Here is a 144,179-nt window from a genome sequence, read left to right on the forward strand (position 1 = left end):
ATCAGCCGGCCACTCGCGGCATGTGAGGCCCCGAACTCACGCACACTACTAGCCAGGGACTCGATGGCCTCAGGCATCCGTGCCACTACCCCCATCAGCTCGGTGTGCCGGCGATCCGAATCCTGGGCCATTTGATCGAGGTGGTGCACCTCCTCTGAGTTGAAGGTGGCCGGACTGGAGTCCGGACTCTCCCGCTGGGGAGCAGGGGGCAGAGCTGGCCGACCCTTGCCACGTTGCCGGCGGTGACTGGGCCCAGCAACTGCACTCCCCTCCGATCCTTCCCCCCTCTGGGGGGAAGGCCGCGGACCAACCGCAGCCCTCCTGGGTTGCTGGACGCCACTGGTCCCAGCAGCTACACTCCCCTCCGACACTTCCTCCAGGCTCTCCTCCAGGGAAGACATGTCCACTACTTCGACATCTGCAGCCGCACCTGACTGCTGCCCTGATGGTCCGCCTTCCTGTTCCTCCTCCTCCTCCTCCTCGGAGGGGCTGTCACTGGCAGCTTCAGGGAGCTCCTCGTCACCAGCTGAAAGCAGGAAGGCACAAGAGTAGCTTTAGAGTGAGGAGAGGGTGTCAGCGAGGGAGGCATGACTGGTGGCATTCAGCGCATTGGTCGGACAGTGGCAAAGGAGGTAGATCGGATGCGCAAGTGCGACGAGAGAGGTCCAAAAGGTGATGTCCATACCATTGTGGCCCAGAAGAGGGTCGGCATCTCCACAGGCGACGGGCCCAATCACCCGGGGTCCCATGAGGCGACTCACGCGCTCCTCCAGGGGAGTGAGCTCCTGGATCTGGGGGCGGCCTCCCCCGGTCTGCTCCTGGTGCCTTCGGTTGTTGGCAAGTTTTGCCTGCAAGAGAAAGGACGGCCTGTAAGTACGGTGTGTAGCCCTGATGTGATGTGCACTGCCTCCCATGGTGGAATAGCTTGGCCAGTGTGTAGCCCTGATGTGGTGTGCACTGCCTCCCATGGTGGAATAGCTTGGCCAGTGTGTAGCCCTGATGTGGTGTGCGCTGCCTCCCATGGTGTAAAGTGCAGAATGTGCAATTGATGTTCATGACTGTCCCATAGCTGCTGGCTGAGGGCTGGCCATTAGGGCTTTCAGGTCCCTTTGCCCATCATGTCAGGTGTACATGCAAGGATGAGGAGGAGACTGGAAAGGGTACTCACCCTGACAATCCTGGTCAAGTCATTAAACTTCTTCCGGCATTGGACATTGTCCCTGGGGGCATCGCCGGTGGCCGACACCCAGCGGGCGACCTCCCTCCAGGCTTTCCTATAGACGCTGGTGGGAGGCTTCCTGCCAGTGTCCGGGAACAAGATGTGCTGTCTCTTCTCCAAGGCCCTCACCATCACCTTCAAGTCATGGGCTGAGAAGCGCAGGGCACGCTCACGGGCCTTCTGTACCGTTGCCATGGCTCCTTCTGATCACCAGCAGTGTTCAGGCCTAGCTGGAAGGCTGCAGTGTGCAGGCCGTTGCAGCAGAGCAAGTCGACCCTTCCCCCTTTAAGAGCTGGCCGGCGCCACGGTGTCTGCTGTCAATCAAGAAATGACCGCACCTGCGCTGCGCCCGGCCTCGGCGCTATCCCTCAGCACCGCCGGCTTAGTGCCTAAAGATAGGCGTGCAACGCCAGTTTTAGCGCTCAAGCAACCTCTTAGGGCGAAGCTACTGAATATCGGCGAAGTGCCATCGACTTTGCGCCGGGCGCAAACTTTAGCGCCCGCCCGACTTTACCGCCCCAAAAGTGGCTATACTGAATTTCTAGGCCCACATGCCTTCTCATTCGTGAACGGGTGACAGGAAAACTGCACCATTCAGAAGAAACCTCTGGAAATAATAAGGTTTTGTAAAATTCTTAGAGGGCTTGACAGGGTAGATGCTGGGAGGATGTTTCCCCTGTCTGGAGAGTCTAGAACCAGGGGTCACAGTCTCAGAATAAGGGGTCGGCCATTTAGGACTGAAATGAGGAGAAATTTCTTCACTCAGAGGGTGGTGAATCTTTGGAATTGTCTACCCCCAGACGGCTGTGGAGGCTCAGTCGTGGAGTATATTCAAGACAGAGATCGACAGATTTTTGGGTACTAAGGAAATCAAGGGATATGGGGATCGGGCGGGAAAGTGGAGTTGAGGTCAATGATCAGCCATGATCTTATTGAATGGCGGAGCAGGCTCGAGGGGCCGAATGGCCAGCTCCTGCTCCTAATTCTTATGTTCTTATGCCACTGTCTAAACTGGCTGCCAAAAGGGTTGTATCAGTCTTGAAGGAGAAGTGTTTAAAAGGAATTCTGCAAGCTGCAAGCATTTTAATCATGGGATGGATGTGGGTGACAAGACTGCAACTGAGTGGATTGAACTGCTCAACTGTGAGATTGTGCGTGTTTTATATTATTAAGACAAGGTTCAGCTGCTTTTGGCAAAGTAGGTCTCAAAGGAGCAGTTGGGGTGCAGGAGGAGCAGTCACGAGTGAAAGATTTTTTTATTAATATCTCAGGATTTGTTTATTGAAAGCATTCAGCAATAAGTCGCTGCTTCCGTTCTCTAGCTGCAGCTGGATGGATTCTTTGCTCCACCTCCTTTCCCTCCTTCACAACCATCCCCAGCCCCTGTTGTGGGGACGGAAAGACAACCTCCCTGTTCCTCGCCACCTGCTTCTGGAAGCCTTTTGCATGGTTAAGTTAATGCAACAAGCTACACTAATTCTGGGCAACTCCATTTAGAATACAGTGTTCAGTTCTGGGCATCACACCTCAGGAAGGATATATTGGCCTTGGAAGGAGTGCAGCGCAGGTTTACCAGAATAATACCTGGGCAGAAGGGGTTAAATTATGAGGGCAGGTTGCATAGACTAGGCTTGTTTTTCTTTGAGAATGGCAGAGTAAGGGTGAACTTTGAGATGGTACATCAACAGAAACTATTTCTTATGCTGGGAGCAGAGGCCATATCCTTCTGTTCCTTTCTCCCTTGTGTACTTGTCTAGCTTCCCCTTAAAAGCATCTACGCTATTCACCGTGTTAGCAAGCTTTTCACATTCTCAGTAAAGAAGTTTCTCCTGAATTCCTTACTTGATTTATTTGTTCACTAGGATGTGGGTGTCACTGTCAAGGCCAGCATTTATTACCCATCCCAAATTACCCTTGAGAAGGTGGGACACCATTTCAGAGTGTAGTTAAGAGTCAACCACAGTGCTGTGAGTTTGGAGTCACATACAGGCCAGCAGCTGTCATGAACCAGATGGGATTTAAACAACAATTCACTAGTGTTATGGTAACTTTATTTTTATTCAAGATTTATTTAATTAACTGAATTTAAATTCCACAGCTGTTATAGTGGGATTTGAACTTTTGTCTCCAGATTATTATCCAAGCATTCTCAATTACTAGCCCACTAACATTACCATTATGCTACCATTCCCTTATTAGTGACTATCTTATATTTATGACCCACAAGGTTTGGACTCCCCCAGAATTGGAATCATCTTCTCTAGGGTGCTCCTGCAGTGTCCAATATCTAACGATATATAGTAGTGTAACCCAGGAGTATTACAATAGGACCCACGTGTGATCGGAATTAAATATTGTGTCTCTTGTAAGTCCCTGACATTCGCTTTTCCAATCTTTGTGAAGGCGGACTGAGAAACACTAGGCTACATATAGGCTAGGCATGAATCATTAAACTGCTTTATTTTTGCAGACAGCAAGCACACATAGAGTAATAGCCAAAGCAAATTCCACTTACCTACCTCATTTCTGTCCTCGGAAACATAGCACGAAAATAAGAAATGGCACACCCTGCCCCTCTCGTAGACTGTTTCGTTTTTGACCTTACCTTTCTTTCAGATTACTGCTAATGGCAAAGACTGACCTCTGGCATTTTTACCTTCCATACCCCAAGCCTCAGGCTTACACTTCACAGTCTCTGGTTTTAAACCAGTCGGCCGCCCCGTCACTTTTCTCTGTTAATTCTGGTGCCAGCCAGCAGAGGGACGGTGTCTCTGACATCTTCCTGTGCAGGGATTCACCAGTGGACCTGCCAACCAAACTGACAACCCTCTCCCTCAGGCACTTCTTGCCGTGCCCCTGGGAATTGTATCACCCTCGCCACACACTCGGTGTGACGATCAGCCGGTCACCTGAGATGCGAAGAATTGCTTCATGTCCCCTGATCATCCTGGCTAACAGGCCTGGTATGTGACTATAGAGCCTCAGTCTATCAGTTATAAAGGAGGCAGAGAGTTGTTACAACCCCCAAAATGGCTTATCTGGCATGTTTTCGAATGCCTGTGAAAATTTACTTTGTTTCAAAACACAAGTTTAAACGTAACTCAGTCGCAAAATCCTTGTAGAATTTATTATTTAAAAATCTATTGATCTCAGTCTTGTAAGCTCCAATTGTCCCAGCATCCACAACCTTTTGGAGGAGAGAGTTCCTGATTTTCACTACCATTTGAGTGAAAACATGCTTCCTGATTTCACGCCTGAATGACCTAGCTCTAATTTTAAGGTTATGCCCCTTGTTCTGGATTCTCCCACCAGAGGAAATAGTTTCTCTGTATCCACGCTATCGAATCCCTTTATCATTTTAAACACCTTGATTGGATCACCCCTTCATCTTAGGAACATAGGAACAGAGGTAAGCCATTCTGCCCCTCGAGCCTGTTCCACCGTTCAATTAGATCATGGCTAATCTGTATCCTAACTCTGTTGAACAATACATCATGGAACCAACCAGGGAACAGGCTATTTTAGATCTTGTTTTGTGCAATGAGACAGGGTTAATTGGTAATCTTATAGTAAAGGATCCTCTAGGGAAGAGTGATCATGATATGACAGAATTTCACATTGAGTTTGAAAGTGACATTCTTAAGCCCAACACTAGAATCTTAAACTTAAATAAAGCCAATTACATAGGTATGAGGGGCGAGTTGGCTAAGGTAGGTTGGGAAATTAGATTAAAAGGTATGACAGTAGATAAGCAGTGGCAGTCATTTAAAGAAATATTCTGAAATTCTCAACAAATATACATTACATTGAGAAATAAAAGCTCCATGGGAAAAATGATCCATCTCTGGCTAACTAAAGAAGTTAAGGATAGCATTAGTTTGAAAGAAGAGGCTTATAATGTTGCAAAGAATAGTAGTAAGCCTAAGGATTGAGAGAGCTTTAGAAACCAGCAAAGGATAACCAAAACATTGATAAAAAGGGAGAAAATAGAATATGAGAGTAAATTAGCAAGAAATATAAAAACAGATTGTAAGAGCTTCTACAAGTATGTAAAAAGGAAAAGAGTAGCATAAGTAAGGGTCGATCCCTTAGAGGCTGAGACAGGTGAAATTATATTGGGGAACAAGGAAATGGCAGAAGCTTTAAACAAATATTTTGTATCTGTCTTCACAGTAGAAGGCACAAAAAGTATACCAAAAATAGTGGGGAACCAAGGGGCTAGTGAGAGTGAGGAACTTAAAGTAATTAATATCAGCACAGAAAAAGTACTTGAGAAACTAATGGACCTAAAAGCCGACAAATCCCCTGGACCTGATGGCCTACATCCTAGCGTTCTAAAAGAGGTGGCTGCAGAGATAGTGGATGCATTAGTTTTGATCTTCCAAAATTCCCTAGATTCAGGAAAGGTCCCAGTAGATTGGAAGGTAGCAAATGTAACACTGCCATTCAAAAAAGGAGGCCACTTAGCCTGACATCAGTTGTCGGGAAAATGCTGGAATCCATTATGGTGGTAACCGGGCACTTAGAAAATCATAATATGGTTAGGCAGAGTCAGCATGGTTTTATGAAAGGTAAATTGTGTTTGACAAATTTATTCGAGTTTTTTTGGGGATGTAACTAGCAGGGTAGATAAAGGGGAACCAGTGGATGCAGTATATTTGGATTTCCAAAAGGCATTCGATAAGGTGCCACATAAAAGGCTACTAAGCAAGAGAAGGGCACATGGGGTTGGGCATAAGGTATTAGCATGGATAAAGGATTGGTTAACAGACAGAAAACAGAGAGTAGGGATGAACGAGCCATTTTCAGGTTGGCAGGCTGTAGCTAGTGGGATACTAGGATCAGTGCTTGGGCCTCAGCTATTTACAATCTATATTAATGACTTAGATGAAGGGCCCAAGTGCAACGTATCCAAGTTTGCTGACGATTTAAAGCTAGGTGGAAAAGTAAGATGTGAGGAGGACCCAAAGAGCCTGCAAAGGGATACAGGCAGGTTAAGTGAGTGCGCAATAAGGTGGCAGATGGAGCATAATGTGGGGAAATGTGAGGTTATTCACTCTGGTAGGAAGAATAGCAAAACAGAATATTTTTTAAATTGTGAGAAACTACTAAATGTTGGTGTTCAGAGAGATTTGGGTGGCCTAGTACAAGAAACAGAGAGAGTTAGCATGCAGGTACTGTAAGATTTTGCAATAATTTACAGCTCCGAAGATTAATTTTTGATTAAAGAGTCCCTGGGTGATATGCCTTTAAAATTCCAGGGATCAAAATGGCCGTCAGACCGCATGGCCGAAGACAAGAGGACTTGGAAAACAGCTTTCTGTGTCTGTGGAAGAAAGGTTCAATCAAAAGGGAGTTCCCACCCCCCCTGCAGCAGATAATTGATATGTTTACTGAAACTGCTACAAGATGTTTACACAAAGGATTAACCACTTGACTGCGGTTTCAGCCTGTCCACAAGAACAATGGCTTCTGTTTACAAAACCCATCATGAATGGAAATACATTCAAAGCTCAGCACAGACAATTGAAGAGACATTTAAACTGAGAAAAGGAACAGTTTAAAATGAATGGGTAATTCATCCAAACTCTTCATTGGACAATGGGGCAGTTGGATCCCTTTTGTTTTAGCCCAGATACCTCCGGATCTGGGCGTGCCCCAAATGGGGGTATAAAAGATAGCTTCCCAGAAGCTCTCTCTCTCTCTCTGGCCTCGCCTCCATGTCCCTCTACAGTGTGGGAGCCTGCCTGAAGAAGTGAAACACCAGCAGTTTACTTTTAAAACACTGGGGTGTTTTTCACTTCGGGGCAGTGAAGATCTAAGTTTGCAGGGCACGGAGCAGGCATTTCCAGTGGTGAACATATATTTTTCTGGCCTTCATAAGGCAACTTAGGATAGGTATAGGGGTGGGAATTAAAGGGAATTTTGGTAGAACTGTGATTTTAGTCGATTTTCCCTCATTGTGTCCATCTCTCCTCCCCTATTTAAGTAAGACAGTGTTGCACTGAGCAGAGGAAGTGCTTCAGTTGGACACTGAGTTCTGTATTTAAAACGGTATTAAAAAGGAGTAGCTGTTTTAAAGTACTGTATTTAAAACTGTATTAAAAGGGGTGTTGCATCAAGCTGAAGTGCTGTGGTGAACACTGTGTAGCTGTTTTAAAGTACTGTATTTAAAACTGTATTAAAAGGGGTGTTGCATCAAGCTGAAGTGCTGTGGTGAACACTGTGTAGCTGTTTTAAAGTACTGTATTTAAAACTGTATTAAAAGGGGTGTTGCATCAAGCTGAAGTGCTGTGGTGAACACTGTGTAGCTGTTTTAGAGTACTGTATTTAAAACTGTATTAAAAGGGGTGTTGCACCTAGCAGAGAAGTGCTGTGGTGAACGCTGTGTAGCTATTTTTAAAGTAACTGTATTAAAAGGGAGTGTTGCACCAAGCAGAGAAGTGCTGTGGTGAACGCTGTGTTTCGATATTAAAAGTATTGTATTTAAAGGAGTGTTGCGCTAAGCAGAGAAGTGCTTCAGTGAACACTGTCCAGCTGTATTAAAGTGCTGTTTTTAAGTACAAACCCACTAAGCTAAGGTGCTGTAGTGAGCAAGGAGTTTCTATTTTTAAAGTGCTGGATTTAAAATAAAGGAGTGTTGCACTGAGCAGGAAGCACTCTAGTGGACACTGAGTGTACTGCATGTATTAAAATAAAGGAGTGTTGCACTGAGCAGGGAGCACTCTAGTGGACACTGAGGGTACTGCGTTAAGCAAAAGTGCTGTACCAGGCATAAGAGCTATATCGATTATTTTAAGTTGTTTCTTTCTTTTGTTTTCAATAAATATTGGTCTGTTTTGCACACAAACCACGAGTCATGTTTTTTTCTGTCTACATCGCTACCGAATAAGTCCGGTGGTCAGAACTCAGGAATAGGGGAGTGCTTCGCAACCGCAAGGGGGTCCCTGGAGCAGCTCAGAGGCTTCTGACTGGCCAGAGACAAATAACCTCAACCTCGTTGTTTAATTCCTACAGTACAGCTCGCAATTAGGAAGACAAATGGCATGTTGGTCTTTATTGCTAGGGGGTTGGAGTATAAGAGTGAGGATGTCTTGCTACAATTTACAGGGCCTTGGTGAGACCACACCTGGAGTTTTGGTCTCCTTATTTAAGGAAGAATATACTTGTCTTGGAGGCGGTGCAACGAAGGTTCACTAGATTAATCCCTGGGATGAGAGGGTTGTCCTATGAGGAGACATTGAGTAGATTGTGCCTATACTGTCTGGAGTTTAGAAGAATGAGAGGTGATCTCATTGAAACATAAAGGGGGAAACATTGGGTTGCTTTGTGCCTCCCGTTTGCACACTAAGAGGGCGCTAACGGGGTGCAAAGCAACTAGCGCACGGGCGCAGTGCTGCCCACGCCTGCCACGAAATTCAGCGGGAGATTAGCGGCGGTGTGATGAAATATGCCATTCATCAGGCACTGTATTCCCTGTGTTTAGTTTAGTTTCAGTTTCATTTCCTTACCTGTATTGTATTGTGTGTAGGGCTCCGCCCATACCTGGCCCCTACTTAAGCAAGCCCCAGCGTGTCTCACAGCAGTACAGCAGATCTCTGGATGAGAGACACTTCTCCAATGTGTATTACTTTCTGAGTTAATAAAAGCCTTGCTTTGCTCCATTAACGTCGAGTCTCGGATTCATTGAGGCACATCAATTTTATTAACTCAATTTTCAACGCAATGGACCAACTCTTGAAACCCGAACGTTTGGATTTGGACCCGCATGCTTCGGACGCATCGGCACGATTCAGACACTGGTTTAAGTGTATGGAATTCTTCCTGGACAATTCCGCAGCCATCACAGGCGCTACGGACGCTGAGAGTATGAAACTCAGAATCCTGCGGAATTGGGTAAGCCACCGGGTTTACCCCCCTCATCCAAGACGCCGACACGTACCCGGCCGCCTGCGACATCCTAAAGGCGCATTACCAGCAGCCTACGAACGAGGTGTACGCTAGGCATCTGCTCACTACTCGCACACAGCGACCTGGGGAATCGCTGGATGAGTTCCTAGTCACCCTGAAAACGCTTGGCAAAGACTGCAAGTGCCAAGATGTAAAAGCCGCAGTGTACACTGACGAGCTTGTTCGTGATGCCTTTATCGCAGGCCTCAGCTCCACTTACATCCGGCAGAGACTACTGGAAAAAACGGGATTGGACCTGAAACAGGCTGTGGACACAGCGCGATCCCCGGATGTGGCCCAGAGAAACTCGGACACCTACTCTTCGGCCCGCGCCGCCCACGCCACCACGTGTGCACCAAGGGCGCCGCCATCTTGGAAGGCATCATCCCCGCCCGGCAGCCCGACACCGTCGGGGCCCCGCTCTCCCCCCAGAAGCCCTACGACAGCCGCGACGCGTCGGGGCCCCAACTGCTACTTCTGCGGGCAGCCAAAGCACACCAGAAACCTGTGCCCGGCGAAAGTCACCACCTGCTTTAAGTGCGGTAAGAAGGGGCACTTCGGGAAGGTGTGCAGAGGGAACCCCGCTGCAAAACCCGCCACCGCCGCGTGTGCGCCGTGGGAGCGGCCATCTTGGACGCCATCTTGCCCGACCTCGTGGGGTCCGCCATCTTGTGAGCAGACAGCGTGGACGCCATCTTGTCTCGATCAGGGCCCTACAGTGGCATCGGTCACAGTGGACCAGACCAGACCGCACCCGCTATCCAAATCAATGGTGGACATCGAGGTAAACGGGTGCGGGGTTAAATGTTTAATTGACAGTGGAAGCACGGAGAGTTTTATCCACCCTGAACTAGCACAACAACTCTCTCTAACGTTGGTCCCTGCTCGGGGCACCATCTCTATGGCTGATAAAACCCAGACATCGACCATTATGGGTTACTGCGCGGTACAATTGTCCGTTAACGGAACTGTATACGATAATTTTAAATTACTAATCATGAAGAATCTATGTGCGAGCGTGATCTTGGGCCTGGATTTCCAGTGCCACCACCAAAGCATCACGCTCAATTACGGTGGGTCCCAGCCGCCCCTCACAGTGTGCGGTCTGGCTACCCTGAAGGTAAAGTCGCCTTCGCTATTCGCGAACCTTACTCCCAACTGCCGGCCAATAGCGACCAAAAGCAGGAGGTACAGCTGGGAGGACAGGCGGTTTATCGCGACCGAGGTAGACAGGCTCCTGAAGGAGCGCATTATCGAACGCAGCAACAGCCCGTGGCGCGCCCAAGTGGTGGTGGTGAGGGGTAGCGAGAAGAAGCGGATGGTGATAGATTATAGCCAGACGGTTAATCTATACACCCAGCTAGGCGCCTACCCGCTACCCCGCATATCCGAGATGGTGAACCAAATCGCAATACCGGGTGTTCTCCACCATCGACCTCAAGTCAGCGTACCACCAGCTCCCTATCAGACCAGAGGACCGCCCGTACACCGCCTTCGAGGCAAACGGACGCCTCTACCAATTCCTCAGAGTCCCCTTTGGGGTGACGAATGAGGTCTCGGTCTTCCAGAGGGAGATGGACCGCATGGTCGATGACCACCACTTGCAGGCAACCTTCCCCTACCTCGACAACGTCACCATCTGCGGTCACAACCAGCAGAATCACGACTCGAACCTCGAGAGGTTCCTGAAAACCGCACAAAAACTCAAACTCACTTACAACGAGGACAAGTGCGTTTTCAACACCACGCGCCTCTGCATACTAGGCAGCGTGGTGGAGAATGGGGAAATCGGACCAGACCCCGACCGATTGCGCCCCCTACGGGAGCTCCCCCTGCCCAACACTCCCAAAGCCCTGAAAAGGTGCCTGGGGTTATTTTCTTATTATGCCCAATGGGTCCCCAACTACTCCGACAAAGCCCGCCCCCTCTTGAAAGCATCCTCTTTTCCGCTCTCTGCTGAGGCCCACGCCGCCTTCAAAAGCATTAAGCGGGATATTGAGCGGGCCACGCTACAGGCAGTGGACGAGAACACTCCCTTTCAAGTGGAAAGTGATGCGTCTGACTTTGCCTTGGCGGCCACCCTCAACCAGGCGGGGCGGCCCGTAGCTTTCTTCTCGAGGACGCTCCAAGGGCCCGAGATCAGACACTCCTCCGTGGAAAAGGAGGCCCAAGCCATCGTGGAGGCAGTGCGCCATTGGCGGCACTACCTAGCTGGCAAACGCTTCACCCTACTTACCGACCAGCGGTCGGTAGCATTTATGTTCAATAATAAACAGAGGGGGAAGATTAAAAATGATAAGATTCTTAGGTGGCGGATCGAGCTCTCCACCTTCGAGTATGACATCATTTACCGACCAGGGGCCCTTAATGAATCCCCCGACGCCCTCTCACGAGGGATGTGTGCCAGCGCAACCGAGGATCGGCTACAGACCCTCCACAATGACCTCTGCCACCCAGGGGTCACACGGCTGTTCCACTTCATAAAGTCCCGCAACTTACCCTACTCGATTGAGGAAGTTCGTTCTCTGACCAGGAACTGCCGCACTTGCGCTGAGTGCAAGCCTCGGTTCTACCGCCCAGATAGAGCCCACTTAATCAAAGCTACACGGCCCTTTGAGTGGCTCAGCTTAGATTTCAAGGGCCCCCTCCCGTCAGTCGACCGCAATGTTTACTTCCTGAACATTGTGGACGAATACTCCCGTTTCCCATTCGCCTTCCCCTGCCCAGACATGACCAGCGCCATGGTCATTAAATGCCTCAACAGCCTGTTCTGCCTGTTCGGTATGCCAAGCTACATCCATACGGATAGGGGGGCGTCCTTCATGAGTGAAGAGCTACGCCAGTACATGCTGTCCAGGGGGATCGCCACAAGCCTTACCACCAGCTACAACCCCCAGGTGGAGCGAGAGAACGGGACAGTATGGAAAGCAGTCACTCTAGCTCTAAGGACCAAAGGCCTCCCTATCTCCCGCTGGCAGGAAGTCCTCCCAGATGTGCTCCATTCGATATGGTCGCTATTGTGTGCTGCCACTAATGCCACGCCTCATGAACGAATGTTTGTCTTTCCCCGGAAATCCACCTCAGGCGTATCCATGCCGTCATGGCTCTCCACCCCAGGTCTGGTATTTGTACGAAGGCATGTGAGGGGCCACAAGACGGACCCCCTCGTGGAGTCAGTGCACCCACTCCACGCCAACCCCCAATACGTGTATGTCCGGCATGCCGACAGAAGGGAGGACACCATGTCCATAAAAGACGTCGCCCCAGCTGGTAACGACAACAACCACGACAACAACAGCAACAACGATCACAGCAATTCTTACCCACCCACTATCCTTTCACCACCCCCGGAAGAACATCGACCAACGGTGCCCCCACCAACTACCCCTTCAACAACCCTGGTGGCGCCCCCGGCAGAGACCCAGGAGGCCACCGGGGACACCCAGCCGACACCCGCAGCACCACAACAGCTACGTTGGTCACAGAGGACTATCAAACCCCCGAACAGACTAAATCTGTAGAAGGGGTGAATGTGATGAAATATGCCATTCATCAGGCACTGTATTCCCTGTGTTTAGTTTAGTTTCAGTTTCATTTCCTTACCTGTATTGTATTGTGTGTAGGGCTCCGCCCATACCTGGCCCCTACTTAAGCAAGCCCCAGCGTGTCTCACAGCAGTACAGCAGATCTCTGGATGAGAGACACTTCTCCAATGTGTATTACTTTCTGAGTTAATAAAAGCCTTGCTTTGCTCCGTTAATGTCGAGTCTGGGATTCATTGAGGCACATCAGGCGGCACGAACTGGTAGCGCCCTGCGGCGCTGCGCCACTGGCGATGACATCACCGCTGCACGCAGCGCCCCGCTCGTGCCTCGGCCGCGATCTTCAGGAGCGCCCCCTGACTTACCGCCGGACGCTATGTCCAATGGTGTCTACTCAATTTTTAGCCCAAAAGATTCTGAGGGCGATTGACAGGGTAGATGCTGAGAGGTTGCTTCCCCTGGTTGGAGGGTCTAGAACTAGGGGGCGCAGTCTCAGGATAAGGGGTTGGCCTTTTAAGACTGAGATGAGGAGGAATTTCTTCACTCAGAGGGTTGTGAATCTTTAGGATTCTCTGCTCCAAAGTGCTGCGGATGCTGAGTCATTCAGCACATTCAAGGCTGAGATAGATAGATCTTTGGACTCGAAAGGAATCAAGGGATATGGAGATAGTGCAAGATAATGGAGTTGAGGTCGAAGATCAGCCATAATCTTATTGAATGGTAGAGCAGGCTCGAAGGGTCGTTGGCCTATTCCTGCTCCTAATTCCTATGTTCTTATGAACCATCTTGATTCCATAACCCTTAATACCCTTGCCTATCAAAAACCTATCAACCTACTCAAGGAAAGACAAGCCAAGTTTATGCAACCTGTCTTCATAATTTAACAGTGTAAGCCCAGGTATCATTCTGGTGAATCTGCACTGCACCCACTCCAAGACCAATCAGCCTCTTTCCTGCTCAGGATTGGCATGTTACACAAACCTCCAAAATGGACGTCATCTTTCTAATAGAACACAGTACAGTCAGTGGAGAGAGATTTGGGCTGAATGGCCTACTCCTGTTGCTACGTTCCTAGATTAGGGTGGGCAAAACAAAATTCGTCTCCTTGTTAGGGTTACGTGGATGCAGGAGAAGGAACGAAGCAAGCTTCTGCTTCCACTGCCTCAATGCATACTTCCAGGTCTTTTTGGTATAAAACAAAGTTAAAGAGGTGACGACATGTTGTTAGGAGTTTGGTGGTTGGAACAGTTCATGGTGCACCCAGGAACAGCTGAAATACTGGGGGTAATTTTAACCTCACTTGCTGGGCAAGAACCCCACAGGATTGAGTTCTGTGGACTTCAATGGAGAGTAAAATCGGGTGGGGTTATGTTAAAATTGCCCACACTAGTCTTGTTGGGCAACTGGTTACATTTTTTACAGTGTTGGGGGCTTTTACCATGTGGTTTTTTTTTGTGTTGATGACTTTGCAAAACATTTAATGGTCAACCGTTGGCTCATTATTCCCCTGACGTCTTGGTGTGGAACTGAGCCATGCGGACCGCAGAGCTCCAAGTTGGCTGATCTCAGAGAGTACAGAAATAAAAGTTCTCCTTGTCTAGGAAGTGTTTGGGCGGGGCGGGGGGGGGGGCGCCTGCAGGGTTCCTCATCCAATATTTCCTTCTGGAAAGCGAGATGTTAGATGAGATGAGTAAACTTGCAAGGAACTTAAAAGCGGATTGTAAAAGCTTCTACAAGTATGTAAAAAGAAAAAGATTAGTGAAGACAAATGTAGGTCCCTTACACTCAGAAACGGGAGAATTTATAATGGGGAACAAGGAAATGGCAGTGCAATTAAACAAAAACTTTGGTTCTGTCTTCACGGAAGAGGACACAAACTTCCCAGAAATGCGAGGAAACCAAGGGTCCAGTGAGAAGAAGGAATTAAAGGAAATTAGTATTAGTAAAAAAAATAGTGCTGGAGAAATTAATGGGACTGAAAGCTGATAAATCCCCAGGGCCTGATAATCTGCATCCCAGAGTACTAAAAGAGGTAGCCATGGAAAGAGTGGATGCATTGGTTGTCATCTTCCAAAGTTCTATAGATTATGGAACAGTTCCTGCAGATTGGAGGGTGGCAAATGTAAACCCACTATTTAAAAAAGGAGGGAGAGAGAAAACAGGGAACTACAGACCGATTAGCCTAATATCAGTAGTAGGGAAAATGCTAGAGTCTATTATAAAGGATGTGACAACAGGACATTTAGAAAATGTCAACGGTATTAGACAAAGTCAACATGGATTTATGAAAGGGAAATCGTGTTTGACAAACCTACTGGAGTTTTTTAAGGATGTAACTGTAGAATAGATAAGGGAGAACCAGTGGATGTGGTGTATTTGGATTTTCAGAAGGCTTTTGATAAAGTCCCACATAAGAGGTTAGTATGCAAAATTAAAGCACATGGGATTGGGAGTAATATACTGGCATGGATTGAAAACTGGTTAACAGACAGGAAACAGAGAGTAGGAATAAATGGGTCTTTTTTGGGGTGGCAGGTGGTGACTAGTGGGGTTCTGCAGGGATCAGTGCTTGGGCCCCAGCTATTCACAATATATATCAATGTGTAAGAATTTGCAATAATTTACAGTTCTGAAGATTCATTTTTTTGATTAAAGAATCCCTGGGCGTTGTGCTTTTAAATTTCCAGGGATAAAAATGGCTGTCACCACATGGCCGAAGACAAAGGACAATGCTTTGTTTACAAAGCAATTGAATGCTATTAGCATTTATTTGTATATCGAGTGGATACATCTAAACTGCAGAAGAGACTTTTGTATCTTGAATGGGAATCCATTTAAGAACTGAATGGGTCTAAATCACCTAACATTCTGGACAACAGAGCAGTTGTATTTCCCTTTTGTTTCAGCCCAGGGAGCTCCGGAAGACACATTAACCCAGTCCAACCACTTTGAGTTAGCCAATCACAGCTTTCTCTTGTGTATTGGAACCTTTGGGCGGGGAATTTTGCACACAGCCCTTGCAGGGCAGAACGGCAGGACCTCACCAGGTATAAAGATAGCTGCTGAGAAGCTATCACTCTTTTCTTTACTTCGCTGGACCACAGGTGAGCAGGGTGTTCTGACTCTTCAACAAGGCAACCTAGCAGGAGTTTGGGGTGGTGATTTGAGGGTAATTGCTAAGATTGTTTAAATAACATTGTAGCCATTGTATCCCTCATTTTCGCCATCTGCAACCCCCTGTTATATAGTTTTACTGTAATTACTGTGTTCGTGTGGTATAGTTTATTCTTTTGATTGTAGTTTATTTAGGTAATAAAACTTGATTTTTCTCTCATCCAAACCACTTGTCCATTTTAATATCATTAATTATAAGTTCCTCCACTCAGAACTAAAGGAGGGGTAGCGATTCGAAACTGCTGTTTGTAAATTGGTTTAGAGTGCAGCAGCAAAAGTCTACTGACCAGGTGAATTACCATAAACCAGTTAAAAGAAGCCCCCCCTTACAAATGGCGAGCCAGGTAGGAGTGGAGGCAGTTTTTGATTTAATAAGTGGCCTGGATCTGGAGAAAGCATCAGCTATAGTTTCTCTCGTTGTTTTCAGTAAGTGGGTAGCCCTGCGGATGTTAGCAGCAGCGTGTAGGCTGACCTATCATGGTATAGGTGGCTGGGTTAGGATGGGTGAGATGAGCGTGCAGGAGGAGGTTAAAGATGCCAAGAATCGGGAGTCCCAGCTTGGAAAATGCCAGGCGGAGGTAGAACGCCTCAGAGAGGTGTATGAGGCCAGAGCTAGTGGTATGAGGGTGCGGGAAGAGAATGCACGCCTCACACTAGAGGTCACGAAATGCCAGGCATTTATAGAGTGCCTTGTGCTGGAAGTCACAGAGGCGAGGGACAGAGAGATGAGGCTACAAGAGGAGAATGCACACCTCACCCAAGAAGCTAGCGAGGGAGCGAGCCATGCAAGAAACGAGATAGAATTCCTAAAGTACCAAATCACTGAGGCCAGGGAAAATGAGATGAGACTGCGGGAAGAGAATGCCAGGTTTGGTGAAGCAGATCATGGCCCCTGTAGGGCAGAGATAGAAAGCCTTAACATGGCTTTAAAAGCAAAGGGGACGATTTGTGTGATCAGCCCGAAGGCAGGTCAGCTGGATTTTACCAGCAGCCCAAATCAAACCGCCCCACAGGCAACACCCAGGGAAAGGCTGGCTAGGGAATTAGAGATCCCAAGACAGCAGCCCACAGCTCCGGGTTTTGAGGAGCTCTGGCAGCAAGGAGGGGTGGACAATGGGGTGGTAGGAGAACGCCAGCAGGTCCCGCTAGGCAGGCGGGGACCAGGACCAGTGTATCCCCTCAGACAACGAAGGTACGGTCAGCCCGTGAACAATAATGACCCAGGGGCTGTTCAGAATATCTATCTGGTCCCTTATGATACCCCACAGCTCAGGGGTATGGTGAAACATATTCCCATGCTCTCTGAAAAGGGAGACTCCTCACTGCACTTCCAACAAGTAGACCAGGCAGCCGGTGTTAACGGCTGTGATGATGAAGAGAAAGCCAGAATGTCGCTTTTTTCTGTGGATAGTAAGCTCTATCAGACCCTTTCGAATGAGGCCAAGAGAGGAGAGAAGGGTTTTGAGGACCTGAAGGAGGAAATACTGGAAGCCATGGGTGCGAACGACGGCAATCCGTTCGATCACGTAGGGAGAACCCTGCAGCAGGAAGGGGAGACTCCACAGGCATTTGCAGACAGGCTGTGGCCAGTCTACAACCGTGCGTGTACAGGGGGACAAGATAGGGCACAGCTGAACCAGCAGCAGCGGACCCAATGGCTTCGTTGCCTGGTGTACAATTGCCTGCCCCAGATAAGAGCAAAGGCCAACGCTTGGTTTGACCCCCGAGACCCCCTAGTAACCGAAGAGACTGTAATCCGGCAGCTCACGGTGACATTTAGGAATGGGAGGAATGGTGCGAGCCCCCAGCAAAAGGGTAAAGTCCACGAGGTTAAACCTGGGGCTCAGTATAAGAAAGAGTGGCACCAGGAGGGGAACAGTCCCTCCCAGGCTAGGTTAAATTGCTATGGGTGTGGGAAAGACGGTCACTGGAGAAAAGACTGTAAGAATCCCTGGAAGGATAGCAAGGGAAAGAATCCCCCAGCCCCAGCCCAAAGGGTAGAGACAGGAATCTCCCCCGCCTCAGTCGAGTCGCTACTGGAAGCAATGCGGTCTCTCCTGACCAACCAGGGAAAGGTAGCAGCCATCCATGGTGCTGCAACCCCCTCGTCCACCTCTGCCTCCCCACAATGACTGGCCGGTATGCTGGTCAAAGAGGGTGCACGTGCTGGCACTTTCTGGGACCCATATGGGTCCGGGCCAGTGGCAGTGATTACAGGCAGGGATGGGGCACAGAGAAATTCAGAAAAATTGTACAAGTCAAGTTCAAGTTCACAGCTTGTAAAGACAGGCTCGGTGGCTTGTTCTAAGGGAAAAGTTGTCCAGCCCACAAATTGGGACACTTCACTACCCCAGTGGGACTCTAGTTTTGCCCAAAGTTCAAATTTAAAAGGATTATGTGGCTCAGAAACAAAGAAACAGCAGCCTGGGATTAGAAATCAGCAGGCTGCTGCCCATTCATTCACTGAAACTGCCCGCGCAGTCACTGGTCTGGAGACAGGAATCCCCCAGTCTTCCGAACAGCAGATTCACGCAGGTGCAGTGGCCTGTTTAAAGGGACCAGCTTCTCAGCCAGCTTCTAGAGTGGTCCCCCCCATGATGTGGGACCCTGGGGGGGGGGGGGGCAGGGATAGCAATCCCTCTTGCAGGAGACATAGGGAGGGAGCTGACACCAGGTTTTAAACATGGGGAGGAAAATTTCCAGCCACCAGCAGCAGGTGGTGAGAGTATACCTGCCCCCAGCACAGGAGTGGGCAGGGAAGAGCAGACAAACCCAGAGAGAGATTTGCACCGGCAGGCTGCCAGGTACATTATACAGTGCGGGCTATTTGGACATGGGGGAGAAGGTTCCCAGCCAGCTGGGGCTGTGACCCAAGCTCAGGGTCCGCCAGCCAAAGTTTCCCCCATAGAGACACCCCTCAGAAGGTCTCAGCGGGTGCCCCAGCCTAAGAAAGCATGGTCACCCACTTTACAGTGGAGTAGGGCGGTCTCCCGAGCCAGGGAGAAGTCAGAGAACAGAGGTCCCCACTCAACAGCCATAAGCTGCGAGGGACCAGAGACAGGAGGCAGTCCAGCTTCGCTGCAGCCAGCAGCAATCTGCGACAGTGCCAGAGATTTGCCTGGCCGTCCGGAGACGGGCGGCATTTGTATCATAGCTATGTGTCTGTATATAGCTTGCTTTAAGGTGTAAATTTTAGTTTCATATAACTAGTTTAAAGAGTTTAAGTTTACATGTGTGCCGAATGTTTGTATTTTGGTCCGAGGTCAGGGACCCGACCATGCCTCCACCTAAGGCAGCAGGTCAGTGAGACCTGGCTGCATGTCCCTTTTAGGTTTTTGCAGGAGATTGGAAAATGAAGCAGCCATGTTCGCCCAGCTCGAGCTGGGCATTGAATGAAGATATGGAGACAGAATGTTGGGGATCACCTCGCCACTGGACGAATCCAGAAGACCCCGCAGCGATCTTCGGGAAAAACCGGACAGTGTCCGGAGGAACTTGCCTACTCCTCCTATGGGGAGGAGATGGCCCCAGCTGGGTGGGGCACAGCCCCCAACCCAGCACCATCCTGACCGAAGTTCACTTGCGGGAGACCTCGCTGTTGAGGAGTCACGATGGGGAAGCGCGGGCGCCTTGTGATAGGGACGCGTTCCCCGGGGGTGGGTGGTGATGGCCCGGGAAAGATTGTATAGGGGAGGGGGAGACCCAAGAGTCACGTGGGTGCAGTCGGGGGAGGGAGGAACTCACCCGGGGGCCCACGGGCAAAGAGGATAAGTGTGGCTGGGAAGGATGAGTGGGTGGCCGGATCAGTGTGGGGCCAGGGAGAGCCGCCACACAGGCACCCATCATTTTCTGCAGCCAGTCGAGGGAAGACGGGAGGGGGAGGGACTGGGAGCCACGGTCCCATGCTCCCCGGTCTTGGTCTGTGCTAAGGTATATTTTAAACAGAAGGGGTACCCCACCTCCACACAGGGACAAGGGAACGGCTTGGGGCTGGCGGAGAAGGCTGGTCGGTAAATCCATTCTGCCTGTTTTAAAGTTTAAGACGATCCAAGGGGGGTGGAAGGTACTTTTACTGCCCAGGTGGGAGGAGCAATACCCACTCGAATTTCGCGACCCATCATCGGCACGTGATGGTCAGGGTTTTATTTAAGCATGTTGTTTCAAATGTTTAATTTTTTTTGTATCTTGTGTTACAGCCCCAAGTTAAGCAGAGGCGTAGGACCCTCTCCGTGCTTGGGATCATTTTGATTACATTGTGTAACTAAGATTGCAACATTTTATAATAGGTTATGATGTAAAAAAGTGATTGTAAATTTGGTTTACATTGTATAATTTTACAAGCGTGTAGGGGTATGAGACCCCTTATTGAAAACTGAAGTATCTGTAAGATGCCTACCGTACCATGGTTTTTTTTCTTGAATTTAAGGGGAATAGACGGGATGGGGATCAGTGGCAGATAGCTATTAGGTAAATACAGGGGATGGTTGTTTGTGAGGGGTCAGAAATTATTGCTCATTTCTTCAAGAGGATACTACAAGCAAGCTGGAAGTATCCAAGGGCGGACTGTAAGAATTCGCAATAATTTACAGTTCTGAAGATTAATTTTTTTGATTATAGAATCCCTGGGCGTTGTGCTTTTAAATTTCCAGGGATAAAAATGGCTGTCACCACATGGCCGAAGACAAAGGACAATGCTTTGTTTACAAAGCAATTGAATGCTATTAGCATTTGTTTGTATATTGAGTGGATACATCTAAACTGCAGAAGAGACTTTTTTATCTTGAATGTGAACCGTTTAAGAACTGAATGGGTCTAAGTCACCTAGCATTCTGGACAATAGAGCAGTTGTATTTCCCTTTTGTTTCAGCCAAGGGAGCTCCGGAAGACACATTAACCCAGTCCAACCACATTGAGTTAGCCAATCACAGCTTTCTCTTGTGTATTGGACCCTTTGGGCGGGGAGTTTTGCACACAGCCCTTGCAGGGCAGAACGACAGGACCTCACCAGGTATAAAAGATAGCTGCTGAGAAGCTATCACTCTTTTCTTTACTTCGCTGGACCACAGGTGAGCAGGGTGTTCTGACTCCTCAACAAGGCAACCTAGCAGGAGTTTGGGGTGGTGATTTGAGGGTAATTGCTAAGATTGTTTAAATAACATTGTAGCCATTGTATCCCTCGTTTTCGCCGTCTGCAACCCCCTGTTATATAGTTTTACTGTAATTACTGTGTTCGTGTGGTATCGTTTATTCTTTTGATTGTAATTTATTTAGGTAATAAAACTTGATTTTTCTCTCATCCAAACCACTTGTCCGTTTTAATATCATTAATTATAAGTTCCTCCACTCAGAACTGAAGGAGGGGTAATGATTCGAAACCGCTGTTTGTAAATTGATTTAGAGTGCAGCAGCAAAAGCCTGCTGACCAGGTGAATTACTGTAAACCAGGTAAAAGGTTGCAATTGGTCAGAGCTCAGAGGCAAAGGCTGCTGGCCAGGTAAATTACCATAAACCAGTTAAAGAAGCCCCCCCTTACAAATGATTTGGATGAGGGAACCATATGTAATATTTCCAAGTTTGCTGACGACACGAAACTAGGTGGGATTGTGAGTTGTGAAGAGGATGCAAAGAGGCTTCAAGGCAATTTAGAGAAGTTGAGTGAGTGGGCAAATACATGGCAGATGCAGTATAATGTGGATAAATGTGAAGTTATCCACTTCGATAGGAAAAACAGAAAGGCAGAGTATTAATTAAATGGTGATAGATTGGGAAATGTTGATGTACAGAGGGACCTGGGTGTCCTTGCACACCAGTCACTGAAAGCAAACATACAGGTGCAACAAGCAGTTAGGAAGGCAAATGTTATGTTGGTCTTCATTGCAATAGGATTTGAGTACAGGAGCAAGGATGTCTTACTACAGTTATACAGGGCTTTGGTGAGACCACACCTGGAGTACTGTGTGCAGTTTTGGTCTCCTTACCTAAGAAAGGATATACTTGCTATAGAGGGAGTGCAGCGAAGGTTCACCAGACTGATTCCTGGGATGGCAGGACTGTTGTATGAGGAGAGATTGGGTCGACTGGGCCTGTATTCACTAGAGTTTAGAAGAATGAGAGGGGATCTCATTGAAACGTATAAATTTCTGACAGGGCTAGATAGACTGGATGCAGGGAGGATGTTTCCCCTGGCTGGGGGGTCTAGAACGAGGGGTCACAGTCTCAGGATACGGGGTAGGACATTTAGGACTGAGATGAGGAGAAATTTCTTCACTCAGAGGGTGGTGAACCTGTGGAATTCTCTACCACAGACGGCTGTGGAGGCCAAGTCACTAAATATATTTAAGAAGGAGACAGATAGATTTCTAGATACAAAAGGCAAAAGGGGTATGGGGAGAGAGCAGGAATATGGTATTGAGATAGAGGATCAGCCATGATCATATTGAATGGCGGAGCAGGCTCGAAGGGCCGAATGGCCGACTCCTGCTCCTATTTTTCTATTTTTGTATGTTCTATGATTAGGCTGCGATGCTTCTCAAGGTCGACTGGCTAGCTGATACTCTAGCCTCACGCGCGAGGAGTGGCAATTTGGGCAAGGTGCTGGAGAGTGCCCACACCTTCTGGGGGCAAGAAGAAAATTGAAAGGGAACAGAATGAGAAACTGGAACGCAAAACACGGTTGTGTCCCTGTGCGCTCTTCTGCTTTCTAACTTGGAACAGCGTTTCAGGCAACATTTTACAAATGTCCTTTCACAGGGAGGGATTGGTCTTAATAAGGCACATCGCAAGTAACAGGGAAGGCAATTCCAGAAAGTAAGTATTATGCATGACCACTAGCCTGTTACTGAGCCCAAGAATGATTACCTCAATAACAGCGATATCAAAGGAACATTGCAATGGAAATCAACCTGGTTTATCTCAACAGATGCCATCTGGTTTCATTGTCAAAAATTAAATATTTCATCTGTTTTTCCATGTGATTCATCCAGAATTTAAGCACTTCCCATACACTGTCCTTACCTCTAGGGGCCTCTGTCCCTTCAAATAGCTTGTCCTAACCTTCCAGAACCCTTTCTACAACAACATATAGTGCCTTTAACGTAATAAAACGTCCCAAGGCGCTTCACAGGAGCGTTATCAAACAAAATTTAACACTGAGCCACATAAGGAGTTATTAGGGCAGATGACCAAAAGCTTGGTGAAAAAAGTAAGTTTTAAGGAGCGTTTTATAGGCGGAGAGAGAGGTGGAGAGGTGGAGAGGTTTAGGGAGGGAATTCCAGAGCTTAGGGCCTTGGCAGCTGAAGGCATAGCCACCAATGGTGGAGCGGTGAAAATCGGGGATGCGCAAGAGGCCAGAATTGGAGGAGCGCAGATACCTTGGAGGGTTGTAGGGCTGGAGGAGATTACAGAGATAGGGAGGGGTGAAGCCATTGAAGGATTTGAGAACAAGGATGAGAATTTTAAATTTGAAGCATTGCTCAACCAGGAGCCTATGTAGGTCAGCGAGCACAGGGCTGATGCGTGAACGGGACTTGGTGCGAGTTAGGATAAGGGCAGCAGAACAAGTTCGTGAAACCTGTAGTGTCCGCGTATCAATAATACACGACTGCAGGAGAACAATAATAACAGGTATTTACTGAACAGAGGGTAAGCTTAAACTGAACGTACAGAAGCCTGCTATGGCTTTATATACAGGTGTGGTCACTGCCAGTACTACAGTATAAAGTCAGTTCTCTCTTAAAGGTACATACACAACAAAACCTGCTCATTGATTCTGCTGATTCTGTTTGAGTCTGTGCCTGTGTTATTGGACATTTGCTGCTACCTTGAGTTGACAGAAAGAAGACAGTTTCATCAGAACTATGAAATATTAATGAAGTTACACATTCTTGGGACTGAACTCTCAGCATCAGGGTTTCGATAAATCTTTTAGGAGGTCGTACGTCTAAAAAGTGTACTATGCATTTATTCTGTCGGCATTTCAAGTCAGAAGAGCAGGTGTATTTATTCCAAATACTTACCTGGGTCAAATAATTTTTCATGTGATTCTATTAGTCCGCATGGACCCTCGATTGTGGCCTTCTGCCATAATACTGCTATATAAAAGTGGCAGCTGGAGACAGAAGAAATTCATTGCAGATATAGGTCATCCATTCTGAAGCCTTAAGGGTAGGTACCGGTGGTGGGATCTGGTGGGAACTGCCATAGCCTGACCAAAGTGGCTCTTATAATGCTCACTCCACACACTGCGAAGCAGGTGGGCAGCTTGGGTTGTGTTAAGGAGGTGTTAGCTCTCAAACTTATTCAAAATATTGAGTATTTATAAAAAAAAACAAAAGAATATATGGATTGCCAGGGTTCGTAAATGCAACAATACATAAAAGATAATAAAGAACGAAAGACTTGCATTTATATAGCACATTTCATGAGTTCAGGACATCCCAAAGCGCTTCACAGCTGATGAAGTACTTTTTGAAGTGTAGTCACTGTTGTAATGTAGGAAACACTGCAGCCAATTTGCGCACAGCAAGCGCCCACAAACAGCAATGTGATAATGACCAGATCATGTGTTTTGGTGATGTTGGTTGAGGGATAAATATTGGCCAAGACACTGGGGATAACTTCCCCCTGCTCTTCTTCGAAATAGTGCCACGGGATCGTTTACGTCCACCTGAGAGGACAGACGGGGCCTCGGTTTAACGTCTCATCCAAAAGACGACACCTTCAACAGTGCAGCACCACCGCATCCCCCACCCCCCTGGCTGAGTACTGCACTAAAGTGTCAGCCTAGGTTTTGTGCTCAAGTGTCTGGAGTGGGGAAGGGGAATAAGGGAGGTGAATTCTGTTTCAACAATTCCAATTATCGAGCTCTTAATTACATCACTTAGAACCATTCCAAATTGCTTCAAGTACAATGAATTAATTTGAAATGCAGTAACTTAGCTGGGTGAATGCAGCAGCCATTTTCCATACCACAAGATCCCACAAACAGTAATGAGAAGAATGACACGTTCATTTGTCTTTGGTGGTATTACTTGAAGGAGGGTTGCTTCTCATCACACTGGGAGAAGTCCCTGCTCTTCTTCAAGTAGTGTCTTGGGATCCTTAACATTGATGCTAAATCAGGCAGATTGTTCTGAAGGACAGCACATTTGACAATGAGGCACTCCCACCGCACTGCACCAGAGTGTGAGCCAATGTTTTCGAGTGAAGCTTGAACCCGTAACCTTCCGAGGCGGTCTTGCCACACTCATCATCACCCAATCACAAATCTAGAGACAAAGGCTGGCAATGTCTGAGGAAATAGGCCACCAAGGCAAGTTCAGGACAGAGATAACTCTGCAAGTGGCTGTCAAACTTCTCTACAACAACAACTTGTATTTATATAGTACCTTTAACGTAGTAAAACATCCCAGGGCGCTTCACAGGAGCGATTATCAAACAAAGTTTGACACCGAGCAACATAAGGAGATATTAGGGCAGATGACCAAAAGTTTGGTCAAAGAGGTAAGTTTTAAGGAGCGTCTTAAAGGAGGAGAGAGAAGTGGAAAGACAGAGGTTTAGTGAGGGAATTCCAGAGCTTAGGGCCTCAGCAGCCGAAGGCACGGCCGCCAATGGTGGAACGAACAAAATCAGGGATGCGCAAGAGGCCAGAATTGGAGGAACGCAGAGAGCTTGGAGGGTTGTAGGGCTGGAGGAGGTTACCGAGATAGGGAGGTGCGAGGCCACGGAAAATTAAAGCAATTGCACGCTGCTGCTATAAAATATATAATGATATTTGTTAGATGTCTGAAAGTGGACAGACTGAGTAATCAAATTGAGGTGTCAGCTCTTCTCTGACTTAATGTATTTCTCTATGCAAAAGTTAAGCATGGAGCTAACAAAGTTACAACAATAACAAAAACTTGCCTTTCTATAGCACCTTTAATGTAGTCGAGAAAGATGCTGGTGAGATAGAGCCGGGTGTCGTCTGCGTACATGTGGAACCTGACGTCGTGTTTGCGGGTGGTGTCACCGAACGGCAACATGTTGATGTGAAATAGGAGGATAAATCCTTGGGGGACTCCAGAGGTGACATAGACATAGAAAACATAGAAGATAGGAGCAGGAGTAGGCCATTCGGCCCCTCGAGCCTGCTCCACCATTTAATGAGATCATGGCCGATCATCCAAACTCAGTACACTGCCCCTGCTTTCTCCCCATATCCTTTGATCCCTTTAGCCTTAAGAAATATATCTAACTCCTTCTTGAATATATTTAATGAATTGGCCTCAACTGCCTTTTGTGGTAGAGAATTCCAGAGGTTCACCAGTCTCTGGGTGAAGAAATTCCTCCTCATCTCTGTCCTAAAAGGCTTACCCCTTATCCTTAGACTGTGACCCCTGGTTCTGGACTCCCCCGCCATCGTGAACATCCTTCCTGCATCTAGTCTGTCTAGTCCTGTTAGAATTTTATAAGTTTCAATGAGATCCCCTCTCATTCTTCTAAACTCCAGCGAGTATAAGCCCAGTCGACCCAATCTCTCCTTATAAGTCATTCCTGCCATCCCAGGTATCAGTCTGGTGAATCTTCGCTGCACTCCCTCCATGGCAAGAACATCCTTCCTCATATAAGGCGACCAAAACAGCACACAATACTCAAGGTGTGGTCTCACCAAGGCCCTGTACAACTGCAGCAAGACATCTTTGCTCCTGTACTCAAATCCTCTCGCTACGAAGGCCAACATATCATTTGCCTTCTTAACCGCCTGCTGCACCTGCATACTTACCTTCAGCGACTGGTGCACAAGGACACCCAGGTCTCATTGCACTTCCCCTTCTCCCAATCTATTGCTGTTCAGATAATAATCTGCCTTCCTGTTTTTGCCACCAATGTGGATAACCTCGCATTTATCCACATTATACTGCATCTGCCATGCTTCTGCCCAATGATGTTGCGGGAGCGTGAAGAGAAGCCATTGCAGGCGATTCTCTAGCTATGACTGGACACAGCAGTCAATACTAGAACCTAAATAGAAGTTAGCTTAGGAGCTTCAGGCTCGAGAGACTTCCTTTCAGGTAGAATTTGAAGAATGAGTAGCTCAGGAACCTCAAGTTCAGGGAACTGCCTTGCAAACAGAATTCAAACAGCAGGTAGACCAGGCACTCCAAAGTTAGAGAAACTCTGGTTAAAGAGAGACAGAACATTAAGTGAAAGCTAGTTCAGGAAGAACTCAAGTTCATGCCTCTGTTGAACCAGAAAGAATTAGTCACACAGCAATTGGCCCAAAAGTAGAAACATAGAAACATAGAGAAACATAGAGATAGGAACAGGAGTAGGCCATTTGGCCCTTCGAGCCTGCTCCGCCATTCAATGAGATCATGGCTGATCTTCGTCTGAGATCATAGCTGATCTTACCAGTTCAGTACCCCGTCCCCGCCTTTTCTCCGTAACCCTTAATCCCCTTAGCCTTCAGAAATATATCCAATTCTCTCTTGAAAATATTTATTGAATTAGCCTTCACAGCCCTCTGTGGCAGGGAATTCCACAGGCTCACCACTCTTTGAGTGAAGAAATTCTTCCTCATCTCTGTTTTAAATGATTTGCCCGCTATTTTTAGACTGTGGCCCCTGGTTCTGTGCTCCCCGGCCATTGGAAACATTCTCTCTGAATTCAGCCTGTCCAGGCCTGCCATAATTTTATATGTTTCGATGAGATCCCCTCTCAATCTTCTAAACTCCAGTGAGTACAAGCCCAAACTATTTAATCTCTCTTCGTAGGTCATTCCCGCCATTCCAGGTATCAGCCTGGTGAATCGCCGTTGCACTCTTTCCATGGCAAGAACATCCTTCCGCAGATGGGGCGACCAAAACTGTACACAATACTCCAGATGCGGTCTCACCAGCACCTTGTACAGCTGTAGTAAGGTATCCCTATTCCTATACTCGAACCCCCTTGATATGAAGGCCAACATACCATTTGCCTTCTTAATCGCCTGTTGCACCTGCATGCTCTCCTTCAGTGGCTGGTGCACAAGAACACCCAGGTCCCTCTGCACTTCCCCATCTCCCAATCTATTGCCATTTAGATAATAATCTACCCTCCTGTTTTTACCCCCAAAGTGGATAACCTCGCATTTATCCACATTATAGTGCATCTGCCACGTATCCGCCCATTCCCCCAACCTGTCCAAATCGCACTGTAGCCTCCTGGCATCCTCATCAGAGCCCACCCCTCCTCCTAGTTTAGTGTCGTCAGCGAATTTGGAAATATTGCATCCAATTCCCTGATCCAGATCATTTATATATATTGTGAACAGCTGGGGTCCCAGGACAGATCCTTGCGGCACCCCGCTGTTCACTGCCTGCCACTCCGAAAACGAGCCGTTTATTCCAACTCTCTGTTTTCTATCCGCCAGCCAGTTCTCTATCCACATTAATACTTTGCCCCCAATCCCATGAGCCTTAACTTTGCATGATAATCTTTTGTGTGGAACCTTATCGAAGGCTTTCTGGAAGTCAAGGTACACCACATCCACTGGCTCTCCCCCATCTATTTTACCAGTTACTTCCTCAAAAAATTCCAGCAGATTAGTCAAACACGATTTACCCTTTGTAAATCCATGTTGACTCTGTCCGATCCTTTCCCCATTTGTCAAGTGCTCCGCTATTTTATCCTTAATAATGGACTCTAGCATTTTGCCCACAACCGATGTAAGGCTTACTGGTCTATAATTCCCTGCTTTCTCTCTACCCACCTTTTTAAATATTGGGGTAACATTAGCTACCCTCCAATCCACGGGTACTGTTCCTGAGTCAATGGAGTTCCGGAAGATGATCCTTAGAGCATCTGCTATCTCCAGGGCCACCTCCTTAAGTACCCTAGGATGTAGTTTATCAGGCCCCGGGGATTTGTCGGCCTTCAGTCCCCTCAACTTACCCAACACCATATCCCTAGAGATACTAATTTCTGTCAGCTCCTCCCTCTCATTAGTCCCTATGTTTGCCGATATTCCTGGGAGGTTATTTGTGTCCTCCTTTGTGAATACAGAACCAAAGTATGAGTTTAATTGGTCTGCCATTTCCTTATTCTCCATTATATATTCTCCCGAATCGGACTGCAAGGGGCCGACTTGGGATTTTACCAGTCTTTTCCTCCTGATGTACCGATAAAAGCTTTTGCAGTCTGTCTTTATGTTTGCTGCAAGTTTACTTTCGTATTCTATTTTCCCCTTCCTGATTAATCCCTTTGTCCTCTTTTGCTGTATCCTGTACTGCCCCCAATCTTCCGGTCTGGTGCTTTTTTTTGCCAGTTGATATGCCCTTTTTTTTTAATTTTACGCTGTCCCTAATTTCCCTCGTTATCCACGGTTGAGTCACCTTTTTAGGTTTATTTTTATGCCAAACCGGTATAAACATGTTCAGGAATTCTTCCATTCTATCTTTGAATGCTTGCCATTGTCTATCCACTGTCAATCCCCCCAGAAACACCACCCAATCAATCTTACCCAATTCCCGTCTCATACCCTCGTAATTCCCTTTATTTAAGTTCTGGACCTTAGTCTCTGATTCAATTTCCTCACTCTCCATCTCGACTGAGAGCTCGATCATATTATGATCGCTCTGACCCAAGGGGCCTCGTACAAGAAGATTGCTGATAAGTCCCTTCTCATTGCACAATACCCAGTCTAAAATGGCCTGATCTCGAGTCGGCTCCTCGACATATTGGTCCAGATAACCGTCCCGAAAACATCCAGGAATTCCTCCTCCTCAGAATTTTTACTAATTTGGGTAGTCCAATCAATATGTAAATTAAAGTCACCCATGATGACAGCTGTGCTCTTATCGCACGCTTCTCTAATTTCCCTTTTTATGCCTTCCCTCACCTCCATATTACTATTTGGAGGCCTATATATCACACCCACTAACGTTTTCCTCCCCTTGCTATTTCTCATTTCTACCCATACAGATTCCGTTTCATCCGAGTTAATATCCTTCCTTTCCATTGCATTAATCCCCTCCTTTACCAGCAATGCTACCCCACCTCCCCTACCTTTTTGCCGATCCTTCCTAAATATTGTATATCCCTGGATGTTAAGTTCCCAGCCTTGCCCACCCTGCAGCCACGTTTCTGTAATCCCAATCAAATCATACTTGTTTACCTCTATTTCCACAACTAATTCATCCACCTTGTTCCTAATGCTTCTAGCATTAAGATACAAAGCCTTCAGGCTTGCTTTTTTCACACTCTCATTATGAATTAGTTTGGCCCTTTGTGTTTCTCTCCTTTGCTTATTGCTTCTCACCTTTCTACCATCTATTTCTGACTTCATATGACTTCCCTCTTTTCCACTACCTAGGTTCCCATCCCCCTGCCAAATTAGTTTAAATCCTCCCGAACCGCCCTAGAAAATATTACCCCGAGGACATCGGCTCCCTCACAGTTCAGGTGTAGACCGTCCCCTTGGTACAGGTCACTCCTCCCCAAGAACTGGTTCCAATGCCTCAAGAATTTAAATCCCTCTCCCTTGCACCACTGCTCAAGCCACGTATTTAGCTTATCTATCTTACTCTCTCTAAACTTATTAGCTCGTGGCACTGGTAGCAATCCAGAGATTACTACCTTTGAGGTCCTACTTTTCAATTTAGCTCCTAACTCCCTAAATTCAGCTTGTAGGACCTCCTCCCTCTTTTTACCTACATCGTTGGTACCTACATGTACCACGACAACTGGCTGATCCCCCTCCCCCTTCAGAATGCTCTGCACCCGCTCCGAGACATCCTTGACCCTTGCACCAGGGAGGCAACATACCATCTTGGAGTCTCGGTCTCGGCCACAGAAACTCCTATCTATCCCCCTTACAATTGAATCCCCTATCACTATAGCCCTATCCCTCTTTTTCCCGCCCTTCTGTGCAGCAGAGCCAGTCATGGTGCCCTGAACCTGGCTGCTGGTGCCTTCCCCTGATACGTCATCTCCCCCAACAGTACCCAAAACGGTAAACCTGTTTTGGAGGGAGATGACCGCAGGTGACTCCTGCACTACCTTCCTGCCTTTACCCTGCCTTTTGGTCACCCATTTACTGTCTGAGCTAGCCTTTACCTGCGGTGTGACCAACTCACTGAATGTGCTATCCACAACATCCTCAGCATCGCGTATGCTCCAGAGTGAGTCCATTCGCAGCTCCAGCGCCGCCATGCGGTCCGCTAGGAGCTGCAGCTGGACACACTTCCTGCACACATAGTTGTCAGGGACAGTGTCCCTGATTTCCCACATGGCACAGGAGGAGCATGACACGGGTCCGAGCTGCCCTTCCATGACTTAACCCTTACAATACCCTTTTATTTACTACGATTTAGCTTAATTATTGAATTCTACTTAGAATAAGTTTGTGAAAGTACTCACCAACCAGTCACCTACCTGTTTTCTGGTGTTGTATTTTCACTGCCGCCTCCTGTCCTGGAACCTTTTCCACCTAGGTTAGGCTCCTGAAATAAAATATATTGAACCTACCTTTTCAACTTCCCCTAACCCCTAAAAGGTTAGAGGAGGTGGAAGGGTGGGAGACACTACACTGTAGTGTTTCGGGTTTAGCAACAGCTCCACCTATATAAGAGTTACTGGCCTCCTGCTCTCCCGACTGCACCAGCTGTGAAAGAAAAAGCCCGCGAAAGGTGAGCTTTTAAACTCACCAGTTACTGGCCTCCTGCTCTCCCGACTGCCCCAGCTGTGAAAGAAAAAGCCCCCGAAAGGTGAGCTTTTAAACTCACCAGTTACTGGCCTCCTGCTCTCCCGACTGCACCAGCTGTGAAAGAAAAAGCCCGCGAAAGGTGAGCTTTTAAACTCACCAGTTACTGGCCTCCTGCTCTCCCGACTGCCCCAGCTGTGAAAGAAAAAGCCCCCGAAAGGTGAGCTTTTAAACTCACCAGTTACTGGCCTCCTGCTCTCCCGACTGCACCAGCTGTGAAAGAAAAAGCCCGCGAAAGGTGAGCTTTTAAACTCACCAGTTACTGGCCTCCTGCTCTCCCGACTGCCCCAGCTGTGAAAGAAAAAGCCCTCGAAAGGTGAGCTTTTAAACTCACCAGTTACAGGCCTCCTGCTCTCCCGACTGCACCAGCTGTGAAAGAAAAAGCCCGCGAAAGGTGAGCTTTTAAACTCACCGGTTACTGGCCTCCTGCTCTCCCGACTGCCCCAGCTGTGAAAGAAAAAGCCCGCGAAAGGTGAGCTTTTAAACTCACCAGTTACTGGCCTCCTGCTCTCCCGACTGCACCAGCTGTGAAAGAAAAAGCCCTCGAAAGGTGAGCTTTTAAACTCACCAGTTACAGGCCTCCTGCTCTCCCAACTGCACCAGCGTTGATCACTGCACTGGATGTCATGGAACTCATGATAGCCACCTCCAGCCATTTCGAATGAGAATCCACCACTATCAAAAAGACCTTCCCCTGAAATGGCCCTGCAAAGTCAATGTGGAGTCTTGACCATTTACGAGTGGTCCACTCCCAGGGGTGAAGGGGAGCCTTGGATGGGCTATGGCGAGTCAGCTGACATGTCCCACAGCTCTTTACCACCTCCTCCATGTCTCGGTCCAACCCCGGCCACCAGACGTAGCTTCTCACCAACGCCTTCATGTGCACAATCCCAGGGTGTGAGTCATGCAGCATTTTCAGCACCTCCTCTCTTGCGGCGGCAGGAACCACCACACGGCTTCCCCAGAGCACGCAGTTCTAGTGTGCAGACATTTCATGGCGCCTCTGAACGAAGGGCTTGAAATGCTCCTCCTGGACCTCGGAGGGCCAGCCATGCAGCAGCCAGCGTAGGACCCGTGATAAGACTGGATCTTTCTGTGTGAGGCTGCCAATCCACTGGGCATGGAGTGGGGCCTCCGGAACCTCCTCCAGTAGCAGCACCTCCAGGGGTGGTGGCGTCTCAGCCATCAGCCGGTTCAAAGGCAAGCGACTCAGAGCATCAGCATTAGCCAGCATCTTCCCAGGCCTGTAGCAAAGTTCATAACTGTAGGCCCCCAACATCAGACTCCACCGAAGCATACGCGGTGATATGATCTGGGGCATGGGCTTGGAGTGATGCAGGAGCCCCAAGAGTGGCTTGTGGTCTGTGTAGATGATGAACTGTCTCCCTAACAGGTACTGGCTGAACTTCTTTACCCCAAATATGATGGCTAGGGCCTCCTTGTCAATCTGGGCGTAATTACGTTCTGTTGCAAAAGAAACAATCAAGCAAAGACTAATTGAGAAAGACACAGAATGTGAAGAGAGTCAGAAGGCATGAAAGAGAACCCAAATGGAACTCAACTGCTGCAAGGAAGAAAAGTCAGAGATGGAAAGAGTGCAATGATGCCATCGTCCCAGAGGAAGGCAAGACAACGAGGTCAAGAGGAAAACAAAATGAGCTTGATAAAACATGAACTGAGGTGAAAGAAGAACAGGAGGGTCTGTAACAAGGGTATCTTCAGATAAATGAAGTGATGCTGAGATAAAAGATCACCAACACTTAAAATTATGAGAAGGTTTGGCAGGAGATATTGATGAGAAGCTAATTGATACCTACTACAATCTCACTCAATCTTTTCTCAAGACTTGTTATTTTTTGAGACCTGAGCCCTTAGTAGCTCACCAATGCTCTCATACTGTTACTGACCTGACTCTCACTCTTTATCTGGAGATACTCTTGTTCCAGTTCATTTAGGCGTTATTTGATTTCAATCTGATGACAAGGTCATTAACAAAAGAGTCATAGAGTCATAGAGTCATAGGCCTAGAAATTGAGTTTGCGCTGCGCCAGGGCTTTAGCGCCGGAAGTTAGCGCCGGTGCTAAGTCCCTTTGCGCGCGCCAAAAATTCAGTAGCGCCGCGCCCAAACGGCTGCCGGCGCTACTGAAGGGTTTTAGCGCCTGAAAACTGGCGCAACGTGCCGCATTGCGGCGCTATTCCGGCGCTGCGGCGCCCGCTGCGGTGCGGCAGGCTCGGGAAGTGCAGGCCTCCTCCTTCCGTTAAGGAGGAGCTGCCTGCACCCGGCCGCGGCCCGCGCAAATCTCTGCAAAAATGAGCCCGGCACCTCGGACAAGTGCCGGGCTTGCATCTGTTCCGGTGGGGGGGGGGGAGAAGTCCGGGGAGGGAGCTGCGGGCAGGCGGCCGGCGGGAAAGCGGCCGGCCGCCGCGCCTCCTTAAAGCGCCGGCACAGACTCCAGCAACACTCGTTTGCCGGAGTCTTAGTTGCGGCTGCCACTGGCGAGGCGGCCGCAACTGAATTTCGGCTTGGGGCCGGGTTACCACGGCAACCGGGACGCTGCGCACACCGATGATGTCATCGGTGCCGGCGCAGCGCTACCGGTCTACCGCCGCGGAAGGGCCCCAGGCAATTTAGGAACCGGCGCCAATTGCAGCGCTAGGCCCTCTAGCGCCGCAAAATCGGTGCTAAGGGCACTGAATTTCTAGGCCATAGAGTTTTACAGCACAGAAAGAGGCCCTTCGGCCCATCGTGTCTGCGCCGCCCATCCATCCCTGTCCAGTCTAATCCCATTTTCCAGCATTTGGTCCATAGCCCTGTATGCAATGGCATTTCAAGTGCTCATCCAAATGCTTCTTGAATGTTGTGAGGGTTCCTGCCTCTACCACCCTTTTAGGCATTGAGTTCCACATTCCAACCACCCTCTGAGTGAAAAAGTTCCTCCTCAAATCCCCTCTAAATCTCCTGCCCCTTACCCTGAATCTATGCCCCCTTGTTATTGACCCCCCTACTAAGGGGAAAAGTTCCTCTTTGTCTACCCTATCTATGCCCCTCATCATTTTGTACACCTCAATCAGGTCCCCCCTCAGCCTTCTTTGCTCCAAGGAAAACAACCCCAGCCTGTTTAGTCTTTCTTCATAGCTGAGGCGCTCCATCCCAGGTAACATCCTGGTGAATCTTCTCTGCACCCTCTCCAAAGCAATCACGTCCTTCCTATAGTGAGGCGACCAGAACTGCACACAGTACTCCAGCTGTGGCCTCACCAGCGTTTTGTACAGCTCCATCATAACCTCCCTGCTCTTATATTCTATGCCTTGGCTAATGAAGGCAAGTATCCCATATGCCTTTTTAACCACCTTATCTACCTGTTCCGCTGCCTTCAGAGATCTATGTACATGTACACCAAGGTCCCTCTGACCCTCTGTACTTCCTAGGGTCCTACCACTCATTGTGCATTCCCTTGCCTTATTTGTCCGTCCAAAATGCATCACCTCGCACTTTTCAGGGTTAAATTCCATTTGCCACTTTTGCGCCCAACTGACCAACCCGTCTATATCGTCCTGTAGCCTGAGGCTTTCCTCCTTGCAATTTACCACCCCACCAATTTTCGTGTCATCTGCAAACTTACTGATCATCCCTTTTACATTCTCATCCAAATCATTTATGTAGATCACAAACAACAAGGGACCCAGCACCGATCCCTGAGGTACCCCACTGGACACAGGCTTCCAGTCACAAAAGCAACCTTCGACCATCACCCTCTGCCTCCTGCCACTCAGCCAGTTTAGGATCCAACGCGCCAAGGCACCCTGGATCCCATGGGCTCTTACCTTCTTGACCAGTCTCCTATGCGGGACTTTGTCAAAAGCTTTACTGAAGTCCATGTAAACCACATCCACAGCATTTCCCTCATCCACCTCCCTAGTCACCCCCTCGAAAAATTCAATCAGATTTGTCAGACATGATTTATCCTTGACAAAGCCATGCTGACTATCCCCGATTAATCCTTGCCTCTCCAAGTGGAGACTAATTTTGTCCCTCAGAATTTTTTCCAATAATTTCCCTACCACAGATGTTAGGCTCACTGGCCTGTAATTCCCTGGTTTATCCCTGCTACCCTTCTTGTATAATGGTACTACATTAGCTGTTCTCCAGTCCTCTGGTACATCCCCTGTGGCCAGAGAGGTTCTGAAAATTTGTGTCAGAGCCCCTGCAATCTCCTCCTTTGCCTCCCACAGCAGCCTGGGATACATCTCGTCCGGGCCTGGGGATTTATCCACTTTTTGGCCTGCTAAAACCGCTAGCACCTCCTCCCTCTCGATGCTAATATGTTCAAGTATGTCACAGTCCCCTTGCCCGATTTCTATGCCTGCATCGTCTTTCTCCATAGTGAACACAGATGCAAAAAATTCATTTAAAACCCCGCATACATCATCTGGCTCTACACACAGATTGCCACTTTGGTCCCTAATGGGCCCTACCCTTTCCCTGGTTATCCTCTTGCCCTTAATATACTTATAAAACATCTTAGGATTTTCCTTTATTTTGCTCACCAGTGTTATTTCATGGCCCCTCCTCGCCCTCCTAATTTCTTTTTTAAGTATGCCCCTGCACATTTTATACTCCTCTAGGGCTTCTTCCGTCTTTAGTCTTTTGTAACTGCCAAAAGCCCCCCTTTTATTTCTAATGCATTTTTGTATCTCCCTTGTCATCCAAGGTTCCCTTTGCTTGTTGGTCCCACCCTTGACCTTTACAGGAACATGTTGGCGCTGTACTCTCTCTATTTCCCTTCTGAAAGTCTCCCACTGTTTTGATGTGGATTTTCCTATAAGTAGCTGCTCCCAGTCCACTTTGGCCAGATCCTGCCTTATCATATTAAAATCGGCCTTCCCCCAATTTAGAACCCTTATTTCCGGGCCGTCTTTGTCTTTTTCCATGACCACCTTAAATTTCACCGAATTATGGTCACTGTCGCCAAAATGCTCTCCTACTGATACTTCCACCACTTGCCCGGCTACATTCCCCAGAATTAGGTCCAGTACCGCCCCCTCTCTTGTAGGACTTTCTACATGTTGGCTCAAAAAGCTCTCCTGGATGCACTTTAAGAACTCTGCACCCTCTAAGCCTTTCACACTCTGACTATCCCAATTTATATTGGGGAAGTTGAAATCCCCCACTATTATTACCCTATTATTTTCACACTTCTCTGATATTTGCCTACATATCTGTTCCTCTATCTCCCCCTGACTGTTTGGGGGCCTATAGTACACTCCCAACAAAGTGCTTGCCCCCTTTTTGTTTTTAAGTTCTACCCATATGGCCTCATTTGAGGAACCCGCTAATATATCATCCCTCCTTACAGCAGTAATTGACTCCTTAATTAATATTGCAACACCCCCTCCCCTTTTACACCCCCCTCTGTCTCGCCTGAAGATTCTATACCCCAGAATATTGAGCTGCCAGTCCTGACCCTCCCTCAACCATGTCTCCGTGATGGCAACAATATCGTACTCCCATGTGTTCAACAACAACTTCAGTTCATCCACCTTATTTGCAAGACTCCTTGCATTAAAATAAATGCCTTCCAGCCCTGCCATATTCCCTTTTGCCTTCACATCTTTGCTCTGCCTTCCCTGCTGACTTGTTTTTTCCTCTGTATTTGGCTGTAAATCACCCCCTACTATAGCTCCACTCTGTACCCCATCCCCCTGCCAAGTTAGTTTAAACCCCCCCCCAGCAGTGCTAGCAAACCTCCCCGCAAGGATATTGGTTCCCCTCTGGTTCAGGTGTAAACCGTTCGACTTGTACAAGTCCCACCTTTCCCAGAAGCAGACCCAGTGATCCAGGAAACTAAAGCCCTCCCTCCTGCACCATCCCTTTAGCCACGCATTCATCTGTTCTATCTTCCTATTTCTATACTCACTAGCACGTGGCACCGGGAGTAATCCAGAGATTACAACCTTTGAGGTCCTGCTCTTTAATCCTTCACCTAGCTCCCTAAATTCTTGCTGCAGGACCTCATCCCTCTTTTTACCTATGTCATTGGTACCAATGTGGACCACGACCTCTGGCTGTTCACCCTCCCCCTCCAGAATGCCTTGCAGCCGCTCAGTGATATCCTTGACCCTGGCACCAGGGAGGCAACAAACCATCCTGGATTCACGTCTATGGCCACAGAAACGCCTATCTGTTCCCCTTACGATAGAATCCCCTACCACTATTGCTCTCCCACTCTTTTCCCCCCTTCCTGGGCAGCAGGAGCACCCCCAGTGCCAGGAAGTTGGCTGCTGCTGCCTTCCCCTGGTGAGTCATCCCCCTCAACAGTATCCAAAGTGGTATACTTGTTTGAGAGGGGAATGGTCACAGGGGTCTCCTGCACTACCTGCCTGCTTCTATTGCTCCGCCTGGTGGTCACCCATTTCCTGTCTTCCTGTGCAGCCCTTCCCTGCGGTGTGACCAACTCACTAAACGTGCTATCCACGACCCTCTCAGCATCGTGAATGCTCCACAACCCATCCACCCGCAGCTCCAGCTCCTCAATGCGGTCTGCTAGTAGCTGCAGATGGATGCATTTCCTGCACACGTAGTCACCAGGGGCAGTGTCCCTGAATTCCCACATGGAGCAGGAGGAGCACATCATGGGGCTGTGTTCTCCTGGCATGACTTACCCTTTAATTAATTTAAATTAATTTACTATCACCAATTAAAGATATCTCTAAGGCACTTGTATAGTCTACCAACAGTCCCTGCTACACCAGAAAAGACCCTAGTAACTATAAACTACAGAGTTTAAGTTTACAAAAGAGAAATACTCACCAACCAATCACTTACCTGCTCCCTGATGACGTCACACACTGATTTCTTTTTACCTCTCTCCCCGCTGCTGAGTTGGTCTCGCCTCGCTGGTCGCCGGTTTTTATACCGGGCTGCTCCTCCTCTGCTCCCGCTGCTCCGAGTGCTCTCGGGCCTCGCTGGTCGCCGGTTTTTATACCGGGCTGCTCCTCCTCTGCTCCCGCTGAAATGATGATAAAGGTGGCAGAATAATTGGAATTGCTCCAGGTTTTCTGTAATTATGGATTGGTTCTTCCAGTCAGGAAGACATATCCCTTAATAATTAAACAACTATACTGGGAATATTTGAATTGAGAATAAAACAAATTTTTATTAGTAGAAATTATTTGTATTGATGGGTGCAATGCTAGACAATGAAGGGCTGATTAAAGAATTGAAGTAATTCTCTGCCAATCTTCTTTCTATGTCCTTTCATTCAACCTCACTATGGTTTGCAAGTCCTTGAGGTTTCCTTGCTTCAGCCTTTCTACAATCGTCTTGTTTCCTTTGTTCTGTCTCACACTTTCTGACCTTCTCAGAAGCTTCTGAAAGGGCTCATTTTACATACCCCCAACCTGAGCATCTGGAACATCTGTGTCAGTTGCTCTTCCTCTGCAACTCTTAACCTTTCCACAACATGTTTCATCAAGTTCATTGGCCTTTGCAAGACTTGGCTAGGCCCTTTTTTAAATTCATTGACACAATTCTTTGATCTCCTTTATTCTCTTAGTTGCTCCTGAGTGCCAGAACAATATCCCCGTTCGTGTATTCCTCTTTTCCTCATTAAAGTTAGCTTATTTCAGCTGAAAATACTCTCCTTCTTTCCTGGTCTCTCCCCTCTCCCCTCCTCCAGGCATTATTCTTGCCCCTTTTTTAGGGAGAACTGGTTCCTTCAGAAGATCTCCTCTGCTGTTTCCCGGGTGTTCCCACTTTTTCATTGGCCGGAATTTTTCAGTGGGGTGGGGGTGGGGGAGTGGCGGGGGGAGGGGGTGGTCAGGGGGGTGCGTTTGGTGGTGGGTCGGCTGTGAAAAAATCTTTATTTTGACAGCGGGTAGGGAACCCGCTGTCAACCCGTCTCCACGATAGTCTCCCAGATGTTGGGTCTGTCAGCGCTGAACAGACCCGACACCAAGCGGCGGGGGAGGCTATTTAGATCATTAGCTGGATTGTTAAGAGGCAATTATGTATTATTTGAAGCTCACCTTTAGATTTTTAGAGTTTGCCAATGACTTCCCCACTGCTCGGGGATCACGTCAGGTAAGGAGGTCGGGTGTTGTGTCAGCATGGGATGGTTTACTAACTTGACAGCTGCAAATGGTCTATAAAAGCTCCCATTTCATAGGTCTTCACTTTCCAAGGTTAGAAGCTGTTGCTTACTGCATTTAGAAGACAAATTGGGTTTTATGCAGCTTGCAAGTGTTTGGAGCAAACTCACTATCCAATGTCACCTCATTGGAACAACCTCTCTCACCATTGACAGATTGCTTCTGTCACCTCAATCCCACCTGCCATCTATTCCATCAGCATCAATGCCCTTGAAAAAATTTTACCTTGGTCCTCAGAATCCCACCACGATCAGCCCCAACACTAACAGCACCAGGCACACCAGCAGCACCAACAACAACACCAGCCTTCTCCGCAATCAGCTGGTGCTGCACAGGACACAGGGCATCAGCACCCAACCACATTGCTGCCCGGGACGCCAGGGATGGCCTCACCATGGCCACCTTTACTTCACTTGACGCTGTACACCCTGGCTGCCACATGATGTGCCAGGTTGGCACCACCCCACACCAACACCATAAAGCATCCGTACAATGCCCAAGTCATTCCTTTCACACTCATCGTCATTGCAGGGGTACTGTTATGTCTCACCATTCATTGCAACTCACTAAGCCACTTCCAAAGGTGCACACAAATCTGTCCTAGAGCGCAAAGTGTTGAAAATAAAGATTTCAATGTTTGACAGCACATTAACAGAAACTTCACATGACAGTGCCTACCCTAGTGTGTTGATAGTTGATATGATTGGACCAGGATGAGGGTGAGTGGGAGAGGTGGCTAGTGAGGTGGGGATGTGATAATGTAGATAGAGAGGGATGGGTAGAGGTGCAAGGTAAGTTGGTGTGGGAAGGGAAGAGGACCTCCCTGCGTGCTTTGGTTCCCTCCATAAGCAGATGGAGGGAGTCATGGGAGAGCCTAGGTGCAGCCGTGCACCTCTGTGCAGTGCTTGTCAGTGTTTGCAGCATTTCAATGCTGTAGAACACTGACAGCAGAACTGTCAAAATCACATTGTGCATGGTCCCTTTAAGGAAACCGGCTGATGACGCATCATCAAGTGAAGTCATCAGACCTGCTTCCTGCATTTGGTCGGCAAGCACGCTGGGCGGGCTTAACAAGCCCAATTAGCATAAAATTCTTTTCACAGAGCGGGATGAAGCCAGCAGTGGGGTCGCACCCCACCACTGACCCTGGCCACCTTGGACCCCGCCTCGGTAGGCGAAATCACGGCCATTGTTGCAGGCATAAGTTCCCCGTTCATAGCTGGTGCCTCTCCAGGATGTCACCTTCCATCCCTGGAAATCCCACCCCTTTCCTCCGACCAGCAGTATTTTAATTGGTAGCTGTAAAGCTGGAGTACAAAAGCTCTCTCTGGATCAGCATTTTGATTAACAGCTACACAGTCAAATCAGAGCCGGCTACTCTCCTGAACTCAAATTTCTCAATTCATATTTTCTGATAATTAATTTTCTTAACACTAATTTCCTACTTTCCTGTGTTATTTACATTGCTTAACTTAAATTATTCATTTCTGTAGTGCAAAAAACAACTGAATCATCATGAGCAGACTGTCATGTATTTCAGGCAGGATGATCCATTAGCCTGGCCATCCAAAACCTCCTTCCTTTTCTGTGAGATACGGCTATATCATTTATAAAATGTATTAACCATTAATATCTTCAGATGCCAGGAGCTTATCTACTCCCTTCTTCAAACTCATTAAAGTTTTCTGTTCAACCACATGAGCTGATATGGTACCAGAAATCTGGAACTCTCTCCCCCAAAAGGCTGTGGATGCTGAATTAACTAAAGCTTTCAAGAATGAGATTGATAGTTTGTTAGGTAAGGGGATCAAGGGGTATGGAGCTAGCACAGGCGGGTAAATAGGTACAGATCAGCCACGATCTAATTGAATGGCGGAACAGACTGGAGGGGCTGAATGGCCCACTCCTGCTCCTATTTCTTATGTAAATGGCCTGCTGCTGATCCTATGATAGATCCTTCAAAATGAGGTGCATGTTTCTGTGAGGCACCAGAAGCCACCATCCAACCAAGACGTGCTCCTCATGACATGTCTATGCTGTAGCTCCGAAGAGCTACCTATATACTCTTCTGGAAACTCCCTTTCACAGGGGAAAATCTTGGTTTTCAGATCCTTGACTCCTCCTTGAAGATTTAGACAGGGAGGACTTGCTCTCCCAAAACCTGGAAAGATATTTAAGCGCACTGCATCATAGATTCTGTTAGGAATGTTAGCAGGAAAGGTCCATTAAAGAATCCGTGTTATGCTCAGCACTCCATTTCATAGTTAAAAGGCAGCTTTTGCAGAATCTGTTGAAAGAGGCGACATCTGTAGAATGCCAACAAATCATCTCAAATCTCCATGGCTGTACCGATTGTCATCATGCAAAATAGCCTTGGGTGCTTCTAATCTTCTAAAAAGATGCATCTATTTGTTTGTTGACGATATGGTTGCCTTTTCTGTACCAGTAAAGACAGCTTTTGTTATGGGACCCACTCTCTTGAACACGGAGCTGATGTAGGTCAGTGTAAAAACAAGAGTGAAGGTCATGTGGGATGAATGATGTAACGGCCTTTAAGCTGAGCTTAAAAAACGAGACCAATGTAAGAAAGTTATGGCGGACCCGAGACACGGAGCACAAATCAGCGTATGACTGAGCTCAGCAACTGCAAAGCGAGGTCTCCCGCAGCCTTCATATCATTGTGTGTGTTGCCTGTGAGTATCAATACCTCCAATAAATTCTATCAACTTTAGAACCTTAATTCTGGCACGGAGACATATGCTCCAAGTTGGTCTTCCTACCATAAATAATCTACAGATTTCTTTACTGATAATGGTCTGGGTAATAAATAAAGGCAGGCAAAGTAGTCAGCATCTATAATGACAAGGCAACTGACACCGTTGTGGTCTCGAGAAAGCTTCTCACCCAGAAAACTTATTGCAACAAACAGAAAAGATTTACCTCTCGCTGTCAGGATAAGCATGAAGATTCTGCCACATTTAATGGGACCAGGTAAAGGTTTATGCAACAACCTTATAGGCCCCGTTATTTATGGGTAGGGTGCGGGGGAGGCCGAAAGCGGCCGAAGAACCCAGCAAGGCCCGGGGGACGTGGAGATCCTGCTGAACTTAACGGCAGGAACACAATATCGCTTTTTTTGTTCCGTTTTTCGACCGGGCAGTCGGCCAAAATGGGCAGCCTGGCCAGAGGGAAGATCAGTGGCAGGATGCTGCAGCCTGCGGACCACTTGGGCATGGTCCCCAGCAATCGGAAGGGTGGGGAGGTCGGTGATCGGGACTTGGGGGGGTGAGGGATTTCGGTAAACGCAGCAGGGGTTAGAGAGAGGCCATCAGGGCTGTGTGGTGGTGGTGGGGGGGGGGGGGAGGGGGTTGGTTGATGGCGGACAAAGAGAAAGGCCGCGATTGCCAGTGAGGAGGCCGAAGGCTTCCTCGAGGAGACTGGGGGGGGGGCGATGGGGGAGCACTCCTACTCCTCATGGCCCACGAGGAGTGCTGGAAAAGGCACTTGTGTGCGGAGCTTCCACGTCTCCCGGCCCCTGGGAAACCGACGCAGCAGCGGTGAACTTTAAATCGGGCTCCCAATTGCACTGTGGGAGCCCAATTTAAATATGTTAATGAAGTGCCCCACCTCTCCACGACGGGACACTCGGACACCTCGCTACCCGCCGCAATAAAAAAGGCGGTGGGCACATGCGCGGTGTTTTGGGGACGCGTTTCCTGTATTTAATTATTTAACCCCCCCCCCACCCACCCGACCCTCTCCTGCCTGTCACGGGGTGGGGCGGGAGTTAATATCGAGGCCAGCGAATAACTAAATCTTACAGCACAGAAGGTGGTCACTCAGCCCATCGTGCCTGTGCCGGCTCTTTGAAAGAGCAATCCAGTTAGGCCCACTCCCCTCGCTCTTTCCCCATAACCCTTTTGCAAATGTTTCCTTTTTTTAAATACATCTCTCCTGAATGTTACTATTCAATCGTCTCCCACCACCTTTTCAGGCAGTGTGTTCCACATCATAACGACTCGCTGCGTAAACATTTTTCTCCTCATCTCCCCCCCACCACCCCCCCCCCAGCTCTTTTGCCAATTATCTTAAATCTGTGTAAAATTGTTACTGTGGCGACATGTTCATGGCAACAACGAAGAGATTCTAAAAGAAATGGGTTTGGTCACTCAATGACATCGTGCCATCACTAATCACAGTCTACTGCGACACATTCATTAGCGTTGAGTTAAAAACGCCCGCTCAGAAAGCTTTGGTGTTCGCTGTAATCTTTCCCAGTCGCTTAGGTTTATGAGGAGTGTGTAGGAACTAACAGTATTTTATTAATACAAGCAGATGGCAAGCAGATCATCCATTTGTCTTGCAGAATACACCACAAGCATCTCTGTTGCGCGGCAATTCTCCAGCTACATATTATTACACGATGTTTAACACAATATTCATATTTTTTTATGAAGCTTCATTATATTCATAAGAAGGGAGCTTCTTTTCCGCAGCAGGCACTGAATAAAACGGAGACTACCCGCTGCTACATAGGTCGGCAAAATTGAATCAGTGGGATTTCAGCTCCAATGTCCTCTCATGACAGCACAGCACGTTGTGATAATAGCCGTTAAGGCCGCTTTTCTTGACAAAATGGCGGCCACCTCACTTCCGGCGCGGGACACAGCGGCCGCCATTTTATAGCGGTCGGCAGTACTGCCGTTGCCTGCGCACGCCTCTCCAATGTAAATGCGCAAATCGTGACGTCAATCGGCGTGCAATGCCTGATTTGACGCAAAACTGCGATTTTTCGATGTCGCTGCACGCCATCATGCCCTCTCCTAGTCAACGCCACGGAGGAACATGCGTGCAGCAGCTGTACAGAGACGCTGTCGGCGCTTCTTAAAGGGACACACACATCTTTCAGGCATGTTCCGCTTTCAACCTTTGGAATTACAAAAAAATATTCTGTTAAAATTTGCTGGATGCTCGCAAGACCCGCATGTTAAAGGAAGGCCTCTGAGAAGACCACTTGCTCCCAGTCCTGGGGGCTCTAGTTGCAGTCCCCCTTGGGCTATACAGCATGACCTGAAGATGAAGCAGAGGCAGCAAAGGGGACAAGCTGCTCGCAGAGGAAGGAGGAGGAAGCAGAAGAGGAAGAAGCTGAAGGAAGGAGTTGACCAAGACAACCCCTTTCTGGCCGGGATATCCGGGATCGAATCAACCACCTGCGGTACCAGTGGCCACAACCCCAATTCCCCTTTCAACATTTGTCCCATACCTTCCCTTCCCTCTGTTGCTGACCGTCACAGCGTCCTCTTGGCCGCAATGCTGAAATAAAAGCCACCACAAAGCAAACTTTCCAATCCAACTTTATCCATATATGCATCCAATATTACATCAAAACAATTAACTAATCACCCTTGTGCATTCCCTTAGTAACTGTCTTGTGTGTGCCTTTGCCTATCCTAGTGATATCATGCAATGCCTCCCCAGTGGCTGCAGCATGGCTGGTGGAAGGCTGCTGACTTTCAGTGGGGGACACTGCAGATGGCCCTGCAGGACGATGTCAAGGAGCTGGTGGCTGGGAGTGTCAAATAGAGTGACGGTGATTCTTCTTCTTCTTCTTCTTCTTCACTCAACTCTCCCTCTTCATGATCAACCACTGGCTGGGCAGGCGGGATTTCTTGGGTGTCTAAAATGAGGAAAGCACAAGGGTGGAGTTGTGGTGAGGGGAGGGCGGGAAAGCAAGAGGTGCATGCTTACAACAGGCGCGGCTTGTGCATCAGAAGAGATGGTGGGAGGAGGGCTTCCTGCTGAGCGCACAGCCTGAAGCAACACTTTTGTCACTGGACTGAGCGCTGGAATCATTCAGATCACCAGGTAGCACCAAAATAACATGCTGCCTGTGATCTTTAAACAGGCACGAGCAAATCATGCCCTGCGGCGTCACCGCCCGTTTTCGGGCCTCATCGAATTTCTAGGCCCTTGCATTTATATAGCGGCTTTCGCGACCACAGGACATCCCAAAGCACTTTACAGTCAATTAGGTACTTTTTCTTGAAGTGGAGTCACTGTTGTAATGTGGGAAACGCAGCAGCCAATTTGGGCACAGCAAGCTCCCACAAACAGCAATGTGATAATGACCAGATAATGCTTTAGTGATATTGGTTGAGGGGTAAATATTGGCCAGGACACTGGTGATTACTCCGCTGGTCTTCTTCAAAATAGTGCCATGGGATCTTTTACGTCCACCTGTGAGAGCAGACGGGGCCTCGGTTTAACATCTCATCCGAAAGACGGCACCTCCGGCAGTGCAGCACTCCCTCAGTACCGCACTGGGAGTGCCAGCCTGGATTTTGTGCTCAGGTCTGTAGAGTGTGACTTGAAACCCACAACCCTCTGACTCTGTAGGTGAGAGTGCTACCCACTGAGCCACAGCTGACACCTAAATGGCTGATAGCCATTGATACATATTCCTCACAGGTAGGCTGCAAACATATGGCGGGGGGTGGGGGGTTAGAAATTCCTGGCTAACCGTGATTCTGGTGGGGCTAGTGGTTATGTGGGCGATGCCACTAAGTTTTCTCACATGGACATTCCCATCTGAAATTGGTCATTTACAAACATTTTAGAGTCACTCCTTGGTGATAAGGGTCGTGGGGCTGGGAGCTGCTGTTGAAGTTGCGGCAGTGCATTCTGCAGACCCTACCGACTGCAGGCACAGTGCATCGGTGGGGGAACGGGTTGGCTGCGGAATTCAGAGCCAGGGCTGCCAACCAAGTGGACTGCTTTGTCCCGGGTGGTGCTGAGCGCCTCGAGTATCTTTGACCCGTATATTTTGGGAAGTCCTGCAGTGTGGTGAAACTGAGCAGCTTTGTCATGCTGCTGTTGCAGCTCAATAAGAAAGGAGTTGAAAGTGTTGGCCCTGTATCAGTCACCTACATCTGAAGGCAGAAATTTGTGTGAAACGGCAGACGTTCCTTCTGGTGGCCTGCAAGAAGGCAGACGCATAAACAGTGAGGGCAGAGGTGACCATGACTACCATCGGCAATGCAAATCCAAGCTCTGAAACGGCTTCCTGCTCTGTTATTGCCAGGCAGCTCTTTATGGGCCTGTAGAGATGGTTGATGGCATGGGGATAAGTGCAGGCAGTCCAGCTCTGGTGCTATTTGACCCCCTTCCATGCCTTCCTTGTTTTTCTTTATCCGTTTGATTGAAATCGTATGAGAGGGGATTGCAGAGAGCAAGTCCCACTGTTTGCAATTATATGACAGGACTAAAGAGAAAGTAGACTTTTAAGAGATCCCTACCTGATGGACGAGAGCCTTGCTCGTCTTTAAGGCCTATGGGAAATGGGCGAGTAGAGTGCTGCTTGAGAAGGAGGTGGAAAATTCAAAGGTTGCCTTAAAATGCCCTTAATTAGCTGTCTGACGAAGCTCTCATACTCTGCAAGCGAGTGAACTGCTGATGGACAACAGGGTCGGGAAATTTCAGCACAACACGAAATTGGTGAGGAACCAATGAATTCTATAATTCATGAATTCCTAATCTCCAATCACCCAGATACTGCCACCAGAAATACTCCTCCTCTGATCCCCTATTTTCATGGGATACAGAGATCCTACATAGGATATACGGCACAGAAACAGGCCATTCGGCCCAATCAGTCCATGCCGGCGTTTATGCGCCACTCGAACCTCCTCCCGTCTTTCCTCATCTAACTCTATCAGCATAACCCTCTATTCACTTCTCCCTCATATGTTTGTCTAGCCTCCCCTTAAACACACCTATACTATTCGCTTCAGCCACTCCCTGTGGTAGCGAGTTCCACATTCTCACCACTCTCTGGGTAAAGAAGTTTCTTCTGAATTCTCTATCTGATTTCTTGGTGACTATCTTATATTGATGGCCTCTAGTTCTGCTCTTCCCCACAAGTGGAAACACTCTCTCTGTATCCACTCTCTCAAAACCTTTCATAATTTTATAGACCTCTATTAGGTCACCCCTCAGCCTCCTTTTATCAAGAGAAAAGAGACCCAGCCTGTTCATCCTTTCCTGATATGTATACCCTCGCATTTCTGGTATCGTCCTTGTAAATCTTCTCTGCACCCTCTCCAGTGCCTCTATATCCTTTTTATAATATGGCGACCAGAACTGCACGCAGTACTCTTTGTGGTCTAGCCAAGGTTCGATACAGGTTTAGCATAACTTCCCTGCTTTTCAATTCTATCCCTCTAGAAATAAACCCTAGTGCTTGGTTTGCTTTTTTTATGGTCTTGCTAACCTGTGTCACAACTTTTAGTGATTTGTGTATTTGTACTCCGAGATCCCTTTGATCCTCTACCCCACCTAGACTCGCACCCTCCAAGTGATAAGCGACCTCCCTATTCTTCCTGCCAAAATGTAATACCTCACATTTATCTTTGTTGAACTTCATTTGCCAATTATATGCCCATTCTGCAAGTTTATTAATGTCCTCCTGTAATTTGTTGCAGTATTGACTATCCCACCCCCCCAATTTGGTATCATCCGCAAATTTAGAAATTGTGTTTTTGATTCTCTAGTCTAAATCGTTAATGTAATTTGTGAACAGCAGTGGTCCCAGCACTGATCCTTGTGGAACACCACTACCCACCTTCTGCCACTGTGAATAGCGACCTTTTACTCCTACTCTCTGCTTTCTGTCTTGAAGCCAGCTAGTCCTAAAATTGAAAACTGGATGACTTAATGACAATCAGAAGTGGTAGTATACAATATAGGAACATAGGAACAGGAGTAGACCATTCATCCCTTCGAGCCTATTTTGCCATTCAATTATCATAGAACCACAGAGCCATAGAAATTTATGGCACAGAAGGAGGCCATTCGGCCCATCGTGTCTGCCAGCCAAAAAAAAGCCATCCACCCGAATCCCACTTTCCAGCTCTTGGTCCGTAGTCCTGTAGGTTACGGCACTTCAAGTGCATATCCAAGTACTTTTTAAATGCAATGAGGATTTCTGCCTCTACCACCCTTTCAGGCAGTGAGTTCCAGACCCCAGTGATGGCTGATCTGTATCTTAACTCCATCTACCTGCCTTGGTTCCATATCCCTTAAAACCCTTGCCTAATATGCTTCACTTATTGAATATTCATCAACTTCAAATAACTTGAGGACAAATTAATATTTGCAAATGAAATGAGTTGTGGCATTCCTAATGCAGATCCTAAATAAAGACTTTTCTCAGAATGCATCTCTAATTGAGGCTAAACTGGCGTTCTCTCTTCGGGAGGACACGAGGATGGCTGGTCAACCCAGGCCATGTTAAGAGGACCGGCAAATGACCTCCTCAAAACTGCTTTATGACCAGTCATTGGGAGTTACACCATTGTTCCAGTTGCATCCTAATGCCATTTACCGCATCTACCTTTTGCAGCCAGTATCATCCGCAAAAAATTGTAAACATGCTCAACGTGTCAGCAAACTCCATTACTTCACGATTACACTATGCTGCTTGGAGAGTTAAGGACCAGTTTTTTACCATTGTCTTTCATCTAGTTTGTTTGTAAACCAGAGCCCTTAAATATATCATTTAGCTGTAAGGTAAATTCAATTCTGCTGTTTATATTTTCTAGGGTCTCTCTGGTGTAGCGGGGACTTCTGCCATACAAGCACCCTAGAGTATATCTTTAATTGGTGGTATTGAAGGGTAAGTCATGACAGGACAGCCCAGCCCCGTGTTATGCTCCACCTGCGCTAAGTGGGAAATCAGGGACACTGCCGGTGTCCCTGACGACCATGTGTGCTGGAAATGTATCCAGCTGCAGCTACTAGCAGACCGCATTGAGGCACTGGAGCTGCGGATGGATGAGTTTTAGAGCATTCGCGATGCTGAGAGGGTCGTGGATAACACATTTAGTGAGTTGGTCACACCGCAGGTAAGGGCTGCACAGGCAGAAGGGAAATGGGTGGCCATCAGGCATAGCAGTAGAAGCAGGCAGGTAGTGCAGGGGACCCCTGTGGCCATCCCCCTCTCAAATAGGTATACCAATTTGGATACTGTTGAGGGGGATGACTTACCAGGGGAAGGCAGTAGCAGCCAACTTCCTGGCACCAGGGGTGCTTCTGCTGCTCAGAAAGGGAGGAAAAAGAGTGGGAGAGCAATATTGGTAGGGGATTCTATCGTAAGGGGAACAGATAGGCGTTTCTGTGGCTGTAGACGTGACTCCAGGATGGTTTGTTGCCTCCCTGGTGCCAGGGTTAAGGATGTCACTGAACCGCTGCAGGGCATTCTGAAGGGGGGGGGGTGAACAGTCAGAGGTTGTGGTTCACATTGGGACCAACGACATGGGTAGGAAGAGGGATGAGGTCCTGCAGCAAGAATTTAGGGAGCTACGTAGCAGATTAAAGAGCAGGACCTCAAAGGTTGCAATCTCTGGATTACTCCCGGTGCCACGTGCTAGTGAGTATAGGAATAGGGGGATAGAGCAGATGAATGCGTGGCTAAAGAGTTGGTGCAGGAGGGAGGGCTTTAGTTTCCTGGATTACTGGGTCTGCTTAAGAACATAAGAACATAAGAAATAGGAGCAGGAGTAGGCCAATCGGCTCCTCAAGCCTGCTCCGCCATTCAATAAGATCATGGCTGATCTGATCCTAACCGCCAATCTACTATCACTGAACCATCTCCTGAATCTAACAGAATTAGACACACGAAATAGGAGCAGGATCAGGCTACATGGCCCCTGGGCCCGCTCCGCTACCCACAGGGCCATGACCGATCCGAACCTAGACTCATGTCCAAATTCCTGCCCGTTCCCCATAACCCTTTATTCCCTTTACTTCTAGGAAACTGTCTATTTCTGTTTTAAATTTATGTAATGATGTAGCTTCTACAGCTTTTTGGGGCAGCGTATTCCATGGACCTACCACCCTCTGAGTGAAGTAGTTCCTCCTCATCTCAGTTTTGAAAGAGCAGCCCCTTATTCTAAGACTATGCCCCCTAGTTCTAGTTTCACCCATCATCGGGAACATCCTCCCCGCATCCACCCGATCCAACCCCTTCACAATCTTATATGCTTCAATAAGATCGCCTCTCATTCTTCTGAACTCCAATGAGTAGAGTCCCAATCTACTCAACCTCTCCTCATATGTCCATCCCCTCATCCCCGGGATTAACCGAGTGAACCTTCTTTGTACTGACTCGAGAGCAAGTATGTCTTTTCTTAAGCATGGACACCAAAACTGTATGCACTTCTGGGGAAGGTGGGATTTGTACAAATTGGACGGGTTGCACCTGAACCAGAACGGGACAAATATCCTTGCGGGGAGGTTTGCTAGCACTGTTGGGAGGGGTTTAAACTAACTTGGCAGGGGGGTGGGATACAGAGTGGAGCTATAATAGGGGGTGATGTACAGCCAAATATAGAGGAAAAAACAAGTTAGCTTGGAAGGCAGAGCAAATATGTAATGGAACAAGGGAGTAGGGCAAGGCTGGATGGCATCTATTTTAATGCAAGGAGTCTTGCGAATAAGGTGGATGAACTGAAGGTGTTGATGAACACATGGGAGTATGATATTGTTGCTATTACGGAGACATGGTTGAGAGAGGGGCAAGACTGGCAGCTCAATATTCTGGGGTATAGAATCTTCAGGCGAGACGGGGGGGTAAAAGAGGAGGGGGTGTCGCAATATTAATTAAGGAGTCAATTACTGCTGTAAGGAGGGATGATATATTAACAGGTTCATCTAATGAGGCCATATGGGTAGAACTTAAAAACAAAAAGGGGGCAAGCACTTTGCTGGGAGTGTACTATAGGCCCCCAAACAGTCAGGGGGAAATAGAGGAACAGATATGTAGGCAAATCTCAGAGAAATGTGCAAATAATAGGGTAATAATAGTGGGGGATTTCAGCTTCCCCAATATTAACTGGGATAGTCAGAGTGTGAAAGGCTTAGAGGGTGCAGAATTCTTAAAGTGCATCCAGGAGAGCTTTTTGAGCCAGCATGTAGCAAGTCCTACAAGAGAGGTACTGGACCAATTCTAGGGAATGTAGCCGGGCAAGTGGTAGATGTGTCAATAGGAGAGTATTTTGGTGACAGTGACCATAATTCGGTGAGATTTAAGGTAGTCATGGAAAAGAACAGAGATGGACCGGAAATAAAGGTTCTAAATTGGGGGAAGGCCGATTTTAATTTGAAAAGGCAGGATCTGGCCAAAGTGGACTGGGATCAGCTACTTGTAGGAAAATCCACATCGGAGCAATGGGAGTCTTTCAGAAAGGAAATTGAGAGAGTACAATGGCAACATGTTCCTGTAAAGGTCAAGGGTGGGACCAACAAGCCCAGGGAACCTTGGATGTCAAGGGATATATGAGAATGGATTCGGAAAAAAAGGGGGGCTTTTGGCAGATACAAAGGACTAAAGACAGAGGAAGCCCTAGAGGAGTATAAAAAGTGCAGGGGGATTCTTAAAAAATAAAATTAAAAGAGCGAGGAGGGGCCATGAAATAACACTGGCGAGCAAAATAAAGGAAAATCCTAAGGTGTTTTATAAGTATACTAGCTGGGGAGCCCCGCGTTGCGAGGGCAATTTTGGGGCGCTTGGTCTCCCTGCCCCTGTGTGTCCCCCCTCTCCCTGTCATGTCCTCTCCCTGTCCTATCCCTCCCTCCCCTCCCCTCTCTCCCTCCCCTCCTCTCCCTCCCCTCCCCTCCTCTCCCTCCCTCCCCTCCCCTCCTCTCCCTCCCTCCCCCTCCTCTCCCTCCCTCCCCTCCCCTGTCTCCCTCCCTCCCCTCCCCTGTCTCCCTCCCTCCCCTCCCCCACCCCCACACCTACCCTCCCCCAGCCCCTCACCCACCCCCTCCCCTCCCCCTGCCTAGCGCCTGAGGTCCGGTTCTGAGGCCGGGACGGACAGGAGCTGAGGTCCCCCGCATATGGCGCGGCTGATGGACGGCCGCTGCGGGTGGGCGGCGCATGCGCGGTCAGTGCGGGCGGCGCATGCGCGGTCAGTGCGAGCGGCGCGAGCCCCCCGCGATTTCCCGAGGCTCTCCCCCCCCGCGATTTCCCGAGGCTCTCCCCCCCCGGCGATTTCCCGAGGCTCTCCCCCCCCGGCGATTTCCCGAGGCTCTCCCCCCCCCGCGATTTCCCGAGGCTCACCCCCCCCGCGATTTCCCGAGGCTCTCCCCCCCCCTATTAAATTGTTATTTAATTCCCTAACACATCATTAAAATATTTACCTTAGTTCCCTAACACACACAAAGTGTGGGGGAAAAAATTGTGAAAAATCAAGATGGCGGCCACTCACCTCGGTTCAGAAGGATAAGGCCCGCCCACACACGCACCGAATGGTCGACCGGTCAGGTCACCGAAGCGTAGGATTGGTCAATCGTCGAGTCACTCGACACTCAACTGTAGGAAGGAACCCGCCGTCCGATTGGTGGACCTCGACGTCACACGGTCACTAATGAGATGCTAATGAGCGGAATGCTGAACGTTTTTGGGATACCGCGGGCGGGATTTTTGTCCGGCCGAAACGTAAATACACCTATGACCGGTCCGGAATCGCAAGCTTTTTTTTGAGGCGATGCGCGCATCGGTACGCTCTGTAACTTTCAAACGTATAGAGAACGGACAGACATCGGGACAGACAGACATCGGGACAGACAGAAGAGCCGCTTTATATATATAGACTAGCTGGGGAGCCCCGCGTTGCGAGGGCAATTTTGGGGCGCTTGGTCTCCCTGCCCCTGTGTGTCCCCCCTCTCCCTGTCATGTCCTCTCCCTGTCCTATCCCTCCCTCCCCTCCCCTCTCTCCCTCCCCTCCTCTCCCTCCCCTCCCCTCCCATATCTCCCTCCCCCACCCCCACACCTACCCTCCCCCACCCCCCCGCGATTTCCCGAGGCTCGCCCCCCCCACGATTTCCCGAGGCTCTCCCCCCCCCCGCAATTTCCCGAGGCTCACCCCCCCCCACGATTTCCCGAGGCTCTCCCCCCCCCACGATTTCCCGAGGCTCTCCCCCCCTGCGATTTCCCGAGGCTCGCCCCCCCCCGCGATCTCCCGAGGCTGTGTGCTGGCGTCACGGGGGCCGTGCGCATGCGTGCCGGCGTCAAGGCGGCTGCGGAACTGGCGTGACGGGGTGGCGGGCCGTGCGCATGCGTGGTTTCAAGACCGCCGGCGTGCCCCGTTGCCGGGGTAACGGGGGCCGTGCGAATGCGTGCCGTCGTCAAGGCGGCCGCGCAACTGGCAGCCTCTTCTTTTTTTTAAAGTCATCAGCTCTCCCCCCCCGCGATTTCCCGAGGCTCTCCCCCCCGCGATTTCCCGAGGCTCTCCCCCCCCCGCAATTTCCCGAGGCTCTCCCCCCCCCTGCGATTTCCCGAGGCTCTCGCCCCCCCCGCGATTTCCCGAGGCTCTCCCCCACCCCCGCGATTTCCCGAGGCTCTCCCCCCCCCTATTAAATTGTTATTTAATTCCCTAACACATCATTAAAAAATTTACCTTAGTTCCCTAACACACAGAAAGTGTGGGGGAAAAAATTGTGAAAAATCAAGATGGCGGCCACTCACCTTGGTTCAGAAGGATAAGGCCCGCCCACATATGCACCGATTGGTCGACCGGTCAGGTCACCGAAGCGTAGGATTGGTCAATCGTCGAGTCACTCGACACTCAACTGTAGGATGGCACGCGCCCGTCCGATTGGTCGACCTCGACGTCACACGGTCGCTAATGAGATGCTAATGAGCGGAACGCTGAACGTTTTTCGGATACCGCGGGCGCAGTTTTTGTCCAGCCGAAACGTAAATACGCCTATGACCGGTCCGGAATCGCAAGCTTTCTTTTGAGGCAACGCGCGCCGGTACGCTCTGTAACTTTCAAACGTATAGAGAACGGACAGACAGACAGACAGACATCGGGACAGACAGATAGAAGAGCCGCTTTATATATATAGATTAAGGGCAAGAGGTAACTAGGGAAAGAGTAGGGCCCATTAGGGACCAAAGTGGCAAGCTGTGTGTGGAGCCAGAAGATGTAGGTGGGGTTTTAAATGAATTTTTTGCATCTGTGTTCACTATGGAGAAGGATGATGTAGACATAGAAATCGGACAGGGGGACTGTGATATACTTGAACATATTAGCATCGAGAGGGAGGAGGTACTAGCGATTTTAGCAGGCTTAAAAGTGGATAAATCCCCAGGCCCGGACGAGATGTATCCCAGGCTGCTGTGTGAGGCAAAGGAGGAGATTGCAGGAGCTCTGACACAAATTTTCAAAACCTCTCTGGCCACAGGGGAGGTGCCAGAGGACTGGAGAACAGCTAACGTAGTACCATTATTCAAGAAGGTTAGTAGGGATAAACCAGGGAATTACAGGCTAGTGAGCCTAACATCAGTGGTAGGGAAATTATTGGAAAAAATTCTGAGGGACAGAATTAGTCTCCACTTGGAGAGGCAAGGATTAATCAGGGATAGTCAGCATGGCTTTGTCAAGGGAAGATCATGTCTGACCAATTTGATTGAATTTTTTGAGGGGGTGACTAGGTGTGTGGACGAGGGTAGTGCAGTGGATGTGGTATACATGGATTTCAGTAAGGCTTTTGATAAAGTCCCGCACAGGAAACTGGTCAAGAAGTTAAGAGCACATGGGATCCAGGGTGCCTTGGCACATTGGATCCAAAACTGGCTTAGTGGCAGAAGGCAGAGGGTGATGGTCGAAGGTTGTTTTTGCGACTGGAAGCCTGTGTCCAGTGGGGTACCACAGGGATCGGTGCTGGGTCCCTTGCTGTTTGTGGTCTACATTAATGATTTGGATGTGAATGTAAAAGGTATGATCAGTAAGTTCGCAGATGACACGAAAATTGCTGGGGTGGTAAATAGCGAGGAGGGTAGCCTCAGTCTGAAGGATGATATAGATGGGTTGGTCAGATGGTAGGAACAGTGGCAAATGGAATTTAACCCTGAAAAGTGTGAGGTGATGCATTTTGGAGGGACTAACAAGGCAAGGGAATATACAATGAATGGTAAGACCCTAGCAAAGACAGAGGATCAGAGGGACCTTGGTGTGCATGTACATAGATCCTTGAAGGCAGCAGAACAGGTGGATAAGGTGGTTAAAAAGGCATATGGGATACTTGCCTTCATTAGTCGAGGCATAGAATATAAGAGCAGGGAGGTTATGATGGAGCTGTACAAAACGCTGGTTAGGCCACAGCTGGAATACTGTGTGCAGTACTGGTCGCTACACTATAGGAAGGATGTGATTGCATTGGAGAGGGTGCAGAGGAGATTCACCAGGATGTTACCTGGGCTGGAGCGCTTCAGCTATGAAGAAAGACTGGACAGGCTGGGGTTGTTTTCCTTGGGGCAGAGAAGGCTGAGGGGGGACCTGATTGAGGTGTACAAAATTATGAGGGGCATAGATAGGGTAGATAGAAAGGAACTGTTTCCCTTAGTAGAGGGGTCAATAACCAGGGGGCATAGTTTCAAGGTAAGGGGCAGGAGGTTTAGAGGGGATTTGAGGAAGAACTTTTTCACCCAGAGAGTGGTTGGAATCTGGAACTCACTGCCTGAAAGGGTGGTAGAGGCAGGAACCCTCACAACATTCAAGAAGCATTTGGATGAGCACTTGAAATGCCATAGCATACAAGGCTACGGACCAAGTGCTGGAAAATGGGATTAGATTAGACAGGGCTTGATGGCCAGCGCGGACATGATGGGCCGAAGGGCCTCTTTCTGTGCTGTATAACTCTATGGGCCAGAAATTTAGTTAGGCCCCGCCAGCTCGCTTGCGCCCAGAAGTTACCGCTGGGCGCGGAGCCACTCGCGCCCGTCGGATATTCAGTTTCAGCGCCCCAAGTCGAAGACGGCCGCTGTTCAAGGGTGTGGCCGCCCCCGGTTGGGGCGCTGAAACTGAATTTCGGCGCGCTAGTTGCCGCAGCGCCACCCGCTGTGGACCGGCAGGCTGCGGTACTGCAGGCCTTCCTCCCTCTCTTAAGGGGGAGGTGCCTGCAAAAGCGAGATCGCCGCTCGCTAGTGCCGGCAAATGAGCCCGGCACCACGGAGAAGTGCCGGGCTCCCGGAAAACAGCCGGCAATGCCGCGGGGGGGGGGGGGGGTGGAGGAGGCCGGGGAAGGAGGTGCGGGCAGGCAGCCGCCGAAAAAGCGGCCGGCCGCACCTCCACCTTAACTCGCCCCACTAAGGCTGCAGTACTGCCCCGGTCTCTGAACGTTGTTTGCGGCCGCTACGGAAGAGGCGGCCGCTACTCAATATGGCGGTCGGGCTGGTATCGGGGCGGTAGCGGGGCACTGCGCACGCCGATGACGTCATCGGCGGCGGCGCAGCACTACTGGCTAACGCCGCCATTACCGCAGCACTGAATATCGGTGCAACCTCATCAGGTGGCGCAAAAGCCCTCTTTGGGCGAAAACTGGGCGCAACGCCTACTGAATTTCTAGCCCTATGACTCTATGGCTAACCCACCCGCCAGCTCTGTCTAATGGGGGAATCGCAGGTCTCCGTCTTGTAAAACCGAGGGTGGCACTTCCGAAATTTCCCCATTGTGCACGGCCGGTGTGGAGTGCTGCCAGTCAGCCAGGCTGATTCAGAGGATCAGCCCTTTGCTCCCAGTGGTGTAGAACATATCAAACAGAAATTGCATCTTTTTATGTTTCCTACAAAACAAAACAAAAATGTTTGTTGTTTAACTCATTGAAAAAGTCACGGGTAAATAGTTGGTTAGAACGGGATTAAAGCGTACGACAATAAGTAAAAGCAGATGAAAGGCTATTCGGAACAGTTGCTAGCCTTGTCTAGACCTTGACGTTTTAATCAGTCAGGGTTGAATAAACCACGTTGCAATGAGTTTTCTTCTCAATTACTTCAGGGAGTCAGGAGCAAATGTTACACGTGGCAGTGCATTTAACGACTAGGTTTTGTCCACAGCTACATTTGTCTCCACGGAGACAAAATTGAAAGGATCCACGCTAATGCAAGTCACACAGAGATCATTGGAATGAGTAAGCTTCATTTGAAAAGCTAGGCTGACACTCCAGTGCAGTACTGAGGGAGTGCTGCACTGTCGGAGGTGCCGTCTTTCGGATGAGACGTTAAACCGAGGCCCGTCTGCTCTCTCAGGTGGATGTAAAAGATCCCATGGCACTATTTCGAAGAAGAACAGGGGAGTTTTCCCCGGTATCCCGGCTGATATTTATCCCTCAATCAACATCACAAAAACAAATTATCTGGTCATTATCACATTGCTGTTTGTGGGAGCTTGCTGTGCGTGAATTGTCTGCCGCGTTTCCTACATTACAACAGTGACTACACTTCAAAAGTACTTCATTGGCTGTAAAGTGCTTTGGGATGACCTGAGGTTGTGAAAGGCCCTACATAAATGCAAGTCTTTCTTTCTTCCTTCCTCTCATTAACCTCTATTGCGATTTTTCTTTGCTTTGGAAAATCAGATGGGGAGGCCTACTGCCGCATCCGTGCCCCGACTTGGTTTTCCCACCCCTGTTCCAGCATTGGATGCTGCCCGTCAGCCATTCACCGCATGTAACTGAACATAGGCACAGGAGTAGGCCATTCAGCCCCTCGAGCCTATTCAGCCATGCAAGAAGAATGGGCCTATATTCTCTGGAGTTTAGAAGAATGAGAGGTGATCTCATTCAAATGTATAAAATTCTGAGAGGGCTTGACAGGGTCGATGCTGAGAGGTTGTTTCCCCTGACTGGGGAGTCTAGAACTAGGGGGCACGGTCTCAGGATAAGGAGTCGACCATTTAGGACTGAGATGAGGAGAAATGTCTTCACTCAGAGGGTTATGAAACTTTGGAATTCTCTACCCCAGAGGGCTGTGGAGGCTCAGTTGTTGAGTATATTCAAGACTGAGATCGATAGATTTTTGGACTCTAAGGGAATCAAGGGCGGGAAAGTGGAGTTAAGGCAAAAGATCAGCCATGATCTTATTGAAAGGCGGAGCAGGCTCCAGGGGCCGAATGGCCGACTCCTGCTCCTATTTCCTATGTTCTTATGTTCAATTAGATCATGGCTTATCTGTGTCTTAACCCCATCTACCTGCCTTGGTTTGTAACCCTTAATTGCCTTGCCTAACAAAAATCGATCAATCTTAGTTTTGACATTTTCAATTGACTCCCAACCTCCACAGCTTTTTAAGGGAGAGAGATCCAGATTTCCACTACCCTTTGTGTGAAGAAGTGCTTCCTGATATCACCCCTGAATGGTCTAGCTCTAATTTTAAGGCTATACCCCCACCCCACCCTTGTTCTGGAATTCCTCCACCAGAAGAAATCATTTCTCTGGGTAGATGGGCCCAACAATCCAACCCATCCAATCCAACTTGTACTTCTTGCAATCTAGTATACTGTATTCGCTGCTCACGATGCGGTCTCCTCTACATTGGGGAGACCAAACGCAGATTGGGTGACCGCTTTGTGGAGCAACTCCGTTCAGTCCACAAGTGCGGCCCCGAGCTTCAGGTCGCCTGTCACTTTAATTCTCCGCTCCACTCCCGCTCTGACCTCTCTGACATCGGCCTCTTACACTGTTCCAACGAAGCTCAACGTAAGCTCGAGGAACAGCACCTCATCTTTCGATTAGGCACTTTACAGCCTTCTGGACTTTACATCGAGTTCAACAATTTCAGACTATAAATTGGCCCCTGTATTTCTTTATATATATTTTTCTCTTGGTTCCTCACATAGCAGCTGTTAATGTTGCTGCCATCATCATTCACACCTCATCTAGAGCCACCTTTTGTCTCTTAACTTGTCCCATTACCTCTCCTTTTGCCTTGCACTATCATCCCTTTTGTCAGTCAATCTCTCCTGACTTCCATCCTATCACAGACCTTCCCTTTGAACTTTCCTCCCCTCCTCCCTACCCCTGCTTAAAAATCTCTCCTCCCTAACCTTTTTTAGTTCTGACGAAGGGTTCGACCCGAAACGTTGATTCTGTTTCTCTCTCCTCGATGCTGCCTGACCTACTGAGCGTTTCCAGCACTCTAATCGTGGGAAGGTGGTCATTGCCTAACTTCCAGCGAAGTTGCAACAGCGGAACAGGAGGAGCCCCCCGCCCGCCAGGAAATTCAGCCCCATAGTGTGGGGCTGGAGTGACGTGTAGGCCAGGCTGGGTAAGGGTCATCTGAAGGACATTAGCGAACCATTTGGGATTTTAAATATAAGTAGTGTAACGGAACAAACTCCATCAAAATAATTTGAGGGAACAGTTGGAATCTGTGATGGGGGGAGCTATAGGTTTTTTTTCCCTGGATGGGGCAGCTAAGACAGGATGAATTATATTCCTCATCTCTACACATCTTGTGAACGGCGACATGGATCTGAATTTACTGCATCTGATCGGGTTGGGCGGGAATGGAATGTGAATACTCATGCAGACTTTTCACAGGAATAGGCTGTTGTACAAATGACTTTAATTTTACAAGCAGACAGCTCACAGAAGCAACGCTGCCGACAAAGGGGAAAAAAAGGCTAAAATCGCTATTAATTATTCAGAGAGAAAAAATGTGCATGCTGTTTAAAAAAAAATGATAATGATTCAATTGTTACAGAGCGGCTCTCTCTCGTCACCGTGAGGAAGATTGGTTTTGTCATATGTTTGGGCTGCGAAAAACACTGGAGTTTAATGTTCTTCTCCTATTTTGCGCTAAATTAATAACTTCGCTCATTATAAAATAAAGAACAAAGAGCATCAATAGATGAGAACGATTCTCCTGAGGTTAGGCATAAAGCCCTGCGTGGTAAAAGAAATGAATAATTCCATAATTATCAGACCGCTCCACAGTGGCCAGCACGAATCTCTTTGGGTGGAAAGCATTTTGAAAATTGAGTCCGTAATTTCGGTGATTGCAGTGAGGTCCTAGCGACAGGCGTCGCACTCGACGTCTTTTTGTAATAAAATATCTCGAATGTCGTGAGGGGCTTTCGTTACATTTGGAGGCAAGAGATCTGATATAAAAGAAACAACAGGAGAGACAACTGCCTTATCTCTCAACTGCGCTGTGTTTAATTGGATCATGCTGGCAACACTGAAGAAAAGCACCAGAGGCGTTCAAGTCTGAGGCAGGCAATGAATGAGCTGATTTTCTGGTTCTGCGCTCCACTGTACTCCTGTCCATGTGCCGAGGTCCATTCTTTTAAGACATTGGGCCAGAATTTACTGTCGCTGCTCGTTAGCCTTGCGCTTGCCCATTTAATTTCCGCGAGCTTTTGCCCAGCAAGTTGAAGTCAGTGGGAGAGCCAAATGGCGCGCTGCCCTCTACAGGGCATCTGGGATCCGTGCAAGCCGGACAAGCAACTGCGTATCTGCTTAACCAATCAGATTGAAGAATTGCTAATGAGTAGCGCAGAGTCTGAACCAGGGGGTGGAAGTTGGAACAATGGATTCAATGTCAAATCAGGTACAGAAAGCGAAATAAAGAGAGGGAAAGAAAGATGGGGTTAAGTGAGAGAAAAAAAAAGAGATAGAAAGGCCAAGTTTTAAAAAAATTAATTCAATTTTACATTGAGTGTACAGCACAGAAACAGAACATTCGGAGGTGCCATCTTTCGGATGAGACGTTAAACCGAGGCCCCGTCTGCCCTCTCAGGTGGACGTAAAAGAGCCCACGGCACTATTTTGAAGAAGAGCAGGGGGGAGTTATCCCCGGTGTCCTGGCCAATATTTATCGCTCAACCAACAATCACTAAAACAGATTATCTGGTCATTATCACATTGCTGTTTGTGGGAGCTTGCTGTGTGCAAATTGGCTGCCGCGTTTCCCACATTATAATAGCCACTCCGCTTCAAAAAAAAAGTACTTCATTGGCTGTAAAGCACTTTGAGACGTCCGGTGGTCATGAAAGGCGCTACATAAATGCAAGTCTTTCTTTTTAAAAGGTCCAAGCCAGTGTTTATGCTCCACATGAGCCTCCTCCCACCCTCCCTCATCTAACTCCATCAACATATCCTTATATTCCTTTTTCCCTTGTGAGTTTATCTAGCTTCTCCTTAAATGCACTGGTGCTATTCACCTCAACTACCCCTTGTGGCACTGAGTTCCACATTCTAACCACTCTCTGGGTAAAGAAGTTTCTCCTGAATTCTTTATTGGATTTAATAGTTACTGTCTTATGTTTATGGCCCCTAGTTTTAGACTCCCCCACAAGCGGAAACATTTTCTAGCGTGTAGGAATTATTTACAACTTTCACATCTCCCACATTAGGTGTTAGAGTAGGGGTCATAGACCTGAATCCACTTTAACATAAAACCACACAGATACACTATCTCCCAGAGATCTTTTATTTAACCACTAACACACGGATTAAAGAAGAACCCAACTTAACCTGTCCTGGCGTCTTCAAGAGGGCCAAACTGACGCCCACTTGAAGTCTCTTGGAATCTTTAGACGTCGTCTCTCCGTTAGACCAGGATTTGTTTATCCTGGTTGACTGCAGTAAAAAAATAGAATCATAGAATCATAGAAAGTTACAGCACAGAAGGAGGCCATTTCGGCCCATCGTGTCCGCGCCGGCCAACAAAGAGCTATCCAGCCTAATCCCAATTCCCAGCTGTAGCTCCTATGACCGGAAAGCCCTGCAGCGGGTAGTCAAAACTGCCCAACGCATTACCGGCACCCGGCTACCGACCATAGAGAACATCTACCAGAAACGCTGTTTACGGCGGTCACGGACCATCATCAAAGACCCTACCCACCCCAGCCACAGTCTGTTCGCCCCCCTGCCATCTGGGAGACGCTACAGATGCATTCGCACCCGAACGACCAGATTTAGGAACAGCTTCTTTCCCAGGGCTGTCATCCTACTGAACTCCACAAATAAACTCTAAAGCCTGCACATCTGCCAATGCACTTTATAATGTTTATGTTAATGTATTACAAGCCAAATGAATGTTGAATGTTTAAATGTCTTAATCTAAATGTACACTCTCGGGAGCCGCAAGCCTACATTTCGTTGTACTGCACTTGTGCACTAACAATGACAATAAAGTTGATTATGATTATGATTATGATTATGAGCTCTTGGTCCGTAGCCCTGCAGGTTACAGCATCCCAAGTGCACATCCTGATGCGCCTCAATGACTTCAAGACTCAAAGTTAACTGAATAAAACAAGGCTTTTATTAGCAAAGAAAAGATGCCTGTGTCTTCACCTAGCATGCTGCTGTTCTGCTGCAAGACAAGCCTGGGCTTGTCTTAAGTAGGGCCAGGTATGGGCGGAGCCGACACACAAAGGGGGCGGTGCACTATACACAATACAAGGTAAGACACCGGAGCAGGCAATACAATATATGTAGTTAACTACAGAGTCTGATGAATGACATATTTCATCACATTCACCCCTTCTACAGATTTAGTCTGTCCGGGGGTGTGATAGTCCTCTGTGACCGACGTAACGGTTGCGGTGCCGCGGGTGCCGGCTGGGTGTCCCAGGTGACCTCCTGGGTCTCTGCCGGGGGCGCCACCGGGGTTGTTGAAGGAGTAGGTGGTGGGGGGACCGTTGGCTGGTGTTCTTCCGGGGGTGATGAAAGAATAGTGGGTGGAGTGGGTGGGTAATAGTTGTTGTGGTTGTTGTTGTTGTTGTTGTAGTCGTTGTCGTTGTTGCTGTTGTTACCGGCTGGGGCGAGGTCTTTTATGGACACAGTGTCCTCCCGTCCGTCGGCGTGCCGGACATACGCATATTGTGGGTTGGCATGGAGCAGGTGTACTGGCTCCACGAGAGGGCCCGTCTTGTGGCCCCTCACATGCTTCCGCAAAAGTACCGGACCTGGGGTGGAGAGCCATGATGGTATGGATACGCCTGAGGTGGATTTCCGGGGAAACAAACATTAGCTCATTAGGCATGGCATTAGTGGCGGTACACAATAGTGACCGTATTGAGTGGAGCACATCTGGGAGGACTTCCTGCCAGCGGGAGATAGGGAGGCCCTTGGTCCTTAGAGTTAGGGTTACTGCCCTCCATACTGTCCCGTTCTCTCGCTCCACCTGACCATTACCCCGGGGGTCGTAGCTGGTGGTACGGCTCGTGGCAATCCCCTTGGACAGCATGTACTGGCGTAGTTCTTCACTCATGAAGGACGCCCCCCTATCTGTGTGGATATAGCTTGGCATACCGAACAGGCAGAACAGGCTGTTGAGGCATTTAATGACCGTGGCGCTGGTCATGTCTGGGCAGGGGAAGGCGAATGGGAAACGGGAGTATTCGTCCACAATGTTCAGGAAGTAAACATTGCGGTCGACGGACGGGAGGGGGCCCTTGAAATCTAAGCAAAGCCGCTCAAAGGGCCGTGTAGCTTTGATTAGGTGGGCTCTATCAGGGCGGTAGAACCGAGGCTTGCACTCAGCGCAAGTGCGGCAGTTCCTGGTCAGGGACCGAACTTCCTCAATCGAGTAGGGTAAGTTGCGGGACTTTATGAAGTGGAACAGCCGTGTGACCCCTGGGTGGCAGAGGTCGTTGTGGAGGGTCTGTAGCCGATCCCCGGTGGCGCTGGCACACATCCCTCGTGAGAGGGCATCGGGGGATTCGTTAAGGGCCCCCGGCCGGTATATGATGTCGTACTCGAAGGTGGAGAGCTCGATCCGCCACCTAGGAATCTTATCATTTTTAATCTTCCCCCTCTGTTTATTATTGAACATAAATGCTACCGACCGCTGGTCGGTGAGTAGGGTGAAGCGTTTGCCGGCTAGGTAGTGCCGCCAGTGGCGCTCTGCCTCCACGATGGCTTGGGCCTCCTTTTCCACGGAGGAGTGTCTGATCTCGGGCCCCTGGAGGGTCCTCGAGAAGAAAGCTACGGGCCGCCCCGCCTGGTTGAGGGTGGCCGCCAAGGCAAAGTCAGACGCATCACTTTCCACTTGAAAGGGAGTGTTCTCATCCACTGCCTGTAGCGTGGCCCGCTCAATATCCTGCTTAATGCTTTTGAAGGCAGCATGGGCCTCAGCAGAGAGCAGGAAAGAGGATGCTTTCAAGAGGGGGCGGGCTTTATCGGAGTAGTTGGGGACCCATTGGGCATAATACGAGAATAACCCCAGGCACCTTTTCAGGGCTTTGGGAGTGTTGGGCAGGGGCAGCTCCTGTAGGGGGCGCAATTGGTCGGGGTCTGGTCCAATTTCCCCATTCTCCACCACGCTGCCTAGTATGCAGAGGCGCGTGGTGTTGAAAACGCACTTGTCCTCGTTGTAGGTGAGGTTGAGTTTTTGTGCGGTTTTCAGAAACCTCGCGAGGTTTGAGTCGTGGTCCTGTTGGTTGTGGCCGCAGATGGTGACGTTGTCGAGATAGGGGAAGGTTGCCTGCAAGTGGTGGTCATCGACCACTGAAAGACCGAGACCCCATTCGTCACCCCAAAGGGGACTCTGAGGAACTGGTAGAGGCGTCCGTTTGCCTCGAAGGCGGTGTACGAACGGTCCTCTGGTCTGATAGGGAGCTGGTGATATGCTGATTTGAGGTTGATGGTGGAGAACACCCGGTATTGGGCGATTTGGTTCACCATCTCGGATATGCGGGGTAGCGGGTAGGTGTCTAGTTGGGTATAGATGTTGACTGTTTGACTATAGTCAATCACCATCCGCTTCTTCTTGCTACCCCTCACCACCACCACTTGGGCGCGCCACGGGCTGTTGCTGCGTTCAATAATGCGCTCCCTCAGGAGCCTGTCTACCTCGGTCGCGATAAACCGCCTGTCCTCCCAGCTGTACCTCCTGCTTTTGGTCGCTATTGGCCGGCAGTTAGGGGTAAGGTTCGCGAATAGCGAAGGCGGCTTTACCTTCAGGGTAGCCAGACCGCACACTGTGAGGGGCGGCTGGGTCCCACCGAAATTGAGCGTGATGCTTTGGTGGTGGCACTGAAAATCCAGGCCCAAGATCACGCTCACACATAAATCCTTCATAATTAACAGTTTAAAATGATTATATACAGTGCCTTTAACGGACAATCGTACCCCGCAATAGTCGATATCTGGGTTTTGTCGGCCATAGAGATCCTGCCCTGAGTAGGGACTATAGTTAGAGAGAGTCGTTGTACCAGATCAGGGTGAATGAAGCTCTCCGTGCTCCCGCTGTCAATTAAACATTTAACCTTGCACCCGTTTACCTCGATGTCCACCATCGATTTGGACAGTGGGTGCGGTCTGGACTGGTCCACTGTGATCGACGCCACTGTAGGGCCCTGATCGGGACAAGATGGTGGGCCACACGAGGCCAGGTAACATGGCGTCCACAATGTCGGCTCGCGAGATGGCGGACCCCACGAGGTCGGACAAGATGGCGTCCAAGATGGCCGCTCCCACAGCGCGCACGCGGCGGTGGCGGTTTTGCCTGCGGGGTTCCCTCTGCACACCTTCCCAAAGTGCCCCTTCTTACCGCACTTACAGCAGGTGGTGCCTTTCGCCGGGCACAGGTTCCTGGTGTGCTTCGGCTGCCCGCAGAAGTAGCATTTGGGGCCCCGATGCGTCGCGGCGGTCGTCGGGCTTCTGGGGGGGGAGCAGGGCCCCGACAGTGTTGGGCTACCGGGCGGGGAAGCAGAGGCGGCGTGGGCCGCACGGCCTGACGAGTAGGAGTCAGAGTTCTCCTGAGCCACATCCAGCGATCGCGCTGTGTCCACAGCCTGTGTCAGATCTAGGCCCGTTTTCTCTAGCAGTCTCTGCCGGATGTAATTAGAGCTAAGGCCTGCGATAAAGGCATCCCGAATAAGCTCGTCTGTGTATACCGTGGCTTTCACGTCTTTGCATTTGCAGTCTTTGCCAAGCACTTTTAGGGTGACTAGAAAGTCCTCTAGCGACTCTCCGGGTCGCTGTGTGCAGGTAGCAAGCAGGTGCCTGGCGTACACCTCATTGGTAGGCCGCTGATAGTGGGCCTTTAGAATGTTGCAGGCATCCAGGTAGGTGGTGGCGTCTTGGATGAGTGGAAAAACCCGGTGGCTTACCCGATTCTGCAGGATCCCGAGTTTCACATCTCCGGTGGCTTTAGAGGCTGTGACGGCTTCGGAGTTGGCCATAAAGAATTCCAAGCACTGAAACCAGTGTCCAAACCGTGCCGATGCATCCGAAGCATGCGGGTCCAAATCCAAGCGTTCCGGTTTCAAAAGTTGATCCATCGTTAAAAGTTTGCTAATAAAATTGATGCGCCTCAATGACTTCAAGACTCAAAGTTAACTGAATAAAACAAGGCTTTTATTAGCAAAGAAAAGATGCCTGTGTCTTCACCTAGCTTCACCTAGCATGCTGCTGTTCTGCTGCAAGACAAGCCTGGGCTTGTCTTAAGTAGGGCCAGGTATGGGCGGAGCCGACACACAAAGGGGGCGGTGCACTATACACAATACAAGGTAAGACACCGGAGCAGGCAATACAATATATGTAGTTAACTACAGAGTCTGATGAATGACATATTGCATCACACATCCAAGTACTTTTTAAATGTGGTTAGGGTTCCCGCCTCTACCACCCTTTCAGGCAGTGAGTTCCAGACCCCCACAACCTTCTGGGTGAAGAAATTTCCCCTCAAATCCCCTCTAAAACTTCCACCAATTACTTTAAATCTGTGCCCCCTGGTTTTTGACCCCTCTGCTAAGGGAAATAGGTCCTTTTTATCCACTTTATCTCGGCCCCTCATAATTTTATACACCTCAATAAGGTCTCCCCTCAGCCTCCTCTGTTCCAAGGAAAACAGACCCAGCCTATCCAGTCTTTCCTCTTAGCTAAGATTCTCTACTCCCAGCAACATCCTTGTAAATCTCCTCTGTACCCTCTCCAGTGCAATCACATCTTTCCTGTAATGTGGTGACTAGAACTGCACACAGTACTCTAGCTGAGGCCTAACTAATGTTTTATACAGTTGAAGCACAACCCCACTGCTCTTGTATTCTATGCCATGGCTCATAAAGGCAAGCATTCCGTATGCCTTCTTAACCACCTTAGCTACCTGGCCTGCTACCTTCAGGGATCTGTGGACATGCACTCCAAGGTCCCTTTGTTCCTCTACACTACTCAGTGTCCTACCATTTAACGGGCCAGAAATTCGGGTCCAAATGCGTGAGTACGGTCTGGGTACTCACGCATCTGGCCGGATGAAATGCCGGCGTTCAGGAAACACCGTGCATGCGGGGAAGGGGTTCAGAGGCACAGCGCGCGCGACTGCACAGGCAGCGCGTGCGCAGTGAAATTCCCTTTTTTTTTCAGAGTTGCGCGTGTGTAAAGGCCTCCGGTTTTTACGCGAGGAAAAAACAAGTGTAAGTACTTAGTTTTACAGGTAAGTGGGCTTTTAGTACAATTTAGAATTTTTTTTTCCACAGGTTTGTTATTTTTAAAGAATTTACAGTAAGGTAAGTTTAGTTTTAGCCCCGATTTTTTATAAATTTTTTTTTTTCAAATTTTAAAATTATTGTTTAAAGTAGTTTTTCATAGTTATTTATGGTTCATTTAAGTATTGCAATGTTTTTTTTAATTTTCTTTCAGGTTTAAGTAGTGTTTTGGGGCCAGCAGTTTTCATGAGTTTGACAGCTCTCACTGTCAAACTTATGAATGAACTTTTGCAACCTCCCATTGGTTGCCCAGTGCCCACGTGATCCCAGCCGGCTCATCGCACTAAGTACGCCGCTGGGTCACGCACGCACAGCGCGGCAGGACCTCAAGCTGGCCAGTGAGGGGAAATGCACTGCGGGCCAGGATTTAAATGTCAGCGCGCCGGGTAAGTGCTCACTGGGGGCTTGCACGCGCGGCAAGCACCCGACCCGAATTTCTGGGCCAACGTGTATTCCCTTTCCTTGTTAGCCCTCCCCAAATGCATTACCTCAAACTTCACCGGATTGAATTCCATTTGTCACTGTTCTGCCCGCCTGACCAATTTATTGATATCTTCCTGCAGTCTACAGCTTCCTTCTTCAGTATCAACCACACAGCCGATTTTAGTATCATCTGCAAACTTCTTAATCATACCCGCTATATTCAAGTCTAGATCATTGATATATACCACAAAAAGCAAGGTACCTAGTACTGAACCCTAACAAAATAGGTGTTTTGTCAGCTTGTAGGAACGGAAGTTCCTATCTGAATAATGAAGTTCGACGCAGTGAAACAAAATAACCAAGTTTAATAAACAAACAACTTAACTGGTAAAACTACAGGAGCAGATGTAAACAGGTCTGTGCAGCCTCACAGCCTCTCTAAGACTGCTACTAAATACGGGAAGCTGACGTCATGACGTCATCACGCTCTCCGCGCCAACTGGGGGTCACGTGATCGGCGTCATGGCGTCATCACGCGGAAATGCAAGAAACTACATACAGTTTAAAGGTGCAGTCCACAGCTGCACTACATGGTAGTTAAAGGAATGATTATTGATTGCCCAGTGTCTCTTGGTGGCTCCGCCACAGGCGCCCCCCCAGAATTCTCTTTAACAGACAGCGTCAAATGAACAGGAGGTTTAATGATTCTGCCCGAACGACTACGAACTTCAGACGGTGGAACGTTGGAAGACGAGCCGGTGCTTGGCTGTGTCTGAAGCGGTGCATCTGGGGTGGAGGAAACAGTAGCAGAAGGTGTAGGCAAGGATGAGGCAGAAGCAGGCAGTTCAATGGTAGGCTGTTGCATAACCGGTCTAGCAGCCAACGGTGGTCGTCCACGGCGAGGTGGCTGGGCTGCAACAACTGGTTCACTCCGATCCAGATGGGCTGGTTTAAGTCGGTCGAGAGAGATGGTATCGGACTTACCTCCCACTTCGACCGTGAAAAATTTCTCTCCCGCTGAGATGACACGAAACGGTCCAGCATAAGGTGGTCTGAGTGTATCTCTATGAGCATCCTGCCGAATAAAAACGTAATCGGAACTCATAAGTTCTGCCGGAACATGAGGCCTCTGTAGGTTGTGATGCGAGGTTGGAATAGGCAGGAAATTCTTTGCCACCTCGTGATGCTGAAGGAGCTGCTGAGCAGGCGACCACGATTCTGTATGTGGAGGGAGGAAATCCCCTGGTACTCTAAGTGCTTGACCGTAGACTAACTCAGCCGATGAAGCCTGGAGGTCATCCTTGGGGGCTGTACGGAGGCCTAGCATCACCCAAGGGAGTCTGTCCACCCAGTTGGGACAACGCAAGCTGGCACGGAGGGACGCCTTTAGAGACCGATGAAACCTCTCACATAAACCGTTCGCTTGCGGATGGTAAGCGGTGGTACGGTGCAGCTTGGTACCCAAGCCCTGTGCAACTGCGTTCCACAACTCTGACGTGAATTGTGGACCTCGGTCAGAGGAGATGTCAGATGGCACCCCAAACCGGGCCACCCATGACGAAATAAACGTCCTGGATACGTCCGCTGTAGTAGTAGCGACCAAGGGAATCGCCTTTGGCCACCTGGCAGTGCAGTCCACTATTGTCAGGAGATGCATGAAACCCCGCGAAGTGGGGAGGGGACCCACTAAGTCCACGTGTACGTGATCGAACCGGCGTTCAGGCACCAGGAAGATGGCCACTGGAGCCTTAACATGACGATGGACCTTTGATTTTTGACAGTCCACGCAATTGTTTGTCCAGTCCCGAACGTCTGAATGCATTCCCTTCCAAACAAATTTGCGGGACATAAGTCATTGTGAAGCTCGCATCCCCGGGTGTGATAAGCCATGTATAACCTGAAAAATCTTCTTACGCCATTCGACTGGCACAATGGGCCGGGGCACTCCCATAGATGTGTCACACAAGAGCGTGGTTCCTGCTGATTGGAACATAACATCGGCTACCTGCAAGCTAGAAGGCGTAGTCCGATACGCCTGAACTTCGGGATCTGCCAGTTGTTCTTCCGCCAACCCGACGAAATCGATTCCCAGGTGAATTGCCTGGACTGGGGCACGTGAAAGGCAATCAGCCACGAGATTATCTTTGCTGGACACATGTCGTAAATCCGTCGTAAATTCAGATATAAATGTAAGGTGGCGCTGTTGCCGGGCTGACCACGGCTCCGCCGTTTTGGCCATTGCGAAAGTGAGCAGCTTATGGTCTACGAATACAGTGAACGGGCGCCCTTCTAGGAGAAAACGGAAATGCCGGATGGCCAAAAACAGGGCCAGCAACTCCCTGTCAAAAGTACTATATTTTCGCTCATTCTTGCACAGTTGGCGGCTAAAAAAGGCCAATGGCTGCCAAGTACCGTCAACCCATTGTTCCTGAACCGCCCCGATGGCATAATCGGAGGCATCGGTAGTAAGGGCGATGGTCGTGCCCGGGAGTGGGTGTGCAAGCATAGTTGCATCTGCCAATGCCGCCTTGGTGTCCAGGAACGCCTGGTCCATCTGTGGTGTCCAAATGATAACATCTTTACCCGACTTCCCTTTGAGTGCTTCGTACAGCGGCTGCATCAACTGGGCTGCCTTGGGGACAAAACGATGATAAAAATTTACCATTCCCAGGAACTCCTGAAGAGATTTAAGTGTATGAGGCTGCGGGAATGCCGTAACTGCCTCTACCTTGGTGGCCAGTGGGACGGCGCCTTCTGAGGTGATCCTATGCCCCAGAAAGTCAATGCTGGTTAACCCAAACTGGCATTTGGCTAGGTTTATGATGAGGCCATGTTGGCTGAGACGGGCAAAGAGTGTACGTAAATGAGCCATGTGCTCCTCCTTATCCTTACTAGCGATGAGAATGTCATCCAAGTAAATGAAAATGAAGGGAAGGTCCCGTAACACAGAGTCCATAAGTCGCTGAAAGGCCTGAGACGCATTTTTCAATCCAAACGGCATGCGGAGGAACTCAAAAAGGCCAAACGGTGTGATGACCACTGTTTTGGGGACGTCTTGAGGGTGCACAGGGTAGTGGTCAGTGATCAGGGAGTTCGGGGATCGCGGTGGGGGGGAAGGGGAGGGTGTGGGCGGAAGGTTGGAAGGTGGGCCGGAGGATCGGGGCTGGCCATTGGAGGATGGTGGCTGGCCTCATAATCATCTTTAGAGGTGGGGTGGAGGCCTGGGGGGGAGGCAGGGGAAGCCTGGGAATGTGATCGGGGTCTTTGTGGGGGGAGGGGGGGTGATCAGTGTCTTGTTTTGCACACTTTGTAGAAAAATAATAAATTGCAGGACAACGGAGTATTACAGTTTAAATTCTTCTATGAAGCATTAGGTCTGATCTTACTCATACAGCACAGTGTGGACAAGATGGAGTTAGGACCCCTTACAGATGCCTGCAGGCCAATGACAACTCAGCATGTGATCACATGTGAATATAATAGGTATTCCTTACAGAAGACCGCACCTTGAGTATTGTGCGCAGTTTTGATCACCTTACCTGCGGAAGGACGTTCTTACCGTGGAAGGAGTGCAGCGAAGATTCACCAGGCTGATACCTGGGATGGCAGGAATGACGTATGAGGAGAGATTGTGTCGATTGGGCTTATACTCACTGGAGTTTAGAAGATTGAGAGGGGATCTCATCGAAACCTAAAAAATTCTGTCAGGCCTGGACAGACTAGATGCAGGAAGGAGGTTTCTGATGGCCGGGGAGTCCAGAACCAGGGGTCATAGTCAAAGGATAAGGGGTAAGCCATTTAGGACTGAAATGAGGAGGAATTTCTTCACCCAGAGAGTGGTGAACCTGTGGAATTCTCTGCCACAGAGGGCGGTGGAGGCCAGTTCATTAAATATATTCAAGAAAGAGTTGGATATATTTCTTAAGGCTAAAGGGATCAAGGGATATGGGGAGAAGGCAGGGACAGGATACTGAATTTGGATGATCAGCCATGATCTCATTGAATGGCGGAGCAGGCTCGAAGGGCCGAATGGCCTACTCCTGCTCCTATCTTCTATGTTTCTATGTTTCTATGCCTGCAGGCCAATGACAATTCAATATGCAAATGTTACAATCAGAGGCCTCGGAGGGGGGGAGTGTCTCCGATCGCAGGGGGTGGGTACAGTCGGGACCCTGGATCCAGGAGGTCGGTATAAAGCCACTTACCTCCTGGATGCAGCAATCCCAGCCTTGGTTTAACTGCCGGGTTTCACAAATTGTGTGAAACCCGTCCACAGGCAGTTAACCACAAAATGGAGGTGAAAAAAGAGGCTTCCAGCCTCATTAAAATATTTAAATTGAGGTACCGCCCCCGGGAGCGGGTTGGTCGCCCGCTCCCCCTCCCGCCTGCAGCAAAACCGAAGTGGGCGGGTTGGAGGTGGGATCAGGTCGGGAATCCCACTTTTAACACTTTAACTGCCTCCACGCTCTAAACCCATATTTTTTTTAAAGGGAAAATTCTGGCCATAGAGTGCAAAAGCAAGGAAGTTATGCCAAAACTTTATAAAACACTGGTTAGGCCCCAGCTGGAATATTGTGTTGAATTCTGGGCACCGCATTTTAGGAATGATACTAAAACCTTGGAGAGGGTGCAGAGGAGATTGACTGGAATGGTTCCAGAGATGAGGGATTACAGTTATGTAGATAGACTGAAGAAGCTGGGGTTGTTCTCCTTGGAGCAGAGAAGGTTAAGAGGAAGTTTAATAGAGGTGTTCAAAATCCTGAGCGGTTTGATAGAGTGAATAAGGAGAAACTGTTTCCAGTGGCAGGAGGGTCGATAACCAACTAGAGGACACAGATTTAAGGTGATTGGCAAAAGAACCAGAGGCGACATGAGGAAACATATTTTTACGCAGCGACTTGTTATGATCTGGAATGCACGGCCTGAAAGGGTGGTGGAAGCAGATTCAATAATAACTTTCTAAAGAGAATTGGATAAATAGTTAAAGGGAACATATTTGCAGGGCTATGGGGGAAAGAACAGGGGGTAGTGAAACTAATTGGATAGTGTTAGATCCGTGGTTCAGTGGATAAATAATTACACGGATGCTGTACATAAACAAATAACAGCTCTTTACTGGAGGAGGGCAATCTCTAGACTGGAGTACAGAGGCATGCGCACAGCTTATATACCGGTGTGGTTACTGCCGGTAATACAGTATACAGGAGCTGTAAAAAGTAGTTCTGACTTAAAGCACATACACTACAATTCCTCCCTTTTTAGATTAATAATACCCCCTTAATAATCAAATAACAATTACATTTTTACATGTACATTCAATAACAAAAGTCCATTTATAGATTCAGTCTTTGGGGCGGCTTCCTGACCCTTTCAGGATAGTGCCTTTCCGGAGGTTCTTGTTCTTGGTGCAGAGGCGATTCTGACCCCCTTTCATCGGGTAGTTCATCGGGTTCCACTGCTACTGGGTCTGAAGTAGATACTACCGGTATGTCGGGTTCATCCCCAGGTACTCGAGACATGGGGTTGACGCATTCCTGTGATGCTAAGATCTGATCGACGTGGCGTCTCACAATGTTCTCCCCGACACCCACTGTGTACATTAATGGCCCCTGCCGTGTACATATTGTTCCGGGTTGCCACTTCTCTGTTCGATAGTCCCGGGCCAAGACTGGTTGCCCTACATTGAAGCTCCTTGACGGCTTCTCGTTGATGTGCTGGAATTGTTTGTCCTCAACATTTCTTCGCACATTTGGCCTGAGCAAGTCCAGACGAGATCTCAACCTTCGGTTAAAGAACATCATGGCCGGGGTCTGGTTGGTAACTGCATGTGTCACGTTTCGGTAGGCTAATAAGAAATTGTCCATCTTATGCTGTAGTGGAATTTCCTCGTCGCACATGGCCTTTATCGCCTTCTTAAAGGTTTGTATGAACCTCTCAGCCAATCCATTGGTGGCTGGATGATACGGGGCGGATGTGAAATGCCTTACCCCATTCCTTTTCATGAATTTTTGGAACTCATCAGACACAAACTGTGGTCCATTATCAGAGCAGATCTGCTCTGGCAACCCGTTTCTGGCAAATATGGTCCGTAGGACTGCAATCGTTTTCTCTGTAGTGGTTGAAGACATCTTTATCACCTCAGGCCACTTTGAATGAGCATCCACTGCTATTAAGAACATTGAGTCCATGAGTGGACCAGCGAAATCAATGTGCACCCGTTGCCATGGAGAGGAGGGCCACTCCCATGGGTGTAGAGGGGCATGTGGTGGTGCATTTTGGACCTTCTGGCATCCTACGCAGCTCTTAGTTAGGTCTTCGATTTGTTGATCAATTCCCGGCCACCACACAAACGCCCTAGCTAGGCTTTTCATTTTCACTCCCCCCAGATGACCTTCATGTAGCTCATTTAGCACTCTCTCCCTTAACTTGGGTGGAATCGCCACTCTGGATCCACACATCACTGTCCCCTGGCATACTGACAGCTGTTCTCTTCTGGATGAGAATGCTGGCAACAGTGAGTCGCCATGTGTTGGCCATCCCCTCACCGTCAATTCATATACCCGTGACAGCGTCGGATCATTGCGGGTCTCCTTCTCTATATCCGCGTTTGTTACTGGCAATCGTTCAATTATCGACGAATAAAATATCTCGATAGGGTCCACTGCTGGTGCTTCCTCCACAGTAGGCAGTGGCAGGCACGATAGCCCATCAGCGTTCCCATGCTGTCTCATGCCTTTATATTCTATTTCATATTGATTCGCCCCTAGAAACAGGGACCATCTTTGTAACCGCTGTGCAGTCATTACTGGCACGCCCTTCTTAGGATTAAAGATGGAGACAAGTGGTTGGTGGTCAGCCAGCAAGGTGAACTTCTGTCCATGAAGATAGTGGTTGAATTTTTTTACTCCCCATACTAGTCTGAGGGCCTCCCTGTCAATCTGGGCGTAGTTGCGCTCGGCTGAGGTTAGTGACCGAGACGCAAAGGCTACTGGCCTCTCCAAACCGTCCGGGAATTTGTGCGACAGCACCGCTCCAATGCCGTAGGGTGATGCATCACATGCCAAACGAATTGGTAGTGCTGGGTTGAAATGGGCCAACACCTCTTTTGATGTGATCAATTCTTTACACTTCTGGAAAGCTCATCTACGTTCGTCATCCCACTTCCCTGGTACCCCTGTTTGCAGTAGGGTGTTCAGCGGGTGTAATACCGTAGACAAATTTGGTAAGAACTTGTGGTAATAGTTTATCAGCAAGAGGAACGACCTCAGTTGTGACACATTTTCCGGTGCTGGAGCCTTGACTACTGCCTCTATCTTGTCAGGGGACTTATGTAACCCCTCTTCATCGATGATGTGGCCGCAATACGAGATCTGTTTCTGGAAAAACTCGCACTTTTGGCAATTAGCTCGTAGCCCATATTCCTTTAATCTGGCGAGCACCTTCTCCAAGTTAGTGAGGTGATCACCGTCATTTTCGCCCGTGACCAAGATGTCGTCCAAATAACACTGGGTCCCTGGAATCCCTTGCAGGACCTGATCCATCGCCCTTTGCCAGATAGCCAGAGCCGAGGCTACTCCAAACACCAGCCGGTTGTATTGATAGAGACCTTTATGGGTGTTGATCGTAAGGTAATGTTTCGAAGCTTCTTCTACCTCCATTCGCAAGTACGCCTGGGCTAGATCAATTTTTGTGAAGCGTTTACCACCAGATAGCGAGGCAAAAATATCCTCAATTCGTGGAAGTGGATATTGCACCATGTGAAGGACTGGGTTCACTGTCACCTTAAAATCCCCACAGATGCGAACCTTCTTTGTTGTATCCGTGTGTTAATAGAGACACTGAAGGCAGGAGTTGGTTTACAGGTGTTTACTGAACAAAGTCTGGAGGTGAACTAACAGATACAAGACACTATACAGGCTTATATAGCCCGAGTGGCCATTACCGGCATTACAGTACACAGGGGCTCTTAAAGGCACATAAACCACAATTCCTCCCCTTTTAGACAACCAATACAGGACATTTTAAGTAATCATTAATTAACATGTTACAAGAACAAGAATCTACACATTTGCGGCAGTTAATCACGTATAAGTCAGTTTCTCTGGAGGCTTCCTGACTCGGTCTGGATAACGCCTCGGTGGTGTAGTAGTTTTCGGTGGTGTAGTAGGTTCTTTTGGCAAGGTCGATTCGGCTTGAATGCCAGTGTCAGGTTCATCTGGTTCCAGTATCACCGGATCGGAGGTAGATACTATGGGTATCTCTGCTTCATCATTAGGCGTATAGAGTTGTGGTGTAGGTTGTCCCTTTTCGGATGACTCTATGATCTGGTCAGCATGGCGCCTTATTATGCTTTCTCCAATGTCCACGGTATACATCAGCGGTCCTAGTCGTGTGCAAATAGTTCCAGGCTGCCATTTCTCGGTACGGTAGTCCCGGGCCAAAACTTGTTGACCTATCTGGAAGGTTCTAGTTGGCCTTTCATTCATGCCTTGAAATTGCCGGTTCTCCACGTCCCTTCTGATGTTTGGCTTGATCAAATCCAGCCGACATCTTAGGCTTCTATTGAAGAACATCATGGCGGGAGTTTGGTTTGTAACCACATGTGTTGCATTCCTGTATGCAAACAAGAAGTTATCTACCTTATGCTGTCGATTTATGTCTTCATTACCCATGGCCTTTATGGCCTTCTTGAAGGTCTAGACAAACCTTTCAGCCAATCCATTGGTGGCGGGATGGTGTGGGGCGGACGTGTAGTGCTTAACCCCATTGTTTTTTAAGAACTTCCTGAATTCTTCGGACACAAATTGCGGTCCATTATCAGAACAGATCTGTTCAGGCAGCCCATTCCTGGCAAATATGGTCCTTAATACTGTGATGGTTTTTTCCGTGGTGGTGGAGGACATCTTTATTACCTCCGGCCACTTGGAGTGTGCATCAACCGCGATTAAGAATATTGAGTCCATAAATGGACCAGCAAAATCGATGTGTACCCTTTGCCATGGAGATGAGGGCCACTCCCATGGATGTAGAGGGGCTTGTGGCGGGGCGTTTTGGACCTTCTGGCATCCTAGGCAGCTCTTGATCATTTCTTCAATGTCTCCATCGATACCTGGCCACCACACAAACGTTCTGACTAGGTTCTTCATTTTCACTCCACCCAGATGCCCCTCGTGAAGCTCCTTTAGCACTTTATCCGGGAGTTTGGGTGGAATCACCACTCTGGATCCACACATCAAGGTTCCTCAGCACACTGACAACTGTTCTCTTCTTTGCGAGAATGCTGGCAACAGTGGTTCGCCGTGTGCTGGCCATCCCTTCACCGTTAAATCGTAGACTCGTGAGAGAGTCAGGTCATTTCTCGTTTCCTTTTCAATGGCAGAGTTTGTTACTGCTAGACATTCCACTATGGTTGCGTGGAACATTTCCACTGGGTCCACTGTAGGTGCCTCTTCTACCGTTGGCAACGGTAGACGCGATAACCCGTCAGCATTCCCATGCTGTTTTGATCCTTTGTATTCTATGTCATATTGGTGTGCCCCTTGGAAAAGGGATCACCTCTGTAGCCTTTGCGCTGTCATAATGGGAACACCCTTTTTAGGGTTGAATATGGAGACGAGGGGTTGATGGTCAGTCAATAAGGTAAATTTTTGTCCGTGTAGGTAATGGTTGAATTTCTTCACTCCCCATACCAGGCTGAGTGCTTCCCTGTCGATCTGGGCATAGTTACGCTCAGCTGAGTTCAATGAGCGTGACACAAAAGCTATCGGCCGCTCCGAGCCATCAGGGAATCTATGCGATAATACCGCTCCTATGCCGTAAGGGGATGCATCGCACGCCAGTCTGATTGGCAGTGATGGGTTGTAATGAGCCAAAGCTTCCTTGGACGTGATCAAGCTTTTGCATTTATGGAAGGCACGTTTACAGTCTTCGCTCCATTTCCAAATTACTCCCGTTTGTAGCAGTTCGTTAAGAGGGTGCAGAACAGTTGACAAGTTCGGTAAAAATTTATGATAGTAATTTATCAATCCCAGGAACGACCTTAATTGTGAGACATTTTCAGGTGCTGGGGCTTTTATGACTGCTTCAATTTTTTCAGGTGACTTATGCAACCCTTCATTAATTATGTGGCCACAATATGATATTTGTCTCTGGAAAAATTCGCACTTGGGGCGATTTGCTCGTAGGCCCCGTTCTCTCAGCCTAGTGAGCGCCTGCTCCAAATTGGCAAGGTGCTCGTTGTCGTTTTCTCCTGTTACAAGGATGTCATCTAGGTAGCATTGAGTCCCCGGAATCCCTTGGAGGACTTGCTCCATAGCTCTTTGCCAGATAGCTGGAGCTGATGCTACTCCGAAAACCAGTCGATTGTACTGGTACAGACCTTTGTGTGTATTTATCGTGAGATATTTTTTAGAGGCCTCTTCAACTTCCATCTGTAGATATGCCTGTGCCAAGTCAATTTTGGTGAAACGTTTCCCTCCGGATAGCGAGGCGAAAATATCTTCTATCCTCGGAAGAGGATACTGTACCGTGTGATGGACCGGGTTTACAGTCACCTTGAAGTCCCCACAGATGCGAATTTTTCTCTGTTCTTCAGATTTATCATTATTCAATGTTTTCTTCATGACCGGGACGATGGGTGTTGCCCACTCGCTCCAATCTATCTTGAATAATACGCCTGCCTTTTCTAAATTCTCCAGCTCTGCCTCGACTGCTGGACGAATTGCGTATGGCACTGGCCTTGCCTTAAAAAACTTGGGAATTGCCGCATCTTCCACTTTTATTGAGGCGGTGATGCCTTTCAAGGTTCCTAGTTCCTGTTGAAACACTTCCTTGGCGTTGGCCAAGATGTCTTTTAATCGTTCAGGTATGACGTCATCATCATTTTTTTTGTTACTGGTCACCGTCAGTGCCTGAATGGAGTGCCAGTCTAAACGTATCTTCCTGATTCATTCACGTCCCAACAGCGGTGGACCACCATCTTGCAGAACGTATAAATACAACTTCTGTATTTCCTTGCCGTTGTATACAACAGGCACCTTTATTTTTCCTTTTGGGTATACTTTCTGCCCCGTATATGTTTTCAAGATAATGGATGTGTCTTTCAAAGGTATATGCGGAAATAGCCGCTCGTAATCCCGCCGATTTATGACGGTTAGGGCTGATCCTGTATCTAGCTCCATTTTAACTGGGGACCCCGCTATCGTGAGGGTAACCCAAATGGTCTGGTAATCTTCTTTGGCAATTACATTATGTAATTTGAGAGAGCTTAGTCTCTTGTTTCCGGAGTCGCTATTGCTCTTCTGGTCTTTGGAGCTACTGTCCGTCATCAGGTGTACCTTTCTGTACTTTTCCTTATTGATTTTTTTTCTGTCAGTGGATTTTTTTTTTCCAGATCGGCATACACGTCCCACCTTTCCGCATTGCCTGCATGCTTTGTCCTTGAACCAGCAGTCCCTCTGGTCATGGGTGGATCTGCCGCAGCGATAACATCTCTCGAAACCCCGTGTCATTTCATGGGTGCCGAAGTCCTGTGGCTTTTGCTGTATCTCTGCAGCTCCTCTTGCTGCTGCTTTGTATGATACAGCCACACTGAAAGCCTTGTCCAGTGTCAACTCTTTCTCAGAAAGTAGCTTTTTTTGTGTTCCTTCACTTAGGAGACCGCAGACGAATTTGTCTCATAGAGAATCTGCCAGTCCTGCCCCGAATTGGCAGTGTAGGATATCAACAATCTCCTTAAAATTCTTGTCCATCGGTTTGGCTGGAGTGATTAAGTTTCGTAACAGCCCGTATGTCCTTGCGCCCATTAGATTTAGAAGTACCGATGCCTTTTTATCATCTTTTATTTCATTCGCTGTGCAATATTTCTCCACTCTTTCCACATATGTGGTCCAATTATCTACATTACTATCGAAAGCAGTAATATTGCCAGTCTTAGGCATCCTGGAAAAAAAATGGCACCTCCCGCGCTTTCCTTTCTTCCCCGCAGAAAAAAAAAATGGAGCCTCCCGCGCTTTCCCACCGCTGCCGTTGCTGACAATGCTGTTCTCCGCGTTTTTTTTTTTTACACAGGTATTTTTAATAGGTGGAGATTCGTTCCTGCCGGACTCTCTGGGACTTTTCCCTCCCTCTGCTTGGTCCGAACGCCGACCTGCTTTGCAGCGCCGGCCGTCTCCCGAGTGCTCCACCCTTTGTCTCTGTTTGCCTCCGCCTTCGCTGCTCGGCCCCGCTGCAGAGCTAGCCGATCGAGCCCCAGCCTGCCACCCAGGAAGGATTATTGCAGTGCCTGCCACCAGCTTGGCTTGCTGGTGAAACCACAGCTTTTCCCTTTCTTTCTTGTTTTTCTTCGACTTTCGTCTGAGGAATCGATCTCCTTGAGGTGCTGCCGAATTGCAGGTAAGTCCGTTTCCAATTCGTCGCCACTGTTGTATCCGTGTGTTAATGAAGACACGGAATGCAGGAGTTGGTTTACAGGTGTTTACTGAACAAAGTCTGGAGGTGAACTAACAGATACAAGACACTATATAGGCTTATATAGCTCGAGTGGCCATTACCGGCATTACAGTACACAGGGGCTCTTGAAGGCACATACACCACATTCTTTGGTTCCCCAGGCGTATTACTCAACGACCTCTTCATTACAGGAACGATGGGTGTAGCCCATTTGCTCCAGTCCACTTTGGACAGTACTCCTGAACGTTCCAACCCTTCCAGCTCTGCTTCAACTGCTGGCCTGATTGCATAAGGCACTGGTCTGGCCTTCAGAAACTTTGGGCTTGCATTATCCTCTATTTTAATTGTTGCTGTTATTCCTTTTAGTGTTCCTAGTCCCTCCTGGAACACTTCTTTTGCGTCAGTTAGCATTTTTGACAGTCGCCCAGGTGTGACGTCGTCATCCTTTTTGGCCTCCACCTTTAGTGCCTGTATGGAATGCCAATCTAAATGTATCTTCCGGATCCATTCACGTCCTAGCAGTGGTGGTCCTCCATTTGGCAATACATATATATCCATTTTAGGTATTTCCTGACCTTTATATGTCACTTTCACCCTTATTTTTCCTTTGGGGTAGACTTTTTGCCCCGTATACGTCCTCAAGACAATCTCTGTAGCTTTCAAGGGTATGTGTGAAAATAGCCGCTTGTAGTCTCTTTGGCCTAGAAATTCAGTACAGCCACTTTTGGGGCGGTAAAGTCGGGCGGCCGCTAAAGTTTGCGCCCGGCACAAAGTCGCACCCCCTTCGCCGATATTCAGTCGCAACGCCCCAAGAGGTTGCTGCTGCACTATAACAGGCGATGCACGACTATCTTTAGGCGCTAAGCCGGCGGTGCTGAGCGATACCACCGAGGCCGGGCGCAGCGCAGGTGCGGCGAGTTTTTGATTGACGGCAGACACTCTGGCGCCGGTCAGCTCTTAAAGGGGGAGGGTCGATTTGTTTGCCTGCCACGCCCTGCACACTGCAGCCCTCAACCTAGGCCTGACCACTTCAGCTTCACCTGTACAACGCCCAGAACTATGGAGAAGGCCAGGGAGAGATCGCAGTGCTTCAGCAACGGTGACCTGAGGGTGCTGGTTGGCGGAGTGGAGCGCAGGCGCCATGTTTTTTACCAGAAGATGGCAAGAGGCCGCTGCCCAGCGCCTACCGGAAAGCCTGGAGGGAGGTGTCCAACAGGGCCTCTTCCAACAGCGTGGTTGCCAGGACTGCTGTGCAATGCCGGAAGAAGTTCAACGACCTCACTCGGGTTGTCAGGGTGAGTACCCTTTCCAGTGTCCTCCTCATCTCTGCATGTGCACCTCACATTATGGGCAAAGGGACCTGAAAGCCCTAATGGCCAGCCCTCATCCAGCAGCTATGGGACTGGCATGAAAGTCACTTGCACATTCAGCACTTTACACACAGTCCAAGCTATTCGACCATGGGAGGCAGTGCAGACAAGATCAGGGCTACACACTGTCCAAGCTATTCGACCATGGGAGGCAGTGCAGACAAGATCAGGGCTACACACTGTCCAAGCTATTCGACCATGGGAGGCAGTGCAGACAAGATCAGGGCTACACACTGTACAAGCTATTCGACCATGGGAGGCAGTGCAGACAAGATCAGGGCTACACACTGTACTTAGAGGCCATCCTTTCTCTTGCAGGCCAAGGTTGCGCACAACCGGCGCAACCAAACTGAGACCGGGGGAGGCCGTCCTGACATCAAAGAGCTCTCCGACCTCGACCAGCGTGTGGAGCGCATTATGGGAGGCCGGCTGATTGGCCCCGTCGCCACTGGAGATGCCGACCCTGTTCTGGGCACCAATGGTAAGGGCATGACCTTTTGGACCTCTCTCGTTCCACTTGCACATGAGATCACCATCCTTTGCCATTGTCCGACCAATGCGGTGAATGGCGCCACTCATTCCTCCCTCGCTGCCGCCCTGTCCTCACTCTAAAGCTACTCTTGTGCCTTCCTGCTTTCAGATGGTGAATCGCCAGGTGAGGAGGCGGGCCCTCAAGCTGCCACTGTCAGCCCTTCGGAAGACGAGGAGGAGGAAGAGGAAGCCGGCCCATCAGTGCCACCCTCAGCCGCGCCAGCCCATGCCGATGTAGGGGACACGTCTTCCCTGGAGGGGAGCCGGGGGGAAGGGTCGGAGGAGAGTGAAGCTCCGGGGCCCAGCGGCCTGCAGCAACATGGGAGGGGTGGGGAAGTTCGGCGGACTTCTCCCCAGAGGGTGAGTGCGGCCTCCAGTCCTGCGACGGTCAGCGCAGAGGAGGTGCGCCTCCTAGAGGAAATGGCCGTCCAGGCTGAGCGCAGGCACACTGAGCTCATGGCTGCAGTGGCACGGATGCCTGATTCCATAGAGTCACTGGCAAGGAGTGTGCAGGAATTCGGGTCAGCACAGGCCAGGAGTCTGCAACAATTCAGTGCAGCACAGGCCAGAAGTCTGGAACAATTCAATGCAGCACAGGCCAGGAGTGTGCAGGACATCAATGCAGCACAGGCCAGGAGTCTGCAGGACATCGCGGCAGCACAGGCCACGAGTCTGCAGGACTTCACGGCAGCACAGTCGGCTTCTAGCCAAGTGCTCAGTCGTGCCGTCCATTCACTGGCTGGTGTATTGCGGACACAGACCAGGGCCACATGGGCACTAACTGCTGCCACCCTCGCTGGATCAGCCAGGCCTCGCCAGGGCACTCGCCGTGCAGCAGCAGCCCAGCACTCTGTCCTTCAGCTGGTTGCTGCGCATGCTGCACTGCTGGCCCGTGCGAGTGCCAATGTGTCAGGCGACCAGCGAGCACCTGCGATCTGCCAGGTTGCCACCATTCCTGCAGCCGACACTGCCACTCCGCCATTGCAGCTGCCACGAGCTGCTGGACAGACTGCTGCTGCCCAGCCACAGTTGGAGCAGTCAGCAGCCGGCCCCTCCAAGGCCAGAGCTGGTGCAGGCCGACCCCCAAGGGCATCTGCCGTCTCGCCATCTGCCCCTCAGCAGCCTTCCCCCAGCCTTGCTGCAGCCACTGGGCTCCCATTGAGGAGGAGCAGCAGGGCGGGCAGGGGCCAGGCAAGGATGCGCAAGGCATCGCCCTCGCAGGGCAAAAAGTAGAGGTATGCACAAATGCCTGGTGCTTGTTGGAAGGCCGACACTTGTGCAGTTGTTTGGGTGTAAGGCCGAGACTGGTGTCTATCTGTTTTTGTGTAAGGCCGAGACTGGTGTCTATCTTTATTTGTGTAAGGCCGAGACTGATGTCTATCTTTATTTGTGTAAGGCCGAGACTGGTGTCTTTCTTTATTTGTGTAAGGCCGAGACTGGTGTCTTTCTTTCTTTTTGTAAGGCAGAGACTGGTATTTTTGTGTTTTTGGAGGGGGCTTCTCCACATGAGCATGTAATGTGGGAAGGGCAGAGGTTTTCAATAAATTTTTCTTGTTAAATTGCAGTGTGCATGGTTTTTTGGTTAAGTCCTGGTTGCCCTGCTCGGCTGAGGGCTTGTGGAGTGGCTACATTCATCTGCTGACATTGGCACAAGCCATTCCCTGAGAGGGGGCCTAGAACCGACGTTCAATAAGCCGGCGACGGGCGGCCTTTGCACTTTCTGCCTCCCTCCTGTGCTGGTCCTCCTCCTCCTCCTCCTGCTCCTCCTCCTCAGGTGGTCCTCCAATGTGTGGTGGCAGTGGCTGAGTCCTGCGGATAGCCAGGTTGTGCAGCATTCAGCAAACGACGACGAAATGGGAGACTCACTCCGGCGAATACTGCAGTGCTCCCCCGGAACGATCGAGACAGCGGAACCGTTGCTTCAGGATGCTGATTGTTTGTTCGATGATGTTCCTGGTCGATTGATGGCTCTCGTTGTATCGCTCTTCAGCAGGGGTGCTGGGCGCACGGAGCGGGGTCATCAGCCAGGTACACAAAGGATAGCCTTTGTCCCCGATAAGCCATCCTCGTGGGTGAGGCTGGGCCTGGAACATGTCTGCCACAGAAGTCTGTCGGAGGATGAAGGCATCGTGGCTGCTGCCTGGAAGACGGGCATTGACAGCTAGGATGAGCTGCCTGTGGTCACACACCAGCTGTACGTTCAGCGAATGGTAGCCCTTCCGGTAGCGGTAATCCTCGGCATTCTCCAGAGGTGCCCGCAAAGCCACATGCATACAGTCAATGGCGCCCTGCAACATGGGGAAGCCCGCGAGTGCTGCAAAGCCCATTGCACGCTGTTGCTGCTTGGCAAGGGCCATGGAGAAGGAGATGAACTGACGTCTCCTTTTGAAAAGGGCATTGGTCACCTGGCGGATGCAGTAATGCACGGCGAACTGGGAGATGTTGGCAATGTCGCCAGTAGCGGCTTGGAAGGAGCCGGTGGCATAAAAGTTGAGAGTCACCGTCACCTTCACTGCCACCGACAGAGACGTCCTGCACCTCAGCTGTGGCTGCAGATCACCGGCAAGCAGCTGGCAGATCTCTGTGACCACGTCCCTTCTGAATCGCAGCCTCCGAACACACTGCTCCTCAGACATCTGGAGATAGGAGAACTGCTGGCGGTATACCCTGGGTGGGTAAGGCCTCCTTTGCCGACGCCTGTTGCCCCCTCTCCGTCTAGCCAGGGCTGCCAGTCTCTCATGGCGTCTCTGAGCCCTTTGGATGTAATTGAGAAAGCCTGCGTTGACACCCATTGCAGCCCCCATAATATGTTGGCAAACAATGAGATGTCAATGAAGGCAAAAACTTTTTGAAAGCTGTGGCCTGAAGCCAGAAGTACCTGTCCGAGTGTTGGGCCAAAGCAGAAAGCTATCTACCTTGGTCTCTCTCCAAAGATCCATTTCGCAAGAAGGTGTGCTGCAAAATGGCAGCATTTTATATTGCAGGATGAGTGCCCTTTAATTTGCGCCCCCCGCGCCCCGCATCGGCTGAGCACCGTTCCACTTCACAGTCGCTAGGGGCGCCAGGCACACAATGGGGCGGCGCGACTGAAGTTCCGGTTGGGGGCGCACAAAGGGCGTTGCACGAGGAAATGACGTCATGATCTGCGCGCGCAGCTGAGCGCGCGCAAAGACTTTGCGCCGCCGCTAAATCTCTAGTGAAGTTGGGGCGAGGCGCAGTTCGCGCTTCGCCCGGGCGCAAGCCACCTCGCGCCCGGAATCTACTCCTCCTAAGGCGCTAACGGCTGGCGCAACCAACTGAATTTCTAGGCCTTTGATTTATGACTGTTAGAGCTGACCCTGTGTCCAATTCCATTTCCACTTGGACTCCGCCTATCTTGAGTGTAACCCAGATAGTCTGGTGATCCTCCATTTCGGTTACATTATGTAGTTTCAGGCAACCCAGCTCCTTGCTTCCGGAGTCTGTGTCACTTTCCTGTTCGTCTGAACCACTGTCCATCACCTGGTGTACCTTTTTGTACTTCTCCTGTGGAGATTTCTTACTGTTGGTTTTCTTCCCAGACCTGCAGACTCTTGCTATGTGTTCTGCTTTCCCACACTGTCTGCACACTTGGTCCTTGAACCAACAATCTTTCTGGTCATGTGTTGTTCTGCCGCAGCGATAGCACTTCCCTGTTCCATAGGTCATTTCGTTGGTGCCATATTCTTGCGGTCTCTGTTGTATCTCTGCAGCGCCCCTTGCAGCTGCTTTGTGTGATACTGCCATACTGAAAGCTTTGTCCAGCGTAAGGTCCTTTTCTGATAGAAGCCGTTTCTGGGTTCCTTCACTTTGTAGCCCACACACAAACTTGTCCCTTAACGTGTCTGCTAGTCCCGCTCCAAACTGGCAGTATTTCGATAGTTTGCGCAGTTCCGTTAGGTACTCAGCATTGCTTTCGTCTTTGTGTTGGTTCCTTTTATGGAACTTAAATCGTTCTGCTATCAGCAGCGGTGTGGGGTTTAAGTGGTCCTGTAGGATTTCTACTATGCTTTCAAAATTCTTGTTTACCGGCTTCTCTGGGGTTATTAGATTTCACAGTAACCCATAAGTTTTTGCACCCATGGAATTTAACAGAACCAGGCCTAGAAATTCAGTTGGTTGAGCCAGCCGATAGCGCCTTAGGAGGAGTAGATGTCGGGCGCTAGGCGGCTAGCGGCCGGGCGCAGTGCAATCTGCGCCTCACCCCAACTTCACTCACGATTTAGCGGCGGCGCAAAGTCTTTGCGTGCGCTCAGCTGCGCGCGCAGATCATGACGTCATTTCCTCGTGCAACGCCCTTTGTGCGCCCCCAACCGGAAATTCAGTCGCGATGCCCCATTGTGCGCCTGGCGCCCCTAGCGACTGTTAGAGTGGAACGGTGCTCAGTCGATGCGGGGTGCGGGGGGCGCAAATTAAAGGGCACTCCTCCTGCACTATAAAAGGCTGCCATTTCGCAGCACTCCTTCTTGTGAGACGGATCTTTGCAGAGAAACCAAGGTAGAGAGCTTTTTGCTTTGGCCCAACACTCGGACAGGTACTTGTGGCTTCAGGCCACAGCTTTCCACTTGTCTTTGCCTTCATTGACATATCATTGTTTGCCAGCATATTATGGGGGCTGCAATGGGTGCAAACGCTGGCTTTCTCAATTGCATCCAAAGGGCTCACAGACGCCGTGAGAGAGTGGCAGCCCTGGCTAGACGGAGAGGGAGCAACAGGCGCCGGGAAAGGAGGCCTTACCCACCCAGGGTATACCGCCAGCAGTTCTCCTATCTCAACATGTCTGACAGGCAGTGTGTTCGGAGGCTGCGATTCAGAAGGGAGTTGGTCACAGAGATCTGCCACCTGCTTGCTGGTGATCTGCAGCCACAGCTGAGGAGCAGGACGTCTCTGTCGGTGGCAGTGAAGGTGACGGTGGCTCTCAACTTCTATGCCACCGGCCCCTTCCAATCCACTACTGGGGACATTTCCAACATCTCCCAGTTCGCCGTGCATTGCTGCATCCGCCAGGTGACCAATGCCCTTTTCAAAAGGAGACGTCAGTTCATCTCCTTCTCCATGGCCCTTGCCAAGCAGCAACAGCGTGCAATGGGCTTTGCAGCATTCGCGGGCTTCCCCATGGTGCAGGGCGCCATTGACTGCACGCATGTGGCTTTGCGGGCACCTCTGGAGAATGCTGAGGATTACCGCAACCGGAAGGGCTACCATTCGCTCAACGTCCAGCTGGTGTGTGACCACAGGCAGCTCATCCTAGCTGTCAATGCCCGCTTTCCAGGCAGCAGCCACGATGCCTTCATCCTGCGACAGACTTCTGTGGCAGACATGTTCCAGGCCCAGCCTCACCCACGAGGATGGCTTATCGGGGACAAAGGCTATCCTTTGTGTACCTGGCTGATGACCCCGCTCCGTGCGCCCAGCACCCCTGCTGAAGAGGGATACAACGATAGCCATCAAATGACCAGGAACATCATCGAACAAACAATCGGCGTCCTGAAGCAACGGTTCCGCTGTCTGGATCGTTCCGGTGGACCCCTACAATATTCGCCGGAGCGAGTCTCCCATTTCGTGGTCGTTTGCTGCATGCTGCACAACCTGGCTATCCGCAAGACTCAGCCACTGCCACCAGACATTGGAGGACCACCTGAGGAGGAGGAGGAGGAGGAGGAGTACCAGCACAGGAGGGAGGCAGAAAGTGCAAGGGCCGCCCGTTGCCGGCTTATTGAACGTCGGTTCTAGGCCCCCTCTCAGGGAATGGCTTGTGCCAATGTCAGCAGATGAATGTAGCCGCTCCACAAGCCCTCAGCCGAGCAGGGCAACCCGGACTTTACAAAAAAAACATGCACAGTGCAATTTAAGAACAATAATTTATTGCAAACCTCTGCCCTTCCCACATTACATGCTCATGTGGAGAAGCCCCCTCCAAAAACACAAAACTACCAGTCTCGGCCTTACAAAAAGAAAGAAAGACACCAGTCTCGGCCTTACAAAAACACAACTGCACCAGTCTCAGCCTTACAAAAAGAAAGAAAGACACCAGTCTCGGCCTTACAAAAAGAAAGAAAGACACCAGTCTCGGCCTTACAAAAGAAAGAAAGAAACCAGTCTCGGCCTTACAAAAACACAACTACACCAGTCTCGGCCTTACAAAAAGCACCAGGCATTTGTGCATACCTTCTACTTTTTGCCCTGCGAGGGCGATGCCTTTCGCATCCTTGCCTGGCCCCTGCCCGCCCTGCAGCTCCTCCTCAATGGGAGCCCAGTGGCTGCAGCAAGGCTGGGGGAAGGCTGCTGAGGGGCAGATGGCGAGACGGCAGATGCCCTTGGGGGTCGGCCTGCACCAGCTCTGGCCTTGGAGTGGCCGGCTGCTGACTGCTCCAACTCTGGCTGGGCGGCAGCAGTCTGTCCAGCGGCTCGTGGCAGCTGCAATGGCGGAGTGGCAGTGTCGGCTGCAGGAATGGTGCCAACCTGGCAGATCGCAGGTGCTCGCTGGTCGCCTGACACATTGGCACTCGCACGGGCCAGCACTGCAACATGCGCAGCAAACAGCTGAAGAACAGACTGCTGGGCTGCTGCTGCGTGGCGAGTGCCCTGGCGATGCCTGGCTGATCCAGCGAGGGTGGCAGCAGTTAGTGCCCGTGTGGCCCTGGTCTGTGTCCGCATGACAACAGCCAGTGAATGGACGGCACGACTGAGCACTTGGCTCGAAGCCGACTGTGCTGCCGCGAAGTCCTGTAGACTCCTGGCCTGTGCTGCACTGAATTGATCCAGACTCCTGGCCTGTGCTGCTCCAAATTGCTGCACACTCCTTGACAAAGACTCAATGGAGTCAGACATCCTTGCCACTGCAGCCATGAGCTCATTGTGCCTGCGCTCAGCCTGGACGGCCATTTCCTCCAGGAGCCGCACCTCCTCTGCGCTGACCGTCGCAGGACTGGAGGCCGCACTCACCCTCTGGGGAGAAGTCCGCCGAGCTTCCCCACCCCTCCCGCGTTGCTGCAGGCCGCTGAGCCCCGGAGCTTCACTCTCCTCCGACCCTTCCCCCCGGCTCCCCTCCAGGGAAGACGTGTCCCCTACATCGGCATGGGCTGGCGCGGCTGAGGGTGGCACTGATGGGCTGGCTTCCTCTTCCTCCTCCTCGTCTTCCGAAGGGCTGACAGTGGCAGCTTGAGGGCCCGTCTCCTCACCTGGCGATTCACCATCTGAAAGCAGGAAGGCACAAGAGTAGCTTTAGAGTGAGGACAGGGCGGCAGCGAGGGAGGCATGAGTGGTGCCATTCACTGCATTGGTCGGACAGTGGCAAAGGATGCTGATCTGAGGCGCAAGTGGAACGAGCGAGGTCAAAAAGGTGATGCCCTTACCATTGGTGCCCAGAACAGGGTCGGCATCTCCACTGGCGACGGGGCCAATCAGCCGGCCTGCCATAATGCGCTCCACACACTGGTCGAGATCGGAGAGCTCTTTTACGTCAGGACGGCCTCCCCCGGTGTCAGTTCGTTTCCGCCGGTTGTGCGCCACCTTGGCCTGCAAGAGAAAGGACGGCCTCTAAGTACAGTGTGAAGCCCTGATCTTGTCTGCACTGCCTCCCATGGTCGAATAGCTTGTACAGTGTGAAGCCCTGATCTTGTCTGCACTGCCTCCCATGGTCGAATAGCTTGTACAGTGTGAAGCCCTGATCCTGTCTGCACTGCCTCCCATGGTCGAATAGCTTGTACAGTGTGAAGCCCTGATCTTGTCTGCACTGCCTCCCATGGTCGAATAGCTTGTACAGTGTGTAAAGTGCTGAATGTGCAAGTGATTTTCATGACAGCCCCATAGCTGCTGGATGAGGGCTGGCCATTAGGGCTTTCAGGTCCCTTTGCCCATAAAGTGAGGTGCACATGCAGGGATGAGGAGGACACTGGAAAGGGTACTCACCCTGACAACCCGAGTGAGGTCGTTGAACTTCTTCCGGCATTGCACAGGAGTCCTGGCAAACACGCTGTTGGAAGACACCCTGTTTGAGACCCCCCTCCAGGCTTTCCGGTAGGCGCTGGGCAGCGGCCTCTTGCCACCTTCTGGGAACAGAACATGGCGCCTGCGCTCCACTCCGCCAACCAGCAGCCTCAGGTCACCGTCGCTGAAGCGCTGCGCTCTCTCCCTGGCCTTCTCCATAGCCCTGGGCATTGTGCAGATGAAGCTGAAGTGGTCAGGCCTAGGTTGAGGGCTGCAGTGTGCAGGGCGTGGCAGGCAAACAAATCCACGCTCCCCCTTTAAGAGCTGACCGGCGCCAGAGTGTCTGCCGTCAATCAACAACTCGCCGCACCTGCGCTGCGTCCGGCCTCGGGGGTATCACTCAGCACCGCCAGCTTAGCGCCTAAAGATAGTCGTGCATCGCCTGCTTTAGCGCAGCAGCAACCTCTTGGGGCGATGCGGCTGAATATCGGCGAAGGTGGCGCGACTTTGCGCCGGGCGCAATCTTTAGCGGCCGCCCGACTTTACCGCCCCAAAAGTGGCTATACTGAATTTCTAGGCCCCAGTGCTTTATTAGCATCTGGCACTTCATTCGCCCTGCAGTGCACCTCAATACGTTCCACAGGGCAGCACGGTGGCATAGTGGTTAGCACTGTTGCCTCACAGCGCCAGGGACCCGGGTTCTAATCCGGCCTCGGGTGACTGTCTGTGTGGAGTTTGCACATTCTCCCCGTGTTTGCGTGGGTTTCCTCCGGGTGCTCCGGTTTCCTCCCACAGTCCAAAGATGTGCGGGTTAGGTTGATTGGCTATGATAAATTGACCCTTAGTGTTAGGGGGATTAAATACGTGGGTTTACGGGGATAGGGTGGGATATGTGTTGGTGTAGGGGTTACGGGGATTGGGTGGGATATGTGTCGGTGCAGGCTCGATGGGCCGAAATGGCCTCTATCTGCACTGTGGGGTTTCTGTGATTCTATGATTCTGTGATATGTCGCCCAATCTTTGACTTCATTGTCGAACGTAGAGGTACTGCCACTCTTCGGCATCCTTGGTTGTGCGTTAACTATCACCAATGGCGCCTCCCGCGCTTCCCCTTCTTCTCCGTTGGCACAAAATGGCGTCTCCCGCGCTTTCCTTCCTTCCCGCGCTCGCCCGTCTTCTCCGCTGCGGCTTCGCGAAATGGCGTCTCCCGCGCTCTTCCTTCTTCTCCGCGGCTCAATGGCGCCTCCCACGCTCTCCCTGCTTCTCCGCGGCTCAATGGCGTCTCCCGCGCTCTCCCTGCTTCTCCGTGGCTCAATGGCGTCTCCCCTTGCTTCGCCCCACGGACCCTGATCAGCCCGTGATCCCTGGCTGTGCTCTGTGCGTTCTTCTCTTGATATTTGTTGATGCCGCTCAGTCTAGAACCCGGCTGTTTCTTACCCTCTCTCTCTCTGGTTTTGCAGTATTTTTCCTCGACGCCGCTCGGTGATCAACCCCCGGCTGCGCCCTGCTCTCTTCACCCTTTTTCTTACCCCATCGACGCTGCCCGGCTCTCTCTCTCTGCCGTCGGTCGGCTCCAGCCACCGCTGCTCGGGAAGGGTCTGCTCTGGACCTGTCGTCGGTCTCTTACTGCTCATTGTGGCTGGGGAACCAAGCCCGGCCCTCCACAGCCTCCCCAGTGAAATTGGATCTCTGCCTGACTGCTGGGTGGTTGCTCGCGGTCGACGCCCGTGTTCCTGGACTCAACTATTTTTATTTTTTTTGTTTGTTTAATGTTGCAGGTAGATTCGCATCAACACTCGTCGCCACTGTTAGATCCGTGGTTCAGTGGATAAATAATTACACGGATGCTGTACATAAACAAATAACAGGTCTTTACTGGAGGAGGGCAATCTCTAGACTGGAGTACAGAGGCATGCGCACAGCTTATATACCGGTGTGGTTACTGCCGGTACTACAGTATACAGGAACTGTAAAAAGTAGTTCTGACTTAAAGCACATACACTACAGATAGCTCTACCAAAGAGCTGCACAGGCACGATGGGCCAAATGGCCTCCTTCTGTGCTGTATCATTCTATGATTCCATGAACCTGCTAACACTCGCTATCTTGGTTTACACTTGAGGAATGATTGTTTGGGCGAAGGACCAGAGAGTTGCTGGTGTCTGTGGAATGTGACTGTAGCATGTAGCATGGGGATCCACACCGTCAGGAGACTTATTGACCAAGTACTGAAGCATACTAACCAATTGCTCTTTGTCTACCGTCTTTGGGGGAAACAGCCATCATTAGCTTATCGGCCCTCTTTTGTCTCGGCGCGCTTTGTTTTTTTTAAGTTAAACATGTGACAGCACCTCCCAAACCCGTGACCACAACACCGAGAAGGTCAAGGGCAGCAGGCGCAGCACCTCCAAGTCTCACACCATCCTGACTTGGAAATATATCGGCCGCTCCTTCATCGACGCTGGGACAAAATCCTGGAACTCCCTCCCTAACAGCACTGTGGGAGCACCTTCACCACACGGACTGCAGCGGTTCAAGAAGGTGTCCCACCACCACCTTCTCAAGGGCAACTAGGGATGGGCAATAAATGTTGGCCTTGCCAGCGATGCCCACACCCTGTGAATGAATTAAAAAAAAATACACTTTGCTTCACAAACTCAACATTTAAAAGTAACTCTTTTCCCAAATCCTTCCTGTGGAAAAATGGTCAAGAATAAACCGCTAAACGTTGACAGTTTTATACTCATCTTTCCTCCCCCCATATCATCTCAATCATTCCCTCGAGTGTCAGAGCACATTGAATTCTGTGTTGGCAGCAGAAGGATGCAAAACCAGATAAGCGCATGGAATGTCCAACCCAGCTCACCCACGCAGATCGAATTTATAGCCCCTTCCCCCATTTCATCATCTCGGCACTTTTTAAATTATAATGTCTAAGTGGGCAGAACCGTGGCAGGTGAAATTTAGTAGCGACAAGTGCAAAATACTGCACATAGGGAGAAAAATTAGCCAGCGTAGCTATTCCATGAACAGTGTCAAAGAAGCTGAGGGTGAAGCTGTGTTCGGGGCATTAGTAGACTGTATCGGGCATGCCTGTATCGCGCATGCCTGATACGAGACTCCCAAAACAAGCGCTCTACTCGGAGCTCCGGCACGGCCAGAGAGCCCCAGGTGTGCAGAGGAAACGCTTCAAGGACACCCTCAAAGCCTCTTTGAAAAAGTGCAACATCCCCACCGACACCTGGGAATCCCTGGCCCAAGACCGCACAAAGTGGAGGAGAAGCATCCGGGAAGGTGCCGAACACCTCGAGTCTCTTCACCGGGAGCAAGCGGAAGCCAAGCGCAGGCAGCGCAAGGAGCGCACGTCAACCCAAGCACCCCACCCACCCGCCCCTTCAACCACCGTCTGCCCCACCTGTGACAGAGACTGTAGGTCCCACATTGGACTAATCAGCCACCTGCGAGCTCATTTTTTAATGTGGAAGCAAGTCATCCTCAGTTCCGAGGGACTGCCTAAGAAGAAGTAGACTGTTTAGCAAGTCCAATCATTGTTAAATCAACAAGGCTCCTGCAAGAAGGCTGACCAAAGTCAGAGGAACTTAGGTTTAAAATGTACAGTGTTCTGGTCAGACCTGAAGATGAGCCCAACATCCAGTTCTAGTCACCAAGGCAAAGGAAGATGTTCAAGGCCTGGAAGTAGCACAGAGAAGAGCCACACCGTTGATTCCTAGGCTCCTTTTTTTAACTCTGGGCATTGTTTTGGTCGTGAGGCAAGTTGAAAACTCACTCGCGGCTCCAGAACTCTATCCCGGCTCTATTTCAATTTCTGGGCTCTTTCAAGGAGCCGGCACAGGAACGATGGGCTGAATGGCCTAATTCTGTGTTGTATGAAATCACAACAGACTTCTTGCCCGGAACAGACGGAAAGGCAGCAGAAGCAGCAGAAAATCTTGCGGCCCGGAGGCCAACACAAAGTAGGTGGTGTAAGACATGAGAATTATCCCTCGCCCCATCCAACAGGCTAGAGAGTTCGGACCTGAGACTTATGAGAAATTACACCAGACACACAGGTTCTGCTTTTAACCTTTTATTGTTCCTAAGACAGATTCAAAACCCCAACCACTGTTCGAGAAGTTCACCAATAATATTACAGGAAATCATACATACAGCCACCCGCCGATGATCAGTCCAGCGTTGATTGTAGGTCCTTGTAAGCGAAAAGACTGGCCAGGCCCCTCCTTCCGACTGCAGCCTGATCCTCATGGGCGAGATGACTGGTCAAACCACCCTCTTCTGACTGCGGTGCCGATATTCTTTAGCCGCCGTGTTTTATACAGCTTTCTTTGCCTTTTGCAGTAAATCAATCATTCAGAGATAGTGAAATGTTCCTTTAATGTTGGTTTGAGCTGTTTGAGCAGTCAAACATTTACATTAACTCGCCCTGTGTGGCTTAGGTTTATCACAGCCCAAAATTATTAATTCACTCCTAAAGTTTACAAAAGTAGCAGAAACCCACTTGGTTCGGTTCATGAGTTACGTCGTATTCTACATTTCAAAACTTCAAAGGTTTGGCTTCCCATCTCAGAAAAGTCACCAGAGACACCATGTCTACAAGATTTGTTTATCTCTGTTGTCTCTGACGATCCCCTGCAGTCACAACCATGTTTCCTGTGCCTTATCAGTGAAAGACTGCTTCTGACATTCACCAACTTTATTTCACTTTGAAAAAAACCTTTATGCCTGGCAAAGCATTTCAAGAAATATTAAAATTCAGGGCCTGTATAAACTTTCTACAGTGGCGGGATTGACTTCATAGAGTGATGTGCCAAATAACTGCCTGAATCCGAAGTTAAAGCTTAAGACTGAAGCCTTTTATTAAATAAGAATCATGGCAGAGTTAACAGAGTCCATCATCGACCGAGCCCTTGGTAGAACATACCAGAAGAGGGGCGGGGCCAGGGAGGAGCATTAGTGGTTCCCCCTGGTGGAACATTCCAGACATTACAAGTACAAGTACAAATATCAGAACACGGTTATTTCATCACATTCACCCCCTGCTATAGATTCAGTCTGTCAGGAGGTCTGATAATCCTCTGGGAACGATGTAACTCTTGCTGAGGCTCCTCCCGGAGTACTAACTCCGGTTCATTCGAATTCCCAGAATCATCAGTATTTTCCACACTGAGGGTTTGTGTCTCTGAAGGTCCAGTACCACGATTGAAAACTCTACTCTCAGAGTCGAACTCTTTTCGAGCTCCAGCAGGTGCAAGATCTTTAATAGAGACCGTATCCTCTCGCCCATCCAAATATTGAATATACGCATACTGGGGATTAGCATGGAGGAGTTGTACTTCCTCCACCAGTGGATCAGTCTTGTGGCCTCTCACATGTCTGCGCAACAACACAGGGCCTGTGGTTGTCAACCATGTGGGTAACGATACTCCATTAGTAGCTTTTCTTGGAAAACTAAACATCCTTTCATGAGGGGTGGCATTCGTCGTTGTACACAAAAGAGACCTTATGGAATGCAGCACGTCTGGCAGGACATCCTGCCAGCGAGAGGTCGGCAGGCCTCGTGACTTCAGAGACAGTACGATAGCCTTCCACACTGTCGCATTCTCTTTCTCGACCTGCCCATTACCACGAGGGTTATAGCTGGTAGTTCTACTCATTGCAGTCCCCTTCGATAGCAAAAACTGTCGTAATTCTTCGCTCATAAAGGAAGAACCCCTATCACCATGTATATAGTTAGGCATGCCGAACAAGGAAAACAGTTGGCAGAGGCATTTAATTACAACAGCACTAGTCACATCCGGACAGGGGATAACAAAAGGGAACTGAGAGTACTCGTCTATAATATTAAGAAAATAGACATTACGATCGCTCGATGGAAGGGGACCTTTAAAATCGAGACTCAAACGCTCAAATGGTCGAGTTGCTTTAATAAGATGAGCTGGCTCGGACGGCTTATAGAAGCGGGGTTTGCATTTAGCACAAACATGACAGGTTCTGGTCATTGTCCAGACCTCCTCAATAGAGTAGGGTAGATTGTGGGACTTAATGAAGTGGTTCATTCTGGTAACCCCAGGGTGGCAGAGTGCGTCGTGGAGACTTTGAAGCTTATCTGTACCTAGACTAGCACATGCTCTTCGTGACAAAGCATCCGATGGCTCATTAAATACTCCAGGCCTGTACTGAATATCATAGTCATATGTTGACAGTTCTATTCGCCATCTTAAAATCTTATCATTTTTGATCTTGCCTCTCTGCTTAGTGTTGAACATAAAGGCCACAGATCGCTGGTCAGTAATGAGCATAAAACGTTGGCCAGCGAGATAATGTCTCCAATACCTGACTGCTTCAATAATTGCCTGTGCCTCCTTTTCTAAGAATGTCGAACTTCTGGTCCTTGCAATGTACGAGAGAAGAAGACTACTGGTCTACCAGCTTGGTTAAGAGTTGCTGCCAACGCAAAATCAGCTGCATCACTTTCCACTTGAAATGGGATCTTCTCATCCACGGCACATACCACTGCCTTCTCAATGTCCCGTTTGATATTAAGGAAAACCTCCTGAGCTTCCGCCGATAGCGGAAAAGACGTCGACTTAATAAGAGGTCGGACTTTATCTGAGTAGCTAGCCACCCACTGGGCATAGTACGAGAAGAATCCCAGACACCTTCTTAAAGCTTTTACAGTGTGAGGTAAAGGTAATTCCTTAAGTGGGCGTAATCTTTCAGGGTCTGGCCCGATTACCCCATTCTCCACAATGCAACCAAGAATACACAAACGTGTAGTATTGAAGGTACACTTGTTTTCGTTGTAGGTCAGGTTTAACCTCTTTGCAGTCTCTAGGAACTTCGCGAGATTTTGATCATGCTCCCGTTGGTCACGCCCACAGATGGTAACATTGTCCAGGTACGGGGATGTTGCTTCCAACGCGTATTCATCCACCATACGATCCATCTCCCGTTGGAAGACGGATACCCCATTCGTCACTCCAAAGGGCACCCGAAGGAATTGGAACAGGCGCCCATTAGCTTCGAAGGCCGTATAAGGTCGGTCTTCTATTTTGATGGGGAGTTGATGGTAGGCAGATTTTAAATCAATGGTGGAGAACACGCGGTACTGAGCTATCTGGTTCACCATCTCAGAAATACGAGGCAAAGGATAGGCGTCTAATTGGGTATACAAGGTTATAGTCTGGCTATAATCGACCACAAGTCTTTTCTTCTCATTCGTTTTAACCACCACCACCTGGGCACGCCACGGGCTACCACTGTGTTCGACGATTCCCTCCCGTTGAAGCCTTTCCACTTCCTCTTTTGTAAATGTTTTATCTTCTGAACTATACCATCGACTCTTAGTCGCTATAAGTCTACAATTAGGAGCAAGGTTCGCAAACAAAGAAGGCGGACTTATGTTTAAAGTAGAAAGGCCGCAGACTGTGAGTGGAGGCTGAGATCCACCATACTTAAGGGTAACACTCTCATGCTGACACTGGAAGTCCAAGCCTAATATTAAGTTCACACACAACTGAGGTAATATGAGGAGTTTAAAGTCCTTATACTCCGTATCCTTAACGGTCAATGTGACTTTACAATATCCAGTTACCTCCAAAGTAAGGGATTTGGACGCCATCACAATTTCACTTCGAGTAGGATACACCTTCAATGAACAGGAGTTAACAAGGTTAGGGTGTATAAAACTTTCAGTACTGCCACAGTCTATCAAACACCCAGTAGGACGACCATTAATCTTAATGTCCATCATAGATTTTGACAAGGAACACGGTATGGTCTGGTCAACCGTAGCCGAGGCTAGAGTAAAACGATAGGCGGCAGCAGAGAAGATATCGGGTACAGGATTACCTTTACACACTTTACTAAAATGTCCCCATTTCTTACATTTAAAACAGGTAGCCTCTCTGGCTGGGCAACTTTGCCTGGGGCGTTTAGATTGGCCACAAAAATAACACTTAGACCCATGGGGCACAGCCGCAACAATAGGATTAAGTGGGGGCTCCATTGGTGTTATGGATGCCTCCATACTCGGAACACACGAGGCTGAGAGAGATGCATGGGCTGATGCATACACTTCTGAATTCTTCTGGGCTACATCTAACGATCGAGCAGCAGCAACAACCGTTTTTAAAACTAATGAGTCGTTCTCGAGGAGTCTCTGTCTAATATAATTAGATCGGAGGCCAGATATGAAAGAATCGCGGATGGTTTCTTCCTGGCACACTATGGCAGAGACAGCCTTGTAGTTGCAACCCTTAGCCAAAGCCTTAAGGTCCTGCAGGAAATCGTCCAGAGATTCCTCGGGTAATTACCTGCGAGTAGACAGGAGATACCTGGCGTATACTTCGTTAACCGACTTAAGGTACTGGGCTTTAAGAGCTGCGAGGGCCTCTTCATATGTAGTAATATCTTCAATTATAGAGTAAGTTTGATGACTTACCAAGTTGGTTAGAAGACCCAACTTGTTAACCGTCGGATCGGTCGATGATGCGATGAAGTGTTCAAAACATCGGAGCCAATGCGTAAATTTCTTCGACGCATCTGCCGAATGGGGATCGATATCCAAATGCTCTGGTTTCAAAAATCGATCCATCTTCCAAAAGTTGTTATTTAATAAAATTGATGTGCCAAATAACTGCCCGAATCCGAAGTTAAAGCTTAAGACTGAAGCCTTTTATTAAATAAGAATCATGGCAGAGTTAACAGAGTCCATCATTGACCGAGCCCTTGGTAGAACATACCAGAAGAGGGGCGGGGCCAGGGAGGAGCATTAGTGGTTCCCCCCGGTGGAACATTCCAGACATTACAAGTACAAGTACAAATATCAGAACACAGCTATTTCATCACATAGAGTCATAGTCATAGAGTCATAACAGCACAGAAGGAGGCCATTCGGCCCATCGAGTCCGTGCCGGCTCTCTGTAGAGCAATCCAGTCAGTCCCACTCCCCCGCTCTATCCCCGTAGCCCTGCAAGTTTATTTCCCTCAAGTGCCTATCCAGTCTCCCCTTGAAAACATTGAGTGTCTCCGCTTCCACCACTTCCGTCGGCAGCGAGTTCCACGTCCTCCCCACTCGCTGCGTAAAAAAGTTTTTCCTCACGTTCCCCCTGTATCTCTTGCTCAAAACCTTAAATCTGTGTCCCCCAGTCCTTGTACCATCAACTAGTGGGAACAGCCTTTCCCCATCTAGCCTATCCAAACCCGTCATAATCTTGTACAACTCTATCAAATCACCCCTCAACCTCCTTTGCTCTAATGGAAACAAATCCAGCTTCTCCAACCTGTACTTGTAGCTAAGATCCTCCATCCCCAGAACCATTCTGGTAAATCTCCTCTGCACCCTCTCAAGGGCCGTCACATCCTTCCTAAAGTGTGGTGACCAGAACTGGACGCAATACTCCAGTTGTGGCCTAACCAGCGCTTTATAAAGGTTCAGCATAACTTCTCTACTTTTGTACTCAATACCTCTATTTATGAAGCCCAAGATCCCATATGCTTTGCTCACTACTCTCTCAATATGTTTGCCACTTCACTGCCATTTCACGGGGGCTCACATTCGGAAAGAGGCTGTGTCGTGGGGAAAGGGAGGCCTAAGCTTTCTTCATGGAGCCTGTATTCCTGCTTCCCCCTTGGTCTCACAAGAAAAGTGAAATAATTCACCTGCTTGGGCCTCTTCTGGCTCTAGATACATTTCCCGCTATCTTCACCTGAGCGGAAAGCCACAATGGACTCCCTGCTCGAGCCACCAGCTAAAATGCCAGCCGGGTCCTGACCCGGCCTACGTGTGCGAAGAAGGACCGTGTGGCTGTGGTCGGGTGTCCTTGCCGACTGCTCACTGGAGCTGTTTGTAATCTCAAGCGGTGGGATGCTGACGGATTTCCGGCGGATAAGTAACCCGAGTGATTTTTAGCCGCTCATTTGCCAGGTGGATAGGGTTAAAATGGCCCCTCCTTGTATCATAGCATCTTATAAATTTACGACACTGAAGGAGGCCATTCAACCCATCGTGTCTGTGCAGAGCTATGAAGAGTCATCGAGTCATAGGGCTGGATTTTGTCATTGGGGATGGGCTGGGGGCGGGTAAGGTGGTCGGTATGTCAGGACCCCACCTCCGATGTGAGGCAGGACAAATGAGCGATTTTGCCCTAATTGGGCACTTCTTCTTCTTATCGTGTCCACGGACAGTCTATACATAGCCCAGCCAGAACTGGACACATTTTTGCGCCTTGTTGTTGAATTCGGCAAGATCTGCAACAGTGCAGGGTTCCTCTAACCATGGGCATTGCAGGAGATGTTGCATAGTCTGTGCCTCAGTTCCACATTCACAAGTTGTCGGGCTGGTTGAATATCCCCATTTGCTTAGTGACACCTTTGAGCAACCTACACCGGTCCTAAGCCTGTTAAGGCACTTCCAGGTTGCCCAGTTGCAATTAGCGCCTGGGGGAAGGCTTTCATCAAGTAAAATTTCCATCGCTGGGGGTTGTTCAAGACTGGCGAGCCAGTCTTTCCACAAGGCGATGCGGGCTTCAGATGAGGTTGATTGTAATGGAATAACATTGTTCATGAAGCTCTTTCTTGACTTTAGGCGGCTGGGTGTAGGTGTATGACAATGCAGAGGGTGTCTCTCATCTGATGTTTGACGGAGTCGCTCTTTCTTGCTGGCTACCGTTCTTCTTATATTAGGGGGAGCGATACCCGCCAGGATATTATAGGCTGTTGGTGTTTGTTGATTTTAAGCAAACTGTGATAAATTGGCAGCTTGCATTCAGAACGGCATCCATCTTCTTGGCATGAGTAGACCTTTCCCATGCAGGGCAGGCATATTCTGCAGTGGAATAGCAAAGAGCAAGTGCGCTGGTTCGCAATGTTTTCGGGCTTGTTCCCCATCTTGTGTTAGTGAGTTTATTCAGGATGTTGTTTCGTACGCTCACTTTTGCCTTTGTCTTCTCGATGTGGTTCTTGAAGGTGAGGCATCGGTCAAGGGTGACTCCTAAGTAGATAGGATGCTCGCAATGCGTCAGTGTTGCTCCACACCAGGTTACTTTCAGCTGGCGTTTGGCTTCACGGTTTCTGAGGTGGAATGCACAAACTTGCGTCTTTGATGGGTTTGCGCGAAGGTGGTTTTCTTCATAGTAGGATTTTAGTCCCTCCAAGGCCTCAGAAAGCGTTTTCTCCACGGTGTTAAAATCAGTGCTTTGGGCAGTGACACATATATAAAACGGTGTGTAACACCGTCTATAGGTTGGTCATTCGTGTAGATGTTGTACAGCAGCGGTGCAAGCACGCTTCCCTGAGGAAGACCATTCTTCTGAATACGCCACCTGCTGCGCTTCCCACCTAGTTCAACATAGAACCGGCGATTCTGAAGCATGCTTTCTAACAGCTCTGTTCAGTGAATCTCTTTTGTCATCTCTAGAATCTTGCAGAGGAGACGTCTATGGTTCACTGTATCGTCTGCTGCTGACAGGTCTACAAAAACAGCACCTGTTACCAGCCTGCTGCGTTTGCAAAGATAATCCAGAGACCGTAAGCAGAGTTCAGTTCATGTTGCTTGTTTAATGGCTGCTCCACACACACACTCCCAGGCCAAAGCAATCGACTACCTATACACAATACAATGATAACAGCACGATCAAACTCCATGTGCTCAGGCCAAGGCAATCGAGTACCTATCACCAATGTCAGACATAACACATCCCTTGCTCAAAACCATCTTCGATGTGTTGTGTGAGGTTGAGCAGTTGGCTTGTTGTTGATTTGCCGGGGCGGAAACCTGCTTGCTCTGGAATGACCTTCTCATCTACAGTTGGTGCTATCCTATTGAGTATCAGGCGTTCAAACAGCTTATAGGTGTGGCAAAGCAGTGAAATTGGCTGAAAAATCTTAGGATCTGAGGGATCTTTTCCAGGCTTTAATAGTGCTATTACATGTGCCTTCTGCCAGATATTAGGTAGCTTGTGTGTTGCCAGACAGTGGTTGAACAATTGTAGGAGCCATTTCTTTGCTTTCTGTCCAAAATGCTTTATCTGCTCCGTTGCTATGTTGTCAAGACCAATTGCTTTCCCGTGTTTTAGACTAGATATACCAGTTTCCAGCACTTGATTTCCAGCGTGTGGGAACCCCTGGCCCAATGAGTCTTTTGATACTGAAACTCGTCTCCGATGATGTCATCTGTGCAGCTGCATTTAAGGCCTGCAAGCAGCCTTGGTTCTTTTTCAGCCTTTCAACTTTAGCACCATACTTCTGAGGAATTCCTACTGCGACCATGTCCAGCACCAGACCAAAGTGTGTACCCAGATTCGATGAGGCCTCCCTCCAAGCTCTGGTGGAGGGAGCAACAGCAAATAAGGCAGTGCCCTTTCCTTCCTCAGGGAGGAAAAAGCCTCCACAACAGACCAAAGCTGTGTGGCTGCAAGTGGCACAGGAGGTGAGTGCGATTTCAATGTGCAGCAGAACCTGGCTGCAGTGCCGAAAGAGGTTTCATGACCTTCTCCACACAGGAAAAGTGGTTATTCCATCCCCATGACCCTCAATCTGATCCCCATCACCTCTCATCACCAACACTCTGCTTTGTCAACCTCCTCCTCCACATCCCACTTGACCCTTACATCCCTGCACCCTTAACCATTCCCTGTCTCTGTATGTTCACATTCACTTAACTATTCGACTATGCAGCCCTCACACTCCCTGTCACTGTGATGCAATGACAACAACTTACAACACACAGGGAGGGACCGTGGTCTTGGCACCTCACTCCATCTTTGTGTCCTTCTAAGCATCTATGCTATGTATTCTCTACACTCACTTCTTCATTCTCACTCAAACTCCACTTGTCTCCCTCATTGCAGGAAAAGAGAGCCCACAATAAGAGGGAGAGGGCGAGGACAGGAGGAGGGCCACCCTCAATAGCCCAGCTCACAACAGCAGAGGAGGCGGCCCCGGAGATTGTGGGAGTGGAGGAGGATGCGCAAGTGGGGGACGGACAGACGGGCGCATCAGAGCAAGCTGGTGACAGAATAGTTTTTCATCTCTCTCATTGACATTGCATGAGTGACTGATATTGATTCTGATGCTCTAACAGATTGACTTATGATCATCTGCAGAATTCAATGTGCATGCAACGTTTATCTCACATGTCTTTTACTCCCCCACAGGACCAGCGACAGCCCCCCTCCCCACTATCCAGGAGGAACAGCCTGAGCCCCCAGACACCTCAGAGGAAGCTGCAACCTCTGAAGGCGCATCTTCAGCAGAATTAAGCGCACCCAGCACCAGCGCAAACACTCACTCCTCGGTGGGACCTTCGGGAGATAGAGTAGTGTTGTCACCTCGTGTATCACAGCTCACAAGTGAGCATCAGCAGATGGTGGAGACAGGGACAGCAGTGGAGAGTCCTCGTTGGAGGGCGCAGGACTCTGCCAGCTCAGCTCAGCTGCATGTCGACCCTGTGCCTCCGGGTCCATCCAGAAGGAGAGCAGTACTGGAACTCCAGGAACAGGTGCAGGAGTCTCTGGCAGGTTTTGTCTCCAGGATCGCTGCAAGTGTGGAGCAAATGGAGGAGACCATCGCTAACATAAGCAGAGCCTTTGTGGAGGCGTTGGCGCATGAACGCATCACCACGGAAAGGATGGCAACTTCCGTGGAAAGGATGGCTACCTCCGTGGTAAGGCCGGCTACCGTAGAAGAGAGGATGGCTACGGTAGAGGAGAGAATGGCTATGGCAGAGGAGAGGATGGCTACGGCCATGGAGCAGCTTAGTCGCCAGGGTCTTGAAAACATGCTCATTGTTCAGAATAGACTGACATCTCTTGAGGAGAGATGATCAGCTATTGAGCAGAGAAACCAGACCTTCATGGAAGTCCTCTGGAGTAGGACTTCCAGTGCAGAAACGGGTCCTCATGGCCCCCCTGAAGTGCAGCAAGGTGCTGTCAAGCCACTTGCTAGCTCTGAAGTGGGGCTGACCCATGACAGGGATGTTGATGGCAGAGAACAAGGAAGTGGGGGCTCCACTCCAAGCGCGCACATGACACTGCAGAGCCCTCGGTCAGAGCCCCACCAGAGTCCTCACCCAACTGAGATCGGCATCTCAGCCCCTGCACAGCCTCAGGAGCAGTAGACTGTTGCTGAGCCCTAACAGGCTCGCAACCCCAGAGGACGCCCGCCAAAGGTGTCGAGGCAGGAGCAGCAAGAAAGTGAGCAAGGGGCCTCCACATCTGCTGAAGCCACAGGGGAAGCACCACGTAGGAGCATGCGTAAGAGGAAGATACTGCACAAATAGTCACAAGGGTAGTCACTTGGGTGTTCTGTTGTGTTTATTTTTGAAAAGCCATCCATGATTTGATGTGATAAAAAAATTTGATGGCAAACTGTTGAAGTTGTGGCCTGTGTCATTTTGCAAATGGGACTTCTACTTTGAGGGCTTAGGGCGACTTGCAATTGTCAGTATGGTGGCCAGAGTGATAGGAATCCACAGGTTCTTGCCCATTGTCGATGCTCTGGTAAGAAGGTGTGAGGCAAAAGTGTTTGATTAAGCAAGCTAAGCAAATCTAGCCAGGCTGAATGTGTCCCTTGCATCCCGGGCAGCAATGTGCTCGCGTGCTGCTGCCGCTGGTTGATGCGCCTCCGCAAGCTGTTCATTGTCGCTCCCCTCCCCATCATCTGAGGAGGCTATGTGATGAGCCACTTGTCCCTGAGGCAGCTGCAAGCCACGATGCTGTGCCATGTTGTGAAGTGCACAGCAGACCATGACGATTCTGGAGACCCTGGCTGCTGAGTACTGCAGGGCTCCACCTGATCTCTCAAGGCATCTGAATCGCATCTTCAGCAAGCCGATGGTTTGCTCGATTATGGATCTGGTGGAAATGTGGCTGGAGTTTTAGTGCTCCTCAGCTTCGTTGGATAGGCTCCTCAACGGTGTCATTAGCCACGTCTTCGAGGGATAGCCCTTGTCTCCAAGTAGCCATCCGCAAAGTTGGTTTGGTGGACTGAAGAGCGGAGGCACACTAGACTGCTGCAGGATGAAGGAGTCATGGCAACTGCCAGGGTACTTGGCACAAACATGCAAAATTTCCTTCTTGTGGTCACACACCAGCTGTATGTTGAGGGAGTGGAAGCCCTTGCGGTTGACAAAAATACCTGGATTGTGATGGGGTGCCTTAAGGGCCACATGTGTGCAGTCAATGATGCCCTGCACCCTTGGAAAGCTAGCCAGATTAGCAAATCCAACCGCATGTGTGGCTACACTTGCTTGATCCTTGGAGTAATTGTGTGTGATGGCAAAGAGGGCATCGGTTAACTGCGTGATGCAAGTGTGTGCGGCCGCCTGAGAGACGCCGCTGATGTCTGCTGTTGATCCCTGGAATAAGCCTGAAGCAAAAATAGTTGAGTGCGGTGGTGACTTTGACGGCCACTGGTAAGGGATGTCCACCTGCTCTCTGGACTCCAGGTCTTGCTGCAGCATTGTGCAGATGTCACCCACTACCTCTCGCGAAAGTTGGAGCCGCCTTTGGCACTACTGCTCACTCATGTTGAGGTAGCTCATCCTCAGTCTGTAAACCCTCTTTTTGGGGTATCTCCTGCGGCGACGGGCTTCCATGCGCTGGCGCCTTCTGGCCTGTGCAGCTTCAGGTGGGTGAGCAGCAGCTTGGCGCTCCTGTTGTTGCTGCTGCTGTTGGTGCTGCCGTTGCTCCGGGTGCTGCTGCTGCCGCGGCTGGTCTTCGTCCGAACCTGATGTCCAGGAGCAAAGGAATTAAATGATCGCCATGTTTCTGGTATATACCCCAGTTGAGGAAGCGCTCAGTCAAGGTGGGGAGATGGGTTTCCCAGGAGGTCACACTGGAGATGGGGCTCAGGCTCCAAACTTCCACAACAATGAGTAGGCCTGCTAAATGTTCTCCCAGACCTCAGACAACAACGTTTTGCCACCTGCAAATGATGATTGCTGAAAACTCCTTTTTAATGGTGGAGCTGCAGCTGTTAGTAAGCAATCCACTTGTGAGGCCGTCAGGACTAACTGGCGTGTTCCAGAGGAGACGTGCAGCACGGGGGAAATGTGTTAATTTCAGTAAGGCCTCTCAAAATGGGATTATAGAGGCAATTAACTGGTTGTTAAGGGCCTGAAGGGCCTAGCCCGCCTCTTGGAGGCGGGATGGAAACGGGGTCTGGAACCCTGATTCTGGGAAAATTGCTCAGAGGCGGGCTGGGGGTGGGATCGGATCCGCCCGCCATTTTTTGTGATTTTAACACGCCTCCAATCCCACCTCCTCCGGCCTGTCAAAATCGAGCCCATAGAGCCATACGGCACAGAAGGAGGCCATTCGGCCCATCGAGTCCTGCAGAAGCCTGAGCTATTCAGGCCACATTCCCCCGTTGATGGGATTCATCTGTGAATTGAACTATCTTGGATTGAGACTGTGGTTTCAGGTCATTTATGTAAACCATGAACGAGTGGGCAACAGCAAAGACCCCTGTGGGCCCTACTCTATAACCTTACACTTGCAGCTGTAAATATTCAACCAAATGAACTGAGCTAACAGCAAGTATCTTTAATACAATAGCAAAATACTGCGGATGCTGGAAATCTGAAATAACAACAGAAAATGCTGGAAATACTCAGCAGGCCAGGCAGCATCCGTGGAGAGAGAATCAGAGTTAACGGGGTCGATTTTATCTCCGGTGCGGGGAATTGGCGGGTTCCCCGAATTTAGAGATTCCGACACGATTGTAAATGGGTCTGTGAGATTGATGCAAATTTAACTCAATTGGCCAATTGATTTCCAGCGTGTGGGAAGCCTTGGCAATTGAGTATTTCCAGTCAGAAAGTTGTAGAATATGACGTCATCATTGCTGCTGCTTTTAAGGTCCACAGCAAGCCTTGCTTCTTCTGCAGGCTTCCAACCTTCCACATTAAGATGGCACAGGAGCCTGCAAGAGCAACGGCCAGTGGGAGGGCCAGGTCTGCGCCCAAATTTGATGAGGCTTCACTACAGGCATTACTGGATGGTGCGAGGGCCCACAGGGAGGTCCTCTTCCCTTCTTCAGGGAGGAAGAGGCCTCCCAGTCAGACCAAGGCTGTGTGGCTACAGGTGGTAGGTCAAGTCAGCTGCTTGGGGCTCACACGAAGAACGTGGTTGCAGTGCAGGAAAAGATTCCATGACCTTCTTCGCACTGGAAAAGTAAGTACTGTATGAAGTTTCCATCACCCTCAATCTGTTCCCCATTGCCTTTCCTCACCAGCACTCAGCTTCAGCAATCTCTTCCTCCACATCCCACTAGACACTCACATCCATGCACCCTTACCCATTCCCTCTCTCTCTATGCTCACATTCACAGAACTATGCCACCATGCAGCCCTCACACTCCCTCTCACTCTGATGCTTTGAACACAACTGACTACATACAGGGAGGGCCCTTGGTATTGCAACCTCACTCCATCTTTGTCTCCTTCTAAGTATCTATGCTATGCAATCTCTGCACTCACTCCTTCATTCTCACTCAACCTCCACTTGTCTCCCTCATTGCAGGAAAAGAGAGCTCACAACAGGAGAGCGCGAGCCAGGACAGGAGGAGGGCCGCCCTCATTAGCCCAGCTCACCCCCTGGGAGGAAGGCGTCCTGAAGATTGCCGGGGCTGACCGAGATGTGGACGTTGGGGAAGGACAGACAGGAGCATCCCCGCAAGCTGGTGACAGAATAGTTTTCCATCTCTCTCATTGGCATTGCATGAGTCGCTGATAATGATTCTGAAGCTATATCATCTGCAAAATGCAATGTGCATGTAACCTTGGCATCACATCTCTAACTTTTTCCTTGCCTCCCCTACAGGACTATCGGAGCCCCTGTCCCCACTTTGCAGGAGGAAGATCCTGAGCAGCCAGACTCCTCAGAGGAATCTACAACCTCTGAGGGCGCAGCGTCAGCAGAAATAAGCGCACCCAGCACCAGCGCAGACACTCACACCTCGGTGGGACCTTCAGGACATAGAGTAGAGTTGACACCTGGTGTATCACAGCTCACAAGTGAGCATCAGCAGATTGTGGAGACAGGGACAGCAGTGGAGAGTCCTCGTCGGAGGGCGTAGGACTCTGCCAGCTCGACTCAGTTGCATGTCGACCCTCTGCCTCTGGGTCCATCCGTAAGATCAGAGGTGATGGAACTCCATGCACAGATGCAGGAGTCTCTGGCAGGTTTTGTCTCTAGGGTCACTGCGAGTGTGGAGCGAATTGAGGAGTCCATAGCGAACATGAACAGAGCCTTTGTGGAGTCATTGGCGCATGAACGCATCAACACGGAAAGGATGGCTACCTACGTGGAAATGATTGCTGCCTCCGTGGTAAGGCTGGCTACCGTAGAGGAGAGGATGGCTATGGTAGAGGAGAGGAGGGCTATGGTAGAGGAGAGAAGGGCTATGGTCATGGAGGAGGTTAGTCGCCAGGGTATGGAAAACATGGGGGCCTAGAAATTGAGTTGGCGCCGCGCCAGGGCTTTAGCGCCGGAAATTTAGCGCCGGCGCTAAGTCCCCCTGCGCGCACCAAAAATTCAGTAGCGCCGCGCCCAGACGGCTACCGGCGCTACTGGCGGGCGTGAGCGCCTCCCAATGGGCGCTGACTGCCGCATTGCGGCGCTAATCCGGCGCTGCGGGACCCGATGCAGTGCGGCAGGCTGGGGAAGTGCAGGCCTCCTCCTTCAGTTAAGGAGGAGCTGCCTGCACCCGCCCGCTGTCCGTTCAAATATTGAAAAAAATGAGCCCGGCACCTCGGACAAGTGCCGGGCTTGCAGGCCAGACGCATCTGTTCCGCGGGGGGGGGGGGGGTGGAGGAGTCCGGGGAGGGAGGTGCGGGCAGGCGGCCGGCGGGAAAGCGGCCGGCCGCCGCGCGACCTTAATGCGCCGGCGCTAACTCGGGGAAGACTCGGTTGAAAAAATCTTAGTTGCGGCTGCCACGGGCGAGGCGGCCGCAACTCAATTTCGGCGCTGGGGCCCGTCACCACGGCAACCGGGACGCTGCGCACACCGATGACGTCATCGGTGCCGGCGCAGCGCAACCGGTGTAACACCGACGGAAGGGCCCCACTGAATTTTCAAACTGGCCATAACTGCGGCGCTAGGCCCTCCAGCGCCCCAAATGGGGCGCTAAGCCTACTGAATTTTCAGCCCGGTGTGTGTTCAGAATAGAATGACATCTCTTGAGGAGCGATGGGCATCTATTGAACAGAGAAACCAGACCTTCATGGAAGTCCTTCTGAGTAGGACTGCCATTGTAGATACGGGTCCCCATGGCCCCCCTGATGTGCAGCAAGCTGCTCTCAAGCCACTTGCAGGCACTGAGGGGGACCTGACCCATGAGAGGGTGGTTGGTGGCAGATTTCAAGGAAGTGGGGGCTCCTCTCCAAGCGCTCACACTTCCATGCCACTGCAGAGCCCTCGGTCAGAGCCCCGCCGGGGTCCACACCCAACAGAGATAGAGGTCTCAGCCCCTGCACAGCCGCAGGAGCAGCAGACTGCTGGCGAGCCCTCACAGGCCCGCCAAAGGTGTCGAGACAGGAGCAGCAGGAAAGTGAGCAAGGGGCCTCCACATCTGCTGAAGCCACAGGGGAACCACTACGTAGGAGCACGCGTAAGAGGAAAATAAAGCACAAATTGTCACAAGGGTAGTCACTTAGATGAAATGCTGTGTATTTTGTAAAAATGCCATCAATTGGTTGTTTTTCATAAAAATTCTGATGGCAACTTCTGCAGTTGTGGCGTGTGTCATTTCGCGAATGGGGCTGGAGGTCCTCTAATGCCAAGAGGGGAAGGAAAAAAAGGCCTCCCATGCTTCTTGTAGGTGCCTCAGTTGAGGAAGCGCTGAGTGAGGCTGGCGAGAGGGGTCTTGCAGGAGGTCACACTGGAGAAGTGTGTGAGGCTCCAACCTTCCACAGGTGTGGTTAAGCCTGGTAAAAGTTGCCCCAGACCTGAGACAACAAAGTCCTGCCACCTGCAAATGATGACTGATCAAATATCCTCTTTAATGTTGGACCTGCAGCTGATAGTCAGCAAGCCAATAGTGCTCACGCCAGGTTTCACAGGCGTGATCCCCACCAGGCGCGTTTTAAGTGGGAAAAGGGTTAAACAGGCAAGGGCCTGTTAAAATGGGATTATAAAGGCCAATCAGTGCTGTTTAAGGGCCCTAAAGACCAGTCCCGCCTGTTGCAGGCGGGACTGATTCGAGTCAATCAGACACACCTAGGTTAAAATGGCGTGGAGGCGGGAACCAGGCGGGGGGTAGGGGGTCGCGACCCCTAGGTTTTCCGATTTTAACCCCCCGCACGCCTAAAAGCCCGCCTCACGGCCCAATGAAAATCGAGGCCAACATTTCAGGTCTGGGACCCTTCATCAGAACTGGAAAAAGCTGGAGATGTAACAGATATTAAGCAGGTGCAGAGATGGTGGGGGGGTGGGGAGAGCTGGTGGTTAGGAGGGGAGGAAGTAATTGAAAGAACATACCGTGAAAATGTTGCAAATGGGAATGGCAAAATCATGCAGCATGAAAAAAGGGGGCAGGGATTATGATCTGAAATTGTTGAACTTGATATTGAGTCCGGAAGGCTGTAAAGTGCCTATTCCAAAAATGAGGTGCTGTTCCTCGAGCTTACGTTGAACTTCATTGGAACAGTGTAATAGGCCGAGGACAGAGAGAGCAGAGTGGGAGTGAAGCGGAGAATTAAAGTGACAGGCGACCGGAAGTATCTTTAATAATAAGCTTTTAAAGTGTTCAGGTCCAATTCACTGCCATTTAGTTCTCAAACATATTTATTCCACAGTTCAAAACCAAAGCATGCAATTATTCATTCCCAAACTTGTAGCAAAGTCACTGTGCCAGCAAATACTGCAAGTGGAAAAAGTAGCTTATTTTACCTTAAATTGGACTAATGGGAACTCGATGACAGAATGAATAACTGAGGTGTAAAAGTGTTTTATGTTGGGCACTAATTTCCTACTGTCATGCTTCTGGAAGGTAGGAGACTGTAAAAGGAAATGGAAAGAGTAGGATAATAAAAGATAAAAGAAAACAAGAAAGACTTGCATTTATGTAGCGCCTTTCACAACCACCGGACGTCCCAAAGTGCTTTACAGCCAATGAAGTGCTTTTTGAAGTGTATTCACGCTGTCCTAATGTAGGAACTGCCAATTTGCAGACAGCAAGCTCCCACAAGCAGCAATGTGATAATGACTAGATAATTGAGGAGTCAGCAGCAGCAGTGGAGGAGGCATAAATACAGCGGGAGGCCGAGGACAGCGCGGACCAGAGAGGAGTCGGCAGCGGCAGCGGAGGAGGCATAAATACAGCGGGAGGCCGAGGACAGTGCGGACCTGCGAGGAGTTGGCAGCAGCAGCAGAGGAGGCAGAAATTCAGCGGGAGGCCGAGGACAGCGCGGACCTGCGAGGTGTCTGCAGCAGCAGCGAGGTGGCAGATACCAATCCGGCGAATTCCAAAAGAACAGCAAAATCAAAAAGTGACTTCACAGGACTGCAGGAAAGAGTCCAAGAGCGGGAGCAGTCAAACAACAACTGGGAAACCACTAAAGTGACGTCACAACCAGGGAAGTAGCTGATTGGTAAGTAGGACCTGGTGAGTATTTCTACAGTCCAGTCGTTAAAGTAAAAGTAAGGTCTTTAGTTTAGAGTAAGTAGTGTTTAAAGGGAAGTAAGGTCCCTAGTGTATTTAATATTCTTTAATTTAAAGGAAGTAAAAGGGAGTAAATTAAGGGTAGGACATGGCAGAACAGCTCGGCAGCGTGGAGTGCTCCTCCTGTGTTATGTGGGAAGTCAGGGTCACTTTCGGTGTCCAGGGCGAACACATGTGCAGGAAGTGCCTCCAGCTGCAGCTACTCGAAATCTGCGTTTCAGAGCTGGAGCTGCGGCTGGAGTCACTGTGGAGCATCCGCGATGCTGAGATCTTCGTGGATAGCACGTGTAACGAGGTGGTCACACTGCAGGTAAAGAGTGCACACGCAGACAGGGAATGGGTGACTGCCAGACAGCGTAAAAGAACTAGGAAGGTAGTGCAGGAGTCCCCTGGGTCCATCTCCCTCTCCAACAGATTTTCCGTTTTGGATACTGCTGGGGGAGATGGTTTCTCAGGAATGCAGCAAGAGCCAAGTCCGTGGCACTATGAGTGGCTCAGCTGCACAGGAGGGGAGGAAAAAGAGTGGGAGAGCAATAGTGACAGGGGATTCTATCGCAAGGGGAACAGATAGACGTTTCTGTGGCTGCAGACGTGACTCCAGGATGGTATGTTGCCTCCCTGGTGCCAGGGTCAAGGATGTCACTGAATGGCTGCAGGGCATTCTGAAGGGGGAGGGTGAACAGTCAGAGGTCGTGGTTCACATTGATACCAACGACATAGGTAGAATGAGGGATGAGGTCCTGCAACAAGAATTTAGGGAGCTAGGTAGCAGATTGTAATCTCTGGATTACTCCTGGTGCCACGTGCTAGTGAATATAGGAATAGAAGGATAGTGCAGATGAATGCATGGCTAAAGAGTTGGTTCAGGAGGGAGGGCTTTAGATTCCTGGTCACTGGGTCTGCTTCTGGGGAAGGTGGGACCTGTACAAGTCAGACAGGTTGCACCTGAACCGGAACGGGACCAACATCCTTGCGGGGAGGTTTGCTAGTGCTGTTGGGGAGGGTTTAAACTAACTTGGCAGGGGATGGGATACGGAGTGGAGCTATAGTAGGGGGTGATGCGCAGCCAAATATAGAGGAAAAAACAATCAGCCTGGAAGGCAGAGCAAATATGTAATGCCACAAGGGACTATGGCAAGGCTGGATGGCATTTATTTTAATGCAAGGAGTCTTGCGAGTAAGATAGATGAATTGAAGGTGTTGATGAACACATGGGAGTATGATATTTTTGCTATAACAGAGACATAGTTGAGGGAGGGGCAGGACTGGCAGCTCAATATTCCGGGGTATAGAATCTTCAGACGAGACAGGGGGGGAGTAAAAGAGGAGGGGGTGTCGCAATATTAATTAAGGAGTCAATTACTGCTGTAAGGACGGATATCTTAGCAGGTTCCTCTAATGAGGCCATATGGGTAGAACTTAAAAACTAAAAGGGGGCAAGCGCTTTGCTGGAAGTGTACTATAGGCCCCCAAACAGTCAGGGGGAGATAGAGGAACAGATATGTAGGCAAATCTCAGAGAAGTGTAGAAATAATAGGGTAATAACAGTACGGGATTTCAGCTTCCCCAATATTAACTGGGATAGTCAAAATGTGAAAGGCTTAGAGGGTGCAGAATTCTTAAAGTTCATCCAGGAGAGCTTTTGGAGCCAGCATGTAGAAAGTCCTACAAGAGAGGGGGCGGTACTGGACCTAATTCTAGGGAATCATAGAGTCATAGAGTTTTACAGCACAGAACGAGGCCCTTCGGCCCATCGTGTCTGCGCCGCCCATCCAGCCCTGTCCAGTCTAATCCCATTTTCCAGCATTTGGTCCATAGCCTTGTATGCAATGGCATTTCAAGTGCTCATCCAAATGCTTCTTGAATGTTGTGAGGGTTCCTGCCTCTACCACCCTTTTAGGCATTGAGTTCCACATTCCAACCACCCTCTGGGTGAAAAAGTTCCTCCTCAAATCCCCTCTAAATCTCCTGCCCCTTACCCTGAATCTATGCCCCCTTGTTATTGACCCCCCTACTAAGGGGAAAAGTTCCTCTTTATCTACCCTATCTATGCCCCTCATCATTTTGTACACCTCAATCAGGTCCCCCCTCAGCCTTCTTTGCTCCAAGGAAAACAACCCCAGCCTGTCCAGCCTCTCTTCATAGCTGAGGCGCTCCATCCCAGGTAACATCCTGGTGAATCTTCTCTGCACCCTCTCCAAAGCAATCACATCCTTCCTATAGTGAGGCGACCAGAACTGCACACAGTACTCCAGCTGTGGCCTCACCAGCGTTTTGTACAGCTCCATCATAACCTCCCTGCTCTTATATTCTATGCCTCGGCTAATGAAGGCAAGTATCCCATATGCCTTTTTAACCACCTTATCTACCTGTTCCGCTGCCTTCAGGGATCTATGTACATGTACACCAAGGTCCCTCTGACCCTCTGTACTTCCTAGGGTCCTACCACTCATTGTGTATTCCCTTGCCTTATTTGTCCGTCCAAAATGCATCACCTCGCACTTTTCAGGGTTAAATTCCATTTGCCACTTTTCCGCCCATCTGACCAACCCGTTTATATCGTCCTGTAGCCTGAGGCTTTCCTCCTCACAATTTACCACCCCACCAATTTTCGTGTCATCTGCGAACTTACTGATCATACCTTTTACATTCTCATCCAAATCATTTATGTAGATCACAAACAACAAGGGACCCAGCACCGATCCCTGAGGTACCCCACTGGACACAGGCTTCCAGTCACAAAAGCAACCTTCGACCATCACCCTCTGCCTCCTGCCACTCAGCCAGTTTAGGATCCAACGCGCCAAGGCACCCTGGATCCCATGGGCTCTTACCTTCTTGACCAGTCTCCTATGCGGGACTTTGTCAAAAGCTTTACTGAAGTCCATGTAAACCACATCCACAGCATTTCCCTCATCCACCCCACTAGTCACCCCCTCGAAAAATTCAATCAGATTTGTCAGACATGATTTACCCTTGACAAAGCCATGCTGACTATCCTCGATTAATCCTTGCCTCTCCAAGTGGAGACTAATTTTGTCCCTCAGAATTTTTTCCAATAATTTCCCTACCACAGATGTTAGGCTCACTGGCCTGTAATTCCCTGGTTTATCCCTGCTACCCTTCTTGAATAATGGTACTACATTAGCTGTTCTCCAGTCCTCTGGTACATCCCCTGTGGCCAGAGAGGTTCTGAAAATTTGTGTCAGAGCCCCTGCAATCTCCTCCTTTGCCTCCCACAGCAGCCTGGGATACATCTCGTCCGGGCCTGGGGATTTATCCACTTTTTGGCCTGCTAAAACCGCTAGCACCTCCTCCCTCTCGATGCTAATATGTTCAAGTATGTCACAGCCCCCTTGCCCGATTTCTATGTCTGCATCATCTTTCTCCATAGTGAACACAGATGCAAAAAATTCATTTAAAACCCCGCCTACATCATCTGGCTCTACACACAGATTGCCACTTTGGTCCCTAATGGGCCCTACCCTTTCCCTGGTTATCCTCTTGCCCTTAATATACTTATAAAACATCTTAGGATTTTCCTTTATTTTGCTCGCCAGTGTTATTTCATGGCCCCTCCTCGCCCTCCTAATTTCTTTTTTAAGTATGCCCCTGCATTTTTTATACTCCTCTAGGGCTTCTTCCGTCTTTAGTCTTTTGTAACTGCCAAAAGCCCCCCTTTTATTTCTAATGCATTTTTGTATATCCCTTGTCATCCAAGGTTCCCTTTGCTTGTTGGTCCCACCCTTGACCTTTACAGGAACATGTTGGCGTTGTACTCTCTCTATTTCCCTTCTGAAAGTCTCCCACTGTTTTGATGCGGATTTTCCTATAAGTAGCTGCTCCCAGTCCAATTTGGCCAGATCCTGCCTTATCATATTAAAATCGGCCTTCCCCCAATTTAGAACCCTTATTTCCGGGCCGTCTTTGTCTTTTTCCAGGACCACCTTAAATCTCACCGAATTGTGGTCACTGTCGCCAAAATGCTCTCCTACTGACACTTCCACCACTTGCTGGGCAGTGGCCATAATACGGTGAGATTTAAGGTAGTCATGGAAAAGGACAACGATGGACCGGAAATAAAGGTTCTAAATTGGGGGAAGGCCGATTTTAATATGATAAGGCAGGATCTGGCCAAAGTGGACTGGGATCAGCTACTTGTAGGAAAATCCACATCAGAGCAGTGGGAGTCTTTCAGAAAAGAAATAGAGAGTACAACGCCAACATGTTCCCGTAAAGGTCAAGGGTGGGACCAACAAGCCCAGGGAACCCTGGATGTCAAGCGATATACAAGAATGGATTAGGAAAAAAAGGGAGGATTTTGGCAGATACAAAGGACTAAAAACAGTGGAAGCCCTAGAGGAGTATAGAAAGTGCAGGGGGGTACTTAAAAAGAAATTAGGAGAGTGAAGAGGGGGCATGAAAAAACACTGTTGGGCAAAATAAAGGAAAATCCCAATGTGTTTTATGTATATTAAGGGCAAGAGGATAACCAGGGAAAGAGTAGGGCCCATTAGGGACCAAAGTGGCAATCTGTGTGTAGAGCTGGAAGATGTAGGTGAGGTTTGAAATGAATATTTTGCATCTGTGTTCACTATGGAGAAGGACGATGTAGGCATAGAAATCAGGCAGGGGGATTGTGATATACTTGAACAAGTTAGTATTGAGAGGGAGGAGGTACTAGCGGTTTTAGCGGGCTTAATAGTGGATAAATCCCCAGGCCCAGGCGAGATATATCCCAGGCTGCTGTGTGAGGCAAGGGAGGAGATTGCAGGGGCTCTGACACAAATTTTCAGAACCTCTCTGGCCACAGGGAAGGTGCCAGAGGACTGGACGACAGCAAGGATTAATCAAGGATAGTCAGCATGGCTTTGTCAGGGGGAGATAATGTGTAACCAATTTGATTGAATTTTTCGATGGGGTGACTAGGTGTGTGGATGAGTGTAGTGCAGTTGATGTAGTCTACATGGACTTCAGTAAGGCTTTTGACAAAGTCCCGCCTGGGAGACTGGCCAAGAAGGTAAGAGCCCATGGGATCCAGGGCAATTTGGTACATTGGATCCAAAATTGGCTTAGTGGCAGGAGGCAGAGGGTGATGGTTGAAGGTTCTTTTTGTGACTGGAAGCCTGTGCCCAGTGGGATCGGTGCTAGGTCCTTTGCTGTTTGTAGTGTACATTAATGATTTAGATATGAATGTAGGAGGTATGATCAGTAAGTTCGCAGATGACACGAAAATTGGTGGAGTGGTAAATAGTGAGGAGGGAAGCCTCAGGCTACAGGACAATATAGATGGGTTGGTCAGATGGGCAGAACAGTGGCAAATGGAATTTAACTCTTTAAAGTGTGAGGTAATGCATTTTGGGAGGACTAACAAGGCAAGGGAATAGACAATGTATGGTAGGACCCAAGAAGATCAGAGGATCAGAGGGACCTTGGTGTGCATGTACATAGATCCCTGAAGGCAGCAGGACAGGTAGATAAGGTGGTTAAAAAGCCATATGGGATACATGCCTTTATTAGCCGAGGCATAGAATATAAGAGCAGGGAAGTTATGATGGAGGTGTACAAAACGCTAGTTGGATGTGATTGTATTGGAGAGGGTGCAGAGGAGATTCACCAGGATGTTACCTGGGCTGGAGCGCTTCAGCTATGAAGAGAGATTGGACAGGCTGGGGTTGTTTTCCTTAGAGCAGAGAAGGCTGAGGGGGGTGCTGATTGAGGTGTACAAAATTATGAGGGGCATATATAGGGTAGATAGAAAGGAACTTTTCCCCTTAGTGGAGGAGTCAATTGTACGGTTCACAAAATTTCAGCAGCCCCCGAAGATTATTTGATTAAAGAAAACCTGGTTGGAATGTACTTTAAAAACCCAGGACATTAAAGATGGCTGTAGCCAGCCTCATGGCAAAAGAGGAAGACAGCCTGTATGAATATATAAAAGCAGGATCTCCCAGCACTGGCTGATGCAAGGTACTTGAAGCTGTCAATCAACTGCGGTTAGGAAGTTTCAACATGGAACAAAGGACTCTGTTTGCACAAGCCCTCAGCAATGTTGACTCAAGGGCTTAAGTGATTGCTGTCAATCTAGTTGCGGTTAGGCTGTAACCACAGAACAAAGGATTGTTTACACCAGCATTCAAGTACTGTTTACCGAGCAACCACAGAACAAAGGTATGTTTATACGAGCACCTAAGGATTGTTTACCCAGCACACAAGAAACCAGCGGGACATTTCAAAACTGGGACAGCTCCATTCACAAACCAGTTAAACGAATGGGAAACGCATTCAAATCCATTACGGCCAATGGGGACAGATCGGTCCCTTTTGTGTAACACAGATATGTCCAGATTTGGGCGCAAAGATAAGGGTTCCCAATGGGGTATAAAGGTAGCCCCTCAGGAAGTCATTCTCTCTCTCTCTACCGCCTTGCCTCCAGTGCCCTGCCTCCAAGAGGATCGTCACAGCCCACCCAAAGAAGTGGAATACCTGCAGTTACTTTTGAGTTACTGGGGTATCTCTACTTCGGGCGGTGAAAAATCCAAGGCAGACCACAGGGCACGGAGCAGGCGTCCCAACATCATAGACTGGTGAGCATAAACTTTCTGGCCCACTACAAGGCAACCTAGATAGGTATAAGGGGTGGAAACTAAAGGGGAATTTTGTTAAATTGTAATTTTAGTCAATTTTCCCTCGATGTGTCCGTCTTTTCTCCTCCCCATTAAGTAAAAGTGTACTGTATTCATAATTATTTTCACTGTATATGTTGTATCCGTGTGTTAATAGAGACACTGAAGGCAGGAGTTGGTTTCACAGGTGTTTACTGAACAAAGTCTGGAGGTCAACTAACTGATACAACACAATATACAGGCTTATATAGCCCGAGTGGCCATTACCGGCATTACAGTACACAGGGGGCTCTTAAAGGCACATACACTACAATTCCTCCCCTTTTAGCCAACCAGTACATAATATTTCAAGTAATCATTAATTACATGTTACAAGAACAATAATCTACACATTGCTGCAGTTAATCAATTATAAGTCAGTCTCTCTGGAGGCTTCCTGACTCGGTCCGGATAACGCCTCGGTGGTGTAGTAGTTTCTGGTGGTGTAGTAGGTTCTTTTGGCAAGGCTGATTCGGCTTGAATGCCAGTGTCGGGTTCATCTGGTTCCAGTATCACCGGATCGGAGGTAGATACTATGGGTATTTCTACTTCATCATTAGGCGTATAGAGTTGTGGTGTAGGTTGTCCCTTTTCGGATGACTCTATGATCTGGTCAGCATGGCGCCTTTTTATGTTTTCTCCAATGTCCACGGTATACATCAGCAGTCCTAGTCCTGTGCAAATGGTTCCAGGCTGCCATTTCTCAGTACGGTAGTCCCGGGCCAAAACTTGTTGACCTATCTGGAAGGTTCTAGTTGGCCTTTCATTCATGCCTTGAAATTGCTGGTTCTCCACGTCCCTTCTGATGTTTGGCTTGATCAAATCCAGCCGGCATCTTAGGCTTCTATTGAAGAACATCATGGCGGGAGTTTGGTTTGTAACCATATGTGTTGCATTCCTGTATGCAAACAAGAAGTTATCTACCTTATGCTGAAGTTTTATGTCTTCATTACCCATGGCCTTTATGGCCTTCTTGAAGGTCTAGACAAACCTTTCAGCCAATCCATTGGTGGCGGGATGGTATGGGGCGGACGTGTAGTGCTTAACCCCATTGTTTTTTAAGAACTTCCTGAATTCTTCGGACACAAATTGCGGTCCATTATCAGAACAGATCTGTTCAGGCAGCCCATTCCTGGCAAATATGGTCCTTAATACTGTGATGGTTTTTTCCGTGGTGGTGGAGGACATCTTTATTACCTCCGGCCACTTGGAGTGTGCATCAACCGCGATTAAGAACATTGAGTCCATAAATGGACCAGCAAAGTCGATGTGTACCCTTTGCCATGGAGATGAGGGCCACTCCCATGGATGTAGAGGGGCTTGTGGTGGAGCGTTTTGGACCTTCTGGCATCCTAGGCAGCTCTTGGTCATTTCTTCGATGTCTCCATCGATACCTGGCCACCATACAAATGCCCTGGCTAGGTTCTTCATTTTCACTCCACCCAGATGCCCCTTGTGAAGCTCCTTTAGCACTTTATCCTGGAGTTTGGGTGGAATCACCACTCTGGATCCACACATCAAGGTTCCTCGGCACACTGACAGCTGTTCTCTTCTTTGCGAGAATGCTGGCAACAGTGGTTCGCCATGTGCTGGCCATCCCTTCACTGTTAAATCGTAGACTCGTGAGAGAGTCGGGTCATTTCTCGTTTCCTTTTCAATGGCAGAATTTGTTACTGGTAGACATTCCATTATGGTAGAGTGGAACATCTCCACTGGGTCTACTGTAGGTGCCTCTTCTACCGTTGGAGCGGTAGGCGCGATAAACCATCAGCATTCCCATGCTGTTTTGATCCTTTGTATTCTATGTCATATTGGTGTGCCCCTAGAAAAAGGGACCACCTTTGTAGCCTTTGCGCTGTCATAATGGGAACACCCTTTTTAGGGTTGAATATGGAGACGAGGGGTTGATGGTCAGTCAACAAGGTAAATTTTTGTCCGTGTAGGTAATGGTTGAATTTCTTCTCTCCCCACACCAGGCTGAGTGCTTCCCTGTCGATCTGGGCATAGTTACGCTCAGCTGAGTTCAATGAACGTGACGCAAAAGCTATCGGCCGCTCAGAGCCATCAGGGAATCTATGCGATAATACCGCTCCTACGCCGTAAGGGGATGCATCGCACGCCAGTCTGATTGGCAGTGATGGGTTGTAATGAGCCAAAACTTCCTTGGACGTGATTAAGTCTTTGCATTTATGGAAGGCACGTTTACAGTCTTCGCTCCATTTCCAAATTACTCCTGTTTATAGCAGTTCATTAAGAGGGTGCAGAAGAGTTGATAAGTTCGGTAAATATTTATGATCGTAATTTATCAATCCCAGGAACGACCTTAATTGTGAGACATTTTCAGGTGCTGGGGCTTTTATGACCGCTTCAATTTTTTCAGGTGATTTATGCAACCCTTCCTTGTCAATTATGTGGCCACAATATGATATTTATTTCTGGAAAAATTCGCACTTGGGGTGATTTGCTGGTAGGCCCCGTTCTCTCAGCCTAGTGAGCACCTGCTCCAAATTGGCAAGGTGCTCGTTGTCATTTTCTCCTGTTACAAGGATGTCGTCTAGGTAGCATTGAGTCCCCGGAATCCCTTGGAGGACTTGCTCCATAGCTCTTTGCCAGATAGCTCGAGCTGATGCTACTCCGAAAACCAGTCGATTGTACTGGTACAGGCCTTTGTGTGTATTTATCGTGAGATACTTTTTAGAGGCCTCTTCAACCTCCATCTGTAGATATGCCTGTGCCAAGTCAATTTTGGTGAAACGTTTCCCTCCGGATAGTGAGGCAAAAATATCTTCTATCCTCGGAAGAGGATACTGTACCGTGTGAAGGACCGGGTTTACAGTCACCTTGAAGTCTCCACAGATGCAAATTTTTCTCTGTTCTTCAGATTTATCATTATTCAACGTTTTCTTCATGACCGGGATGATGGGTGTTGCCCACTCGCTCCAATCTATCTTGGATAATACGCCTGCCTTCTCCAAATTCTCCAGCTCTGCCTCGACTGCTGGACGAATTGCGTATGGCACCGGCCTTGCGTTAAAAAACTTGGGAATTGCCGCATCTTCCACTTTTATTGAGGCGGTGATGCCTTTCAAGGTTCCTAGTTTCTCTTGAAACACTTCCTTGGCGTTGGCCAAGATGTCTTTTAATCGTTCAGGTATGACGTCATCATCATTTTTTTTGTTACTGGTCACCGTCAGTGCCTGAATGGAGTGCCAGTCTAAACGTATCTTCCTGATCCATTCACGTCCCAACAGCGGTGGACCACCATCTTGTAGAACATATAAATACAACTTCTGTATTTCCTTGCCGTTGTATACAACAGGCACCCTTATTTTTCCTTTGGGGTATACTTTCTGTCCCGTATATGTTTTCAAGATAATGGATGTGTCTTTTAAAGGTATATGTGGAAATAGCTGCTCGTAATCCCGTCGATTTATGACGGTCAGAGCTGATCCTGTATCTAGCTCCATTTGAACTGGGGACCCCGCTATCGTGCGGGTAACCCAAATGGTCTGGTAATCTTCTTTGGCAATTACATTATGTAATTTGAGACAGCTTAGTCTCTTGTTTCCGGAGTTGCTATCGCCCTGCTGGTCTTCGGAGCTACCGTCCGTCATCACTTGTACTTTTCTGTACTTTTCCTTATTGATTTTTTTCCTGTCCGTGGATTTTTTTTTTCCAGATCGGCATACACGTGCAATGTGTCCAATCTTTCCGCATTGCCTGCATGCTTTGTCCTTGAACCAGCAGTCCTTCTGGTCATGGGTTGTTCTGCCGCAGCGATAACATCTTTCAAATCCCCATGTCATTTCATGGGTGCCGTATTCCTATGGCTTTTGCTGTATCTCTGCAGCTTCTCTTGCGGCTGCTTCGTATGATACAGCCATACTGAAAGCCTTGTCCAGTGTCAAATCTTTCTCAGAAAGCAGCCTTTTCTGTGTTCCTTCACTTAGGAGACCGCAGACGAATTTGTCTCGAAGAGAATCTGCCAGTCCTGCCCCGAATTGGCAGTGCTTTGATAGCTTTCTTAATTCAGTGAGGTAATCAGCGTTACTTTCATTCTTGTGCTGATTCCTCTTGAAGAATTTGAATCGTTCCGCTATCAGCAGCGGTGTTGGGTTTAAGTGCTCCTGTAGGGTATCAACAATCTCCTTAAAATTCTTGTCCTTTGGTTTGGCTGGAGTGATTAAGTTTCGTAACAGCCCGTATGTCTTTGCGCCCATTAGATTTAGAAGTACTGATGCCTTTTTATCATTTTCTATTCCATTTGCTGTGTAATATACCTCCACTCTTTCCACATATGTGGTCCAATCCTCTATATCGTTATTGAAAGCATCAATATTGCCAGCCTTAGGCATCCTGGAAAAAAAATGGCGCTTCCTGCGCTTTCCTTTCTTCCCTGCAGAAAAAAAATGGCGCTTCCCGCGCTTTCCTGCCGCTGCTGCTGCTGACAACGCTGTTTTCCGCGGTTTTTTTATTTACAGGTGGAGACTTGTTCCCGCCGGACTCTCTGGGACTTTCCCCCCCTCTGCTTGGTCCGAACGCCGACCTGCTTTGCAGCGCCGGCCGTCTCCCGAGTGCTCCCCCCCTCTGTTTCTGTTTGCCTCCGCCCTCGCTGCTCGGCCTCGCTGCAGAGCCAGCCGATGGAGCCCCAGCCCACCGCCCAGGAAGGATTATTGCAGTACCTGCCACCAGCTCGGCTAGCTGGTGAAACCACAGTTTTTTTTTTCTTGCTTTTCTTCGACTTTGGACGTCTGAGGAATCGATGTCCTTGAGGTGCTGCCGAATTGCAGGTAAGTCCATTTCCAATTCGTCGCCACTGTTGTATCCGTGTGTTAATAGAGACACTGAAGGCAGGAGTTGGTTTCACAGGTGTTTACTGAACAAAGTCTGGAGGTCAACTAACTGATACAACACAATATACAGGCTTATATAGCCCGAGTGGCCATTACCGGCATTACAGTACACAGGGGGCTCTTAAAGGCACATACACTACAGTATAGCAATTTATTCTTCATTTCAATAAAACATTGGTTTTCTTTGCACCAAACCACTGGTCTCGTTTTGTCTATATCACTACTGAAATAAGTCCGGCGGTCAGAACTAAAGGGGAAGCGATTCGAACCGCACGGGGCTGGAACAGCTCAGACACATGGCTGACTGACGAGGCAAAAACCCCAAACCAAAACCCAATCCCCTTACACAATAACCAGAGGGCATAGTTTCAAGGTAAGGGGCAGGAGGTTTAGAGGCGATTTGAGGAAATACTTTTTCACCCAGAGGGTAGTTGGAATCTGGAACTCACTGCCTGAAAGGGTGGTAGAGGCAGGAACTCTCACAACATTCAAGAAGCATTTAGATGAGCACTTGAAATGCCATAGCATACAAGACTACGGATGAAGTGCTGGAAAATGGGATTAGAATAGACAGGGCTTGATGGCTGGCACGGACACGATGGGCCGAAGGGCCTCTTTCTGTGCTGTATAACTCTATGGGCTGGATTTTCATTCAGAAGTCGTGAAGGAGGCGGGACTACAACTTTCGGGTTGTAGTCCCGCCTCCATCGAGATGCGGCCAATCCACGCGATTTTCACTTGATTGACCTTGTTGAGCCTGCCCAGCGGGCCCAGCGGGCTCAGCAGGCCAATTAAGGGCCACCTGGCAACAGGTGACGTCACAGACTGAAATTTCATCTGTCAAGACGTGTTGACAGATGAAATATCAATCTTTCACAGCTGCTTGAACTGTCAAACACTGGCAGTCTTACTTCTAACCTGAGTCCTTCTACGCAGGCTCAGTTAGAAATCTCGCCAGCACTGAAAGCTGCAGGCTGTCACTTTTGACAGATCGCAGCCATTCTGCTTTCTGTGCCGGCTGAATGATGGACTCCCGAAGCCTCGAGGAAGAAAGGCTGTAAAGGTAAGTACAGGTAATTTAATCTTCTTTACACACTTTAGACACACCAAACACACTTACATTTGCACTCATGCACCCATCACTCACCTGAACACCGACATCTCGACCCCTCCAAGTCCTTCAACCCGACGACCCGACTCCTCTAACCTGGCGTGGTTTGGAGCCGTCGGGAATCCCACACGACAACCTTTAAAATAGGGATTAGGCTAAATAGTGCCTGTTAACTACCTGTTAACAGGCAGTTAATTGGCACTAATCCCTTCCCGCCTCGGGTCGGCGGGTCCCAGTGCGGGGCGGGTACCCGCCTCCTTTGAAACTTACATGGAGGTAGGTTTTGGGCGGGATGGTGTCGGGACCCCCGAATTCGGGATTTTAGCCCCCCGCACGCCTAAAAGCCCACCTCACGGCACACTGAAAATCAACCCCTATGTCTCTATGACTCTGGAGAATATATGTCTAGTCTACTCAATCTGTCCTCATAGGACAATCCCCCCAACCCAGGAACCAGTTTGGTCAACCTTCGTTGCACTCCCTCTATGGCAAGTATCTCCTTCCTTAGGTAAGGAGACCACAACTGTATACAATACTCCAGGTGTAGTGTCACAGGGCCCTATATAATTGCAGTAAGACGTCTTTACACTTATACTCAAATCCTCTTGTAATAAAGACCAACATACCATTTGCTTTCCTAATTGCTTGTTGTACCTGCATGTTAACTTTCAGTGATTCGTGCACAGGGACACCCAGGTCCCTCTGAACATCAACATTTCCCAATCTCTCACCATTTAAAAAATACTCTGCTTTTCTATTTTTCCTACCAAAGTGGATAACTTCACAGTCCAAAGATGTGCGGGTTAGGATGATTGGCTATGATAAATTGACCCTTAGTGTTAGGGGGATTAAATACGTGGGGTTACGGGGATAGGGTGGGATATGTGTTGGTGTAGGGGTTACGGGGATCGGGTGGGATATGTGTTGGTGCAGGCTCGATGGGCCGAAATGGCCTCTATCTGCACTGTGGGGATTCTGTGATTCTGTGATTTCTCCACATTATATTCCATTTGCCATGTTCTTGCCCAATCACTTAGCCCATCTATATCCCCTTGAAGCCTCCTTGCATCCTCCTCACAACTTACATTCCCACCCATGTGACTATCCTATGTGATTATGTAACTGTCCTCCACTCATTGCACATTGCTGGTGAAATAATCCTGCTTTTATCGGGAGAAGTTGCTGTAGTTTTGGTCATGAGTTCTGTTTGCTACGGTTTGTGGAGACTCTTTTTAAATAGATTCTGTAATTAGACTTTGTTTGCTTTGCTGTTTGCTAAGTAAATACACTTGTTTGCTGTGAGTCCTGCCGAAAGTCTGCCCCACCTCCAACTCATTGGCTGACAAAATAGTAAAAGAAAGAAAGACTTGCATTTATATAGCGCCTTTCACGACCTCAGGGCATCCCAAAGCGCTTTACAGCCAATGAAGTACTTTTGAAGTGTAACACTGCTCTAATGTGGGAAACACAGCAGCCAATTTGTGCACAGCAAGGTCCCACAAACAGCAACATGATAATGACTGGATAATGTTTTTTTAGTGATGTTAGTTGAGGGATCAATATTGGCCGAGGACACCGGGGATCATTCCCTTGCTCTTGTTCGAAATAGTGCCTTGGGATCATTTACATCCACCTGAGAGGGCAGAGGGTGCCTCGGTTTAACCTCTCATCCGAAAGACGGCACCTCCGACAGTGCAGCGCTCCCTCAGTACTGCACTGGAGTGTCAGCCTAGACACTCTGTCAGTTGGTGCATTACTGTGAATATACATTCTTTAGTGATTTGGGAGAGATTTCATTGTTTCAAAATGCTGCCAGCCCCTTATTCCTGAACGCTGAATGAGCTGTTTTCAACTGACGCTGTATATTGTGATAGCATCCAACTGCAGTCCAATGAACGAAAGCTCCATTGCCATATTACCTTAAATTAGCAACAAAGACTAAAGGGACGAGGAAAGCAGCAAGCTGTCTTTCTTCCTTGTTGAAGGATGGTGTATTGATTTCTTTGTGGGTTCAATGATGAGACATTTATGAAAGAGAATGAGTTTTAATCTAAAGTCTGTTCAACTCTTTATACAGCATTCAGGAGACACCATTATGCTAGTGATGCATCTAGAACGAAACTGAAACTAAAAACTGACTGCCTTGCTTCTCTCGGTCACATGCCCTCTGCTGGTCAGGCACAACCAATCAATACATACAAACATGCTATTAAGGCATCATAATCGAACAGGCAAATACCATCTCTATTTGCTGATATCATTACAGATGGCACCTGGATTACCAGCACTGAGTGCAACATCTCCGGTTTGAATAAGCAACTCAAGATGATATAAGTAAATTGACAACATGCCAAGCGATTTTTGTTCCTTTTTAACTCAACGACTTGTTTCAATTTAAATCAACTCACTTTTTCTGTAAGGTTCTCTTGATCTGAGTATAAGAGTGCAGTCAGCATCCCCACCCCCCCCACACCGCCCTCCCCCCCGCCCCCCACCATACACAGGAAACAAACAAAGACGTATAGGTCCGCCTGGTGCTGAACAAGTCTCACTCCACGACTGATGGGATTGTGGACAATAGAGAACAGTTCACCTCAAGATCCCTTGGACAGTTTGATTCATTACTTTACACAGGTCTTAATACTTACTGTGAGACACTTTCAAATGATCTATCTCTCTGTATAAAGTAACAATAGCTTCCTACAACAGGCGTGAATGCATTCGATTCATCAGCAAAAGCTACAGGGTGGAACTTCATAACTAAATTTGCTTTTTCTACCAGAGAGGCTAAATGACTTGAATTACATAATCAGCTTCAGGCCTTTTGCTACTAATTCATTAGTTGTGAAGCACCTTTGGATGTCATGGTGACCCGATAGAGCACTATATAAATACAAGTTCTTTTGCTCTTATCGCCTACCTGACACCACATGCAGTATTTTTTTCATTAGGGCAAGTAATTTTTATTGCTACATCTTAGCTTTTATTCCCTCCAGATTCAACTATTCCAACATTCTCCCATCTTCCACACTCCATAAACTTAAGCTCATCCTAAAATTCGGCTGTCCGTATCCTACCTTGCACCCAGTCCTGTTCACCCCTATGCTCGCGGATGTACACTGGCTCCTGGTCTCCGGGCTCCTCCTTTTTAAAATTTTCATCCTTCTGTTTAAATCCACTCCATGGCCTTGCCCTTCCCTATTTCTGTAACTTCCACCATCCTCTGTCGTCAAATTATAGTATGCAGACAACGCTGGCGTCTGCGCACACTCCAAACCATCGACAACACCTTCACCGAAGCGTACGAGAGCATGGGCCTTACACTAAACATCCATAAGACAAAGGTCCTCTACCAACCTGCCCCCGCCACACAGTACTGCTCCCCGATTATCAAAATCCACGACAAGGCCTTGGACAACGTGGACCACTTTCCATACCTCGGGAGCCTACTGTCAACAAGGGCAGACGTCGATGACAAAGTCCAACACCGCCTTCAGTGTGCCAGTGCAGCATTTGGTCGCCTGAGGAAGAAAGTGTTTGAAGACCAGGACCTCAAACCAGGCACCAAGCTCATGGTCTACAGAGCAGTAGTGATACCCACCCTGCTGTATGCCTCAGAGACATGGACCATGTACAGCAGCACCTCAAAGCACTGGAGAGGTACCACCAATGCTGCTTCCGCAAGATCCTGCAAATCCATTGGCAGGATAGGCGCACCAACGTCAGTGTTCTCGCTCAGGCCAACATCCCCAGCATCAAAACTTTGACCACGCTCGATCAGCTCCGATGGACGGGTCACATTGTCCGCATGCCCGATACGAGACTCCCAAAACAAGCAATCTACTCGGAGCGCCGACACAGCAGGAAAGCCCCAGGTGGGCAGAGGAAACGCTTCAAGGACACCCTCAAAGCCTCCTTGAAAAAGCGCAACATCCCCACCGACACCTGGGAATCCCTGGTCCAAGACCGCACAAAGTGGAGGAGAAGCATCCGGGAAGGCGCCGAACACCTTGAGTCTCTTCGCCGGGAGCAAGTGGAAGCCAAGCGCAGGCAGCGCAAGGAGCGCATGTCAACCCAAGCACCCCACCCACCCGCCCCTTCAACCACCGTCTGCCCCACCTGTGGCGGAGACTGTAGGTCCCGCATTGGACTCATCAGTCACCTGAGAACTCATTTAGTGTGGAAGCAAGTCATCCTCGGTTCCAAGGGACTGCCTAAGAAGAAGATTGTGCACTTCTGGCATTGCCAGACCAGTTTGGCAGCCCTTCATTGCTCCCCTTCATGTGTCAGCTTTGGCTCAGTGGTAGCATGCTCGCCAGAGACAGTGGCTTATGCATTCGAGCCCCGCTGCAGAGACTTGAGTACATAATCTAGATTGACACACCAGTGCAGTCCTGAGGGAGTGCTGCACTGTCGGAGGTGCCATTTTTTTGGGAAGAGCCGTTAAACCGAGGACCCAGTGACCTCTCAGGCGGACATAAAAGATGCCATTGCAGTAATCAAAGCAGCGGAGGGAGTTCTCTTAGCATCCTGGCTAACATTTATCCCTCTACCAACATCACTGAAACAGATTACCCATTCATTTAACTCATTTATTGAGGGACCTTGCTGTGCAAAAGTTGGCTGCCGAATTTGCCTACATTACAACGATGACTATACTTCATAAGTAATTAATTGGCTGTGAAGCACTTTGGGACGGTCTGAGCTTGTGAAAGGCAGTTATGAATTTACGCCTCAATTTCCTGCCAATCTCATTAGCATATGCCAGAATGTAAAATTGGCGAATACAATCAGAAATCAGCGATAAACAATTAGGGCCTGTGGAAAGCACCAAACTCACACCTTCTTCAGGCGTAGAAGATGAAGGAAATTGAGGCGTACCGTAATTAAGTGCGTGACACAGTTACTTTTCAGTTTTTAATGGGAATCATGCTACTGCCATCAAAAATTCATTCAATTAAACTGAAAATCCAAAGCAGGTCTCAGTGAGGATAAATAAAATCGCTTAAAAAAAATCACAATATAACACCAGAAAAATGCCTTTGTTTCCTCCTGCACCTAAAATTCTGGGTGGAACTTTACATCCATTTTGAACCAGTTTAATCGCAGGAAACATGCGTGCGGAGCCATGACAATGAGCCGAGAAGTGTTTGGCCGCAGGGATCGATTGACGGGTATAAACGATCGAGGAAATTCGGGCGTAACTTAAATAAGTGCGCAACACAGTTGCACCAAATTTCCTCGAGCTATGCTTTATGCTTGGATTACACGTGACGCTGCGCACAAATGTACAGGAAATTCTACTTCTTGATTCAAATCAGTTACAGTACATTCCATATATCTACTTATGACTAAACATATATAATTTTTAATTGGATTATTTGTAATTTTGCAGGGAAACTAAGTAACATTTTTTTCTTGAACTAAAAGAACATAAGAACACAAGAAATAGGAGCAGGAGTCGGCCATTCGGCCCTTCGAGCCTGCTCCGCCATTCAATGAGATCATGGCTGATCTTCTGCCTCAACTCCATTCACCGGCCCTATCCCCATATTCTTTGATGCCCTTACTAGTCAGAAATCTATCGACTTCTGTTTTGAATATACCCAATGACTTAGCATCCACAGCCCTCTGGGGTAGAGAATTCCAAAGATTCACCACCCTCTGTGTGAAGAAATGTCTTCTCATCTCAGTCCTGAATGGCCCACCCTTTATCCTGAAGCTGTGGCCCCTGGTTCTAGACTCCCCAGCTAAGGGAAACATTCTCCCAGCATCCATCTATCAAGCCCTGTAATAATTTTGTATGCTTCAATGAGATCCCCTCTCATTCTTCTGAATTCAAGAGAATACAGACCTAGTTTACTCAATTTCTTCTCATACGACAGTCCCGCTATCCCAGGAATCAATCTCATGAACCTTCGTTGCACTTCCTCTATGGCAAGTATATCCTTCCTTAGGTAAGGAGACCAACATTGTACACAGTACTCCAGGTGTGGTCTCACCAAGGCCCTATATAATTGGAGTAAGACTTCTTTACTCCTATTTCTATTGGACCTAATGATTGCTCCGCTTCCTTTTTAAACCTAACAGTAATGATTACTTGTCAACACATTATAGCCAAACAATTATTTTTGGTTTACTCCACTGTGAAGGAAAAGCCATATTTCAAGAGATACACCATAATATGAATAGAATTCTGCTATTATTAATACATGATATAATGGGTTTAAAAGTCTGGAAAGCCTTGGAGACACAGGCTGCAAACAGAAAACAGGCTTCTGAGATAAAGATCAGTTGTTTAACAAAGTTGTAAACATATAAGCTTTGAAATGGGAATTAGTTAAATATACTAAAACAATGACCCTTTGAAATGGCAGTTTGGCGCTTCCAGCGGATCTGGAGTTTGGGAATAACACAATGGAAGACCCAGTTTAAGGTGTTATAAGCTAACATGTTGAACAGAAACACAAATATTAAAAGAGGCATGTGCCTTTGAAAAGGTGACATCAAGTAAAAGAAACACCTGCTGGTCAAATAGTTTTTATGTTAAACTTGGAAGACAGGAAACATAAAATTAAATATGCAACCAATTGAGATAGCTAGAAAACAAGTAAACACTCAGTCAAAGTGTCTTTAATTTATACATAGTAAATATGATACCTGCAGCACACTTTGAAGATATGACTTCAATAGATACACCAAACAATTACATTGTGTTTGTATTGAACTTGGAACACCACGGAGTCACAATGTCTGCTAAAAACAATTAAGCCAATATTAAGAATTGATTGAAAGTATTTTGTAAAAATGGTATCAATCAGAAACCATTGCTGTCATATTGTTTTTATGATGGTTTTTGAAACACCTAAAGGTAGAGACATAATTATGCATGCAGCAGTTGAATTGACAGTAAGAATAGAAAGCATTCAACAGAGGTATCAATAAGACAATTAGCTTACATCAACAGAGAACTTCAAAGAATAAACCACTGCAAAAAGGGTATATAAGATAGACCTTTTCAAACAGAAAGTCAGAAGTCGTTGAACGGGCCAAGCGTTTCTCAACTTTACAGGCATCATCTGTAAGTTTTTAACTTTGAGTCTCAGGGATCAAACGGTACTATAATTTGATTTTGGGGGATTTTCTTGATTTAGAGATAAGCAAGAAATGTAGAAATGCAATGAAGTAAAGATTTGAGAATAAGGATCTCTGATAAATAAGAAATGTAAGCTATTTGTATTTCGAATTGTTAATGTTGTGACTGACTCAACAGCTGTTAAATGAATGTTGGCTCTTAAATAAAACTATATATTTTTAGAATTGTCTCACAGAGTATTTCTGTATAAACTCGCGAACCCAATTTCTGTACACGCTTTTGTAAGGAGTTGCAGAATTCTGGGGGGTATTCTGGATCCTCATAATATCCGGAAGGTTACAGTCTAGTTAAACTTATTAAAAGTGCTATCTGAAGGACGGTAACATCTTCAGTCGTTCCTTTCCTTTAGGGAGAGATAGCCTGAACCTTTAGACCCATTTAAGCATCTTATAGAATTCGGCTATCTCTAACTTAAGTTGAAGATGAACGTCTGGGGAATACGCCTGATCTGGGGTAGCCCGAACAGGGCTAGGACGTGTAATTATCCCTTCACCACCACTGGGGGTTTTCCTTGCCTCATGTCTGGGTCTGTTGTAGACCCATTGATAGAGGTTGATCGCTGTGATCAGTCAATAATTCCATTATCGTTGTATCGTGCGACTACCAGGATGGTAGAAGGCGAATTGGATGGGCCTAAGGGCGGGATTTTGCCAAGGAGGAGCTTTTGGAGGTGGTACTCCCACCTGTCGGGTTTCAGTCCTGCCTCCGTCAACTTCTGGCCAACCCACACTATTTTCCCTTGATTGACCTTGTTAAGCCCACCTAGCGGGCTTAGCTGGTCAATTAAGGGAAAGCCGGTTACAGAGAACGTCAGTGTATGACGTTTCATCTGTTTTGACAGATGAATTGTCATCATTTGACAGCTCTGTGAAGCTGTCAAACATTGACATTCTCTGTAGTTTGATGAGTTTTTGAATTCAAGAACTCATCAAACCTCTTTCTTTTGCAGAAATTAGATGGTTATTGCATTGGAGAATGCAACGGCCATCTGTCATCTCTGCCACGGAGGTGCGAGACTCTCCGCATACCCACCGATTGAAGCCTGCAGGAAGAAACAAAGGTAAGTACACTTTTTCTAAGACTTTTCACTTACCTCAGATACTCACCTCTCCACACTTGCACCCATCACTTACCTCCACAGCACACTTCTGGCCCCCTCTGATCCCCGCAGACCCACTACTCGCCTCGGTGACCCTAGCGGGGTTCGCAGCCTTTGGGAAGCTCGCACTTGTGTGGGCAAAATGGGGATAATCCTACTTTCTGCCTGTTAACAGGCACTTAAGTAGCTGTAATCCCTTCCCGCCTCCAAGGAGATGGGACCCGGCGTGGGATGGCTACCCACCTCCTGGCAAGATGGCATGGAGGCGGGTTGGGTACCCACCCGCAAGTTCTGCTATTTTCCCGGCAGTCCCGCCTCCAAACCCGCCTCCCCAGGGCTGGCAAAATCCAGTCCTTTGGCTTTCTTCATCTAGCAATTCCTATGTTTAATTTCTTTGCACTTAACAAAGAATCAGTGACAGGAACTGAGCGCGGCTAACTATTGATTCAGATGGTTAATTACCTATTAGATTGTTACAGGCTTCATTAGGGTTGACTGGATTTTCAATGGACACAAGAAAATAGATGGCAAATACTATATGAACATCCTGCCTCAAATTACTGCAGCATACTTAGTGTTAATTGATTTGCCTGTTATTGGATAACATGGTGGTGAACATGTAACAAAGCTGCGATACTTAGTATGAGCAATGCATTTTGACGACACTGACAATGATATTCCACTAACCACACTCAAATTATACAGCTTTTAAGTGATTCCACAGCTATTCATCTGGAGGTATGTAACCAGTTAGGAACGACATACTGTTGTCAGATTTCAGGGCTCTATCACATGAAATTAATCCCTAAAACTTTCTTATTCTTAGCTGTGAAAATTTATGTCCTTTTGATGGTGCGTTGAGCTCCACATGCAATCTAGTATCATTCTTTGTAACAATAACACAAATTAGCATACACGGAGGCTTCCCGTTGTAGGAGTCGCTGGAAGTCAACAGACTGCGAGAATTTTGTAGCAGCAAAGAAAAACACGCGTTAGCTTTATTAACTCTCCGCATGGACTGAGGGACTCGGCCTCGTCGCAGGGCTATGATGTCATCACACAATCGACGACTCTTAAAGGGACCCTGCCCCGATAACCCAACCAAGTTCCGTACATAATGTGGAGCGATAACAACATTGGCTATACATAGTGAATTGTGTTACTGTCCCTATGTGGTCTCTGCCACATACGTCCCCCCAGAATTCACTAGAACTGGCAATGTCAGTCGTTGAGGGGCCCGGATCACATGGCCGAAACGGCTCCTTAAGTCCAGGGCGGGGACCGGGGTGGTCGCAGGAGGGTCCCCGGGCGCTCGGTGGTGGACTGAGGGTGCAGAAGCTGGAGGTCGGCCCCGCCGCAGGGGCTGAGCCAACCCAACGGGTCGGTCCAGATCCAGGTGGGCCGACTTAAGACAGTCCACGGAAATGTAGTCCGGCTTACCGCCGACATCCACCATGAAAGCCTTGTCCCTGGCTTCCAGGATGCAGAATGGTCCGTCATAGGTTGGGTGAAGAGGTCCCCGGTGGGCGCCGTGGCGGACGAAAATGTACTCTGCCGCACGAAGGTCGGGCGGAACGTGGGACTGAGGGAGACCATGCTGCAACGTGAGCACTGGCGCGAAAACCTTGGCGTTGTCCAGGAGGGCGGACCGCTGACGGGCTGCCATCCAAGGGTCCGTGGTGTTGGGGACGAAATCCCCGGGAGCCCGCAGCGGCTGCCCGTAGACGAGCTAGGCGGACGAGGACTGGAGGTCCTCCTTGGGGGTGGTCCTGAGTCCCAGCATGACCCACGGGAGTCTGTCGATCCAACTGTCGTCCCGAAGGCTGGCCCGGAGCGCGGCCTTCATGGAGCGATGAAACCGTTCGCACAGTCCGTTAGCCTGAGGGTGGTATGCTGTGGTGCGGTGGAGTCTCAACCCGAGGCCTTGGGCGACAGCGTTCCAGAGCTCCGACGTGAACTGGGGCCCCCGGTCAGAGGAGACGTCAGATGGGGCGCCAAACCGGGCGACCCAAGTGTTGATGAACGCCCGAGCCACATCGGCGGACGTTGTTGACGACAGCGGGATGGCTTCCGGCCATTGGGTGGTTCTGTCGACCATCGTGAGGAGGTGGGCGAACCCGCGGGAGGGCGGCAGGGGCCCCACCAGGTCCACATTAACATGGTCGAACCGCCTCTCGGGCACCGCGAAAGGCGCCCGAGTATGGCGATGCACTTTCGAGCGCTGGCATACCACGCAGGTATTGGTCCAGTTGCGAACGTCCTTCTTGAGCCCGTGCCAGATGAACTTAGCCGCCACCAGCTTCTGTGACGGCTTCCTGCCTGGGTGGGAAAGGCTATGGATGGCATCGAAAACCTGCCGTCTCCACCCGTCGGGCATGACGGGGCATGGCTGCCCAGTGGAGATGTCGCACAGGAGCGTGGTGCCGGCATCGTCAAACGCGACGTCCGCTAACTGAAGGCCCGTGACAGCCGTCCTGTAGGCCTGGACGTCCGGGTCGGAGGCCTGGTCAGCCGCCATGCGGGTGTAGTCGATGCAGAGGTGTAGGGCGCTGGCGACGGCCCGGGAGAGACAGTCGGCGACGGGGTTGTCTTTCCCAGCCACATGCTGGATGTCCGTCATGAACTCAGAGTTGAAGGAAAGCTGGCGCTGCTGATGGGCCGACCACGGCTCGGAAACTTTGGCCATGGCGAAGGTCAACGGCTTGTGGTCCATGAACGCCGTGAACGGGCAGGCCTCCAGCAGGAAACGGAAGTGTCGGACGGCGAGGTAGAGGCTGAGAAGCTCGCGATCGAAGGTGCTGTACTTCCGCTCACTGGGGCGGAGCTGCCGGCTGAAGAAGGCAAGCAGCTGCCAGGCGCTGTTGACCCACTGTTCATGGACGGCGCCGACAGCATAGTCTGAAGCGTCAGTGGTGAGAGCGATCGGCGCACCGGGCAACGGATGCGCCAGCATGGTCGCGTTAGCCAGGGCCCTTTTCGTGTCCGTGAAAGAATTGGCCATCTCCTCGGACCAGTCGACGGCGAGCTTGGCGGGCTTGTCTTTGAGGGCCTCGTAAAGGGGCCGCATAAGCTGGGCTGGCCGGGGAACGAAGCGATGATAAAAGTTCACCATGCCCAAAAACTCCTGCAGGGCCTTCACAGTGAGGGGCCGCGGAAAATCCTTCACGGCCTCCACTTTCGACGGCAGTGACACTGCCCCGTCCTTCGTGATGCGGTGCCCGAGAAAGTCAATCGAGGACAGCCCGAACTGGCACTTGGCTGGATTGACGATTAGGCCGTGCTGGATGAGGCGTTCGAAGAGAGTCCGGAGGTGGGGCACATGCTCCGTCCTGGAGGCGCTGGCGATGAGAGTGTCATCCAGGTAGACGAACAGGAATGGCAGGTCCCGTAACATGGTGTCCATTAGGCGTTGAAAAGCCTGAGCGGTGTTTTTGAGACCGAATGGCATGCGGAGGAATTCGAACAGCCCGAACGGGGTGATCACCGCGGTTTTCAGGACGTCCTGCGGCCGGACGGGGACCTGGTGGTAACCCCGAATGAGGTCCACTTTAGAGAAAACAACTTTCCCGGCCAGGCGGGCGGAAAAGTCCTGGATGTGTGGAATCGGGTAGCGGTCGGGGGTCGTAGCATCGTTGAGGTGCCGGTAATCGCCGCACGGGCGCCAACCGCTGCCTGGTTTCGGTGCAATGTGGAGGGCTGAGGCCCATGGACTGTTCGACCGACGAATGATGCCGAGGCGCTCCATCATGTCGAACTCGGCTTTAGCGATGGCGAGTTTCCCCGGGTTGAGGCGCCGAGCGCGGGCGTAGACAGGCGGACCGGTGGTCGGGATGTGTTGTTCTACCCCGTGCTTGGTGGCGGCGGATGAGAAAGTGGGCTTTGTGAGGTCCGGGAACCCGGCGAGGAGGCGGGAAAACTCGTCGGAGGCCGAGAGTGCGCTGGACAACTTCGTCGTGCCAGAACCACTGAGCGAACACGGGAGCCAATTGAAAGTCTCAGCGTTGATGAGACGTCGGTTCTTGACGTCCACCAAAAGGCCATTGGCGCAGAGGAAGTCAGCGCCGAGAAGGGGGGGTGGACACTTTCGCTGTAACAAAGTCTCAAGCGAAACGCTGCCCGCCAAAGCACAGCACCACGCTCCATTTCCCAAAGGTATGGATGGAACTGCCATTGGCGGCTTCGAGGGCGGGGCCGTGGTCCCCCCCCTGTATGTCTACGGTTGACGCGGGCAGGACGCTCACCTGGGCACCCGTGTCACAGAGGAAACGACGTCCAAAGTCAGTGTCCGTAATGAATAACAGACTACCTGAACGGCCGACAGCCATGGTAGCTAATGATGGGCCTTTGTGTTTCCCGACGCGGTAAAGCTGCACGGGGGCTGGCACTTCTTAGCTTTGGGGCCGAACTGCGCGTGGTAGAAGCACATGCTTGGGGGCTGCCGCCGTTGGGCTGTGGCGGTGGGGGCAGGGCCCCGCATGGCCGCGCAGTACTGTTGCCCGGCGGAGAAAAATTTGTCGGCCTCCTTGGCCAGGCCGCGGAAATCACTAATATGAGAGTTGGCTAAAGCCGACCGTACCTGCCCTGGCAGCTGTTGTAGGAACAGTTCTCTGAAGAGGAAGCACGGCTTGTGCTTGCCCAGGAGGGTTAACATGTGGTCCATCAGTTCTGAGGGCTTGGAGTCGCCAAGCCCGGGTAGAGAGAGAAGCTGGCGTGCGCGCTCGGGTTCAGTTAGTCCAAAAGTCTCTAGGAGGTGCGTTCTCAGCGTCGCAAATTTGTGGTGCTCCAGGGGGTCCTCGAGCAGGCTCATGACTCTGGCCGCGGTGGAGCTGCCGAGAGCAGAGACGACGTAATAATACTTCGTGTCGTCCGAGGTGATGTCCCAGAGTGCAAACTGAGCCTCGGCCTGGGCAAACCAAGCGGCAGCCTGTCATTCCCAAAACTCCGGTAATTTGAGAGAAACGGCGTTCGTCGCCATCTCGGATAAAGTCTTTGGAAACATCCAAAAGAGAAACGGGGTCACCAATGTAGGCGTCGCTGGAAATCAACAGACTGCGAGACTTTCGTAGCAGCAAAGAAAAACGCGTGTTAGCTTTATTAACTCTCCACATGGACTGAGGGACTCAGCCTCGTCGCAGGGCTATGACATCATCACACAATCGACGACTCTTAAAGGGACCCTGCCCCGATAACCCAACCAAGTTCCGTACATAACATGGAGCGATAACAACATTGGCTATACATAATGAATTGTGTTACTGTCCCTATGTGGTCTCTGCCACACCGTCGTATAAAACATCTAGAAGTTAAAAGGGAAGGAGTGAATGAATTCAAACTGCTTCAAAGTCAATGATAAGAAAACAGTAACACTGATTATCTGCACCTCAAACCTCCAGCCTGAAACGTAACAAATAGACATTTCCTTCAATTAATATTAACTATACTTGGCGGGCAATGAAGAAGATCTCTCTTACATAGTATTTACTGCACAGAAACAGGCCATTTGGCCCAACTGGTCCATGCCAGCGTTTATGCTCCACACGAGCCTCCTCCCACCCTTCATCTCACCCTATCAAGATATCCTTCTATTCCTTTCTCCCTCGTGTGTTTATCTAGCTTCCCCTTAAATGCATCTATGTTATTCGCCTCAACTACTCCTTGTGGTAGTGAGTTCCACATTCTAACCACTCTCCACAGAAGTTTCCCCTGAATTCCCTATTCGATTTATTAGTGACTATCTTATATTTATGGCCCCTAGTTCTGGTCTCTGTCGCAAGTGGAAACATCTTCTTTACGTCTACCCTATCAAACCATTTCTGAAGACCTCAATCAGGTCACCCATCAGTGTCCTCTTTTCTAGAGAAAAGAGCCCCAGCTTATACAATCTTTTCTGATAGATAGATCCTCTCAGTTCTGGTATCATTCTAGTAAATCTTTTATGCACCTTCTCCAGTACCTCTATATCCTTTCTATAATATGGAGACCAGGACTGTTTGCAGCACTCCAAGTGTGGTCTGACCAAGGTTCTATACAAGTTTAATATAACTTCTCTGCTTTTCGATTCTATCCCTCTAGAAATGAACCCCAGTGCCTTGTTTGCTTTTTTTTAATGACCTTATTAACCTGCGTCGCTACTTTTAGTGATTTGTGTCTCTGTACCCCAGATTCCTCAGCTCCTCTACCCCATTGAGACAGTTATTTTCCAAGGGAGTATGTGGCCCCCTTATTCTTCTGACCACCTCACACTTATCTATTTTGAAGTTAATTTGTCAATTACACGCCCATTCTGCAAATTTATTAACGGCTTCCTGTATTTTGTCACAGTCCTCTGTATTAACTATATCCCTGAGTTTGGCGTTGTCTGCAAATTTTGAAATTGTACTCTTGATGGCTCAGTGGGCAAATAAATGTAGTGCGCTATATAGAACAGGAAGACCTTATGCTATGAAGAAGAGAAGGACAAGGAGGATACGGAAGAGGCTAGATTGGAGAATCTTAGCGTAAGGCATCACAGTTCTTTTCTACCTTACATGCTTATACCCACTCATCAGGAGCTACAGACCAAAAGGTTCTAAGTTAGACTTTTCTGACTGACAGTGGCGCAGAAGATTGATGTCCCCTTCTGGAGGTCATTAAGAAGATATGTCAACTGCTGGTTAGAGACCTGGAGTCGCTGGAATGGGACTCAGAGATAAGATTGCTACCGCTGAGCCATAGCTGGCACTTGCTTTCTGTGCCACTCAAGGCCATCACTTCTTTGAATTTGTTTGTGACTGGATCCGTCCTACCCACATGACTCGGAGCCACGCCTAAAGATGCTGATTGGTGATCAGGGCTATCCTCTGCAGTCATGGCCTCTTCATGGCCTTGCCCCTTCCTATCTCTGTAACCTCCTCCAGTGCTACAACCCTCTGAGAGCTCTGCATTCCTCCAATTCTGGCCTCTTGTCCAGCGCTGACTTCCTTCAACCTACATGTCCGAACTGATGAAAGGTCATCGACCTGAAACATTAACTCTGTTTCTCTCTCCACAGATGCTGCTTGACCCACTGAGTGTTTCCAGCATTTTCTCTTTTTATTTCTGATTTCCAGCATCCGCAGCATTTTGCTTTCGTATTAAATCAATTGCCCAGAAATTCGGGTCTCCACGGGTGAGTACGCACGGGGTACTCACCCGTAAGCCCAATGGAACTGCCGGTTTTGTGCATGCACTGCGCATGCGCTGGAAACTGGCACTTCCGTTCCCCTGAAAGAAGGGGTTCAGAGGTGCAACACGTGCGCAGGAGAGGCAGTGCGTGCACATCGAACTTACGGTTCTTTTGCAGGTTTTCCCGGGAGGGTAAGTCTGCAAAAGTTGGACATGTAAAAAGCCGTTGCAAGGCCTGCTTTTTACAAGGTAAGTGGTGAATTAATTAAAATTGAAACATTTTTTCCACAGGTTTATTATTTTTAAATACTTTAAAGAAAGGTAAGTTTATTTTTACCCCCATTAGAAAAGGTAATTAATTTTTTCAAATATTTAAATTATTGTTTAAAATAGTTATTTCATGTAATTTATAGTTTATTTAAAAAATGTGATGTTTTAAAAAAAAATTATTTGAGGTTTTAGTGATGTTTTGGGGCTTATAGTATTTATAGGTTTGACAGCCTTTCCTGTCAAACTTATGAATGAAGCATTCCCTGCTACCATTGGCTCTCCATGGCCCGCGTGACCCCAGGGGACACATTGAACTAACTGCGCCCCTGGGATACGCAAGCACTGCGTGCCGGCAGCTGGAGGAGGCCCAGGATCGCAATTCCACGGGGGCCCACATCTCAACGGCCAGCGCGCAAGGTAAGTGCAGGTCGGAGGCTTACACCCGCGGGAAGCCCCTGACCCGAATTTCTGGGCCATTCATTTTTTCTTCCCTACCTCAGTGAGTAGGTAGTTATTGCCATTTTTGTAGCTCGTTGAATTAATAAGATTGAACCAACTATAGCTAGTAGCAGACTGAGCAGACTGATGAATCAAATTCTAGATCTGAAACAGAAGACACTGCAGCTTATATAAAACAAGGGAGATCAATGGTGGCGTTAGATTTGGCCAACTGGGCATCAAACTCAAGATTTGGCCAACGAGGTCATAGGCCGGAATTTTGCCTACCTCGGCGGGTCCGGTGAGGGCGGTGGCCACGGTGGGTCATGACCCCGCTGCTGGCTCCATCCCGCTGCTGAAAATGGACTTACCTTAATGGAGCCTTTTAAGCCCGCCCAGCGCGTTACCCGGCCCAATGAGATGGAGCGGGTCTGGTGACATTCATACCATGTTTTCAGCCAGAATCTTTAAAGGGACCACGGCCACATTAGATTTAACATTTAATCTAACATAGCGCTGTCAGTGTACTACAGCATTGGAGGGCTGCAAACACTGACAATGACTGCACAGAGGCAGAGGGCTGCACCCAGGTTCTCCGATGGTTCCCTCCAGAGCATGCAGGGAGGTCCTCTTCCCTTCCGATGGGCGGAAGAGACCTCCCCAGGAGACCAATACTGCCTGGTTACAGGTTGCAGAGGAGGTCACAAGCAGGGATGTGTTCAGGAGGACCTGGATACAGTGCCGCAAACGTTTCAATGATCTCATTAGATCACGAAACGTTAGTACAAAGCCACACTCAACCTCATCCTGCTGTGCCTCTCATTACATCCCCACCACTCTGCCTTCCCTACCCTATTCCTGCACATCCTTACTCACACCAACATACCTTGCGCTTCCACCCATCCCACTGTCTATCTACATTATCACTTCCCCATCTCATTAGCCACCCCTCACCCTTATCCTAGTCCAATCATACCAACTAACAACACACAAGGGTAGCCACTTGGGTGTCTTATCCAATGTTTATGTAAAGTTTCTGTTAATGTGGTGTCAAACATAAAAATCTTTATTTTCAACACTTTCCAGTCTTGGACAGATTTGTGTGCACTTTTGGAAGTGGCTTAGTAAGTTGCAGTGAATGGTGAGGCATAACGGTACCCCCCGCAATGCTGGCGAATGTGAAAGGAATGGCTTGGTCATTGTAGGGATGCTTTATGTTGTTGGTGTGGGGTGGTGCCAACCTGGCGCACCATGTTATCTAAATCTGGCCATGTTGAGGCCATCCCTGGCCTCCCGGGCAGCAATATGCTCGGGTGCTGATGCCCTGTGTCTTGTGCAGCATCAGGTGATTGCGGAGAAGGTTGGTGTTGTTGTTCTTGGTGCTGCTGGTGTGCCTGGTGCTGCTGGTGTTGGGGCTCATCGTGGTCCGATTCTGTGGACCAAGGTGAGACAGTATAAACGGCACCCATGTTGATGGAATAGATGGTAGGTGAAGTACAGATGACAGAAGCATTCTGTCAATGGTGAGAGAGTTCTTCCAATGAGGTGAGACTGGATGGAGACTTTGCTGGAAAGACTTGTAGCCTGCAGAATCTGTGCTGGAAATGGACTGAGCAACAGCTTCTGCTTGAGAAAAGTGAATATCTGTTGGTGCTGCTGGTGTGCCTGGTGCTGCTGGTGTTTGGGGCTGATCGTGATCCAATTCTAAGGACCAAGGTGAGACAGTATAAATGGCACCCATGTTGATGGAATAGATGGCAAGTGAAGTACAGATGACAGAAGCATTCTGTCAATGGTGAGTATATTCAAGACAGAGATCGATAGACTTTTGGACACTGAGGGAATTGAGGGATATGGGGATTGAGCAGGAAAGTGGAGTTGAGGTGGATGATCAACCATGATCTTCTTGAATGGCGGAGCAGTCTCGAGGGGCCATATGGTCTACTGCTGCTCTGATTTGTTATGTTCTTCTGTTGACAAGAAGGGGACCAAGTTGGGAATAATGGAATGCCGACATACCTACTCTGAAGTCTGATGCTGCAGGCCAAAGATGGGTGGCAGCAAAATGGAAGCGGTCCTCCAAAGCCACTTTGGCCGACCTCAAAATGACCGGGGTGGGGGTTCGGGTATCAATATTGCTGTGCTAGCAAAAACAATCCATGGAGAAAGCCAACCTAGGATTAATTAGTTACTCTTCGATCTGGTCCTTGTGTAGCAGACCAGAGCCCTGAAATGGCACCATGAGATACAAGTGGACAAACACTGAGGGGGTGATATTAACCCTACCCGCTTGGTGGAAACCGGGCAGGTAGATAGTTGAAATGCCACATCTTACTTACCCGCCTTGGATCCGCCCACCGTGATTTAACCTATTCAAGGAGACCTGCCCAAAGCCTGGCGGGGTCCTTCTTTACATCTGGATATTGTTACGTCCGTGTATAATAAGACAGATTGCAGAGAACGGTACAACAGGTGTTTACTCAACGTGGCTCACACTGCAACTGCCTGTACAGATTACTACTCAGTGCTATATACAGGTGTGGTCACTGCCGGTACTACAGTATACATGAGCTGTAAAAAATAGTTCCCCCCCTTAAAGGTATATACATTACAATTCCTCCCCTTTTAGATTAACAGTACCATAACACTCATTTAACAATTAAATATCAAACTAATTACAATTAACACTTTTAACATGCAACATTAGCTGAAAATAGTCTATTTATATATTCAGTCTTTGGGGAGGCTTCCTGATCCTTTCTGGATAGCGCCTTTCCCGAGTGTCTTGCTCTTGGTGTGGAGGCGATTCTGGCCCCCTGTCGTCAGTTGGTTCATCAGCTTCCGATGCTACTGTTTCTGGGGTAGATGCGACCTGTACGTCGGGTTCATCACCAGATACGTATGGGCGAGGCATGGGGTTGACTTGTTCCTGTGACTCTAGGATCTGGTCAGCATGGTGTCTCACGATGCTCTCCCCAACGTCCACTGTGTACATATCGTT

Source organism: Somniosus microcephalus, chromosome 4, assembly GCF_052327205.1.
Source record: "Somniosus microcephalus isolate GS21.2 chromosome 4, FLI_Smic_1.0, whole genome shotgun sequence".
In the NCBI taxonomy this organism is placed as follows: Eukaryota; Metazoa; Chordata; class Chondrichthyes; order Squaliformes; family Somniosidae; genus Somniosus; species Somniosus microcephalus.